This window comes from Cavia porcellus, unplaced genomic scaffold (genome assembly GCF_034190915.1).
Source record: "Cavia porcellus strain 051 isolate PalLab524CR breed Dunkin Hartley unplaced genomic scaffold, mCavPor4.1 scaffold_8, whole genome shotgun sequence".
Lineage (NCBI taxonomy): Eukaryota > Metazoa > Chordata > Mammalia > Rodentia > Caviidae > Cavia > Cavia porcellus.
In genome coordinates, this window is record NW_026947491.1 from 93,511,481 (window position 1) to 93,654,125 (window position 142,645).

Here is a 142,645-nt window from a genome sequence, read left to right on the forward strand (position 1 = left end):
CGAGAGCTGACTGCAGCGGCAGCGTGGACATTACCAGGAGAACCCATCTGCTCTCTGCTGAACAGGGAGGCAGGGAAGCAAGGGCACAGGTTCTTGCTCCCAAAATCTGCAATTTTCCAGGAGATGGAGGGCGGATGGGGGAGAGGAGGTAAAAAGAATGAGGCTGTGTCATGTGCACGTGCCGACTCCCCACCAGAAACGTGATCACCATGGACTAATAAAATTTTTTAAAACCTCAAATCTGTAATTTTGATATAACCTGATACTTTTTAAAAATCAGAATAGGGTTGCTCACTGCAGTGGCAGCTCCACGAGGATTGGAACGTTCCCCTGGGCCCACTGCATCCCGTACCCCCACCCTGCACAGGCGCGCGGGTGTTTGTTGAATGCATTTGTGCGAAACCGCTTGAAGCAACACACAAGTGTGCAAGAGAGCGCGGCACGCAGTTCGCCCTCGGCGAATCGGCAGGCGCTCAGGCCTCCCAGCCGCTTCCGGGGAAAGCCTCGGGTTCCGACTGACCAGCCATGGGACACAGGCCAAATACTTAACCTGCTGGCTCCCTTTGCGGGAGTCAGGGGTTGGTGGTAACACGGGAACCCCTGGCCGGCGTGCAGCCCGCCTGCACAGGATCCCGGCTTCCCGTGGACACACAGCGCTGCCTCCCTGGACCACACTAGGGCGGCCGAGGCAGGAAGGTGTCAACTTCCGAGACCGGAACCGCTAGCCGCGACCCGAGCGTATCCAGCCGGGCTTGACAGCTCCCACTAAAGGGGGCCGTTCCCAACCAGCCGCAGCCAGTCAGCCTGGCCAAGCCTAGCGCAGGACGGCAGACGGCCACGGGATCAGCGCCCAGGCACAGCCAACGCTCAGATCCTCCTCCCCGTCTCCCGGCCTGCCGCAGGCGGTCCCCCGACTCAGCGTCTGTTCTCGCGGGACCACAGTTCCCAGCATGCCGTTGGGGGGAAGTCGTTCCCTCTGGGTGACTACCAATCCCGGCATGCTGCACGGCACCCCATCCGTTAGGCGGCAACGCGGAGGAGCCGCGTTGCATGCAGGGTTATGTAGTCCGCTCCGGCTCGGGCCCGCAGGTGGGCGGGGCAGAGCCGGGTGGTTCGCGTCCGCTGAGGAGAATGATTCACAGAGGAGGGTTGGGAGGCAGCAGCTGGGTCCGCGAAAACCCTCTTGGAAGCCTGGACTCTGCTTCTCCGAGGCCGGGAGCGGGGGAGAAGCGCGCGCGGCCGCGGGCCTGACGCCGCCTCGCGGGCCCGCCGCGAGCCGGGCCTCCAGGAGCCGGGACGGCCGCGAGCGCCGGCGGCCGGGAGCGGTGACGTCGCGGGGTGAAAGTTGAGGGGCGGTGACGTCTGGCCGGCCGGGCGGAGGCTGGCGGGCTGAGCCCGAGGGAGGGAGGGAAGGAGGGAAGGAAGGAAGCTGGGAAGGAGCGAGCGAGCGGGGGCGCGAGGCGTTCACCTGGAGGCAGCGCTCGGGCGCGCGGGCGGCCGCGGCTCCCGCACCTGCGGCCATGGACGAGGAGCGCGCGCTGGGCATCGTCCGCGCCGGCGAGGCGGGCGCTATCGAGCGGGTCCTGCGGGACTACAGCGACAAGGTAACGCGCTCCGGCCGCGGGCGCGCGCCGCCGCCCCCGGGCCGCCGCCGGGCTTGCCCCGCGCATCCCTCCCCGCCCCCCGCATTCCGGGGATGCGCACCGCTCTCCCCCGAAAACGTGTCCGGCGTGGGCATGCGTGTTCGTGCCCCCTGCCTGCTCCCGCTGCAGCCTGCGGCCCCCTGCCCCCACCGTGGCGCCCACTCCTCAGGTCCGGCCCAGCGTCCTGTCCCGCGGTCCTCTTCCCAGGCGCTCCTGTCACACCCCCAGAATCCTTCCATAGACGCGCCTCTGTGTCAGCGCCCGGCTCCTGGATGCGTAAATGCACGCGGGAGCCTCCCTCACCTGTATACCATGAAAATACGAGCTCGCCTGTGTAAACACGGCCGTTGACATGCATAAAACATGCCAGCAGCGACGGCAGTTCCTTATCTACCTGTGCATTGTCTCATCTGTGGTCTCTTTGGATCCTCAGTGTTTATAGAGTAGATGGTGTCAGCCTTCCCATTTTGCAGGTGAGGAAACCAAGGTCTTCCTCGCTCCCCCCCCCAAAAAAAAAGAACTGAAATGACGCCCAAGGTCATGGACATACTGTGTTGTAAGTGAGCAGGGACCCTAACTCCTCATAACACTTGCTATGTGTATTGCATTGATTCCTTTCCTATTCATTATCTCATTTAATCTAGACAACAATCCTGTGAGGTATTATCTGTGTTTCGCAATTGAGACTCCAGATGAGTTAAGTAACTTGCCCAAGGTCACATTTGGGAGCCAGGATTCCAGACTGGTCTTCACTCTGTCCATTCACTGTTCTTTCCACGTTCCAGTTCCAGTTCCAGTGAAGCGGTGTCTTGTATGAACCCCAGGCGCTTCTCTGAGTGTCTGAGAAACGTTAGCTGTCCTTTGCTTGACATTCCAGGAATTTTACTTGTCCGCTTTAAGAGGTCCGGTACCACACCTTCCTGCTGTTTAGAAGCTGTTATATAGGAATGACTGCCGACTCCCTTCTGTGAAAACACACTCTGTAACAAGTCACGGCTTAGATGTGACATTGTCCTTTTTATGTGTTTCACATACAGAACTTTGTGTTATTGAACTGTCAGTTTGCTACCTCCAGTCAATGAAAGATGAAGCTAAAATTTGAATCTAGGATGTCCAAATCAAAGTCTAACGCCCTTATGCCACTTTCCTGGGAAGGATGCCTGGGCATTCTTCATACTGCGGCCAGTCCACTTTCTGATGTGCTTTACACGGAGGAACTCATTTAATGTGTAGGTGTATATGTTGCATAGATTGTATTTTTTAACTTGATTTATTATTGCTTTTCAGAAAAGATAATGAGGTAAGGTAGTTACAAACTTATTTTGAAAAGAAAGGAGCATAATACACAACTTGGCCATTATTTTGAAACACTTAATGTTTATTTAGCACTTACTATGCACCAAATATCTGGCAGTAGTCTTTCTTCTATAGAGGAAAGGAGAGGAATGATCTCCAATTGGATCTTAACCATCTCCTTCAATATTTCTCTTTTCCTTTGGGCATGAATTAATTAGACCCCAGATTTGCCTTCTCTAATGTGTTTCTTCTTCCTTCATCTCTCTCCAGGTTGATTCCCACTTACTGGTCCTACTCCTGGCCAGATATTAGCGGAGCTTAAGTCCTGGACTTCTCCAGCTCCCCCTTTCCCTGTCGGAAATGTTTCTGAAGAGATTATGCCTGTTGTGTATTACGGTGCTATTCCAAAGTGCTTTGGAGGAATCCCAAACCCTTGCACTGTACGACCAAGCCAAGGGAGGGAATGTTCTGACTTGATATTCAGAAGAAAGCGCGCATGGTGTTGCTGTAGGACCCATACCATAGGGCCAGATATGGTGCAAAGAAAATAGCCGAGCTTTGTGTCACAGTGAGGTTTTGTCCCTCAAAGGAAGAGGCTTTGGGACAGATGAATCGGGACAGGAAATATGCTAACAGTGGTCAGGCAGTAAGCATAGGGAAGTGGGATTAAATTGCCCAGATCCGCCGTGCATGGAGTTGGACAACTGCATTAGTTGCGGAAAATGTGTGCCTCATCTGGGTTCCTCATCTGGTGAGGTGGATGTGAAAAGTGTTGGAGTAAGAAGGATTGTGGGGCATCGAGGAGCCCAAGCACAAGAGGAATGGATAATGGAGGCAAAGAGCGATGTGTTCATTGTTTGGAATGAGGAGGGGAGACTCCTCTTTCTAATTCTGGCTCCGCTGTTAGTTTCACCACTAATCCTCTGAGTCTCAGTTGCCTGATCTGTAAGATAGGGGTAATAACCATTTTCTTAATGTGCTGTGAGGCTAAAGTTAACGAAACATGACCCTAGACACTGAGCACTGTGCACCTAGGAAGTGGTCCCTCAGTGTGTTAGAAGTGTAGGGACCAAGGGACTCCAGAGCTTGGGTGGGCAGAGAACGTGCTCTGGAGCCAGACTGCCCGGTTATTGATCCTCGGTTTATGATCTGAGGGGCCCTGGACAGTTAACTTCGCTCTGCCTTAGTTTCCTCATCTGCCAGCTGAGGGTAACAAGCACGTTTTTGTCCTGTGTTGCTGTCAGGATTAAGTGTGAGATGTGTGTAGCAGTTAGGGGTCTGCTGCTGAAGAAGGAACCTGCTAAGGCAGGAGCCACGCACGGCGCAGAGTTGACTGTAAAAAGTGAGGAGCTGGGGAGCAGCCTTGCTTCTGTCCCTTTGCCAGGTGCCCACCGCGAGTGCAGGCTCAGAGCCGCAGTTCCTGTTTGATGCCCAGGAGCGCCTCACCTCTGCGGGGCTCTGCCTTCTGGGTGTTCTTGCTTCATTCACTCACCCTTGCCGTCCTGAGGAGGAGGAGGAGCTCTCTGTCCCACAAAGAATGGCATGTATCTATTCTCCAGGTGTAACTAGTTGACTAGGTAGGAAAGGTTTGGTTTGGTTTTGCTCTTCACTCCTTCTAATTTATCTATTAATATTTATTGAGTGCCTGCAGTATATCAGGTATTATCCTAAGAATTTTACATCATCACATATAATCTTACGTCAGAAATCCTAAAGGAGAGCTGAGTGTGACAGCGTACGCCGGTAATCCCAGCACTTGGGAGACTGAGACAAGAAGAGTCCTGGAGTTTGAGGCCAGCTGGAGCTACATAGTGAGCCTCGTCTCAACAAAAAAGAGAAAAAGAAAAAGAAAGCTATCAGGGAGATAGGTTTTTGTGCTATTTTAAAAATAGGATTGATGTTGGGGATAAATTGACTGGATGTGGGCTCAAGAGCCCACTTGTTAGAAGGTAGCAGATCTGATTTTCATACTGTAGACTCTGCAGGGCCGTAAAGCCTTTCCCCCTTTGGTTCTGTTTTTGTCTTTTTTTGGTACTGGGTCTCGGACTGAAGGCCTCACCCTTGACAGGTGGATGCCGTGCTGCTGAGCGATAGCCTCGCTGGCTCCGTTTTTGAACACAGAGGAGAAAGCTGCTTCAGAAGCCGTGTGTTACTGCTTCCCGTGACTGCTGCTGAGCCCTGATTCCTTTCCCTTAGTTACAGAAAGCGCTGTTCGCTTGGGAAGTTATACTGTTCTGGCTTAGGCTCTGCAAGCCCCTGCTCTCCTTGAAGTTCCGGGTTTCAATACCAGGTTTGGTATTCAAATGCCAGGCTTAGAAGAGAGATGGGCTGCTGTCACTATCATGATTACCAGCGCGATTATCAACAGAAATTAGAAACTGAGGCCTGGAGGGACCAGAGTATCTGGATTCCTTGATTCATAGAATTTCTTTCCTTTCTTTGTTTCTTTTTTCTTTCTTTAGTGCTAACAGTTGAACCTAGGGTCTCACACGCACTAAGAATGTGTTCTGTTGGCGAGCTACACCCTGAGTCTGGGTCATACGGCCTGGAAGGAACCCCAGAAGTAACGGAGCCCACTGTGCCCAGCACTTTCTGTTTCTGGGACTTGAGTTCTCAGTTCACCCTGGGTCTGCAGAGGAGCGTGTTTAATGGACAGTTCCTTTGTTACACCTCGTTTTTATTTTCAGATTGGTTACATAATCCGTCACCTGTTTTTAGTTCTCGGAGTAATCTGTGTTCCTGGAGCGCAGTGCCGCACACACCACCCTAGTCAGGTGTGCCGCCTGAGTACATCTTTAGAAATCTAGGGGATACCTCCTGGCTCTCTAATAGCGCGGCTGCATGGTGACAACAGCAGTGGCGGTTGAGTGAGCACCTGCCGGGTGCGGGATGCCGCACGGAAGGGTCAAGGGAGCTCTGAGCGGAGGTAGAGCTGGACACTTTGACCAAGGGTATGCTTACCAAGCAGCAGGACTGGCCTCACACTCACAGGTGTCTGCTGCCTGAACTGCTTGGAACCCCCTCATGGGGGGGGGGGGACTGGGAGTCCTCAGGTGCATCTGAGCGGCTCTTGCTTGGTATCTGGCTGCAGCAGTGGTTTTAGTCTGCGGTCTGCATCTGGTGTGCTGCTCCTGCCCTTTGGGTATTGTAAGGAAGGTGAGGTGGTGGCTTGTTGGTGACAGCTCCAGCAAGGCACTTACAGCTCGAACGCCTGGTCCCTTGCTCTTTGGGTTTTAGGAGAGGACAAATAGAGGTTAGTGGTGCTGAATATGATCTACATGGTGTTGGACAGGTGAGCCTATAAACCGGCATCTGTTAAATCCGAATAGTCTTAGAGGAGTGAGCTTCTGAGTAGGGTGTTACCCTAAGAGTCCAGTTCCTAGTGCCTCACACAGCAGCATGTTTTCTCATTGAGCCTTCGTGCAGGTCAGACAGTGCTTTCCAAAATTTAAAAAAAAAGTTCTGGTTTATGACAGAATCAGCTTTGCATTTAAACAGCAGCAGCAGAATAACCCTCAGTGCTATTCTAAATTTCACCTGAAAAATTACTTCTATGTCAAAACTGCTTAGAAGAGATCTTTATGACTGACTTGGTTTGTTTTTTTTCTGTTTTATTCCCGTAAATGTCCTCCCCCCAATGCTGAAGACAGCTATTAAGCACATGTATTTTAGATGATGTACAGGATCCATATTTTATGTAGAAGAGCAAAAAATGAGCTTCCTTGGTTTCTAAGTACAGTTATTTATTTACATTTGTATCAGACTTTTACTGAGCTTCCATTTACAATTTTAGCTTGACGTTTGGCATTTCCATATCTTTAAAGGTAGTTTTTACTAAATCTCGGGTCTATAAATTTATACGCCTGTCCCTTGGATTTAGAACATATCCTTCCTTTCTTGCTGATTTCCTTTCTTGTTCATTCTTTTAAAAAAATTTTATTACAAAAATAACTTACCTGCAGTCAGTCAGCTTTTGCTTCCTAGCATTTTGTTGAGTTGATACATGTTTAATAGGATATTGTTACTTGCACAACATTCCACAAGGCTCTTGGTGGATATTCATCCTGCCTCTTTCCTTTCATCCTGATGGATAACTGCAGTGAACATGCTTATATACATAATTTTTCTGTGCTTCTGATGATCTCATTAGGATAAATTCCTAAGAGCAGCAGTTCTGGGTCAGAGGGGGTAAATATTTTTATGACTTCTAAAATGTTTTGTTAAGTCACTTTCCCTTTTAAGGCGTATGTCAATTCACTGCCATACTGCCACCAATAATATCATGCCTGGATGATAAATGCCTATTCCTCAAATGACTATGTGTCCTCAGTCTTGCTCTCCTTAAAGATCTGGCCTATGAGCTCAAAATGCTCTTCCAGAGCAATGTTATGCCTCCCGCATAGTCCTCCCTGGTGGCCCGTCCCCTATCTGTGGTTTCAGGTATGAACTTTTAAATCCCTGCGCTTTGCATCTGATTTTATCCATTTTAATTGGTGAATGTTTGTACTTCAGCCAGCTCCCTGAGGGTTCTCACATGACCCTTTTCTCTCGTCTCTAACAATTCTTGTGCTTAGAACTGCTTCTCTACCAATATTTTCCCATTTAATTTCAAAAATTGCTTCTTGAAAGCTGCCAAATACAGAAGCACCTGTAGTGATGCTATCTGTACTGAACTCCTAGTGTGTTGCCAGTACCTGTTTGTAGTGCGACCAGTGAGAGAAATACAAAGTAAAATAGGGAGTTCCAAAGAGTGCGTGGTCTCCTGGTCGCCCTTCGCAGAGAGTGAAAATTCTGCCCTCCAGGTTTTGAGTGTCACTGCTGTTTTGTGGATAGGGCTGGTTAGTCTGTCTTCCCTTCTTCAGCTACGAAGCAGGAATACAGTGTTCCTAATCATTTCAGGAGCGTCACAACACTCCCTGTCCACTTACGTCACCGTCGTCATCATGTCACCCCTGGTGGTTACTGAGTGTTTCGTGTGTGCCAGGCACTGAGGTGGTGCTTCGGGAGCCGTAGTTCTTTGAACCCTTACACTCACGCTGTAAAGTCAGTACTTACCCCTATTTCCCGGTGAGATGCCCAGCCACAGGGGCTGCTCACGGTCACAGCTAGTAAGTGATGGAACCCTGATTCAGACTGTTGTTCTTGCAGGCTTCCTTTTCTAAAATATCAAGTCTTCCCTGCATATAGTCATTTGATGCTTTCTTATTGCATATGAAAAAGAAAATGTAAATTCAGCCACACTGGAAGGCTTCGGAATCTGTCCCGACTGCTTTTTCGTTCTCTTCTTCTTCCACGCCTCCGTCCCCTGACATGTCTCCCACGCTCCCACACGCCCAGAGCTGGTGGCTTCGTGCCTGGATCATCCAGGCTCACACATCTGAACCTTGGTGTTTGCCCCTAAGAATGCTTTCCCCTTGCCTCTTCACAATTTTCTGTTTGTCCCTCCAAGTCCAGCTCAGGTGCTCTGTACTCTGTGCAAAGTATTCCAGATTTCCCTGGGCAGTTAATGGTGTGGTTCAGTAAGCTTCTTTTTATATATTTCTGTGGTACGTTTTTCACACTTCTTCATAATTGTTTGATTACATGCTTATCTCTTTAATAAGAATATTGAGGTGTGGAAAGTAACATTTTTATGAGGATACTGTTTAATGCATTTTTAAACATAATAGAATTTAAAATTTGTGTATTTAAATGATGATGTTCCCTTTTTTCCCCCCCAGCATAGGGCTACCTTCAAGTTTGAGTCAACAGATGAAGATAAAAGAAAGGTAAGCCTCGGTGTTACTCGTGTGTGCGCGTGCGCGTGTGTGTGCACAGAAGTGTGCGTGTGCCGTTCATTGCTGGACTTTGTAAGTGGTGGATTTCTTTTCGTTGAACATTGTTGGGTTTGCTTTTGGTTTTGCTTCAGCTTGTTTTTAGTTATCCTGAGAGTACAGACAGGTGCAGAGGTTGGCGTGGTCCTCCCTCCAGGCCTGCTCGGTCTCCACGGGACCATTACACTTGTGTGAGTCAGAGGAGTGGAGGGGCTCACAAGGGGTTTGTCCCCACATTTTCTCACTGCAAGAAGTTGCTTTTGTCTGGTGGCAGGACTCCAGGTTGCCTCGGGTTGCTAATGCCAGGTTTGCTAGTGTGAGTTACATCTTGGGAAAGCAGCTGTTCCTGCTGCCGTCCCTCGAGTCCGCGTCCTTGCCTGTGCTGGACGTTCTGTGCATTATGAGTGGCTGTCCGGACACTGAGTTCACCAACAGAGAGCAGAACAGAGGCGAGAGACCCACACCCAGGCATTGCTGTGAGCGAGAGCAGCGGACGTGGCACCACCTGGGCCTGCCTGCCTGCTGGCCTTGCCCGTGGCTGCCTTACTGCTAGGTAAAGTGTGATGCTAATGGATATAAGCTCACCGGTTCTGCCTCTGTTTTGCTGGGCTCCATACATCTGTCCTGGTCTCAAATGTCAGGAACAGAGAGGACAGTAAGGTGGAATCAGTGTAAATCTGTGACTGCTGCTGGAAAAACATAGTCGAGGGGCTGGGGATTTAGCTCAGTGGCATAAGCACCTGCCTGGCAAGCGCGAGGTCATGAGTTCGATCCCTGGTACCGCCAAAAAAAAAAAAGTTGAAATCCAGTACTTTGTTGTTGGCAGCTCGATAACACCTTGAAATCAAGCTGTCGTTCACCTCTGTCCCAATGTCTGATATCTGTCTGCCTCACTTTCCCTCCCTAGGTTTCTTGAGTTCAGTCTCAACTTACTCTGTCCTGTTTCACACCTTCTCGGGATTACTACATCACTTTTCTCCTCCCCTTCCTTTCTTCTTTCTTCCTTTGTTTTTCCTCTCTCTCTGTCTCTCCTCTTTGTAGTCCTAGAGATGGACCCCGTGGGTGCTCTGCTCCTGATCCACTCTGACATTCTCAGCCACTTTAGTCTTGCTTTGAGACAGGTTGGTTAGGGTGCATGGTCTGGTCTCAGACTCGGGCTCCTCGTGTTTCTACCTGCTCTTTCCTTTTCGTTTCGTGGCCTCCCAGTTGACTGTCCATGGGTCTACTGCAGCAGCTGACCGTGTCATTACCAGCTGTGAAACCCTTTAGTGACCTTGTTCACGTACAAAATAGAGTTCAAACCTTTTAAGGTGACACACTTAATGTTCAGTGAGCTGACCTTCGCCTACTTTGTAGCCTTTTTGTGCTCTTTCCTTGTGTTTTATGTTCTAGCAACATAAAATACCCTTTTTGTTTCTTCCTGCTTCCTTTTGCATGTATTCTTTTCAATCCCTCTTCTCCTTCTGCCTGGTTAATGCCTCCACTCCGCAGGCACACCCTTCAGCAGTGTTCTAGGCACTCCAGACTCCTGCCGACAGGCACTGTTAAGAACCTTCCTCCTTGATGTCTAGAGTGCCCAGCATAGAAAGATGCACAAGTATTTATGGGATAAGAACTTCAGAGATTAAAGGAGACTTGCTTTTGGATTGGAATAATGTAAATAAGGCAAAGAATAATGTTAGGATAGGAATTCGCAGTGGAGAATGGACTGTTTAGGTAGTTTTTCAAGGTAGGCCTGCTCATGCCCAATCCTTACCTACTGAATCAGAATCTGGGGAGTGGGCTCCCGTTCCGTGGGAGTGCAAAGTGGCATGTCCCTATGGAAGAGAACTTAACAGTATGTATTAAAATTCCAGATATCGGGGCTGGGGATTTAGCTCAGCGGCATAAGTGCCTGCCTTGCAAGCAGGCAGTCATGAGTTCGATCCCTGGTACCGATGAAAAGGAAAAAGACAAAAAAAAAAAAAAGCAACTCCAAATGTCTTTTCTTTTTTTATTAAACAATATCACTTTTAGAAATCTGGTCTGTGTATATATTGAGCCCAAGTAAACCGTGAAACATTGCACATAATAGCAAAGACAGGAACTAACGGTATGTCTCGCAGTCAGAGAACATTTGATGGAATGATGGCGTATTTGTGTCATGGAATACTGTGATACAATACAGTAAACAGAAAACCCCGTTACCTACTAACGGATGAGTGCAGTGAGAAGAAGGGAGTGAGTGTTCCGAGGAGTGTTGTGTAGCACGCTCCTGAAGGGATCCTGGCGAGGCGGCAGCTGCTGCTCGTTCATCCTGCGTCTGTAGACTCACAGCGTCCTACGACTGTCACTTGGGAGACTTTGGTTGGCTATCACTCGTCAGAGTAAGTGTGTAAAAAAGTGTTTCTTCCACCCCTATACATTTTAGTTGAGGAGAAATTTCTTACACAGTTGTTGATATAGAATGCAGCTTATTTCCTGTGGGCAGTAGGAAGCCATGACGTTTTCCCGTGTGCAGTGTTCTTGGCCCTCAACGTGTCTGTGCGGTTGGTTTCAGAGCACCCTCCCTGCAGGGCTCCACGTCCCTTATATAAATAGGTGCGGCGTTTGCATAGAACCTGTCCGTAGCCTCCCATGTGCTTTCAGTCATCTCTAGGTTGTTTGTAATGGCCAGTACAATGGAAATGGTATGGAAATAGTCGTTAGACAGTACTGTTTAGGGAAATAAGTCTGTCCTTATTCTATAAGATACATTTTTTTCTTTTCTTTTTGATCTGCAGGGTGGTTAAGTCCTCAGGTATGGTGACTGTTAGACCTCTGGAGAGGGTAGCTTTACTAGTGGTTACTTCAGTTACAGTGTGGAGATTTCTGCTTCTTGGGAGGTCTGTTATAAACAAGTGTCATTAGGGACCTGGCTCAGTAATCCTCATTAATGGAAAAACAATGACAAACAAATCCATTTAAGTCTCTAAGGGTTAAACCATTAGTGACTCTTTTATGCCGAAAGGCTCTTTTTAGACTCTGATCCAAAACTACTGGACAGCTCGAAAGGGTACACATCCTAAAAGCATTTTAAGTTCTCAACATAGAGACACATGGAGTCAGTATTGACACTTCTGCTCGTTAAACCCAATTAAAAATCAAAAGAATTCAGATTAACACACAAAGTCTTTGGCTCTTCTAGTTCTTTTTTCCTTCCTAAATATGTTTCTGGTGCCTTCTACCAGGGATTCTTGGTAACAGCAGCACTGTTGTGTAGTGGAGCTCTCTGAGAAACATAGTAGCAACTTTCTTATATAAAACAATCTGTGACAGTTTAGAAGCAGCATAAGGAAGTGATGTCCTTTCAGAAGTAAGTTGATGATATTGAGCCTTTCAAGATATGGCTGTGAATAAATGATCTTTAGACCTAGTTACTGGTACTACTGTAGTGCTTTGTATGTTTTACAGAGATTCACTTCTCACTACTAGTACATTAATGTGGTAGAACATCACTATTCCGATTTTATGCATAAGAAAACAGAAGCTCATGTGAACGGTAGCTTCTTAACACCAGTAGCGAGCAGTGGAGCTTCAAATAGAAAACAGATTTTTTGACTGTCCGGTGTGTGGAACTCGCATTGCTCACTGCTCTGTAGCTCCCTCTTATTACCATTTGTGGTATAGTTCAGAAGACTTGTAGTTAGGATGCAGTACCTTGTTTTATCTCCTTGTTTTTTACCTTTAGACACTAGTCCAGCAAATTCATTTAAATTGGAAGATATTGCAACTGGTAATGTTTATTTCTTCTGAAGAAGTAAAGTTAAGACTGAAGCATGAAGATCACAAGTTTGAGCCTAGCCTAGGCAACTTGGCAACTTAGTGAGACTTGCAAAATAAAATCAAATTGAAAAATGATCTAGGGAGGCAGCTCAGTGCGAAGACCTAAGTTTCATCCTCAGTACTAGGGTGGGGGAGAGAATACAGCTTCTAGTGTTCATGCATATAATGCAGATAGTTCCAGATTCGTGTAGTCCTTGTATATTTGGATGTAAACTCCTGTGCTTATTAAAGCATTGGCTTTCCATCCTCTGCTAAATTGATAGGCTGAGATGAGCTGGCAGCACATAAACAAATGTATCATGCAGAAGCATGCACTGGGGGTGAGTTGTTCTCTGGTAGAACGCTTGCATGCACGAGGCCCTGGGCTCCATTTCCAGTACCACCCTCTCCCCCCAAAAAAGTAGAATGAGGGAGGGGAAATGAATAATGTAAAAACTCACATCTTTGGTAAGTAAAAACTCTTACATTGGTTTTAAAAATAAAATATTCCTGAAATCCAGTAAAGAGGGGATTCACGTTAGTCACTAGAGATCTTAGTGAGTTCAGAGGGAAAGCAAAATAAATTTGCACGCTTGCTGACCCATCACAGAAAAAGAATTTTCAGGACATGTCACTTAGGGGCAAGAGAAGGGTTTATTAGGATGGGGATTTAGGATGCACACAGGAGTAGGGTGTGGATGCTCAGAGAAATGAGCTGCATTACAGCCGCCCTTAGGAATGGTGTGTTCCCCTCAGTGCATCCAGTTACAGAGGGCAAGGTTAGAGAGATCCGGGATTAAATCATTCTGAAGTGGTCCTGCTCCCTAGAGTCAAGAAAGGAAAGAGGAGCTCAACCCTCGACCAAAGGTTCAGATTTCTAAGTAAAAATTCAAGGCAGCTCCAGAAGACACTGAGGACAGAGGATCTCTATTACTGGATTTTCCTGAAGCAGAGGAAGATGACACAGGCCCAGCAGTCACTGGCACTGTGGATGCGGCTGTGAGGTGCACCTGGGAGGAGTGGCAGCTCCTGGGCCCTGGACCGGGACGTGATGCTAAGAACCGCAGCATCTGGGTGACAGTGAGTGAGGACAGCTGCCCTGGTCACTTGGAGGGTGCCTCATCAGTGGTCTTTCCTGTCTCAGCTTCTGGAAGCTTTAAGCCAGCAGGCCAGATACCCTCCCACACTGGAGCGAGGGGAGCCACTGTGGACAGTAAAATCCACGGTCAGACCCATCTGGAAATGGAGAAAGCTAATGATCATCTGCACAACTCCTGCAAAAACAAAAGGAGCCCAAGAGGGTAGAGCAGCGTTAGGGACAGAACGCACTTGGAAATGTTCAGAGGTGCCAGCACTGTTTTCCTTTGAGGCCAAATCATATGTTTGATTTACATGGAAAAACTTGGCCACTGTATTTAAGTTTATCCACCCAGAGTAGAAAATGTACTATAAAAGAGCTTGCTGAGTTAAATGAAGATAGGAGATCCTTTCTCTATGATGTTCATGAGGAAACTCACACTAAAAGTAAATCCCATGAAAATAGAAAACCTACCACCACCAAGTCACAGTTCTTAAAGACCAGCAGGCAGAGGAAGACCGTGGATGTACTAAATTGGGGCAGCTTGCCTCAGGAAGCTGCAGCTCACTGAACATAAGGGAGTTCGTTCAGGAAAGAAACCCTGTGAACGCAGTATCTGTGGGAAAACCTTCTGAAAGACTTCGAGCTTCACTAAGCCTCAGCGCTCATGGCAGGCAGAGACCTCGTGATGCGTTAAATGTGGGAGAACCTTCAGGAAATCTCAGTTTACTCATCATCAGAAGGTACACACAAGCAGTGAGCCCCATGTGTGCGCCAAACATGGGGAGAACCTTGCCAGGAAATCGCTGCTCATTGTGCATATGTGAATTCATGTACGGGAGAAACCGTATTTATGTGGAGGGTGTGGGAAAGGGTCCATTCAGAATAGTAATCTTGTGATGCATCAGTGAACTCACACAGGATGCGGCGAGAGTGAGAAAGCCTACCTGACACATCTTGCCTTGTTAAATAGGAGAAAACCCAGCAGGGAGAAGTGCAGAGTTTCAGTGAGGACGGAAAATATACAGCGAGTCCTTACTGGAGGATAGCACACTCGTGCAAAGGGCAGTTAATTAACCCTGTTAATATAACTGTGAAAATATTTTCTGTGATGCCTAAGAAAGGTGTCAGACATTGGTGGGATGGGGTTCTAGCAAATAGGAATGTGGTCCCTGTGGAACATCCAGTGGCCAAGTTTCCATCCTCAGAAGAACATTCAGGATTTGCACCAGAGGAAAAGCCTCATGAATGTTGCGAATGTGTTTGTGCCTCCAGTCATTAATTTTGACTTATTTTATGTCACAAACATGTAGGAAAAACCCCTGTATATTCAGTGTGGAAAAGCTTTGCTGAATATTTACTTGAGTGTCACCTTTGAAGTCCAGTGACTACGGAAACTGGGAAGATGGACCTCATTGTTAATAATCACTATGAATTATCATGGAGTTTGTAATGATGTAATGATTGTGAGAACATCCCTGTCCTCAAGAGGTGCTGGTACACACTGGAGAGAAACTGAGAAGTAGTAACGGTGGTGAGGCCTGACGACGTATCTTCTGCCTTCCCCGTGAGTAGATAAAATCAGGTGGAAAAGACACTGCTCACACTAACCATGGAGTGCCATTAGCAAAAATACTACAGTGATTTTGAAGCAAACAAACCCCGTGAAAAGGAGGAATACTTAAGCTTCTGTCCCATGTCCAGCCTCATTATGCTGGACAGGACCCCGAGACGTATTCCTGTTTACTGTGCCTGTGATTCCATAGTTAAAGAGGGGCTGGAGTGCATCTGTGATACAGCATCGCCCCCAGGCCTGTGGCCTAGCATGTGGTCCCCAGAACTGCAAACATAAGTAAGAATGTCTGCTGCACGTCAAAGACGAAACGAGAATTAACACTCATTGAAGAGTGTTCATTGCAATAAACATTGAAAAAGACAGTGTCATACATAAAGTAAGTAAAGGACTTATACAGCTCTTCCCCCTGAGGAGCACAGCCTTATCAGATGTGGGAAAACTTCAGTTGTTGACATAAATCTATTCATACAATTTTTCTCAAAAAAGGCAAGTTTAAAAGAGCCAGAATTCAAGCAGTTTTCCTTCCTTCAGACTCACACAACTTGATCCCCATTTCTGTTAAAGCATGGGGTGGTCGTCGAGTTGAGCTAGTGAGACAAGGACTCTGCTTTACTCACCGTTGTGTGCCCATCCTCCCCCCCTCACGTGGCACAGAGTGGGCCCCTGCAGGAAACGCCCCTGCGTGAAGGGCACTTGGAGACGGGGCAGAAGCCAGAATGGGATTGGTACACGTGCTTTGGTTCTGGGTTTTTTTTTTCTGTCAGCTCTACTGCAGAAGCTCAAAGCATGGCTTACAGTGTAGCATCCTCAGAAAGTAAGCCCCAGTGCAGTCACAGCATGTGGAGCTAACAGAACTGCACGGAGAGGTCGCTATCTAGAAGTTCACCGAGTGGTGCCGTCTAAACGGAACTCATAACTGCGCGCTTACCAGGCAAGTGCTTGAGCCGCTGAGCTCAGTCCCCAGCCTCTAGATTATATTTTTATTTCTGTATTTTAAACTTTTTATTATAGAGTATAATTTAAGAATTAATAATTACATAATATATTTTATATTAATGCCAGATATAAGAAGGCAGTGCTTTTTTAAAAATCGTTTTTTCTCTAAAATTGAGTCTTTGTGATTGTCTCACATACTTCCTTCGGGGAGTCCTTTATTAGTTTTAAAGTAGTATTAGTCACAGAGCCACTTACATGAGGTGACATGAATGTGCGTGCACACAGGAGTTCATTTTGCCATTTCAGGTGTTTTTCTTTTCACTTGCTCCCTTAGCCTTGGGTACACCTAGAGTCCTAGAGGGCTCTCTAGTGATTCTTGTATGCCAGTGTTAGGCCCGGGGCCCTAGGCTGCTTGTTCGCCTGTGGTGTTTGGTTTGGCATTCTCACAGGTACTTGTTGAGAACTGCCATTGTGGACTATAGGAAATGAATGAGCAGACTTCTATATTGGGTTCTTCCAAAGAAAATATGGTAAGATAGAAATGTCACTCCTCACACTTGAGAATAGCTAGGCGTGCAGGCGCTTCTTCTGAAAGTCCCTGTATGATGCCAGTTATTTGAGATTATTAAGCACTGGTCTTACTAGACAGGATAAGCTTTTGGTGCCTTGCAAATTGGTTCAAAATTTACTTGATGTCTTCACTTGAGGGAGTATTTTGACACATGATATAAGTAATAGTTTTCACTTTGAATCCACTTTGAAGACAATTTTCAGTGTCTTGACCTCTTTAAAACATGTACATATAATGTCAACCATTTAAACTTTTTACTCTTAAAGTTCCTGTCTAGCTGGAATCTGGCACGAAGCTTGGACCACGTTGTATCATAGGACAGGTCAAATGCCTCATAGTAGTTTAAATAAGACAATTTAAATTTCATTCCAAACTCTCCTTTTGCTTTAGATGTTCTGCCAAGGCCCTGAAGGCCTAGCTCCAGGGAAAGGACAGGACAGCACCGTGCTATAGAGAGCCCCGGGGTGGCAGTCCACCCGCATCTTACATCGCTTCTTAGCGTTCTCCATGAGGAGAGTTTGTTAGATGGGTACTAGAGAATTTCAAGTACATTTTCTCATGTACAGATCTCATCAGTAAGTTAATCTTCAGCAGCAGCAGTGATTGGGACTCTACACACATGCTGTCCTGTGAAAATGGCAAAGTTATTTTTAAAAATAAAAGTTTTAAGTCTCTGAAAATAATTTCAAGGGCACAGAGTCAGAAGAAAACATTGCGGAGGGAAATCTAAAACTCGCTAAGAAGAGTGGCAGTCCGCCTGCGGTGCTTGCACCGAGCCTGCCTCCCAGCCGAGGAAGGCAGAGGAGCTCTCCCTCAAACGGGCATGCAGGGCACACGGTGCCCTGTCCTCTGTCCCAGGTGGTGGGATAACAAGATGGGCAGTAGTCAGCGTCTTCATCCTGCTTCTAGCCCCCTAGTGCTGAGACCCAGTAGAGGGGGGCTCTCCTGCCCAGGTACCTTCTGAATTACTTCCAGACAGTTAAACCATTTACTCTAAAAATAACCTTCACCAGTTTCACTGGAGAGCTGGTGTGTGGTGCACCATACCCTGTCCTGGCTGAAAGATGAACTGATAGATTAAAATTGCTGTGTGAGCATATGCACCCAAAATGTGAAGGTAACGATCAAAATACTGTGACTGTGGCCCTGGAGATAGCAATGTAGGGCTACATTGCCACTTGCCCAGGCTGATGGGACATGGTCCTTGCCAGGAAGGACAAGCCAAGGAGATACGGGGTTGCAGCACCTGTACCCCACCAAGCTCTGGGCTTCCAGAATGAAGCTCAGAGAGAAACGTGTTATGGCCCCTGCCTTCACAGGCAGGGCTCAGAAGTTTTGCTCAGTGGGAGAAACAGAAGCAGACCTTACAGCAGAGAAATCTGATTGACTCCTAAAGGAACTGAGTCTTGCACAGCTGAGTGTGCGTTCGTGCCAAAGGAAGGGTACAGGTTATGGTGAGAGGTGGTTGGGGGGCAGATGCCAGATTTATTGGACACACAGGTTAATCCTAAAATCCATTCGCTTGCTGGAGAGGAGGGAGGTAGCTGGGAGAGATTCTCCTGTGGCAAGAACAAATTTGAAAGACTGACCTTAGAAACTGCCTCTCTAGAAGAGCTGTAACAGATTAGATCAGTTCATAGAGCAGGTTTGCCCCAGGACCTGGCTGAGGACAGTAGATCAGTCATCTGGCGGTTAGTGTAGTCAGCTGGGTGTGGTCAGAGGTGGCTGCCAAAGCCGTTTTCATTCCAGAGCTGCTGTAGACCCTTCTGCGTGTGCCATAGGCTTCATGCAGAGAGGAGAGTCAGGAAGATAGACCGCAAACAGTCCCACTAGCCACTAGGCAAATAGGAAGAAAGCAGAAAGCCACGTTCTGTGACAGAGGGTTCATCAATACCTAGACTTGCTGTAATACAAAATGTCCATCTCTTTCCACCGCCTGTTATGAGACATGCAGAACGACAGAAGAGAATGACCCATACAGAGGGGACGGGATGCCCATGAGAGGGACCCGATGGTGGGTCTAACAAAGACTTTGAAGTAGCCATTATAAATACATTCAGGGAACCAAAGACAACCATGATTACAGAAATAATAATGAAGGTGTGATGACAGTGGTAAATGGAGAATATCAGTAAAGTGTTCTTAAAAAAACCCAAGTGGACATTCTTGTGTTGGAGCGTGACATACAGTAACAGACCACTGCAGGGTCTCACCAGTAGATATGAAAAAGCAGAAGGAAGAATAAATAGACTTGAAGATGGGTCAGTAGCTAGTAAGGAAGATAATACAAGGGAAAAAGAATGAAGAAAACTGGAGAGCCTTAGAGAAATGTGAAGCAACATTTACATCCCAGCGTACACTGAATAGGAGTTCAAGAAGGGTTGAAGAGACAACGTTTGAAGTAGTAATAGTTGATACTCCCTAAATGTATTGGAATCTTAAACATCCAGGAAGTTACTCAGAGATTCACAGGTACTCTGTAGGAAAAGTGCTAGAAGCAAAGACAGATCTTAAAAGCAGCAAGAGAGAAACAACTCTTGATAAAGTTTATAGCTGACTTAGCAGAAATGGAGGCAAGTGGTATAGCAAGCTCAGCATGTTCAAGGAACAGCCAGCCAAAAGTCCTGTGTCCAGCAAAGCCACCATTTAACAAGGTAAGGCTGATGAAGACATTTTCATTAAAAAAAAAAAGAGAGAGAGAGAGAGAGAACAAAGATACCTGTGAAGTGGTTGCTAGCTGGCTCACTTTACTACAAGTAATGGAGCAAGTTCTTCATGTTGAAAGCAGTTAAAATCCGTACCAAAAGATGAAAAAGAAGACAGAGCATACTTGTTTACAGTAATTTTAAGTAGGACCCTTGTAAAAGTCAGTATTAGACCAGCAAGATCTTGTCTCAAAAAAAAAAAAAAAAAAAAAAGCATTTGTATGATGCAGCATGCATATACTCAGTTTGTGCCAGTGATAGGAATGAAACATGTTTGCCTAAAATAGTCTAGAAGTGAATGGGAGCAACGCTGTGTTGGACTAAGGAAATGATTCCAGATGGTAACTGGAACCAGCAAAAACAAGATAAGAGAACCAGAAATGATTGAAAAAAAGACTAACAACAAAAACTCTAAGTATATACTTTCTTCTTTTAGCTTCTATCTCAAATTAAAACATCAAAGTCATAATTACAATGTATTGAGTTTGCAGCATTTAAAATATATATAACATATCACACAAAGAGGAGGAGATAGGGAAGAGTGCTTACAGAAATCACATGTCTGTATCTCACAGGAATGAATTACAAATACGGAGTCGATTCTGATGAGATTCTTTACCAAGCAGTGATGGCAAACCTTTAGAGCTTTCAGGGACTCAGCCTGTGCCGCTCCATGCCATAGGGTCACCTCCTCTGCCCTGGAGTGGTGACTGAGGACAGCATTCATGTTGTGTAAACTATCAAATGTGGAAAGAAGTTAAAGATGGTATAAATAAATGGATTGGAATAGTTACTACTGCTAAAAGGTCCACAGTGAGCTGTAGATTCAGGTCAGTCCCTTTTAGAATGCCCAGTGGCCTCGTTGCAGAAAGCCAGTCCTAAAATTCATGCAAAGTTGCAAAAGACACAAAGTCAGATAATCTTGGAAAAAGGAAAACAAAACTGAGGACTTGGAAGTTTCCCGTCCAAAGGTGTAGTACAGAGCAGTAGTAATCAAGATGGTCTGCACCGACATGGAAGGGAGCACAGCTTCTAACACATGGTGATGAGACACCTGCATTAGTGACGTGGCAGAGCCAGCTGGGTCCTTAGACCGTGTGGAAAATGAACAGGACTGAGCCAAGATGCAAATGGAGGAGGTAACACAGGAGGAAACAAATAAATCTTCATGTCACCACTTTTTTATTTTTAAAAAGCAAAACAGAAAAGGGTAGAAATCAACACTGGTTAGTATATTCCATGTTGTTATCTTAGGTGTGCAGGTTACAAAATCTAAGCATAAAAAATGATCATTCAAACAATGACAGCACACACTTGTTTTTAGCAGTATGGCTATCTGTCTTGCACACAAACATACATGCAGTTACATGTGTGCACCTACAAGTTGTTCTTTCCTTTTGAGCACTTTCTTTCCATCTTCATTATTACAAGATCAGTCGTACATTTTGGATCTAATTTATCTTTATACTAGAGAGACAACATGATATTTACAAGTGTGAGTCTGATTTATTTCACTTTCACTCATGTTGCCTCCATTCAACTATAAAAGCCTCAGGATCACCCTTTTTATAGCTGAGTAATATTCCATAGTATAAAACTACATCTTTTTATCATTCTGCAGTTGATGGGCATTTTGGTTGTTTACAAAATTTAGCTATTACACATTGTGCTCCTATAAACATGAATGTACATATATTGCTGCATACCATCACTATTTTTTATTTTAGTATGTCACCACTTTTGAGAGTAGATTCTTACAGATGATACCAGAAGCACAAATGATTTTTTAAAAGCATAAATTGGTCATCATCAAAGTTAAAAGAAATCCATGTTTCAGAGGATGCTACTTAGAAACATTCTATAGAATGGGAGAAAATATTGCAAGTTATGTTTTAGATAACAGGTAGTCTAGACGATATAAAGAAGTCTTAACTCATAAAAAAGACAAATGAACTTAAAATAGGCACAGGAGTCAGGCGTGGTGGCAGGGGTCTGTGCTGCCATCTGCTTGGGAGACTGAGACAGGAGGATTGGAAGCTTTAGTCCTACTTGGACAACTTGGCAAGATCTTACCTTAAAGTAAGATTTAAAAGGTGCTGGGGATATAGCTCAGCTCTCCCTGGGTTTAATCCTCAGGAACACCTCCTTCCTCCTGCACCAAGGGATTTGAATGGAAATGTCTCCAAAAAAGATATTCAGATGACTTTGGTATTATTAATCAGAGAAAAGCAGATCAAAACCACCATAAAAGATCAGTTCACACCCGCTGTGATAGAATAGAAAAGTAATATAGTAACAGATGTTGACTAGAAAATGGAAAAAGTCACAACTTTCATAGGCTGCTGGTAGGACGGTAAAATGGCTCAGCCACTTGGAAAATAATCTGACAGTTACCACAAGGTTGAATAATTAACATGTAACCCAGCAGTTACACTAGTGAACTGGACACCGGTCTAGACAGGAACTGGTGCAGAAATGTCCAAGATAACTGTAGGAATAGTAGTCAGCAGGTGGATACAGCTCAAATGTCCAGCAGCTAGTGAATGAATAAACACAACGTGTGACACTATGCAGCAGAATATTACACAGTCATAAAAAGAAAGGAACCCGTACGCGCTACTAGGAGGACGGGCCTGGAAAACACCATGCTGAATGAAAGAAGCCAGACCCAAATGACTGCATGTGGCATTCTAAGTGAAAGGTCTAGAGTAGCAGGCCTGTGGCAACAGGAAATAGATCAGAAGTTGCCAGGGGTCAGGGAAGAGGGAATCCTAATTCACTGCTAATGGGTGTTGGGTTTCATTTGGGAGTGATGAGAGCGTTCTGTAATTAAATAGTGACGGTTATTGCACAAGTGTGATTATACTAAAGCCAAGGGTGTTCAGACCAGTAGGGGGAACTTTCTAGGATGTGAGTCATTAAATTTTAATAAAGCTCTTTGTATATAAGTGCTTGTAGATAAAATATACTATAGGTCCATCAGTGTTCCAGGACTACATGGGTATGGACACACTTAAAACACACTTAAAGCTGTAAAACAAGCACAGTCTGTCTCCCCAAAGCCTCCTGCAGTCATGGGAGCAGGCTTTTGGAGTTTGTGACTGTGCTATTTGCTTATTTTACAGTGGGGAAACAAAGGCACACAGAATTTACTGTTTTAAGCTAGTGGCAAGTGGGACGCCATGATCTGAGCCTGGCAGACTGGCCCCACAGCTCCTGTGCTCACCAGACTGCCGCTCATCAGTAATTCATCAATCGTATGTGCCTGTTTTCTGGCGGTTGGCATCCAGGATTCGAGAGTTGGGGCGGAGCAGATGCGTGCTGTCCAGTGCAGGTGACCGGGTAATTAGTGATGTCTGTGTGGTCTCTTCCCTTAGGCTTCATGATGCTTGCCTGTTCAATTTAGATGTATCACGTATTTCTTTTGGATGATTCAGATTGTTTTTCTTTTTCTTTTTTGTTTCTTGTCCTAAAAGTATCTTTTCTCAGTAGTTAGCTCTTTTGAAAACTTTTGACCAGACGCAAAAGAAAGTCTAGAATTTGTATACCTTACTTTAATGGAATACTCTAAATGATCTAAGAGCTCTTGGCTGACCGTACATTTCTAGTGTTCAGCTCCTCTGTGAATAGACAAAAAACTGAAAGATTGACTTACGCAAGTCAAAATTAATGAATGAAAATGTGACAGCTCAAACTAGATCTTTGATGTCCCTTATTGCTGTACCCATCTCTGCAGAGCTTGTCCTTTAGGAATTCAGTGTAGTAGGGAAACCAAACTGCCTTCCAGTCCAGCTATGGTTTGAGTCTGGATGTCCCCGCAAGCCTCCTGCAGTCATGGGAGCAGGCTTTTGGAGTTTGTGACTGACTCATGGTCCAGTGCTGGGATTATGGGTGTGAGTGTCACACCAAGTGGGTGTAGCCTACGCACAATATAAGGGACAGAAAGATTCTCCCTCTGTGCTCCTCCCCTTCTGCTCTTGATGCCTGTGCTGCTTTCCACTGCCATGAGGTGTTGCCCTCTGCCATGTGCCACTCTGCCTCAGAGCCAGCTGATTATGGACTGAAACCTCCACAAACTGTGAGCTAAATAAACCTTCTAGAGTGTCCTTCATGAAGAGCCCCCTGCTCTGAATACCATCAACAGTGGGAGGTTCAGAGGCAGCCATTCTGCGTTTGGATAAGTTAATTTAGGAAGCTTCTGTATGAATGTAAGTCTGGTTTTGTTGATTTTCGTAGTTTTTCCATTTCCCTCTCTGTCTGTTCGTGTTGTTAGCTGATCTTTCTTCCTCTTTCTTGCCATTCATCCTTTCTCTTTCCCACTTATTGCCCAACGTGCTTGAAAACTCTCTCTGGGTAAGTTCACTATAGTTTATTCTTGTAATCGATTAATACACAGTTTAAATTGTTTTATGATGAAAGATACTTAACATCCTTATTTATTTTACATATTGTCAGCCTCCCTAATATTATACATTACGGGCACTGATTTCAACTTCAGTTGAGTCACATTCTTTTAAAAACTCACTAGCCCAAAATCGATATGACTCAGCTAGAATATATTCCTCATGAATCATTTGCGTGCATGGATTTTTTTTTTTTTGTCTTTTTGAGACAGTGTTTCACTTGCTGGCCTAGAACTTGCAGCAGTCCTCCTGCCTCAGCCTTCTGAGTGCTGGAATTACAGGCATGTGCCACCACACCTGGCTTTGCCTGTACTGCATTTTAAATTAGGAGCATTTTCAGTTGTGTGCCTATATAGTGCTGTTTATAGAAGTAATGAATACTGTAAAATTAAATGGGTATTATAGAAATGTAAAATTAATAATACAAAGTTGTACTTTATGTTCATCGCAGTTTACCTATCTTAAGTGGCTTTGCCATTGAAAGGTAAATCCAGGTTAAAAAAATTTCTTGCTACTTTTTGCAGATGTAGTATGTGCCAGTTGGTATTTCTTGATCTGTTTGTTTATCTGGTCATTATTGTGATAAAATATGTGTTGCCTCCTACTCTGCCTCCAGCATTATGCTGGAGGTTTTTAATGTGCTGTCTCACTTTATATTTGTAAGCCGTAGTTGTTAATTCTTATCTTTTGAGATAAGGAAATGAACCTCAGTAACTTCAAGAAATTTGCCTAAGGTCACATAACCACACAGGCAGAGGCAGAGTTTGAAGCCAGGCACTCTTTTGTTTCACTTGTACTGCTTTCTGTTAAGCAGTGTACAGGATGCCTTATTCTTTGTGATGTGTTCTCTCAGATGCTTTCTGTGTTGTCATTCTAATAAACCATGGGGATAACTCCAACTCTGTCTAGTAGATGAGAAAATGCAGCTTCAAAGAGGCTGAGGAAATTGCAACAGATCCTAGTTCAGAAAATAATAAAACTAATAACTAGAAAGAACCCAAATGCTTTGTTTCTGTACCTTTTCTGCTATACATTTGGCCCTCCTCATCCCTGGGTTTTGCAATCAGCCACAGATCAAAAATACTAGAAAAAAATTCTTCCTGAATGTGTGCAGATATTTTATTACTGTTCTCCATAGTGTAACAACTGTTTACATGGCATTTACATTGTAGCAGATGTTGTAAGAGATCCAGAGGTGACTTAAAGTTTATAGGAGGATGTGCATAGATTATGTGCGGGTCCTACTTTTTATTTAAGGACGTGTGCAACCTTGGATTTTGTTAAAGGGGGCAGGATCCTGGACTTGGTCCCCCTGCAGACACCAAGGGACAGCTGTACTAATATTGTGTTCTTATGCCTTCAGAGACCCCTAACATCTGAAAACTGTCTCATTGACAGTTAACTTTCTCGTTGTCTTGACCTTTACCTTTTGTAGTCTACTTAAGCTGTCATACCATAGACTGGGTGACTGAAACAGTGGAAACTTCCTTCTCTCAGTGCTGGAGGCCAAATGCAATCAGCAGTGTTACTCTGAGGCCCCTTCTCTTGTGCTGTGGGCAGTCGCCGTCTTGCTGTGTATTCCCATGACCTCTTCTTTGTGTGTACTTAAAGAGCAAGATCCCTATATCTTTAAGGGCACTGATCCCACCAGACCAGGCCGCATGCTCTTGACCTTATCTAACCCTGATTAGCGCCTATGACCATTGTGTTGCGGGGGAGGGCAGTTTACCATCAAAGTCCCTGCCTTGTACACTGCCGGGGCTACTAGAACTAAGAGCCAGGGGTGCAAAGAGACAAATAACAAATAGTTCAGGTGAGTAGTTAAGGGTTGGGTAGGTGGCATTGGATGTAACACAAAGAAACTCCAAAAGGATTGATTCTGTGTAAGGAAGACATTAAAACACGGGAAACACAGTGCGGCAGTGCTGTAGGGATCTGTTGGGCCACAGCTGCATCAGCCACCAAGCTACAAGGACCTGTGGTAACGTGCCTGTCTTCCACTTGTGTTAGTGAGCTACATAACCTAGTTAGAGCTTGTGCTGAAGAGTCGTTGAAGTACTGGTGACACTTCTGTATCTGCTGGTATGTAAACTTTTTAAAAGACTGCAATTTCATATATGCAGTGTAGAGAAAAGGACTTTCTGAGAAATAGACTCAAGTAGTAAGAGGAGCAGGGTTGGCTCCTGTTGGGAGAGAAGTATTTTTAATGTGCTTGTTGTGCTCATTTAAGAAAGCAAGGGCAGTTGGTTGATTTTGTAGACTTTTACACTTACTGTCTTTCCATCTGTCAGTGATCTCCTGATGCTGCCACATTCTTTTTTAGTATTGCCAATTTGCAAAGGAACGAAAGCCAAACGAGTTTGATTATTGTTACTTAAAGAACTCTTTAAGTCTTTTTGGCAGATCCCTGTGATATAGAGCATAACCAGAAGATTGTATTACAGGAAAATACTCATGTGCAGTAAGGGAACCTAGAGATGGAGTTTCTAGCTTGCCTTCTAGGTACAGCCCATTCATGGAGACAGCGCTCATTAAACAGAAAGTGAAAATTGCCATTGCTCTCCAAAATGTACACATATTAAGCTAAGTGTACATGAAACCAGCTGCCTGAACATTCATTTAGAAAATGTCATCTTTAGCTTTTTGTAAAAAAATTCCAGATTTGACCACCAGAATCTCTTCTCCAGTCTTGATGAGAAACACATTTCAGCATGGGTGACAATAAGTCATTAACTGTTTAGGTTTTGATAACAATTTTTAAGTAGGTCTGTTTGCAGGACTGACAGTGTAGTTCCAGTGATTAATCATAGCAAGTTCGTTTCTGGCTGTTAATTATAGTAAGGCCCCTTCCTTCCCTGCCTCTCCACTCGTGCTCACTTGCTTGCTTACTTGCTGCATGTGAGAGTAAAAGTTTAGAACTCTCAGATTTAGGTGACTGACCTTCAGCTCCAGTGAAGAACTAAAATTAGATTCCTGTGGAATATGTACCCGCTGACGTCCATCATAGGCACAGCCTTGAAGGCCCGGAAGATGTCGTCCAAGAGCGGCTGCTTTGGCTCCAAAATCTCATTTTTAATCTGGAAAATTTGTGTAGTAATTTATAATGCGTTTGTTTGTTCCCATGTGGAAATGCTGTCCTCTATGTAGGGTAACTCTTTTGTAGAATAGTGGTTCAAGAAGATGCACTAGGATTACCCTGTGGCTTTAATATCTCGTCCCCAGTGGATGTGCAGAGCCTAGTGTAAGAGCAGATCCTGTCCCACTACTGTGGAGCACAGGTTGGTGCAAATGAAAGTGCAGCTTCCCCGTGTGACTAAGCGTGACACAGTGGGGAGAAAGTAAGACACGAGTCCGTGCTCACTAACGCCACGGGCAGACCGTAGGAGAGCATTTCACTAGCACTGAAGGGACACAGTAGAAAAGAAAAAGTAGGCCCATTTACGGACTTAGGTCTGTTTAATTGAGGAGGGAGAAATTCATCCTCAGTATTTCCTTTCACAGGCTAAATTTAATCCAGAACTGCCTTTAATGTTAAGAACATCTGCTGCTTGCTTCATTGCTTATCTGTCGCCAGATATCAGTAGGGTGAAGAGAAGTAGAACTGAGAATCCACCTTCCCTTTGACTGCAGCTTTCTGAGCCATTGAAGATGGTTTGGCCTCTCTGGGAGCTAGTTTTTAATGTCTGTAAAATGAGAAAAGTACCCCCTTGTTCTGAGTGTGTCGGTGGGTGTTATTTTAAGAGTTCTGTGGGCAAATCAGTTTTCCCCATAGTATATGCAGTTCCCAAACTTGCCCACAAACACCCTTTTGTACTACTCGTGTTAATCGTAAGGGCTCACATCCCCTCTGACTGACTCCTAATACTTGGCTCCAGAGCTGGCACTAACTGTGCGTGGCCCTTCAGCCCTGCTCTGGCCTGCATCTGCCCCAGGGTTCTTGCCAGGCTGAAATGGGTGCAGGCGTGGTGTGTGTTCCTACCCTGGAGTCACTGTATTTTCTTGTTTCTTGCGAATAAAACAAAGTGTTAGTCCTGTTCTTTTACGTTGTTCACTTTCTCTTTTTACTGTTGCTTCAGTTTTCAGTCATTGGCCCATTTTAATTCTGACCTATTCATCTTTCCCTGAATTTCACCAACTAGGCCAGGGTTTCTGAAACCCGTAGCTCATTAAATCCTGTCAGTACGCAGTAGTATCAGAATGAACACTGTCAGATCTACATGTGACTTACTTTTGCAGTCATAAAAATAAGCCTCCTTGAAGGTACTGCTCTTGTTATTTTTCTTGTAGGTCTTATGTTAGAAGTATAAAATTTTAACCTTTACTGTGTACCAGTCCATGTAGTAAAATAACTTGGTAAATAAAAGGAATATTTTCCCCTTTTTGTAGGAAAAGCACAGAAACTTCCCTCAATAGGTGATAAATAGCAGTTTACTGACAGCAGTTAATATTCTTTACCCCACCAGGTAGCTTCTAAGTGTATGTGCTTTAGTTACAGTAAGTAGCATTTACCATTTAATTCTGGAGTGGCACATACACAGTATCTTCTAATTTCCCAACAACTCTGTGAAGTAGCTAAAGTACTATTCTGCCCATTTGACATACAGGAAAGATTCAAATTGATGTGCTTTTTTAGTATGTTCCCGCCAGGTTGACCCACCTGTGATTACAGGTGGTCCACAACTACCCGGCAGCCAGCCAGACATGGAATCTCGGCCCGTCGTGAAGGTGTTAGCCTTATAACTGAAGTGAGGTGGCAACTCAGATGAACTCACAGCTTGAATCACCTGTTAAATGTTGGAACATAATCTTCTACAGTGCACAGTGCTCTGAAGGCGTCACACTTTGTATGAACGTATGTCAGTTTTCAACATCATTGACAACGTCTTTGTACTTGTAGAAGAACAGAAATATGTCAGACAAATCCACATCTGCTCCCCTCCAAGCTGATTAGAGAAGTCAGTCTCCGTAAGTACAATTTAAGGTTAGAGATGTTAAGTTAGTTCTGGACCTGCAGCAGAGATTAGAGAACTCCAGATTTAGAGCTGAAAGATACTATTTCCTGCTGGGGAGTAGTGAAAAGATAGCATTTGTTTTGAAGACAGGAATAATTTAGAAAGGTCAAGGGTTGAGAAGTCCTTCTAAATACAGACACTAGCATGGGGGAAAGAAAGTTCACACCGATATTAATAAGTTAGTGACAGTGAGTGGGGTCTGGCTCCTTCCTCTTCCCTGTTAATGAGTTGAGCTGTTTTGGATTGAAGTGCCCACGGTGGGCCTATTGAGGAGAAACATCTACCAGGCAACCACCTTTTCTTTTTGCTGCCAACTTTTGGAAGTTAGTCCCCTGCCTCAGAAATGAATAATACCACCATTTAACAAGTCGCCTAAGTTAGAAACCTGGGGAGTCTGTTGCCTCTTCTTCTTCGCCCTTGACCAGTCCTTCAGTGAATTCTCCCGTAAAATCTCTTCTCTGTCCGCGGCCCCCATTCTGTTACCTCTGCCTGAATTCAGACTTCCATCGTCTCTCCCTGGGGCCGGGGCCCCCCGCTCCCCCGCTCCCCTGCACTGGGGCCGGGATCCCCTGCTCCCCTGCTCCCCTGCACTGGGGCTGGGATCCCCTGCTCCCCTGCTCCCCTGCACTGGGGCCGTGGCCCCCCTGCTCCCCTGCACTGGGGCCGTGGCCCCCCACTCCCCTGCACTGGGGCCGTGGCCCCCCGCTCCCCTGCACTGGGGCCGGGGCCCCCCACTCCCCTGCACTGGGGCCGGGGTCCCCTGCTCCGTCCTGCCTGGCTTGTTTACCCGTTTTGCCCATTAACATCAGAGTGACGTTTCCCCGGTGCAGACCTCCTGGCATTCCTGCTTGGCGCTACTTTGTGCTCAGTTCCTCATTTCCCGGTGGATTACTTTCACACGCGTCATTCTTCCAGTGGTACAGGCGCAGCCTGGTGTATCCTCTCCTTGAGAAAATGACAGTTTCACTGGACCTTGTATTCCCTCTCACTGCCATCCCATTTTGCTGCTTCCCCGTGTCTTAGAAGGTGTCTGTGCCTCCGTCCATTTTCTTACTTGCAGCTACTGCTGAGAGCACCTTTTACCATTGCGATGCAGAGGTAGTCAAATCCTTACGCTGTTTCACTTTCACCTCCATAAAATCCCTTTTCCTGGCTTTTCTTAGGAAATCCCATACTTTCCTAGTTTACGTCTCTGCATCTCCTCTCTCATGGTTGGCACTTTTCAGGACTCCTGCCTCTGCTCTCTGTTTCTTCTGGGTGATCTAATCTACTCCTAAGTTAAACGCCTTCCTCCCAGACAGCATGGCCTTCACAGTGGCGAGGGCTCCTGCCACGTGTGTCCAGCCTCCTGCTTCACATGTCTGTAAGCGGTTCAGAGTTAATGCGACCTTGTAGAGCCCCTCAAGTCTGTCCTTTCCTTCTTGTCCTCTTAATGAATGGCACTGTGCTGCTTATGCCAGAAACCTCCCCCCACACACAAACAGCTGTTCCTGTCAATCGTTCCTCTCAAAGACTGTATCAAGTCCCCCGCTTCTTCCCCTCTGCATCACTGCCACAGTAGTTGAAGCTGTGTTCGCGCTCCTGCAGTTCCTTTTCCACATAAACAGCCAGGGTGGCCAGGGTGGCTTTTTTGTTATTTGCTGTTTTGTTTTTTTAACGAAGCAAAGTCTGATCTTATTAGACTGTGTCTGCATGGTCTGGTTGCTGTGTGCCTCCAGTTTCACCTCGTGGAAGTCTGCCACCAGTGTCACCCACACTGGCTTTTAGGACCTTAGACACAGCGGGCCCTGCTGATATGATTTAGCAGACTTCTCAGTATTACGACTTAACTTAAACATCACTGTCTGAACTTGATCTTTCTCCAGATATTTTATATTTAGCATTTTGTTCATTTTTCTTATGATATTTAGTAACATCTTAATTGTATCTTTTTATTCTTTATCTTCCCATTAGACTATGATTTCCATAACATCAGAATTATAACTTTGTTGACTACTGTACACCCATAACCTAATACAATGTCTTGAATATAGCAGGCCCTCAAGGTGTTTGTTGAATGGAAGACTGGAAGTCAAATCTTTATGTTTCAGATATCTTAGATGGTACTTCCTTAGGCAGTTTTTTCCTGAAGTGGTCTGCCTTCCTCCTGTAGGCACCTTAATTAAGGCGCCCTAGCTCTGTGTTTTAGGACTTTAGGTTTGTATCACTGTTTCTTAATTGGAGGATGTTGATTTTGCTCCTCAGACAATTTCTGGATGCAGTTTTGATTGTGAGGCCTCGGCAGTGGTGACTTTTAGTGCGTAGAGGGTAGAGGTGCTGTGGCATGTCCTACAGAGCCCAGAACAGCCTCCTGAGGCGAAGAATTTTTCAGTCTAAAGTGACAGTGACACCGCTGAGAAACTTACTGTGTTAATTTGTTTCTTTGTAACTCTGTACTTGATTTTAAATTCCTTTGCTGGACATGGTGGTGCACACCGGTAATTCCTGTTACACTGGAAGCTGAGGTGGGAAGATCTTGAGTTCTGGGCCATCTGGCAACTCAGCAAGGTCCCATCTCCAGGAAGTTTAATCAGTTCCCTAGAAGTTCACTATTGCCACCCTGTATTGCCTTGAATTTATAAAATAGACACTTGGAAAATTCCAAGGACTTTATGAATAAATAATATGCAAATCAGCCATGCCATGAGCCTATGTTGGCCTACTAACTGATACTAAATACTCTGTGTAGCTGTTCCCTAGATCTTTGAAGTACAATGTACCTCTTACTTGAGGGATAATGACTCGGGAGGCGTTGATGAGATACAGTATCTCAAACACACATATAGGTTAAAGGTAAATCGTGGCAGGGGAGCAGCAACTTGAAAAGGATCAAGCTGGAAGGGGTTTAAGGAGTGTAGGTGGAACCTCAGTGTTCAGCCTTAACGGCAGTGTCGCTACTTTGCAATAAGTAAGTGGGTTTTGGGTTGCAGTTTGGGTACTTGGTCCCTCAGAGGTTCGCCAACCCTGGCATGGAGCGCGTCTGCACACCTTCCTGTGTCCATGAGGCCACGTGGAGAACGCGGTGCAGCGAGGCAGCGGTGGGCCTGGTGCCTCTACACCAAGAGACAGCGCTCTCATTGCTCGACAGCTTACCCACTGCGTGAACAGCCATGAAGCTGTATGTTACTGTTCATTACTCTGGAACCTGATGTCTAGAACAGTGCTCCTCAAACTTCGTGATAAGGGATTGAGGTTTTGTTGTTTGATTGTTTTCTGCTAATCTATGGGAGAGCAATCCTTTAGTACAATACAGTTAACACTAAAACAGTTGGTTCTTCCATGTCATAGCAAAATCAAATTATTGTAAAGGTTTCTAGTGGATACTTGCAGTTTTTTACACTCATCTCACCTCGTACACCTCTCTCAGCCTGACCTAGTGACGGTCTGTGAGCCGACCCCTATCTGCAAACAGCACTGCTGAGTGGCACTTTTCTCCAGTGCTTTCTGAAGACCTGTGTTGGATTGCTACCGCACAGTAAAAGTGTTCTCTCGGTCATTTAAGCAAAGGCATTTGCTTTTAAAACTTGACATTTAACTTAAAAAATTTTAGAAATCACTTCTTAAACTGTGATAGATCATTTGACTGCTCACGTGCATACTTTTGTAAGTAGGTTTGCATGTTTCATAGCTAAAAGTAACCCTGACCCTGGCTTCACAGATTCATAGTGAAACCCTGCCTTCCTGGAGCCTGCAGGAGGTTGTGTGAGAGAGCATTTTGTGTGGCGCGCAGGGCAGAGGAAAGAAGCCGCGTGAAGCAGCACGTACAGGATCGCAAGCAGCAGAGCAGCGACAGCTGCGGCGGCTTTGGCTTACGCTGGAGACCGCACTGGAGCCAGGTGATCTCCGCTCTCCTGGACTAAAAGTCTTTAAAAGACACTTATGAAGTGTGTGGTGCATTCTGCCTGGAACCCCAGCACTTGGGAGGCTGAGCCAGGCAGATTGCCATGCACTCAGGGCCAGCCTAAACTATAGAACAAGACCCTGTCTCAAAAACTATCAAAAACAAGTACTAAGTATGTGTTCAGGCAGCATTTTTCAGGGTGAATAGCACATATAAAAGCTTTTTGCAAACTACAAAGCATATATAAGTAAACAGTAAAAGTGAGAAGCCAGGATATTTTTCTTTTGGTACTGGGGATTGAACTCTGGATGGTGCACTTGCAAGGCAGGAGCTTACGCTGCTGAGCTAAATCCCTAGCTCTAAAATTCATGCTTGTTGATACCAAACCCCTTGTTCTTTCTGGACTCTGCTGCACTTATACTGAATACTGCTTGAGGACAGGAGTCATATTTAATACTGCATTTAAAGTACGTTAATGAGAACTTGGTAGCAATGTGGAAAAATGCTTACATTGAATTAGGAGGTCGGGAAACAAAATCATAATGCCTCTGATGGTTACAGCTATGTTAGAGTGATATGCCTGTTACTGAAAATCTAGTCAGTGAACTAAGGATTTCACCCTCCTTGCTTTCTTTCCATTGCCCTGGGTCTCTTCCTCTTGCATTTCTGGCCTTTTTGTTTTTATAGTTTCTGCATATGAGTGAAAATGTGACCCCTGTCTTCCTTCATCTGACTGACTTCACTCAGCACGATGTACTTCAGTTTCATTTTCCTGTAGGTGATAGGATTTATTAATTTCCATGACCAAATGGTGCCCCATCGTGTATGCATACCATGTTTCCTTCATCCATCCATCCATTGATGGGTACCCATGCTGATGATTCTGTATCCTGGTCATTGTGTGTGTCACCACAATCGACATAGGTATTCAGGTTTCTTTTTTTTTTACCAGTACCAGGGATCGAACTCACGACCACGTGCTTGCAAGGCAGGCCCTTATGCTGCTGAGCTAAACCCCCAGCCCCTCAGGTTTCTTTTTTTTTAAACCGACTTCATTTCTTTCAGATATATATCTATGAGTAGCATAGCTAGATCATATGATAGTTCTATTTATAGTTTTTTGAGGTAGCTTCATATTATTTTCTTATGGCTGTACTGATTTTATGTTTCTTTTTCTCTCAGTCCTAGCCAGCATGTTATTTGTTTATTGATTTATTTTGGTAGTAAACCTTCTAAATAGGGTAAGATGAAATCTTAGCATAGTTTTGATTTTGTTTTGTCTTTCCTTGATTGCTACAGATGTTTATCATCACTTCATATACTTGTTGGTCGTCTGAAGTTCTTTGTTCTGGATATTCGTCCTGTGTCAGATGAATAGGTGGTTAAGACTTTTTCCCAGTCTGCAGGTTCCTCTTCACTTCCTTTCGTTAGCCGTGTAGAAGGTTAATTTGATGCAGTTCCCTTGTTAGTTCTTTTGTTTCCTGAGCTGTTAGAGTGTCTTTATCCAGGCCTAAGCAGCATTTTGAAGTGTTTCTGCTCATAATTTCAAAGTTTCGGCCCTTTTGTTAAGGTCTTTGATTTTTAGTTGATATTTGTACAAGATGAGAGATAGGGTCTAATTTCAGTCTTCTGCATGTGGATATTCAGTGTCCTGCACCATTTGTTGAGAAACTGTCCTTTCTCCAGTGTGGCTTGCCACCTTCGTACAGGATCAGTTGACTGAAGATACTAGGACTTATTTCTGGGTCCTCTATTCTGTTCTGTGAGTCTCTACTTTAATACCAATACCATGCTGTTTTTATTAATATGATTTTGTAGTATGTTTTGAAATTAAGTATTGGGATTCCTCCAACATTGCTCTTTTTGTTCAGGATTGCTTTGTCTATTCAGGATCTTTTGTGCTTTCATCAAATTTTAGAACTCTTTTTCCTGGTTCTGTGAAGAATGTCATTGGAATTTGGTGGGGATTTCATTGACTCTTTGGATGGTATAGAAGAGTATGGCCATTTGTAACAACGTTTGTTCCTTCCATTCATGAGAATGGGAGATTGTTCCGCCTCCTAAAGCTTTTTTCAGTTCCTTCAGTATTTTTAAATTTTCATTGCACAAGTCTTTCACATCCTTAGTTAAGTTTATTCCTAGTATTTTACTTGTGATGGTGATTTCTTTGCCAATTTATTTTTCAACATGTTCATAATTGGTGTATTGCAATACTACTGGTTTTTGTATGTTGATTTTGTATCCTGCTGTTTTACTGAATTTATTTGCCAAATCTGAGTCTTCTGGTGGATTCTTGGGTTTTCCATGTATCGGATCATAAAATCAACAAACAGGAGTAATTTAATTTCTTCCTTCTGTGTGCATTGTTTCTTTCTTTCTTTCTCTTACCTGACTGCTCTGGCTGAACTTTCTAGCCCTTTGCTGGATAGCCGTGGTGGGAGTGGGCCCCTTCTCTCATGCCTGTTACTTTCAGGGTCTCCTGATTGTGATGTTGGCTTTAGATTTGTCAGGAGTCACATGTGTTATGTCGAGGCTGAGCTATGCCCAATTCTTGGATTTTATCACGAGGGAGGTTGGTTTTATCGAAGGCTGTTCTTTGTGCAGTTATTACATTTATTGATTTGTGGATTGTTTCAGTCAGGGGTTGTACACAGAGAACAATTCCGACCAGGACATGGAATTTATAATATTTTTATAATGGTCACTGGAAGTTAACACAGGAGAATGCAGGAAATCTATCTGCAACACCAACGACATAGATTATTTAGTCAAGAGTCTAAACCCCACGGCAATGTCCCACACGAGTCCAGATAAAAACCCAGAGCTCAGGACAACGCCTCCACGAGTCCAACTGGAAGTCCAGAGCCCACAAGACGGACTCACGCCAGTCTCTTTTATGGATTCGTGCCGGGAAGACCCAAGGGTCAGCGGTGGAAGCCAGAAAGTCTATGTCAGCAGGATGAAGGAGCTGTGCTAGTGGGATGAGGGTTCTACACTGGAGCTGAGAAGTCACACTCACAGCAAAGAGCGGGGCTGTCCTGAAAGGCACCACAGCTGTCCTCAGCGACATAGAGGCCCCGAGCTCCTCCGACAACAAGCACAGTCAGGTACATGCCAGGAAGCAGCGTGACGAGTTCATCCTGCAGACCAGGCAGCACATGTCTTCCCCTCCGGAGCCAGGAAGCAATGCTCGATGTGAAGACCAAAGCTTCTCCAGGAGAACCAACAGCTCAGACAGCAGCTTGTAGGAGAACCCATAATGCCTCCTTAACGCCTCAATCCCTCTCCACACCTCTGTTCTTCTCCGCCTATTTATCCTGGCAACCCTCCTCAGGTGGAGCATCTTCTCTCAATGCATGCTGATGTAATCTAACTTGTGTTAAGTTGACCACCAGTTTTCAAACCATAACATGGATGTTGTGCCACCTTCAATTCTTACAATGAAACCAACTTAATCATATTGTATAATCATTTTAATGTGATGCTGAATTTGATTTGCAAGAAATTTTATTGAGAATTCCTACATCTATGAATTGTTTTTTATCAGGAATATTGTTCTATAGTTCTCTTTTTTGTTGTGTCTTTATCAGGCTCTGGTAGCGCCATAATCCTGACTTTATGGAATGTTAGTTTGGGAAGGTTCCTTCCCTCACTAGATTATAGAATAGTTTGGGAAGCATTGGTGATAGTGTTTTTTGTCTGGTAAAATTCAGCAGTGAGTGTGTCTGGCCATGGCCTCTTGTTTGTTGGGAAAGCCTTTATTACTGTTCCAGTCATATTACTTGCTTTTGATCTGTTGTGGGTTTTCTTTTTCACTCCTGTTGATTAAGTTTGGGAGATCACTTAAAGTGTTCTCAAAACATTCCCTAATGTCATGTTGAATTTCAGTTGGTATCTGCTTTATTCCTTCCCTGTTCATCTCTGATTGATTCTCCCCCTTTGTAATTAAAACTTTTATTTAGAAATCTGCCTCAGATAGCCTTACATGTGCATGTATGCACATCATCGTCATCAACAATGGACTTACTCTGGAGAGTCGCACCTTCATGGCGTGTTGGCTGCTGGGTGTGCAAAGGCCAGCTGCTCCTCATCCCATGCAGCTTGGCACTGCGGGAAGTGCTGAGCTCGCTGACAGTCAGCGTGTGCGCTCTGCCCGGGTCGGCTTGGCACCACTGGCCTCACAAGGGGACCGAGTCAGCTATCAGGTGACTATTGTTGCCATGCGTCTGCTTTATTTTGGGGAAAGGATAAAAGTTGTACCATCTTGTCATTTGCCACTTCAGGTATCACGAATTCTTGTAAGAAGATGGAATGCTTCCACTTTCATGCTTGCGGGCCTCAGAATGGTTTTTGCCTTTGCATCTTTCGGTTTCCTACAGATAGCAGATACTGTTCTTGGAACGCTGCCATTGTTTCCTGGTGAGGAGGAGGCAGAGGAAGGAGAGTAGCATGGTTGTGCTGATGACAGAAATTGCGGGGCTTGTGTAGTTCTCACAGAGAAGTGAATTCAGCCTTTCCTGTGCTGCCCGGCCCTTGTGGGGGGTGTGCTGCCTTCTGCCGCCTCTGCCCACGTGCCCAGATGTTTTCCCCTTCTCGCTGCTCTGCCTGCCTTGGGTGACACTGAGAGGAAGGCGGTCCCGAGGGAGAAAGGAGGGTCGGGGAACTCCGCAGAGCTGGCTGTAACCTGATAACTGACACGGCCCAGGCGGGAGCTGCACTGAGGGCCGGCCAGCCGGTGGTGAGGGCTGCTGCAGAGGCTCTTCTTTCTCTTCTTTCTTTCCTTCTGGCTTTTTTTTTGTGGTGCTGGGGATTGACTCCAGGACCTCACATGCTAGGCGAGTGCTTTGCCCCTGAGCTACAGCCCCAGCCTGCAGAAGAGCTTCGTGCTCTCAGTACACTTCCACTTTCCCAATCACATGCAGTCCACACCACTGTCCTCGGAGACGGCCACGCCAGCCTGTGTATGGGACTGGGACGCTGGAAAGACACCTTCCCAGCACTCTGCAGAAAAGGGAACCAGAAACTCGGGTGCTGAGAGAAGGTGTGCCTGGCGTCATAAACACCACCCATCCCCTCGGAACCGCTTTCCATTGCGAGGCCACGCCAACGGAGCAGGGCCACACAGCCGTGGAGCCCAGGACAGCTGCGCCGTGTGCACGAGGGCAGTCCCCTCGCAGGACCTCCTAGCAGTGGAAAGCAGTCGGCCCTGATTTTTATCAGAGTGTAACTCTGGGGGTCCGAAATGAGATGGACAGTCTGAAGGCTTCGGCGGTTTACTGTATTGTCCCCACACCCGAGAATTCAGCATTAGACCTCACCATTTACACAGAGGGGAAACAGAACTCTCTCCTTGTTTGCAGAGAGTTGTACTCAGGGCCCCATCCCAGCAGGGGAAGCACTGGGCGGGAGCTCGGAACATGTTCCGATGGGCCCTCGAGCATTTTCCCTCTGACCTGGAAGGCTCTTGTTGGTGGGAGAGTGCACTGGTTGTATTTATCTGGGTCTTCTCTTGGCTATTTTGGCTATTTGTCAGTTTTGTTTGTATTTTCAAAGAACCAGCTCTTTGTTTCATTGGTGATTTGTATTTTTTTTTAGTCTCTATTTCACTTACTACTTCTGTAAAGCCTTGATGACATATCATTAGGTTATTTACATGTGATCTAGTCATTTCTTTATGTAGACATTTATTGCCGTGCATTTCCTTTATAGTACTGGAAATATATAACTTCCTAAGTGTGCGAAAAAGCTGTTACCCAATTGGCAAATCACCTTACCAGTATAATCATAAGAACAATGTCTACTTCTTTCTTGCCTTCTTAGAAAGGAGCAATATCGCAAATATTAATAGACCTCTACTACTGCTTCAGATTTATGAAACTTTTTATTTAATCAATTTATTTGGGGGGTGCTTGTTGTGTTCTAGCTACAACAACTGCGAAGTGATAAAATGTAATAATCACCATTAAAGAGTTTTTACTCTATAGCAGAATGTCCTTTTATAACAGCTTTGTGAGATGTGAATAGTGTTGTTTCCATTTACAAACGGGGCTCTGAGGCTCAGTGCAGTTGAGTAGACTGTTTCTGTATCATACAACTAGCAGTATACATGCACACACACTTACATCATACTGGCAAAGCCAGCTGTTAAAACTCAGGTCTTTGCGATCCTGGTCACTCGAGGACATTTTCTTCTTTCAGGAACAAAGACACCTTTCTGCCCTCAGAGAACTTACACTAGTTGAGGGAGACTCACAGAAAGAAAGCTAAAGGGACAAATGTGTGAACACAGAGCGACTGCTAGGAATTGCTTCTGGGGTGTTCTGTGGGAGGAAGACTGCCGGAGGTCTAAGTGGTGGGAAATGTTATATGGAAAGTGGAATTTAGGCTTAACTTTGGAGAATGGGTGAACCTTGAGTAGGTGCAGGAGGAGCAGGACGGGAGGTGTAGAGGGGGTGGTCGGGAAGCGAAGGAGGACAGAGAGAGTCTGCGATGCTGGCTGGGGAGGGCCGCCTTCGTTACAGGAACAGCGGGAAAGATGATGCGGGGCCAGTAAGTATCGAGCTGAGGACTTCGAGGTTTTATTTTATATTTATAATTTTATAATATAGTGGTTAACCTGTATTGAATATCCTGAATACTATATATTATGATCTCACTTAATTCTTTTTTTTTTTTTTTTGGTACCGAAGATCAAGTTCACAACCTTGCATTTGCCAAGCAGGCATTTATGCCCCTGAGCTAAATCCCTGGCCCCATCATTTAATTCTTAAGTAAACATGAGGCCCAGCAAAACAGTAACTTGCCGAGGTCAGACCATTAGTAAACCGAAGAGCCAAGATTTAAATGAAGGAATCTGAATCCAGAACTCCAGCTCCTAATTATGACACTGTTCTGGTCCTGGGGTCCATGGTGGGGTGAACTAGTGTCAAGCCCAGGACTGACTTGAAAAAAGTTTCATCTCCTAGCACTCTTTCAGGGTTTAGGGAAGGTTTATGACCAGACAGTGCATCGTGTTCTCATCCCTGCCCGCCCTTACTCAGCTTTAGCGCTGCGCAGTGAGGAAGTTAAGATACTTACGCTAATGGCCTTTGCCTCTGCCAGCTGTCCTGCGCACACCTCTGCCATTTGCCCTCAGTTACCTCCTGTAACTTCCGTCGCCGACTGTGATGCATTGTCCTGGAGTGTAGTCGCTGGGCACCACTACCAGCAAAATGACTGAAAACTTGTTAAAAGTCCCAGTTCTGGAGCCTCACCGGTACCTGCTGAATCAGCACCTGGTGACTACAGTGGAACGGGTGGGGTAGCAGTGCGGGGTCTTAGGGGATTGTGCTGCATGCTGAAGGTTGAGGGCCAGTTCTGTAGTCTACTCCAGGGCTTAAGCTTTGAGGCAAACTACAGTCTGGGACATTGGGACCATTCAAGATCTGCCTCCCAGTTTCTCTCCTGCAGGGTCCCATAGTCTGATCATAGAAATAGGCATGAGTTACTAGGCTAATGGGCATATTATGAGGGCTTTTACTAAAATTCTTACGATTGCATGTTTTTGTTTTGTTTTGTTTTTTGGGGAGGGTTGGTATGGAGCTTGAACTGAAGACCTTGCACCTCCCAGGGTAGGCACTGACACCGCTAAACTAACCCCCCGGCCCTATGATTACTTTTATGGGGGTATTTAACCCTGCTTTGTAACTTTAGTTCATTCCTGAAAACCTAAACCTGCTAAAATGAAAAGTTATTAAAAAGGAAAATACTTTTATTGATTTTAATAGGAAAAATTGTGTTCCATTGTCATCTAAGATAGCCAAATAATTTTCAGGTTTAAAAAAATTGAACAGTGACTATATATTCATATAACCAATACACTGATACCTCCATTGTCAGACTCAATTAATCCCAAATTCATGTTGAAATAGCAAGAAGTTTGAGAGCTGAACACACTTTTTCCATCAGAAACAATGGAAAACCAATCAAGTGATTCTGAGGCCTAAACGTTACACTTAAAATTCTTCCAGGACTTTCAACAGATTTTGCAAAGATTTCTTTATCATGGCTCTCAGTTTTCCTCTTTACTGCTGGATCACTAACTTCCTTTGGAGCTAGGGCTATGATATTTTATGCAAATAAAGTGAAAACAAAAGCACAAGTCCAGTGATGAGTGTCTGCACGCGCTCACACGGCACTGTGTGTTGTCTGGGCGAGAACAGCGCTCAGACCGCAGCGTCACAGCTTTCTGTCCAATCGAGACGTAGCCTGTGACTCCCTCTCGGCCCCCACAGGGTTTTCAAATTGGACTTTTGGTTCAGCTATGGAGCAGAGTCACTAACACTGAGCAGACATTTTCAAACTTTGTTGTTCAAGTAGTGGAAATTTGGAGTGTGGAGCTGCCCAGCAGCTGAGGTGTCACTGTACTGAAAAGTAAATAAAAAGCTTATAGCTAAAACGTAATGTAATGATGATTCATTGTACTTGGAAAGAGTGGAAGATGCTTGAGAGTGAATTGTGCCTGACAGAGGAGAGTCCTTTGGAAAGTACTGGAGAGTCAGATGGTAAACTTCCGTGCAGTCACCCCTGCAAATTTATGTTCCTTGCACTTAGCCTGCACACACAGGCCAGCCATTGGGATGGAGGCCTCAGTCTCTAGGACCCTGGAGGGGTGAGACTTCATACCAGGTACACCAACAGGTGCTTGTGGGAGGCACAGCCAGAGCAGAGAGGGAATGACTTGGACGCTTGTAGACTTCTCAGCTGCCAGAGTAAGCCTGAAGAAAGGGCAGGGTCCTGATCAGTGTGGTGGCAGGAATACCAGGCCAAAGGAACAGCAAAGGAAAGTCTCCGGATACGCTGTGTCTCAAAGTCAAACACCTGGAGAGCCAGGAGGGACGTGTGTGGCCGGAGACAGCAGGAGGAAGGCAGCTGCGTTCTGCGGGCAGCAGGAAGGTACACAAGGTTGGAGGACCGCAGGCATGTTCTAGGCAGCAGAAAGTCAACGTTAAAAATACTTCTGTTAGCTGGACATGTAGCTCAGTGGTAGAGCACTTCCCTGGCATATGCACCATTTCTGCCTTCTGAAAAAACCTGTAGCACCTCAAACAGTATAGTACTGCTGGGTAAAATCAAGGGGAGACACTGTAAGAGACACTATAGCAGAAATCTGACGTTGAATTTTGAGAGAATGACCAGCGATTATTAAATTTAATGATGATATATGAACTACTTTTTCAAAAAATATAAGAGAAAACACACTTTGGGTTATCCTAAAAGAATTGTTACTGAGATGGTGGTAGCAAGCTTTGGGTCAGGACTGCTACCTTCGTATTACACCCTGAATGCTATATCAAGAGAATAAAGGGGAGCTGAGAATTTTGTCCTCACTGAGGAGCTCAAGCCCTGTGTCCTGGAATGGGCTGGTCAGAGGAAGAAGGCCTTTTTTGTAATATGCCCATCCAGCAGTAATACTGTTGTGAAGTTAACTTTGCTGGAGAGATCATCGTTTTGCAGTTGCTCTAAGGAATAATTCTATATATGCTAAGCAAACTCTTTTTGGTACCCAGGATTTGGAATAGATTTATTGATTTGCCAGCAAAAGTCCTTTTCTGGAAGCATTTGATCATTAACTATTATTAGATCTTAGCTAGAGAGGGTTCTAGTTTTCTGAAACATTGAACTACCGCCATTACAACTATACATTAAGAAGAAATAACACAACTAAAACACCTAGCAGAGATAACGCTTCCTCAAGTCATTTTACAAGAGTGTGTGTGGTGGGCAAATGTAAACCAGTTCTCGAGCATTAACCTTTGTTTCTGGGAAGGGGACAGCTATGATCCAGACAAACTGCCTTCCGTCTGCCCTGATACATGTTTAGTCTAATGTTGAAAATTTATAAAGAATAAAGCCACATAAGACATTTGAAACTAATCAGCTTAAAAGAAGTGATGTTATAGGACACATAGTGGGCCTGAAGGTTGGCCCTCTTACTACCTCTTACTGTGGCACTAATTCGTCTGGGACGGTGCCAGTCACTTCCCTCCCTGGCCCTCAGTTTCTGTGTGTGTAAAGTGAAAAATGTATGCCAAATCCAGGCTCTCTTTCAAGCGCAACATTTTGTAATTTATAAAAATGCAACCCTTTTCTAGCAGGATCCTGAGTGGTTATTAAATATATCAGTAGAGAAGCATGTTTTACATGATTTGAGCCAAATAATGCTTTTGCATACTTGCTCCTGTTTTCCAGAAACTCTGTGAAGGCATATTTAAAGTCCTTGTAAAGGATGTCCCAACAACGTGTCAAGTGTCCTGCCTGGAAGTACTCCGTATTCTCTCCAGGGACAAAAGGATTTTAGTTCCTGTAACATCTAAGGAAAATATGCAGATACTGCTGAGACTCGCCAAGCTAAATGAGTCCGATGATTCTTTGGATAAGGTGTCCGAGTTCCCTGTTATTGTGGAATCGTTAAAATGTCTGTGTAACATAGTGTTCAACAGTCAGATGGCACAGCAGCTCAGCCTGGAACTTAATCTTGCTGCAAAGCTCTGTAACCTCCTGAGGAAGTGCAAGGACCGAAAATTCATCAGTGACATAAAGTGCTTTGACTTGCGCTTGCTCTTCCTCTTGTCCCTTTTGCACACTGACATCAGGTCACAGTTGCGCTACGAGCTCCAAGGACTACCGCTGCTCACCCAGGTCTTGGAAAGTGCCTTTAGCATCAAGTGGACCGACGAGTATGAGTCGGCCATAGACCGTAACGGACCTCCTCTCTCACCTCAGGAGACAGACTGTGCCATCGAGGCTCTCAAAGCGCTCTTCAACATGACGGTAGACAGTTGGAAGGTGCACAAAGAGGTAAGGTGGGGATCTGCCCGCCTGGGACTCCTTTGACCTGGAATGTTCTGCTAGCCGCTGCGAGGGAAGAGTGCCATGACTCAGCTGTGTGAGCTGCGGTACATGCATTGTTTTGTTTTATTGGGTTTCTCTTCTTTTAGTACTTGAACTCAGGGCCTTGGCACCGAGCTACATCCCCAGCCCGTTTTTAAGATTTTCTAGTGTTGAGGAAGGGTCTCACTGAGTTGCTGAGTGGGCTGGGTGGGGTTGTACTTGAGTGCTGGGCTCGCAGGCGTGGGCCACCTGCCCCGCCTGGCTGATGCACTTCTCCGCTGCTGTTTCAGTCTCTGTTTGTGGTACCCATCAGAGAAACAGGGAGAGCACCACTGTTTTGTAAAATGTCAGATATGGTTTGCTTTCTGGGTTGCGCTATAACTTACCTTTTTTTAACAATGCATGTCTCAGAAACCAAGTTTAAATTTTAAGATTCGAATGGAAATAAAACAGTGTTTTTGATAAAAGTAAAGGTATTTTTAATGGTTTCCCTCTTAAAAGTTAAGATAAATCCAGCCAGTTGAAGTTGATCATCAGAACTCTTGTGTGCTCAGAAGAATTAAAAGCCACTGTAGGAACTGCTGTGATCGCAGGCTCCTGAGTGTGGCTCTGGAGTGTTAGCTGGCCGGCAGAAGTGCAGGACCACCCCAGACAGCCGTCCTCGTGCACATCCTCCTGGAGAGCGGGCAGTTACGCCAGAGTGTGGGAAGGGTGTTTAAACCGCTTGGCTTCTTTCTAGACCGAGGTCCTTTCTGTGACTTGGACCTTCCGGCATCCGAAAGTGAGGAAAACCTGATAGTTTCTGACTGAGTGCCCACGGGACAGGATGCTAAAGACTTGGTGTGAAGGAGTCAGCAGCTGGAAGTGAAGTGGACATGAACTCTTTCCCTTTTCTCTACAGTTCTTACATTGTGTTTTCTTTCTCTAATAGGTGGTGAAAGTCACCCACGCCTTTAAAAAAGACAGTTTTGAGTCTGGTGTTTGCGTTAACAGTTGCTGTGTGCTCCTGGAATAGTTCTGGCCCATAAACAATGGTCTATTTTTACCCGCAGCCAGCTTAGAAGGGGCACCGTGGCAGTGCTGTGGTGGGAGTGGTCAGCACCTGAGTTTTAACCTACAGATAAGTTGGTATTTTGGAACCAAATATTTGAAAATCTGCCAGCTTTTTTAGATGACTGTAGTCTGGTCAGCTTTTTTCTGAGACTTGGCAGGAAAAGATGTGGAAAGCCCACGTGCTCCATTTATGCTTTGAAACCAAATATTTGTAAGTATTTAAAACGTTGTCTGTGCTTATTTGGTACTTCTGTGGTTATTTTTCTTACACTGCTTGTTTTGATGTGTTCACATCATGCTTTTGGTTGTAAGAACTCCCCTGAAATTGTTGGTTTGCTGATGTTGAGGCCATGTTATTTAAGTGATGCCCCAAATAGTGTCTCCCACTGTCCAGAGGCCTGGCAGAAACAGTTTATAGTTCGTGTTTTCACCCCAAGGAGGTGTGTGCCATGGCTGACGTGTACTAGAAACTCCCCCAGCTGGGTGAGTGCTCCTAAGTGTGCGTCAGGTCAGAGCAGTGGTGGCTCTGAGAGTGTGTAGCCTCTGCTGTGAAGGGCTGCTTAGTCCTGGGGGTCCTGTACTGAATTGTGGCTCAGCTGACACAGCATTGTGAAACACGGTGAGTTACTGTGACTGTGTTACTAAGGTTTTCAGAAATACAGACAGTGTTAGAAACAGGGTCCCGGCTAACCCATTTGGAAAAGAATGTCTTCGTGAGCCTTCAAGTTAAACTTTTAGCAAACATTCATTCATTCAGTCAGTCAACAAATATTTATGGACACTTGGTACATGTTATATGGGCATTTTGTAATATATCAGCAAATAATAGTCATTGTTTTGCATTCATGAAACTTCAGTTTCATAGATGAAATACATAATAAATCAGTGAACAAGTACATAATTATGTAGAGGGCTAGGAAACAATGTAGGGACTGGAAGTGTGACTTCCGAAGACCTCTCCTGAGATCTGAAGATTAAGATCATGTAGGCATTTGAAGAGTGGAGACTTTCCCTCAGATTGAAAGGTCTAGGAGAGGCTCACCAGCGGTGGACAGGAGCTGCCTGCAGAAGTGTTCTTCGGGCCACGCTTCCACGGGCTGTGTGAGACAGCATACACCACATCTTTAAAAGTGCAGTCCAAGGGCTGGGGAGATGGCACTTGCTGGTTCCATCTCCAGTATCACAAAAAATAAAAGTGGAAAAATTAAAATGCCACCCCCCCCACACACACACAACTTCACAAAACAAGTGTTCCTGAAGAGTAGTGGTTTTCAGGAGGCTGAAAGGCTGAGGTGCTGTTGAGTGACAGAGTGTTAGTCTGGTGTGTGTAAGGCCCTAGTTTTGCTCCCCAAAACTGCCCAAAAATATAGTAGTTTTCAAAATGTGTTCCTTGAAAATGAAATTTGCCTAGGAATGGCCTCTTTGGGTGGGTGGGCAGATTCGCTGATTCTCTATCTTCATTTTAAAGCTCCTTTGATTGTTGTTGATTAATGTTGTTTCTCTGTAAATTTAAGTTGTAACTAACATTTCATTTTGAAAGATAAAAAGGATTCTTCAGCAACAACAACAAAAAATATTCTTTTTTTTTTTTTTTTTTTTTTTTGGTCTTTTTCATTTTTATTGGTACCGGGGATTGAACTCACGACTGCCTGCTTGCAAGGCAGGTGCTTATGCCGCTGAGCTAAATCTCCAGCCCCAACAAAAAATATTCTGACAGCCACACTTTACTAATCCAGTGACTTTTCTTCTTGTGAAACCTTGGTTAGATGCACTCCTGAAATTGATGCACCAAATGATTTTAAGTTTTTTTGTTTTTGGTCTTCTTGAACCAGGGTCTCACTATGCAGTTCAGGCTGGCCTCCCTCTGTAGCCCAAGCTGGTCTCGAACTTGCAACGATCCTTCTGCCTCAGCCTCCCGAGTGCTGGGATCACAGAGTGCACCACCATGCCCAGCAGGGTTTTTTCAAATGTGTTGTCAAACTGATCTTCAAAATGCTAGTGCTGGTAAACCCCACGCACTTCACTTTCAAAGTTTTTTGCCTATTTCATAGCCTAGTAGTTACAGAAAACAGAGATATTTGGGTTTGGTTTTAGTTCTAGCAAATACTTTTATGATATTTTGTTTTTATGGGTTTCATTTACAATTCACCAAAACCAGAAAAGAATGAGAGATTTCTCTTGAGGTTTAACAAATTCATACCATTGTTCATTTTAGATTCATGCCTGAGTGTTAAATTCCGGCCTGGCTGCTGCTGCCATCAGCAGGCTGATTGGGAGGTCTTTCCTCAGCTGGTGTAGCTGGCCTTGTTTCCTCGTGTGGATTCCACTGCTCCCTCTCTTCTCGTTCTTGCTCCCTGGTTTCCTAAAGGGAGTGTATTTGTAATGGCCAAGTGACTCCTTTGCAGGACTTAATGTTAGTTTTAAGAAAGTGAATTGAAATCTGTGTTCTTCATGCTTTAGTATTTTCCTAAGTGTGTCTGTTGACGGAGGAGGACATGCTCTCGGGTCCTTTACGCAGCACACTTTCCCTTCTCCAGTGTGTCCTAAGGGTCAGTGCAGTACGGTAAACACGTGCAAGGACGAGTAGCCAGGTTAGGGCCAGACAGCCGAGTGTGAGTGGAGAGGCCCCAGTGTCTAAGCAATCAGAAGATGCCGGTGGGGAGGCCGAACAGTGAGCTCCACGCAGTCATTGAGAGTGCCACATTGTAACAAAGGGTTCTGTGAGGTTCCAGAGACTGTGAGGAAATAGACAAAGACAAGATAGTCCTGAACAAAGCTCCAGGCTTTGCAGTGTGTTTTCGCAGAATCATTTTCCCAGCAGTTACTGAGCGTTTGGTGCCAAGCTCTGTGGTAGGCAGGTAAAAGGCAAGGCAAAACATCACTGCCTCAGAGTACCAAGTCTTCCAGGGAAATCAGACATACGCACACATTTGGCTGTATGGCTCTGCCCAAGCCATGTTCAGCTGCTATTACAGAGCACCACAGACTGATAATTAACGAGAGAGGTTTGTGAGGTGGTGTCTATGTTAGGGCCTGCTTGCTGCAGCATCTCAGAGTGGAAGGCATTGCTTGGAGGAAGAGCATCCACGTGCCTGTTTGAGAGGGGGAGAGAGCCCGAGAGCACAGAAGGGACCGAACCCTAGCCCACGCCCATGGTGACAGCGTTGTTCTGCTCATAGGGGCAGAGCTCCCACGACCTAAGCACTTCTGAACACTCCCACACCACCCAGGACCAGTCCAGTGGAAACTGGCTTCAGAGTGTGCTTCATAGGAGCATTTAAACCATAGCTTGTTATGCTCTTTACTATTCTTAGCAGCATTTTCTGTGTATTTAAAAGTAAAGAATCACATCAGGGAAACATACTGGCTTCGAGTGCCATATACTTCCGATATTCCTTTGAGCTTTTGAGCATTGATTAGATCGGTCAAAGTTTTAAATGAAAAGATAAGAGGAAAATTGATACTTTCGTCAAATAAAGTTAGATCTTCCACAGTTTGCATGGAAGGAAAAAAAGTAGTAGTATAGTAGTAGCATCTAATTAGGAAGTGAAGAGTGTATAAAGAGATCCCAAAGAATTCTTGTTTTTATCTCTGATTTCATTTTGATTTCTGCTATCGCAACCAAATCTGATGCTCGCTGTCTTTTGCCCTCTGAACTTAGAGCCTTTTTTCTTTCTTTCTCAGATTTTGAAAGTGGTGTCAGTTCAGAGGAGAGAATGTTGATGGCTTAAAGATACAGAACAGTTGTGTGATGTTTGAAGAGTAGTTACTGTCCATCTTACCTGGTATTCATGTGAGACAGGAGTGTTAACTCCATCTGACGAAGACCCTGACGAGTGTGTGAAAATTCCTTGTGGAGAGGCACAGAGTGGGTAACCCGCAGCGGGAGAGCAGTGTCCACTGTTACCTCTAATAAGTGAAACTACGTATGCAGCACCATTCCTCGGACAGCATTTCCCCAAACGTGGTCTAGTAGGATAGAAGAAAGGTCTACAGATAAACCTATACACAGCCAGTCAGCTGGCTTATGATACAGGTAACATGGAGATGCATCAGGGAGAGGGCAGGCTTTTTAATAAATGGCCCTGGATTATTTTTGGGAAAAACTGAATTTGTATCCCTACCTCTGCCAAAAGCAAAAGAATTAATTTGAGTTGGTTGAGACCTTAATATGAAAGATGAAATAATGAAGCATATAGGAAACTATCTTCATGACTTTATTCCAAAGTTAAACATTTCTTAAATAAGCAAAGATTTCTAAAGAAAGCAGGACTCAAGATCAAACAATAAACCTACATGTTCACAACTTGATCCTTATTAAAGTGAGTTTATCAAAAGAAAAAGCTAAGAAGGCAGGTCAGTGAGTGGGAGAAAACATCGCAGCCTGTGTGTGCAGTAAAGGGCTCTGTTGAGCGTGGAGCTGGTGCTACATAAAGTCAGCCGGGCAGGGCGTGGTGGCACATGCCCATCACCCCAGCTCTTGGGAGGCTGAGGCACGCAGATTACACAGTGAACTCAAGGCTGGCCTGAGCTGCACAGTAAGGCCCTGTCTCAGAAAGACTAAGTCAATAAATAAAGCCAGTTCAATAACAAGTAAACAAGACTTGAGCAGGAACTTCGCAGAAGAGCTCTCCAAATGACCAGTAAACATGAAAAAGTGTTCAGCTTTATTGGTCATCAGGAAAATGCGTACTAAAACTAAGAAACCTTTGCACGTGCTTAAGAAGGCCTAAAATCAACAAAGGCTGACAGTAAGTCTCAGCAGAGAGACTGCCCTGAGCATAACAAACCCTGTGAAACACTGGCACTATCTTCTACAGCTTGACTTACAGCTATTCCTATGACTGCATCCCCTGTCCTGGGTGTACTCAGCAGATCCCAAATGACATGCAAAAAGCATGTTCACATGGTTAATGATCCATGCGTGCATCAGGAGTATGAGGACAGAGGGGGGCAGACTCATCCAGTGCAGTGCTGTTCAGCACTGTTTCCTTAACCTGTCTGCAGGGAATGAAGCACCAAGTCTTTCCCCAGGCCCTCAGAACACGAGTCTCTGCTACTCAAAACATTCCTAAACTTTCCACGCTCTGTTTTTGCGGTATTGCTGATCAGTGACAGGCAGTGTGGGCCAGCGCCAGGCTTGGAAGCAGGCTGCTCTTAATGAAGATGTGAGCTGCACCTGCACACATCAGTGTGGATGAACCTCACGGCCAGACACCAGAGGGGCTTTTCATTCTATTCATATGAAGTGTGGTGACTTCAGATTGCTCGTCTGTGACATCGAAGATCTCCTTTGAGGAGCTGAAGATTGTTGGTGTGGGGTTGTGAGCATCCTGGGTTCTCAGTCTTGGCATTACATGAGTTTTCATACTGGCTATACAGGCACACTCATTTTGTGGTCCTATCAGCATGCTTATAACTTGGCTCTTTTCTGTTTATACTTAATATTTGCGTTAATATTATTGAGCATGTGTGACACACATTCTACTTTTATGGTGGTATGGAACAAAATATATTCAAAGAAATTAACATGTGGAAATACAAATTATGATTTCATGAAAGAATTTAAATAGATACAGTGATAGTCGAGAAAGAAGAAATCCATTTAGATCCAGCGGCCAAAGAAGAGGCTTCTCCAAGAAGATGCTTCAGCTGAGACCTGAGGGATAAAAAGGAATCAGCAGTGTAAAGAGTAGAAGTGGTTTCAGAAGTTGTTTTGAGCAAAAAATAGATTTCAGTAGATGTAGGATAAGAGAGGATGTTGTAGACAGAAGGACTTGGGATAGGTGTTAGGAAAGCTGGAAAAGGAGGAAATGGGATGGAAGGCTGGATTTTGGCTTGGAATTGCAGATAGTGAAAGGAACAAAGTGGTTCATTTTGCAAGAGGGTCATCTTCTTCCTGGAGAGGAGAAATTGTTTCATCTAAAATAAAGGAGAATCTAGCTTAAAAGGTGGTACATTTCCCAGTTGCCCAGAAGCAAGGAGCACACCCTAGGAGGAGTTGTACAGTAGTTGAGCGTGGTGGTCTCAGTGTGCTCTGTGTAGGGAACGCGCATTCCCATGCGAGCGTTTCCCCCAGGTGTGTAGGGGTGGACGGCAGATGGACCGCATTCACTTGAACCTGCTGGACTCCGGGCAGGTCCCCCATCCTTTCCCTCGTCCCTTAGCCCCCAGTGTTGGTTCCCTGCATCGCCTCTGTCACCCTGACCTGTGTTTACTCACCGAGACCTTCCCTCAGCTTCACGTGCACTGAAGGTTCTGTAGCGCTGTGTGCCTAGCAGCTCTGCTGTCTCCGGCAGAACCGCGTGTGTGTTGTGGGGTAACTGGGGCTGAGAGAAGCTGGGTGACTCTTCCAGGTTCCTTACCCCGTGCCTGTCTCCAAGTGTGGCGCTGTTTCCCTGGCACCACCGAGGCCTTTGTCTTCTCCGGTTCTGCTGTGGTGGCTGTGTGTTTAAAATGCCATCCCGGAGGACTCAAAGTGTCCCTGCTGCTAGGTTCTAAGAGCAACGTCTTCTTGGAGAGACTGTGTGAGCTTATATGTACTTACATACTGGTAAATGTATTTCACTTAATTTGGACTTAAAATCAATTATATACTAAGAAACTTGAAATTTTTAGTAGCTTTTTGGAGTAATTACATTTTTCTTGAAATATCGACTATCTGGGCTGTCTATCATAATTAGCTGTAATAGAGTGTTACCTTAATGACTTATAACCAGGATGAAGGGAGGTAAGACCTTGTTACAGGTGATTCAGTTAATGTAGTGGTCCAAGATCTCTCTTGGGATGGAGCGGTAAGCCCAGTGGTTATGCGGAGCGTGCTGGGCTCCCCCGCAGTCGGCTCCTCCTGCCTGGCTTCAGTGTCCCGCCGCCCGCCACCCGCCGCCGGGAGTGGAGGTGGGGAAGGAAGGCAGGAGGGGACTCCGATCACTTGTTCGGGCCTGGCGGGTTGTTCCGCAGAAACTGAGAGAGTGAGAACACTGATAAAACGAAGCTGAGGAACGCACTGCTTTTGAAAGTTAAGAGATGAGACTTCTGTTAAGATGTAGAGCTAGCTCCAAAAATAGCTGTCCTGATGTTGGGACTTTTAAAATGACTGGCAAGCGGGCGGAGCACACGAGAGGACCAAGAATCCGGAGTTCCGGAAATGTAAAACCCCAGCAGAGTCGTGTCCTCCGCAAAGGTGAAACAGAGCGGCGGGGTCGCAGCCCTGGTGTCCACTGTCCACCGACGCTGTGTCTGTCCACGCACGGGCGCGGCTGCCCTCTGTCGCGTGGCCTGGGAGCCCTTCCCAGACTGCCCTGCTCTCCCTCCGGTGTGAGTGTCCTGGGGGCAGGGACTGCTGTGTGAAGACATTCAACCCCCAACTTTGCTCTCCTCTTTTTATTTGCATAGAGCGATTCTCATCAGTTCCGAGTCATGGCAGCTGTCCTTCGCCATTGTTTACTAATCGTAGGTCCAACGGAAGACAAAACGGAAGAGCTGCACAGGTGGGTGGCCGCTGTGTTGATTTCCATGAAAGAGGCAGCAGGGCTTGTTCTTATGTTTCTCATTTTAATTGTTTATTACAAGTCCAGGAAGTGAAAACAGTGGGGCAAGTCAGGAACCTGGTAGGTCAGAAATGGTAACAGTGCCTCATGAAAACTCGGTTTCTGCTCTCTCTGACTTTGTTGTATTGAGCCCCACCAACAGAAGAAAACTTGGCACTTGTATTCAGTAATACATCCCAGAGCAGTAATAGTATCACACCTTAATGGAGTGCTTTCTGTGGGTGGGTTGTGCTACATTCTTTATAGAGACTCACGGGGCCGGCGGGCTGGGGATGGGGCCCGGCGGGGAGTGTTCAGGCATGAGGCCTCAGGTTCAGCCCCCAGAACCGCTCATTCTTTTCTAAATGGACTTCTTTTAATCATCACGCCAACCTCATGAGGTAAGTGTGGCTGTTTCACTTTTTGTAGACAAAGAAACTTAGGCATAGAAAGATCAAGCAATTTCTCTGTGATGACAGTTCTAGTAAGTGGAAGAAATAGGGTTGGAGCTCTGCTTTTTGTTACTAAACTTAATTAACATTCTTGCTAATTCCATTTGAAGAGTATTTATGTATCTTAAGCGATAATTTTTTAAAAAATCCTAAGAAGGTTACAGTCAACGGTGTCTAGTATTAAAATATATTTTACAAGTACAAAATATGTTAAAAATAGGTAAAATTTTGTGTCTTATCTATTAGAGCAGTTAGTGGATTACTGTTAAAGTGTATTCTCAGGGGCCTGGGTATAGCTTGGTGGGAGAGCACTTACCCAGCATGCACCTGGGCCCTGGGTTCAGTCCTGGCACTGTGTTAAAAATAAAAAGTTATTGTCTAAGAACAACTCAGTAAGAATTCGTATGTTTTGTAGACCTCTTTCTTTCCCCTGCCCACGATCAGAATTGAGGAATCAAGACTTTTGACTGAGTGTAGTGTCTCATGCCTGTAATCCCAGCACCCTGGGAGGCTGAGGCAGGAAAATTACAAGCTTGAACCTAACCGAAATAATTTAGCAACTTAATGAGACTCTGTCTCAGAATACATTAGAAAGGGATGGTGAGATAGCTCATGCAAAAGCCCTGGGTTCAGTTACTAGTATTGAAAAAAATGTTCTAACTTCTTCATAAAGTTGCTTATAAAATTCGTTTTAAAAGCCCTGGAGCTGTAGCCCAGGGCTACAGCTCCAGCAATCAAATCAGTTCCATTCTTAGTATCAGGAAAGAAAGAAAAACAAAACCAAAAAAAAAAAAACAGAAATCAAATGATGTTTAAACAATTCACATAAACTCAGATCTACAAAGAAATAACTTCAGTGTTAATTCTGCTTTACCAAGAAATTAATAAAAGGTTCCCCTTTCCTCCTTAATAGTAAAATGAGCACTCAAAATACTGTCTTCCAAAATATGGCCTACATGAAAACTTAGTAGAAACACAGCCAAGTGTAGATCAAACGTGTCCCTAGTTACATTCTTCAGTCAAATCCATGTTGTTTACATGTAGCACTGTAGTATTTGGCATTGCACTGAGTTTACTAGGCAGGTTATTTTTCTGTCCTGTCTGCCCTGTAAACCTTGAAAGGAGTATTTTCTTTAAGAGAATCATTTTTTTCTGCAGCAACAGGTCAAACATCCCTTCGATTTGCTTGACTGTGCCCTTTAAAAAGCCAGTAACTGCAGTAAATCATGTACTAAAAGATACTTATTAAGCATTTTTACCCACTGTAATCTTTTTTGTAATCAAGAGACACTAGAAATCTAGACACCCTGAAAGAAAACTAGCTTACAAGCCAAGGAGTAAATTGATTTTTATCTGAAATCAGCTATCACAACTTGTGTAGTCATACGAGGACACAAGGAGAAAGCCTTTTGACGGAAATTCTCATGCTGGTCACAAATGTACTGCCAAGGGTTTCTCTGAAGAATGAACTAATATCTTAACTCATCACCCAGTGTTTGTCAAAAGGGGAAGAAAATTACATAGAAAATATTAAAATCAATTTTTTGAAAAAAGTAATCAAGTTTATTTTCCTTTGTGATTTTTTTCTTTAAATTTGCCTCCGAAGTTTCTCTGATAAAATCTGTTGGCTTCACCATAAGTAAGGAGCTGTGTCCCTACAGCCACAGGCAGGATGGTGGTGTTCTCAGAGGCTTTCCCGGGAGATTGAGGATGCTGCTGACTGAACAATTCTTCTGGAATGGCCTTGGATGTCCCCTTAATCAGAATTAAAGAGATTAATATCGTTATGACCTGCAGTGACTCTGTGTTAATCCATTTAAATAGAGAAAACTCCAACCTCAGGGCTATTTTAAGAACTCACTAGAGCTAAATCTGCGCCTCTGCAGTCACCCTGGATCCATTTCTGTGTTTGTGTACACATGCATGTGCGTGTGTGTGCATGAGAGTGTAACAGGCGTATTTATTTTAAGGATATTTCAAAGTCAAGTCTCTCTGTTTTTTGGAGCCATTTTCTAAGTTTGTGCTCACTGGGCTTTCGCTGACTTGCGGGAAGGCAATGTGAAGTGACCTGGAGTCTGGGTAGACCGGGTGCGAGGTGGGCCGGCAGCCGGGAGGGGCGGCCGGTGAGGAACAGAGGCCGCAGGGCTCCTGCCTCCGGCGAGGAAGCTCTTCAACTGGGCTGCAGCTGCTGCTGTGGCTGCCAAGTTACTTCTACTACAAGCGTATGATCTTTTAGAGCTAGTATTTTACTCTAAATCTGCCTTAAGGTCATTGTTTGATTTTGATATTTTGTTTAGGAACTGAAGTTTATCGTGTGATACATAAATAAATCCATTTTTTGTTACTGAGTTGTTTCTAAAGCCAGTTACGTTCTGTGATACGTGAATGTTAAAGCCCGTATAGGTACTTGTAGAAGAATAAAATGCCTGGCTGCTGTTCCTGTGACACTGTAAGGCAGCACCATTGTTTTCCTTTCCAGAAAGACAGATAAAACAAGTTGGCTCAGGAAGGCTCTAGGCCTGCCCTTCACCCCACTAGGCGGCCTGTCAGCTCTGTTTCCTTTTGTCTGCAGTGTGGGAGAGGATTCTCGCCCATCCTTTTTGCTCTGCTGAAGGACACCTGTTTCCATTCTTTCTCTGCTAGTGGCCTGCAAGTGCCCTCAGCGCTCTGGTCATAGCGAGTGTGCCGTGGCACTCAGCCCGGGACTTGCATGTGGGTGTGCTGTCCTCAGGAGAGAAGGCAGGGCGGGATGCTGTCCCCTGAGGAGAAGGGCGGGCCAGGTCTGATTTAGTTTACTTTAGACCCTCAATCTAGTGCCGCCCCCCTGAGTACAGTGGCATCCCCAAAGCCGTGTGTTACTGCTTTGTTTAAACTAACTCACTGTGGATGTGGTGGCACACGCCTGGAATGCCAGCCCTCCGGAGACTGAAGCAGGAAGATCACCTCGAGTTCGAGGCAGCCTGGGCTACATGGTGAGTTCAGGGCCAGCCTGAACGACATAGCAAGGCCCTGTCTCAACAAAATAAAATAAAATAAAAATAATTAGTTTTGTCTCACGTATTGAAGGGAATAGCACCTCATTATAGTACTAGATGTAGTATCTTAACATATGATTGAGTTTTTCCCCTACCTGTTTATTGTGGTAAGATGTGCTTTACAAATGTACCATCATAGCACTTTGTAAGTGTGCTGCACGGCAGTGTGAGTGTACCTGTGAGGCTGTGCACCGATACCACAGCCGCCTCCCAGCTCCCTTTATGGTGCGCAGCTGTCTTCTCCTTCTTCCCCGCCCCAGCCCCCGGCAGCAGCAGTCCTGTTTTCCTGTCTCTGGGGATGCCACTCTGGAGACCTCATGCCCTCAGGGCGGCTGGGTTTTCTGCCTTAGAATAAGTCCTCCAGTTCATCCATAGGCTGCCGACATTTCCTTTTCTTCTCATGTCTAGGTTCCACTCACAGTGCGGGCAGGGGGAGCCCACATACCATGAAAAGTGAGCTCCCGGAAAGGGTGCAGAGAGAGCCCTTCAGTGAAAAGTGTTCATGTAGGTGAAGGTGGGTAACCGTCAGGCACGAGGAGGGAAGTCATTCCGCGGCAGTCTTCCTCGCCTCTCACCCGTCCTCCAGCCGCTTCCACAATCCCAGGGTTCCCTTTTTCTCCTGCCTCGAGCCCCCCAGAAGTCCCCTTGTTGGTTTAGCTTTTTCCCTGTCGCTAGACATGGGTTCATCGTTGTGACCTTTCTTCCCTGTAAGCACCGTGTCCCCCAGGCTCAGTGCCTCCTCCTGTGGCTGTGCCCGCTGTCTCGCTGCACTCTGCTCAGGCTGAGAGTGAGCCGGCTGCGAAAACTCCACCTAAGCCCGCCGTGGCGTCTCTCCTGTTGAGAGTGACACCTTCAAACCGCTACTTGGTGTGGCCTGGAAGCCAGGCAGTTAGTTTGGGTCTCCACCCTTCGCACAGGATTTCAGGAAGGCGTCACGTTCAGTGTCAGGCAGGCTCCGCATGATGAATGGGGAGGTGTGCTCTGCCCCCGGCTCTGTGCCGCCGGTAACATTGAGTTCTTCTGGATGAGGAAAGTGATCTCGGTGTGTTCCACTGGGTGACCCCGTAGAACTGGATCAGAGGCCAGAGGCGTCAGCCTCCCCTGGGGGCTCCCTGCTTAGACAGCATTCCTCTCTGTATGGTCAGCAAAGTATGCGCACGACCCTGATCCAGCCTGTCGTCCCCTGACCCTAGAGCTTGCCGCTCCGCAGCCCAGCGACCTGGGGATTTAGACTGTCGGGCCTCTCCCACCTGCGGGCCCTTTGTACTTGCTCTGCCTGCTACCTGGATTCTAAGAGGCTGCGTCCTTCCTGAGGGTTAGCACTCAGCTCGGATGTAGCCCCTTTCTTTAGCCTTCTCGGACCCCCTGAGTTAGATTCACAGACTCAGTCTCCATTTTAATAGCTGTTTTATTTTTTTATTTTTATTTTTTTGTCTTTTTCCTTTTTATCGGTACCGAGGATTGAACTAACGACTGCCTGCTTGCAAGGCAGGCGCTTATGCTGCTCAGCTAAATCCCCAGCCCACTAAATCCCCAGCCCCTAATATATTTCATGGCACTTAGCACTGAGTGAAACAATCTTGTTCTTTTATTTTTCTACCTGTTCATTTCTTCCCCTCCTTAAATTTTAACCTTGAAGAGAGGACAGAGCTCCCTGTCTGTCCCCACTCTCCCCGCCACCACAGGCGGGTGTTAGGAGCTGCTCAGTCAGCCCTGACTGAGTGGAGGGAGGAATGGATAGATCCGCTCCTGGCTCCTGTTCACCCCGCAGCCGCAGCCACACTGAGAGTCTGAGACGGCAGCACCCTCCACGCCTTCTTCTCCTCCCTCCTGCAAACCCGTGCCTCTGCTTTCCTGTTTCCTGCCAGTTGCAGAAATTGAAATGACTCTCCCTGCCCCGAGGTTGCTCTCACGCCCGTGTCCCTGCCCGCTGACTCCCTGTGCAGCACTGCTTCCTTCTGTGCCACTGAGCGGGGACACTCTCCTCCCCTCACAGCTCTCAGTCTGTTCCTCCCTGGTCAGGTGAGTGAGTGTTTTCTGGGCCGTTGACCTCCGAATGTTTTGGTCATATCCAGGCCTAGCCAGAGGTTTTTTTTTTAACTCATCCACCAACATTTATTTACATAAATTATGTGCATGTAAAGCTAAAATATGAAATAAATTATATATAAAAATAATCAGTAGAAGGGCTGATAAAAGGTTATTTTAAAATAGTTTTTAAAAATTTACCATGCTACCATTACATTCCGCTGTTTGGATTTAAGCATCTTACTAGCTGTGATGGCTCTATCAGCAGCTAATTTTTCAGGGCACATCATATACCTGAGGCAAGACTCATGAATATCATACGAGACAAAGATATTTAAGATAATTTTCAGGTTTTGTAAACTGATGTGTTGCCACATCTGATTTGGGTTATCCTTGTTTTTCATGGTACAGCAAACAAGGGGCTCTGCCATTTTCTTGACAGAGGGAAAAGAAGATGCACTACTGTTTCCATTTAAATAGTCTCCTCAACTTTGTTTTCTTCTTAAGAGTTATTTAAAGCGGTTATTCCATTTTATAAGAATTAGTGAAAAGCGCAGAGTTAGGCTGAGGTTATACCTCAGTGGTGCATGTTCAGTGTCTGGGAGACTCTAGATTCAATCTCCGGCACCACCAGACTCTTCACTGAGCATGTGCAAACTGTCGAGTGAGCAGGGAGGGAAGCAAGTGCCTGACGGGGGAGAGAGAATGTCCCTGCTCCGCCCTCTCTGATGTGGGATTCCCGCTCTTCCCTCGTGACGCTGCACATGTGTTTGTGAGTGGGAAGCATCTGACGATGTAGAATTTAGGAGTGCGGGCCAGGGTCAGTGTATTTATTAATATTAGTGAAGCTTCACTTTTTCCAACTTTTTAGATAAAAATGTTTTAAAGTTGCATCTTACGTTTTCCTTCCCACAGCGCCACCGGTGGCTTAATGTGCATGTGTGATTGCATGCAGCCCAGCCTGCTGCGGGTTGTCCTTTATCCCTCACCCCACCGCACCCGGGCCCCAGGGCTGCTACCAGTGCTTGGCCAGCACAAAGCTGGATGTCACCGGGGAACTGTGTACCGTGAAGGAGAAAGGCAGGGCTGCACAGTGGGAGTACGGCTGCCCGTCAGCTGTTCCCGCACAGTCCCTTCTCCCTCTCTCCTTTCTGTTTCCTTCCTTCCTTCCTTGAGGAAAACCACAGAAGACTAAATAACCAAAGCAATTTTGAACAAGAACAATATTAGAGATCTTCTACTACCCGATTCCAGAATATATTACCAAGCTACAATAATCAAAATTCCATAATAACTGCCTAAAAACAGAACAGACCCATGAAACAGAGTAGAAAACCAAGCAGAAAGCCCACACACGTGGTCAGTTGTGTTTCAGCACGAGTGCCAGGAACACCCAGAAATCCAACCGACAGTCTTGGGAAAACTAGGCTTCCACATGGACAAGAATCGGACCTTTCCTTACACAGACACACAAACGTGAATTTGAAGTGGGTTAAATACCCAAAAGTAAACCTGAAACAATAAAACTCTCGGAAGAATACTTCAGGGAAGTTTTTGGAGCTTGGTATTAGCAATGATTTATTGGATTTATACTAAAAGCATAGATGACAAAAGCAAAAATAGACAAGTGGGGGATACATCAAGCTGAAAAGCTGCATAGCACAGGAAACTGAACCAGTGAAAAGACAGCCTGTGAACTGGGAGAAATGTTTGCACACCACTTACCTGGTAAGGGGTTCCTATCCAAAGATGTATGAGAAAGTCTTATTCCCCCCAGGAAAAGCATCCAGTTAGGACGCAGGTAACGGACGTGAATGGACCTTCCTCCAAAGTATTAAAGGGCTGGGAGCTGTTTGAAAACATGCTCAGTAGTACTGATCTCCGAGGAAATGCAGATTAGAATCTCAGGCAGATAGCACTTCACATCTGTTGTGATGGTTCTTACCAAAAATAAAAGTCAGAAAGAAAATGTGCTGGTGACCATGTGGAGAGAAAGGAGTCACTGAAAACCGCTAGTGTGCGGAGCCAGTGTGGACACAGCCGGCAAACGTAGAGGTGCCAAAGGCAGTCAAACGACTGTCTAGAAAAGGTGACTGCTGTCCCATGTTCTTCATGTCAGGATTCACAGTAGCCAGGGTTGGAAACAGCCGAAATGTCTGCCAGCAGATAATAGAGAAGAAAATTTTATACACAATTTACACACACCCGGAGTAGGACTCAGCCTTTAAAAAGCAGCAACTTAGGTAGCTACGGGCGATGCAACACAAAGGGCATCAGACCTATTACGAAAAGCCAGTGCTGCACGGCCTCGCTTTGGTGAGGGCTCGGCCATAGTGCGTCTCAGAGTCGGGCAGTGCTGTGGCAGTTACCCAGGCAGGTGCGTGGGGTGGTGTCAGGCCAAGGGGACAGAGCTTCATTCAGGCAGGGTGAGAAAGTGCCGAGACCCGCTGTGCAGCGCAATAGGTAGGAGTGGGCCTGTATGTTCACCTAAAGTAATTTTTAAAAATTCTTGGCGATATTAAGGTTTAGCTTTAATGCTTTCCAGTTTTGAGAAAAGGTATTGTAAGCTCCAAATAGGAAGAAGATAGTACATTTGGCCAGAAAGATTTATGAGCAGCCTTGGCTCTGCATGTCCTGTTGACATGCTCTGCAGTGTCACCTGGTTCAGCACCTGCTGGAAGAGCACATTTTAGGTCACTGCCCTGCCCCTGACCAGCCAGGTTTTAGAGGCACTAAAGAACTCAGGAGGCCTTGCTTTTGAGTCTGCACGTCGGGAAGAGGCTGGAGCGGGAGCTAGAGGATGTCAGGTCCGGTGATTAATGATGGGGAGGGGGCAGGGGGTAGAATACACAGTACCTCCACCCCCAGGAGGAATGCAAACACCACTGCGCAGATCCGTGCACAGTCACTGATTTCCTGGGAGTTGGAGAATTTCATACTCTTCCACCACAAATAAAACTGTCAGAGAAGTGACAGAGCTCAGAAAGCTGGCCTGCCTGCCTTAAAAAGAACAGCGCAAACACAGTGAGCCAGAAAATTAATTTCGTATTTGCTTGGCGACCCAGCCTAATAAAATGAGAAAATGGGGCTTTCATTGAAAAGCCTGACCACCAAATATTTGTTGATTCCAGCCCTACATTTGGTTTCTTACATTTACTAAATTCCTGGAAACTACTTTAAATGAATTTAAAGGGAAACATTCCTTCGTAATGAAATGGCCCATCCTAAAGTTTTCAGTTTGGTCTCAGTGGTAGGTTTAAAAATCATACTGTGATAAACTCCCCACCCTGTTGCTTTACATTTGGGGAAAAATTCTAAAAGTTCAGGATGGCTTGGTAGTTTCAGCAAGTAATTCCCAGGTAGAACTGTTTGGTTTGTTTGGTTTTTCTCATCCCCGTTTTTTCTCTAGCAGTGGATCCACAGCATCTAGTACTTTCCAAATGCTTAAGTCAGAAGCAAGCCATTTTAAATTATAAATAAGGGATTACAAAGCTTTATTTAAAAATGTAAAAAGAAAGCTAGTAAGAAACTCATTGTGTTCCCAGCTGCCTTTGGTTATTATGTGTAACCAGAAGTAGAGACTGTGTCAGTAATAGAATTAGCAGCAGCAGTGTAGGCTTTAAACAACTTAGATTTTACCAAAAATCACTTATTATGTCTCGTTACTTTTTTCCCTGTATTTTAGGCCCTCTGTATTAGCACACATTGCTCTGTGTTATCTAATTCTTAAGGAGATACCCTGGTTTTTATTTTTCTATAGTATAACAAGAAAGAAAACGTTGATTTTTGAAGAAACGGAACTACATTTGAAAGTAAAGGAAAGAAAAACTTTATTTTTCTGTTTTTCTATTTGTTTTACTTTTTAGGGTATCACTATAATCTAAATTAAAATTTAGACTACTGTGGTCTACAGTAAGACAGACGAGTTAAGCCCTGAACTTGGTTTCCAAGTGGTTTTACTTTTCAGCTGCACTTGGAAGGCTTTATTTTTAGTCGGCAGGGGTTATTTTTAGCGCTGCTTCTCTCTCACTAGGAAATGTAATGCCTGTCTTTTCCATTGTTGTTTGTCAGGAAGGCGGAGGCGCGGCAGTGCAGACCGCTTACTTCTCCTTTAGATGAAAATAGGAAATAATTCTTGGGGGAAACAGGCCCGTTGAGAACATTTCTAATTTTGAAATCCTTCGTGTCATTTGAATCTCTCGTACATGGAGCAGCAGAACCAGATTTTTGGGCAAGGCCCGAACTCCTAGGTTCGGGGTCCCCCTGCTGGTGTGTGTCCGGCTGTGGGCTCCTCAGCGGGGGCCAGGGGCCTGACGGTGGGGAAAGCACCGCTTTGCTTTTCCTGCCAGTGTCCTGCCCAAACTGGGGTGCTGTAGAAACTGTGTTTGGTACATCAGAGAGAACAGAACTTCACCCTGCGCTGTTGAGTTGTCACGGTTGTTGCCTCTTGGTAAGCTGCTTCTGCGCATTGCTTCTGAGGGCTTCCCGCCCCTGGAATCCAAGGAGGCGTGAAACACCGTGGGCCTGCAGAAGGGGAAGTGCAAGGCCAGCATTGCTGTCACCAAAAAATTAAAGACGCTGCCTTTAGAGCTCGCTCATTACTGTGTTAGCGTTTCAGGAAATAAAACGACATTGTGTGATCCTGTCTGTCCATTTAACATCTGTTCTTGATAACGTAGCGTGTCTGTGTTGGAGACAGTTCTTTATTTTCTGTCTCTTAGTGAGGAGTAAATATTAATGGCTTATTTTGAAAAAGAAAAATTTTAATTGACTCCTGAAAGTCACTCCTGACCTTACTATGTTCGCATTTTAAAAGACTATCCAATTAACTTAAAATATTGTATTCTTAAATTGCTTTTCAGCAATGCAGTCAATCTTTTAAGCAATGTTCCGGTCTCTTGTTTGGATGTTCTCGTTTGTCCATTAACCCATGAAGAAACAGCCCAAGAAGCGACGACTCTGGATGAGCTGCCCAGCGATAAAACAGCTGAGACAGAGCCAGCTCTGAAAAACAGTCCTGTGGCGTACAATGGCATGAACATGGAGGCCATTCAGGTTTTGCTCAGTTTTATGGAGAAGAGAATAGACAAGGTGAGCTCGAGGGTGACGCTCCCGAGAGCTTTCTGGAGCGTGCGGGTGCGCCGCGTACCCAGACCGGAGCGGAGCGTGACTCCTGAGTCTGAACTTTGTAGTAGCTGAAACGTTGTGTTTTTACTTGGAGAGCATTTTATTGTAGTAGATGATAAGTGCTGAGACCCAGTGAATTTGTTTAGTGATGAAAATACTGTCATAGTAGTTCAAGTTTGTTGCTAGTACACAAAAAACAATAACTATTATTCCACCGATAATTTGTATATCCTAGAAATAATAATTTTCCTCCAAAAACTAGATACTTTCTGTAATATCTTTAAAAAACATCTTCAAAAAAATTTTTTTTTTACTTTTCTGCTTGTGAGCTGTTTATTTGGTCTGTCACTCACTGTGTTAGCAGGGTAGCATAAGTGGTTCTTCAAAACCTTTGCTTCATGTGAACCTCCTCATTGGTCAAGCCGGAGGACCCTCAAAAATGTAGGAAAACTTGGAAGGACAAAAACATGGCAATAACTAATCAAATGAAAGGAAAGTATCCTCTCACATAGTTTCTGAGCCTTGGGAGAAAGGTGTGTCTCTCCCCAGATATTCCTGCACTACAGGGAATGGAGAACAGGAACCTTTGAGATGCTGACGTCGCTGTGTGGTTCTCTTCCCAGGGAAGCAGCTATAGAGAGGGCCTAACTCCGGTTCTCAGCTTGTTAACAGAGTGTTCCCGCGCCCACCGGAACATCAGGAAATTTCTCAAAGATAAGGTAACTGCTTAATGCGTATTTCATGTCAAAGTTAATATATTTATATATTTTTAACACAGAACCAATGAATTGATTTTTCACGTATGGTTTTCTTTCAGAAAATCAGAGACTCAGAAAAGTTAGTTTTAATCTTTGAAATCTTCCAATCAAGAAAGAAATTATCTGTTATTTTTGAAAGAAATGATTTGTGTATTTTTTGAATGTTCACTGATTTTTTTCAACACTATTTATTGAATCTGGTATGAGCTCTTTTTATTTTTTTTATTTTTAGTCCTGGGAATTGAACCCAGGACCTTGCACTCGCTGGGCAGGCAGTGTGACTGAGCTACATCCCTGGCCTAGAGCCATTTTCTAAGTGTTGTTCTGAGCCTTGCTCAGCAGATGGAGTCATGCCCTCATAAGTGGGATGGATTCTGACGGCAGGAGTGCCAAGTGCTCTGGAGGCAGCTACAGCAGGGGAAGAGAAAGGGGAGACAGGGCTCAGGGTGAGCTCTGAGGTGACGTTGGCACAAAGCTGGGTGGATCAGAAGAGTGCCTCCAAGAACGTCTGGAAGGGAATGTACCAGAGAACAGGTTCAGAGCTCCCGAGAGAAGGGCACTTTGGTCAGCCTAAGGAGGACCAAGGCGACCAGTGCGATTGGGAAGGCACATGCAAGGGGGGCACAGTGGAAGAGTCCAGGAGGGGACCGTAGCCGGAGGGCCTCGGGCTGGGAGGACGTCTGCTCCTGAGAAGGGTGTGTGGACACGGAGTGTGTGGGGAGGGGGGAGGGAGCCATCGGCCGGCTCTGGCTGCGGTGTGCGGGGCCACGTGAGTGGGGCGGGCAGGTGGGAACAGGAGGTGGGCCCTGAACAGCACGAGGAGGAAGGCTTGCGGCCGAGGAGGGCCGGGCGCTCCCTTCTGGGCATCCATTTCGAGAACAGTGCTCACGTGATGTACTGAGAGATGGGACAGTGGGTCGAGAAAGGCGGGAAAACTGAAGGTGGCTTTTAAACGTTTAGATCGTGCCCTAGACTCCCACGGCTGAGACCTGGCCAGGACTGACGCTGACCTCTGAACCCCGATCGCAAGCACCTCTTCATTCGTGCCCGCAGGCTCCCTCCGTAGTCCACCTCCACGTGGACTGCCAGGCCCCCTCCCTCCGTTATTCTTTTCTTTGGTACGAGGACTTGAACTCAGGACTTTGCACTTGCCAGGCAGCGGCTGTGCCGCTGAGCGATGTGCCCCATGGCCCCTTCCTTTGCTTCTCACTGCCCTGTGTCCGTCATGTCCTCCTACCAGGCTAGATCTCATGGACAGTCCATTCCTGTCTTCACTCCTTTCCACACATCCTGACCTGTCACTCACCCTCCTCCTCTTAACGTTCCTTGGAAAACACAACAAGCTCATTAGCTCTGGCCTCTGCCTAAGAAAAGAGGGCAACACGTTGACAGCCAAGAGGCTCCCGCAGAGTCTGAGATGATTACTCTGCCAATCCTGCTTCTTGGAACTTCCCTTTACTCTCTTTATGCCCGCGTATTTGTTGACCTTGTTTCCTGTTGCTGTAAGAAGTTACGAGAAAACATCACCTTCCCACCGCGGCACCCATGAGGCTCTGGTAGTGGTGCGGCCAGGTTCTCTGCCTCTCCTCTGTTGCAGAGGTGAAGTGCCGCTGCCTCCTTCTGTGGAAAGGCTCTGTGCCACATGGCTTTCCCTTGCTTTCTCATGAACTTCCTCTCTGCATTGTTCATTCATTCATACCTTCTCTCTCTTCCCTCCCTCCTGCTACTGGGATTGAACTCAGAAGTTTTGCTTTGATCCATGTCCCTAACCCTCTTTACATTTTTAATGTCGGGAACAAGGTCTTGCTGTGTCTCTTTAAATTACTCAGGCTGGGCTCAAGCTTGCAGTCCTGCCTCAGCCTCCTGGAGTGATGAGATTGGAGGTGTTCGCCACACCTAGTTCCCCTTGTGGCTTCTTACGTTAATCTCTTTTCTTTTTCTGAGTATATGAGATCATTTCTGTCGTCACCCAGAACCCTTCCATTTTCAGACTTTTGGTTTTTTTATCCTGCTTCTCGGTTTGCCATCCCAAGTCTCTGCTCCTCATCGCCTCTGTTCTTTTAGTCCTCTCTAATTCTCTCCTGAACGCTCTGTAACCAGGCGTCCATGCATGCCCTCTGGTGTGGAGCTGTCCACCCAGGCTCACCAGAGTGCTCAAGGCTTCTCTTGCTGTCTAACAGTGCCTTATGTGTATCCCTTCCTCCTGGAAGGACTCCCTTCACTTGGTTTCTAGAGCACAGCGAGACTCTGCCGATCTTTGTCTTCCAAATACTCAGGTCCTCCAAGGCAATTGACTGTGCTGCTTGGTTACTTTTCCCACTTGCTGACACCCCAAGTTAATGGAGGGAAGGTTTGTTTAGCTCCCAGTGTGTAGAAGTTACAGTCCATAGCCGGCGGGCTCCAAGGCAGGCTGGTGTAGCGGAGGGCATGGCAGAGGAGAGAGGGTCCGTGGCAGGCAGACAGCAGGAGGGCAGCCAAGCAGTCAGGCAGGAGCAAGGAGCAGCAGTGGTCTGCCTCTGCCCTCACCCAGAACTGTGGATCAGTGGACTGACTTAGCGATCACACTCCCTAGATCAGCCACCCCTGCAAGGCCCCACCAGTGACCACGTGAGACTTGTTTTCTTCTTTTCTTCCAAATCCATTTTATTTTAAGGTGGAAAAGGAAAAAAAGAAGAAAGAAAAAAATTTCAAAACATGTCAGTCAGAGGGCAGCACTACATTGTGCACTGTCATCTCCACACATGAGACTTTCCATCTCCAGTAATTCACCAAATGACGAACACAGGGAAAGAGGAGGGGAACCCAGTAGACGTTCTCTAGGCCTTCTAGAAAGCATGGAGCTGTTCCTTTGGCCACACACATGCGAATCTACAAAAAGGGTGGTATTGTAGACATCCAGGGAATGGGTATTGTACAGAAAGGAATGCCACACGTGTCACCATGGCAAAGCAGGAAGAGTCCGCAGTGTTGCCCAGCATGCTGTTGGCATTGTTGTCAACAAGCAAGTTAAGGGCAAGATCCTGGCCAAGAGGATGAATGTGCGTATTGAGCATATTGAACACTCAAAGCGTCGCGATAGCTTCCTGAAACACGTCAAAGAAAGCGATCGGAAAAAGAAGGAAGCCTGGCCCAGAGAAGCGGCCTGTGTGAGGACCAGTGGGAAGGAGCCTGAGGTGCGGGACCCGTTGCCTGTGAACTCATGCCCTAGCTGGGGCGGGAGCGCCGCCATTCAGCACCTAATTGGCGGCTAAGTGTTCTGGGCCCGACTTAGGCATGAAAAATCATCCCGTGTTGTAAGGGTGGTTTTCTTAATTGGACAGGTGTGATGCCTTTACTTCAGAAACAAATATTTGGGGCAGATTTTCATTCTACCTAGTTAATTGTGTTCAGGTCTTTACTCTGTAGTGTTTTTCTTGCTGAAAGATACTGCTGAGGTATTGTGTAGGTGTATCCCAAATGGCCAAATATGTATGAAATATTTATATTGGCTTGAAGATCCAATGGGGAAAAGATCACCATGGGGAAACGATGTGTCAAAATAACATGGAAGTCACTTCAGTTAAATAGAAGGAAGTCCATTTCAGTTAAATAAATTGTTTAAAGCAAAAAGAAAAAAAGACTTTGAGGTGGCATCTAGACACAAGCCACAGCAACTGTCCTGTCCCTGTCTGCAACCCTCTGAGATTTGCCTTTGGAAACAGCCTTTGAAACCATCATATGCTGATGACTCCCAAGTTCCTGACGGCAGCCTGATCTGTCCCCAAGCCTGGATTTGTGTGGGTGGGCATACGGCGTCTGACACTTCCCACTTGGCACCTGATTTCCCAGCCCTTCCTCCCTACAGTGCACGGCACTGCCACTTACCTCACTGTTAAGTTACGCCGCAGAGAATTTCTCCTAATAAGCGAGCTGAGTTTGTTTCCCCTCTCTGCATTTACAGTCAAGATTGAGTACGTGCATTACTACCTGTAGTCGCACTACTGTGTAGGTAGGCTTTCTTTACCAGCCCTACTATGTGAACTGATGAACAAAAATTAAAAAGTAGGGGCTCTGTAAGGAATTCACATTCTATTGAAAGAAAAAGAAATATCAAAAAGCATGAATGATCATTTAAGCAAGATAAACTAAATGGTTATTTTTAAATGGGATTAAGATACTTGAGTGGCCAAGTAAAACTTCTTTAGTTTTGTTTTTTCAGAAAAGTAATCTCGGGAGCAAAGTTTAAGTAAACCTTTTATTTCACCATCTCTAACTAGAACATAAAAATGGCTTCTTTCTGTCAAGGCCTTGAGCCACATACTATGTGATACAAAAGATTGTGAGACTCACTTTATATGCTCAGATACCACAATGTCGGTGAGGACATGAGATACGATGGGTAAACATGTGACTAAAAATAGGAGGTATGTAAGTGCGTTTTAGCTACTACAAGGTGTTGGAGGCATCAAGCCCATGGCTCTGGAAGTCCCAGGCTGAGGGCCACGTTGGGTGATGGCCTTATTGCCAGCACATCCCGAGGAGGGCATCACGTGGTAGGAGACGGAGAGCGCTGTGTGTGTGTGTGTGAGCATGTGTGTCCCTTTGGATCTCTCTCCCTCTAATAAAGGACGGGATTCCATCCTCATGACCTCTAACCCTAATTATCTCGCTGAGGTGCTGGTTGTAAACATTATAGCTGGATTGTGTTTGCACTCTCTTGATGCCTCACGTGGGGATTAAATTTCTACGCATCAAACCTTGGAGGACACACTCAAAACCTCATCCAAACCAAAGCGTCCTGTCCCCGGCCCCAAGGCTCATGTCCACAGTCGTTTCATTCCCGGTCGCGTCCCAGGAGTCTTAGCTCATTCCCGCGCTAACTCAGAATTGTGAGACCTCACCCAAGACTCAGGCGAGCTCCTTCCAGCTGTGAGCCCGTACAGTCAAGTGCGTTTGTTAAGGTTTGGACATGGTTTGCCCCTCAAGATTTGATGTGTTGCAAATCTGGTCTCCAGAGTGGCAGTGTTGGGAGGTGACGTGGAACCTTTTTAAGAAGTAGAACCTTAGGGATCTGAGGAAACCTGACTTCCAGAGGGATTAGGAGGCTCTCATGGGACTTTGAGCTGCTGCAAGAGGCACAGCTGGTCATCATAGCATCCCTGACTGCCTCTGGCTTCCGCTTCCATGAGTGAGCTCTTTATCCCCCACACAGGGCCCTGCCCCTGTGGCAGCATCCTCGGTGAGCCCTCACCAGAGGCAGAACCGGTGGGTGGGGCCGCCCTTGGACTCCGGACCTCCAGAACTGAACTTAACAGTATAGCTGTTTGTAGAAGGAGTCCGCGGCAGGTATTTCCTTACAGTAACGCTGAACAGACCAGCGCAGCACTTACCAAGAATTAGTTGAATTCATTCATTTTCTCTTCAGTCCGCAAATATTTATCAAGCACCTCTAAAATGCCAGGCACTGGGAAGAAAGCAGTAAAGAAAAGAAAAAAAATCCCTGCCCCAGGGGAACTTCTTAGGAAGGAGGCAGTCAGTGAGCCAACAAACACCCCATGTATCATGCAGGTGGTGGACAGTCTGCGAGGGAAGCCAGGAGACCAAGAGGGCTGTAACACTCAGGTTAGAGAAGTGGGAGTCAGATCAGGGAAGGTCCTCCGCAGACATTTGTCCAGAGACCTGAAGGAAAAAGGGAGGTGCTTGGCATGTTTAGGAAAGGCCACGGAGGCAGGCATGGCTGAAGGGGTGTGGGCACGCAGAGGAGTGGAGGTGCCGGCGGAGGAGAGGAACCTGGGGTACGTGGGACCTTGCGAAGCGGTTGTGCAGACCTTGTCCTCCAGTATGAGTGAGATGAGAAGTCCTCGCGACTGGGGGACCCTGAGGAGAGATGGGCATGACCTGAGTTCCAGAGATCATCCTGCCTGCCGTGTAGAGAGAACTCGGAGGAAGCAGGGAAGCTTAGGAAGTGATGATGAGCTCCAGTGAGGGGCATCGGGACCGTGGGCCTGGACTCCTGGAGGAGGTGATGAGAAATGGTTGCCTTCTGGGTGTATTTCAAAGGTAAAGCTGACGATTTGGGGATGGTTGGATGGATGGTGTAAAGAAGGAGTCAAAAGTATTTCCAGGGTTTTTGTGGTTAGCAGTTAGAAGGATGGACTGAACTACAGGAGAAGGAGGTTTGGTGGTGGTGTCAGAGTCCCCGTGAGGACATGATCGGTTTGGGAAGCCTGCGTGAGCCTGGACGTCAGAAGCAGAGTACAGTAGTGCTTGCCAAGCATTCCAGGCAAAGTTCAGAATTAGCATTCATCAACCATCAAACTTCACTTCTAGAAAATTATTAAGCTCTGGAGATCTGCTGTGTAGCATTGCATCATAATTAACAGTATTAGATTGTATGCCTAAACACTTACAAAGCTTACAAAAAATAAAGAACCCCAGATCCCACTAAGACTTTTGAATCAGAATCCACACTGTCGGTAGGATCCACAGGCATTTGCCGGGCACCCTCGAGTCTGCGGAGCTCTATCCTGCAGGTTAAGTGCAGTAATTTGCTCTGTAATTGGACTGTAAGTAAGGTAGTGGCTACATATTAAATGTTGTATTATGTTGAATGTTCTATATATAGATTCATCACAGATGTAATCCTAAAATTGAAAGTAAATTTAGTATATACTAAATATAATCATATTTAGTATAATTTGTGTAGTTACTGTAATCTGCATTTTTTATCCTATATCTGTTCAATCCTATATCTGTTCAGTGATTTGTTTTGTTTTTGAGACAGGGTCCCGCTGTGCAGTTCAGGCTAGCCTTCAGCTCACTTTGTAGCCCAGGCTAATTTGAACTTGCAATGATCCTCCTTCCACAGCCTCCAGTGATTTTTTTTTTTTTTTTTAAACTCAAGGGCGGGAAAGAAATCAACATGAAGCTATAATTTAGGAAGTTCTGGGGGATGCAGAGGCTCTATAAAACCCTAAAACAGGTGGAGATCACCAAGAGCATGAGTGAATGAATGCAGGGAAGCAGTTGGCCCCTGAACTTAGCATTTGAAGTGTTTCAGGGTTAGAAGACAGGAAGCAAAAAAGAGAATTAGCAGAACAGGCTGAGACAAAGCAACCAGCCAGACAGGAGAACCAGGAGCCAGTACAGGGCAGCTGCGTGGAGAATGGGTGGAGAGCAGGCAAACTGTTCGTCCTTTGAGGGTCAGTCTGTGAAAAAGGTGAGCATCCAGTTACCACCTCTGTGCAGTTTCCAGTGAGAGTTGTGAGTCATGTATGCGTACCATTGTGCAGCCAGCAAGGCAGTCTGAAAGAAAGTGCCTGGTAATTCCAGAATGCTTAGTGCTGGAGGTGTCTTGGATTTAGAATCATTTCAGCTGTGGGAATAGTTCTGTGTGTGCGTAGTATAATACCTCAGCAGCGGACTTGGTTCTGACCGTGAAACTGTTTTCTGTAGACCAAGTACACATAGTTTTATGCAGTGTTTTTAGCATACCTGCATTTGACCGTTGTCTGTCACATGAGATCAGCTTTCCCATCACATATGGAATTCTAAATTGGTGGCAGGCCATCATTTCAGTGCTCAGAAAATCATAGATTTTGGAGCATTTCACATATGGGTCAGGAATACTCAACGTGTAACGGCCATTTTTACTAGATAGTGAAACAGCTAGAAAGCATAAGTACAGATTTTTTAGTGAGTGCTGAAAATGCTGCCAGATATAAAGGAAGGAAAAAATCAGTATGACTCAGCAGATTAAGGAAGTATTTATGGGAGAAAGAGAAAGGTGACAGATCTTACAATGGATTTTGAGCTAGGCAAAAAGACGCATTCCACATGCTGAGAGCAGTAAGTTTAGATGCCTTTACAATAGCCAGCATGAAATTATTTGAGGTCTGTTGTTTTGCTTTTATTTTGTTTTATTTGTAAACTAGCCTGTAATTTTAATTTTAATTTTTTTTGCCCTTGTAAAGCTAAGCCCAGTAAACACTACAAGACCAGCAGTGAGTGGTACCAGCGTCACGCGCTGCAGTACCTACCTCAGTTAACGACGATCTTTCCTTGTGCCATCCGTCAGGTTTTACCTCCTTTGAGGGACGTCACGAACCGACCTGAGGTTGGCTCGACTGTGAGAAACAAGCTGGTGCGCCTCATGACACACGTGGACCTTGGCGTCAAGCAGATCGCTGCTGAATTCCTTTTTGTCCTTTGCAAAGAGAGAGGTAGGTTACACTCTCTTTGCCCTTGGCTTTCAGCTTTTAGACGGAACTGGAGAAAATTTTCTGTTGCTAGTAACCATCTACTCCACGCTTTCCAGAGCAGACTATTTCTTACCTTTCGTTATTAGAGAAGCTCAGAAAATGCTAAAAATTAATAATTTAGAAATATGTTCACATGCGTCTGGATTCATTGAGATGTGCAGAGAGAGACACGTGTGCGTTGCCAAACACACACTTAGGCTTTGCCTTTTGTGTCCTCAACCGAGACCTCTTCATCTTGATCTGCAGAACCAGGAGCCGATATGGGAAATCTCCCAATAAATCAGTGCCGCTGTTTCTGTAAGCAGGCACAGACACAAGTCAGTTTCTTTAATTCCCCTTGGAATTTAATTCCTCTGAGAATTGAAGATTCGCTTCTTTACTGGGTGCCTTGGCCATTAGTTCTCGAATATAAAATAGGTTATACAGTGTGTAGATAAACAAGCATAAACTGTCCACTTGCTCTTGAAATAATGGTAGCATAGTGATACAGAAAAATTTAAAAATAACTAGAGTACAATTTGATAAATGCTACTGTAAAAGTATATATAATAGTTGTCTGCTGGGATAGATTCAATAGTTAATAAATTTTCTAAAGTCAAGTGGATTATTTACTCTACAGAAACCAAGTTCGCCAGCAAAGAACTATAACTAAAATATTTAGGTATTTTCACCTATTGCTTTTTCTAGTTTGTAGCTGTCCTGGTAGACGATCCCACCTGAACAGAGTTTTTATTCCACTTTCTTAAAGTACCCCTATTTTGTGAGATAGATAATTCATGTCTTCCCAAATCTTAAGTCAGTTGTTTTCTTAAATTTTATTTTTGATTAAATTGATCCAACCACTAAGTTCCTGCTCAAATGGTATATTAACAATATACTTTGATAATTAGTACAATGGTGCTAAGCACAGATGTTATGAATCAGAGGAATCGTGCACCTGGCAGTTTATGTATAACTCACTCACGTGAGCTCTCCAAGAGTAATATTGCTACTTCAGTTTCATCTGATCACTTCTTTCATGACTTAGAAAAAAGATTGTCTTACTGGAATTAAGTGGCTATCATAGTGCCCTGGTACAACTGTAAATATTGGCTGAATTTACTTTTTGGAACTGTTTTTCTAAAAGTGTATATATATGTATATATACAAGCCTAAACCACACATGTGCATCTGCTCATTTTAAAAGGTTTGCCAAAATACATGCTAAACTATGTATAAATTTTAAATAACATTATTTGATTTATTATTATTATTATTACTATGGGTAATAAAATTACTGGTAGGTTATTTTTTCATTTTAGTTCCCTGCATTATAATTTTTCTACAGCCTGCATACATTTCTTGTGTACTTTTTAAAAATTTTTAAAAGCCCAATTAGTTTACATCTTCTATAACTACATATCTAAATCTTATATATTTAAATGTATGTATATCTAACTATAACTTACTGATGAGTTAGTGAGGGTCATGACAGATACATTATATGCATTTGTAAATAGATTTTGTTAATCTTTTTAAAAATTTGAAATAGTTAGCTTTGTGAGATTTTGTAGTTGTGGCTTTGAACCCAACCAGCCTTTATCAGCAGGGTAGTACTTTTTTAATTTGAATTTTGGCAATTGTAGGTACAGTCACATGATTTTCCTTCCAATTTGATGATAAATATATAGATGTAGTCTTTTGGAATAATCACTTTAAAAATTATTTTTAAGCAAGGCCCTGATATTACAGAATACAGGATAAACAAGGTCTCTGCCTCATGCAACTTTCTTTTGCAAAGTTCACTGACTTAAATGGCGACATTGGCCAGGCCAGGCTGGCAGTAGACGTCTGACTGAAAGCTGACTCTCTCCAGCAGCTCCGTGTGGGGTGTGGGAAGCAGTGAGTGGCCTAGGGGCTGGGAAGAGGAGGTGCTGTTTAGCCCCAGCTGATGGTTAACCGTGAAGGCAGATGGGCATGTGGCCAGTGGTACCATATCTTCTGCGTTTCTCAATAGAAGCTCAAACACTGACTTTTTACATAAACTCTCCTTATTTTTAAATGTTTCCAGCTAATTCAAATTTAAAACTTCAGGCAAAAAAGAAAAAAGTCTATAGTCTGTCTACAATTTAAAAGCCATCAGGTTTGGGATTTGGAGGTAGACTATGAAAATTAAATAAATTGGGCTGGGGATTTAGCTCAGCGGCATAAGCACCTTCCTTGTAAGCAGCTGGTTGTGAGTTCGATCCCCGGTACTGATAAAAAAAAATAAAATTAAATAAATTTCAGATCACTTTTGAGAGTGACTGAACCCTAAAGGATGTGCAAATCCAAGCCTCCAAGTGAAGTCAGTCTGCTGGGTGTGGGGCTGTGCACTTGTAATCCCAACAGCCAGGAGACTGTGGGAAATGGATTGCCATGAGTTCAAGGCCAGCCTGGGCTACATTCTGCATCCAAGATCAGCCCAAACCACATAGCAGGACCCTGCCTTTAAAAGGATAAAAACGAGGGCACTGTATGGATTAGTGCTCAAAGATCAGACCGCGGGGCAGGCAGAAGCAGCAGCCAAGGGGCTGCGAGCACAGACCGCATGAAGAAGGCTGCCGAGGTGCGCTAAGGCAAAAGAGCGAACTTTTGGGGCAGACTAGGTGTGGAAAGGGTGTCCGAGTGCAGTACCCATCCACGTCAGGCTGACCCTCATCTCCAGCTGGCCAAGAGGCTGACTTGGACCTGTGCCACCAACTTGTTCTGTTGAGTGTGGAAATAGCGGAACTTTTTATCACCATTCTGCAAATTGTGTACTATGGGGGGCCTACAGATAGGCCTCCCCTAGCTTAATCAAAAGGAAAGGATTCATAAAATAACCTCTTGCCTTGGTGGAGTTTCTGCCTCTTCTAACTAATTACTATTAACTAATTTCTAACTATTCACTAATTTCCATCGTGCCACCCATTGGAGTAGGAATGAATTACAGAGATAAATTAGGCTTAAACTCCCACAGCACGTAGCCCCACGCGTACCCTCCACGCCAGTCTCAGAGTAGTAGGTGCCTCTAGCTTAGAGCTAAGCATTCTCCCTTTCCTGTTTACCTTTTCCCTTCCTGCCTTCCCAGAAGCCATGCTCCATGGATTGTTACTCTTTGTTCTTTTTTTAAACTGCTGTGAGCTTTCCCCAGCCTATGTGCAAGTTCATGTAACTTCCTTCCACCGGAGCTTCTGGAAAGGTAATCTGTTACTGTCCACTTAGCCTTGGACTTGCTGCAGGTAGCAGCTTGCTTACAGGGTCCAGGATGAGTAGAACTTGCTTTCCTCTTCCATTGCTCGTCCCCAGGTGAAAATGCTGCTCAGTGAAGTCCCAAGCACCCCTCCAAAGCAATGGACTTTTTTCTTCACACTGTGTCTCGTACAACACTTGACACTATTGACCCTCGAGATTTCTGTGCTCCCATGCAACCCCAGATGTCTTTTAACCTCTGTACTTTCTTTTCAGTCTCAAGTGCTGACCCCCATCTCTGTCCCTAAAGTCATCTTTTGGCCCTCATTCTCACTGCTGCTTCTTGAACAATCTCATCCTTGGCTTCTGCTCCCAGTTTGTTCAGTAGGTTCCCAGATCGGTTTCCAGCGCCAGGCTTTCTGAATCCGTCGTATTTATCCTCCTGCTTGTGGACACTGTGTTTGGGTTTCTGGTGGGTGTGTCCAGTTCATGTCTAAGGTTGATGCTTACCCTTTGGTCACCGTCCTCTGAAAGGTATCATTTCTGTTCAGGTGCTAAAGCCAGAAAACCAGCAGATACCCAGGATTCCTTCCTTAACTGTAGAACTAAATGTCACCTCCTAAATCTTCCCTTTGGTGTATCCCTCTCCTCTGTTCCCACACCACTACCTTGGTACAGACCCTTAGAACTGTTTTCTTAAGCTATTAAAATAGTCAGATCTCTGTTTCAAGTCAGGTGTTCAGTTGTCTTCCACATGGCGGGCAGGGATTGTTCTAACACAGTGTTGTCATTTCCCTGTGAAACTTTACGTGACACACCGCCACCTGCATGGTAAGATCCAAATTTGACCTCCTTGGCTGACTTCTAGTGTATTCTAAACCTGCTTCCACTCACTCTGCAGGCGTCCTTCTGTGAGCATGGTGAGCTGTGCTGGACCGTGAACACAGCCCAAATGTCGCCTCTGTGGAGACCTGTCTCCCTGACCATCTCAGGCACAGTTCGTCCTTCTCCCTGTGCACCATTTTTACCTAGCTCTGTTTTGGTACTCTTGGCATTTGCTGTGCTGCAAATCTCTTCTTTGTTGAGCTCACTTTCTAGCCCTTGTCTTTCTGTGTAGTTGGAGCATCTTACTCATCTTTAGATCGCTCATGCGTAACAGAGTACCTTACCGACAGGAAGAGCCTTATACATGTTTAATAAAAGAGCACACACTTGAGCCTTCTGTACACTGAGTCTAGGGACTATGCCGTCTCATGTGTTTCTCCTTATACAAAGCTGAGCTTCAAGGAGAAGAGTTAGAATGAGGAGCGGTGCCGGCCCGGAAGAGGCCCGTGCAGGCAGCACGGAGGTCGGAGAGTCTGCGGTCAGTAGGAGGTGGCCTTCGGACGGCCAGAGAAAATCTGGGTGCACGGCGTCCACAGTGTCTCGGTGTGTTAGAAAAGAAGGCAGAGGCCGCAGTGAAGAGCCCACTGGGCTCCAAGGAAACGGGAGAGGTTTTATCCACTCAGAAATCTGGAGAAATGTTGGTTCTCCAAAGACGTGTTGGACAGTTACGTGGAATAAGGACTGAAAAGCTGTGAGCGTGTGGAGGGAGCTGCCACGGGCTTCTCACGGCTGCGGCGCGGGACTGGAAGCAGAGGGTCTATGCACACGAGGAGGCTGGGCTCGGGGGACACGGTCCGTTCGTTCCTGCTGGTAGTCTCACGGTGGAACGTGGTAACCCCACATCTGTCAGGGCGCTCACAGCCTGCCTGTCATTCTGAGGAGGCAGCGGTGAAATGCTGTTTTCTGACCAAAGGCTGTGTTGTTTCACTTCCGGGCAACGGTGCGCGCCAAGTGTGACAGAGGACAGACCGTTGTCCGGGGCAGACCTCAGCAAGGGCTCTCCTCCCCGGGACCGCTGCCCCGGACCGCCAGCTTCAGGCACTGTCCTCCAGCTCCCCAGAGTCCGCAGGCGACTGTGCGTTTGAAAACAGCTAAGACATTGCACCTGTGCTCCCTGCTGCAGGATTTTGTGTTCCAGTGTCTCCCCTTCTTTGCCCTCCAGTTTTAAGTATTTTACCCACTTAGGAAATGTTCATTGGACTTTAAAACCATTGGCTAAATAAAGCTTTGTCTGTTTTGAAGGCAAAGTTTGTCCTAAGTTATTTTTGTAACCCACATTGGCTGTCACAGAGTTGGTACATGTTTGTTCCAGTGAAAGAGCAATAAATTTTCATAAAAACAGGGATTTTCTGCACAAGAAAGCAGCTATTTATTCTTTTAGTATTGTATTTGTTTTTCTTCCACCTATGTTGGCCTTTTATCACCTTTAAGTATCTAAATCTTTAGTAAGTTTGTCGTTTTATATTGTTTTGTGACTTAATTCATTTCAACCATTTATTCATATCCTGTCAACTTAGACTTTAATGATTTCAGTGAGTATTATTTTTCTGGAACTACTAAATATCTTTATTAAAACTAATAAGGGCCTGGGATTTAGCTCAGTGGCACAGTGCCTGCTTGGCAAGTGTAAGGTCCTGAGTCTGATTCCCAGTACCCTCCCCCCCCAAAAAAAAAACCTGATAATGATAAGTCTGGGGGTAGATGGGCCCTGGATTCAACCCCTGTTACACAGAAAACTTAAAAACAAGCCTTCCCAGTGACACGTGTAATGAGTGTGTTGGTGTGTAGGTTTGGATATCTGACCCTTCCTCCTCTATGGCACTGCCGCCCACAATGAGAATATTGAAAATGTTGACACACTGAAAATTCATTGCTTCATTAATTGATCTGAGGATCAATTCATCTGAGGAGGCACTGGTAGCAAGAAGAAACCTGTCAGATTTATTCCAAGGGTTTTCTTGTTACATTCTGATACAATCCTGTCCAGCATCCTCTGAGAATTAGTACCGAAGCAACCACAATTACTGAAGGTCTTAAAGTTGAAAATGTCTAATTTAAGCCCATTTATATTAGTGCCCCAATTTCTTACTGCGCAAATTTCACATTTTGCTGTGTTCTTTGATAGAAGGGCACCCTTTCGTTGTGCTCGGGGTGTGTATGTCCAGTGTCAAAGGGAGCCTCGGTACTCTGTAGTTCAAGTATTTCAAAATTTAGCAAACAACTGTCTTAGAATATTCGTCTGTCCATGCCCTCTGATCACGTGTGTGTGTGTGTGTGTGTGTGTGTGTGTGTGTGTGTGCGCGCGCGTGCATGTACACAATCTATCCCCTTTTCTTGCTCTCCTGTTTCCCTACTCACTGGCCTCTCAGGTTCCCAAAGTCATTTTAGCTGCCCTTCTCTAAATCTTCTCCAGCTTTACTTTGTCTTTTTGGAGATAAGTGATCTAATTACAGCAGTATTTTGGCTGTGGCCTTGTATAAGATCATGTGTTGTGCTGGGCATGGTGGCTCACGCCTGTAATGCCAGCACTCAGGAGGCTGAGGCAGGAGGATCGTTGCGAGTTCGAGACCAGCCTGGGCTACAGAGTGAGCCCAAGGCCAGCCTGAACTGCACAGAGAGACCCTGTCTCAGAAAGACCAAAAAAAAAAAAAAAAAAGATCGTTTGTTGTTTTCTTTCTATGATTATCTTTGGAAAAGGACATTTTAGTAACACTCTGTTGAAGGCCTTCATGCTCATCTTGAAATTTTACATCTGGGGATTATTGCTTATTATCTTCTTTAATGATGTTTAGAAATCACCAAAAAAGTCTGCAGTGCAGGGTCCATTTGCAGAAATGTGATGTGTCAGCTCCTTTTAGAGGCATCACCTTATGCTAGTATTTACCAAACACCTGAACCAAACGCTTCCTTGGACTTACTTCTTTCCTAAGTAATGATTTTACCAATGGTACAGAGAAAAAGAATGAGTGCTTATTTTTTTTTAAAAAATAAGACACTTTTTTTAAAACTTTGCATGTATTAACTTGTGAAGTAGAAAGCTACTCTGTTTCTACAGATCAGAAAGCTTGAGTAGAACAGCTGAATGTTTTACCCGGTCGGTCAGCCAGCAGTAAGCGGCGGAGCCATGACTGAAGCCTCGGTAGCATGAGCCCTGGCCCGCCTTCCCAGCAGGCTCCCTCCGCGCGCTGATGTCCTGCTCTCACTGGGAACTCTTGAATCTGCTTGCTTCTTACGCCTTTCCCCTTGATCCTACAAATAGTAAGGTTTCCTGTTATATACCATACTACTAAAATCCTAATCTGACTTTCACTATCTTTAGTTTACTGTTTCTGTAAAACTGAGTTTTAAACAAATATTAGAGGTCTGAAACTTAAACATGACCTGATCAATCACCTGCCAGTGACAGAGACCTACCCTTTGCAGAAGGTGCGCTCAGATCAGCTCTGTTTACATTCTGTCTTCACACACACACACACACACACACACACACACACACACACACACACACGGCTCTGTGATCTCTGAACATGTAGAAGAATTTGGGTGTTTGTTTGTTTGTTTATTTTTTGCGGTACTGGGGATTGAACTCATGACCTCATGCTTGCCAGGCAGGCGCTTATGCCGCTGAGCTAAGTCCTCAGCCCTTGTAGAGGAATTGGTAGTGGAAACCTCTGTTTGAGGCTTATTGCTCGGCAGGTGTCTCGTGCCTCCCTGTGTGATTGTGTGGGTGACGGTGACGGTGGCAGTGCGTACCCAGATTCCTGTCTGAACCCTTTCTGTTTTCACAGTGGACAGCCTGCTGAAGTACACCGGCTATGGGAACGCTGCAGGACTGCTGGCTGCCAGGGGCCTCTTGGCTGGAGGAAGAGGAGATAATTGGTACTCAGAGGATGAGGACACAGACACCGAAGAATACAAAAATGCAAAACCAAAGTATAGTATCCAGTTCCCTTTCACCTACCATAGCTGTGCCTTTGAGTTGGTTATTTGCCTTTCACTTTCTTTGTCTTTCATTTTCCAATGTTTCTTTTCTTTGTGGATTTGGAAACTTACCATTTAATGGTATTTTTAGAGGTCATTTCATAGCTGTGGCCTTAGAGAGTGACTTCAAGTGACTAAGGAAGGACTGTATCACAAGAAATATGTGTTGTATGTTTTACATACACTTGTTACCCTCTTTCAAGTACTGAGAGAGCTTTTAGGTATCTACTAGGTACTGAAATATATATTGTTTACATTTTGGCCTTCCTTTCCATAGGTTGAGATTATATAAGGTATAACAAGAGCAAGTATTAAGTTGGTTATTTGATGATTCAGTCTTTCTCACAAATCTAAATGCAGTTTTCATACATTATGAAAGGAACCCTAGCAGAGAAGCCCTTATGAGTCAGAAGGTGATAAACGGGCCCTCATCACCGGGGAAAGGGTAAGAAATCTGGCTCCATGTGGAATTCAATCACACGTGGACTAGGCAAACTAGAAATTCTATGAAGGCTTTTCTAAGGCAGAGCTTGTAAATGAAAAACACTGATTCTTCTCTTTTTTTCCCCAAGACCAATCTGCCTTTCCATCTTTCCATTCCCCTCCTCATTTCTGTTTCCTCTCATCCTTGTCACCCCCTTTAACCCTAACCCCAGGTGAGTTTCTTATTCTCCACTGTTAGGAGCCGTTTCGTCTCAGTTTTAGTGGGTTCTATTAATCAATATTAAAAAGCTACACCCTTTCCTCTTGGCATTTTGAGTGATGTTGACATGCTGTTTTCTCCGGACGGGTTCTAGAGTGTTTTGTGGATCATGTAGTAGGTGATTAAGGGTAGAAACTCATCTAGGCTAAAAATGTTTAACTTAAAAAACCAGAGTGTGTGTGTGTTTATAGATCGTGCCCTCCTGACATGAAAGTAACAGGTGGTGAGGGGAGAGAAATGACCAGTTCCCAGGGAGGCAGGAGAAACTGTCTTTTTCTTGGTAAATCACATACTTTTCACATCCTTAGTGGTGTCCACCTCAGCAGGATCTTACAGAGTATGTCCTAGGGAAAAAGGCCTTGGGGGAGAAAACTAGCAGTGACCCCAAGAAATGTTCTTAAGACTGCTGCCATTTAGACACTCTAAACGATCCCTATTTCTTTCCCTAAGTCGTTCTAATTTAGTCTTGCTAGCTCTTGCTTTTTCTAGTCTATAAACTGTATTTTCATACCAGTTTAATATTTTACATCTTGTTTCACTTAAGATAGGAAAATGTACTCCTTGTACAGACCCCCCAATACACCGTGATGGAGTCTTGGGTGACCTCAAACTGCTGAGCGTAGGGACTGTTTCTGCATCAGCTTCCTGAGGGGTTGGGGTTGTAAACACATGCTACCACGCTCAGCTAGACTCTTGTGTTTTTTAAATGAAGGGGGAAATTACGTCAGGTCTTCCTTGAATCCTGAGAAAATTGGAACACTCGTGGATGGCTGATACCTTTGCATCTCGGGCTGTGTTGTTGATTAGCATGGTCATGGTCACATGTCTGGCAAATGCCAGAATGCTGCCCTAAGAAGAGGGACTCAAAGAAAAGGCAGAAACACGAGGTGTCTCCAAAGGGTACAGAAAACAAAATCATGTGACATTATGAAGGGAATGTGAGGAGGGAAACCCAGGTGGCAGAGTGGTAGGCCGAAGAGAAAGGGCCTCTCGGAGACGCACCATCCAGACACTTGGCAACACCCAGAAGGCAGGAAGCGGGACATGGGCCCCCTGGACCCAGCAGGAATCCGAAGCACCAACTGACGCCCACAGAGAGTGAAGAGAAGAGCCTCAGTGAAGAAGAAGGAGGCCGCCAGCCGCACCTCTCCCCTAAGGAGAGACACATGGTGACCCCTGGCCACCCAGGCCTTCACAGAGAGCTGCCGCAGTGAGAGGGAGCAGTGCTCTAGCCGTGGGGAGTGCTGAGGCTCAGTTCTGCTGCATGGGCCCTGGTGAGGGGCCAGCGAGCTCAGAACCAGAGGTGCTGCGGCTCCATCCAGCAGCTGGCTGCCAGCTGGGCTCAGGTCCGCAGAAGGTGCAGGCTCACCGGGACTGTCACTACCCTGCCAGACAGCTACTGCTGGCTTGCTGGGATAAATCAGCATGGATCGGGACTCCGTGTCTACATGTTGTCTACCAGTGACAGCAGAGACAGACCTGGTAGTGGATCTCTCTCTGTCTCTCTGTCTCTCTGTCTCTGTCTCTGTCTCTTTCTCTCTCTTTCTCTCTCTCTCTCTCTCTCTGTCTCTCTCTCCTGTTTTGTTGTATTGGTGGTTTTTTTTTTTTTTTTTTTGCTTTTTTTCTCTCCATTGTTTGATCCTGTTTTTACATATAAAAATGTGAACATGATTGCGAGCCTCTTTGTGGTTCTTATTCTTTTCTATTTTTCTGTTTACTTCTTCCTTCTGTCTTTCCCTCTAGTGTTTGTCCTCCAGCCTTACTTCTAATCTCTTCCTCTTTTTCTATTTCTCTATTTTCTCCCTAATTCCTTTTAAGTTTTAACCTGTGAGGGAAAAATTGACATATTAAGGTTTATATACTACCTATAATTTTCCGGTTTGTATCAGATTTTCTTATATAACTACAAATCTAGTTCATGCAGTTAAAGGTGGCAAACTGATTACCTCAGTTTATCGTTTTCTAGACTGTTTTTGATGCTATTGTTGTTGCTGATGGTACAACTTTAGCCAAAGGTGACATAATTGTTCTAAACACAGGTTCTTCCTGGTATTCCAAGACTGAAATTGACTAAGGGTCACAGAAAATACTCTGGCACAGTGCCAAAGCACCAGGGGCTGGGCCAAACAGGTAGCAACTTCTCATCCCCAACAAATTGAAGAAATAGAATCTTACAACCGACTCAAAATCCAAAAAGTAGCTACACCTGGAAGATACCTCAGAGAACTAGTTGTTTCCTAATGGTTCTAAATAGTAGCAGTAAAGCAACCCACCATGGGCAACAAGCATCACCTCAGGAATTAAACTTTAAAACAAAATGAGAAGACACTTAAATGAGATGCAACCCAAGATCTCCAGTTCACCAAAGGCAAACCCCGGATCCAGTGAGGTGGGATAATCTGAAACCCACCCACCTGACCTCTCTGAAGTGGTAACAACAAAACAATTGAATGAGGGTCTGGAAAAAATCAAATCAGAAATACTAGGTAACTGCAAAAATGGTATCCACAATAAAACCATGTTTAGTTACTTGAGAGCAGATGCAGATTAAAAAGCATAAAAGAGCTTAAGAAAATTATGGGAGACATAAATGCTCAGCATAGAAAAAAATAGAATCCATAAGGCAAATTCAAGCAAATATCCAGCAGAATAAAAATTCCACTGAAAGTATCGGCAGCAGAATAAGCCAGTGCAAGGACAAGATCTCACGTACAGAAAACAGGCTTGTGGTTAGCATTCATAAAAAGAAATATTTCTTAAAAACAGCAAAGGACCATAACAGGTCAGTCCAGTGTTGCTAGTTGAGGCAAAAAAGAGTAACAAGATTGATTGGAGTTAATGAAAAAGCAGGAGATAGCACAAGTGATTTTAACACACATCAGGGCAGAAAACTTCCCTGGCAGGGAAAAATAATTTAACATACAGATAAATGAGGCATGTGAAACTATTAGTCATGATCAAAAAAAAAATAAAAAAAAGTCTACCGCCAGGCATAACATAACCAAGATTCCGGAAATTTAACACAAGAATAGAATCTTTAAAGGTAGGAAAGCCCATCAGAATCACAGCTGACTTCTCAACACAAACACTCAAGTCAAGGAGATCTTGGAGTGAAGTATTTTAAGCTCTAAAAGAAAGTAGCCTTCAACGCAGATTGATGTACCCCACAAAACTGTCTTTCAAAACTGATGGAAAAATAAGATCCTCTCGTGCCAAAGAGCTTTCTGAACATCTGAGGAAGTTTAAGAACACCAAACTAGCACTCCAGAATGTTTTTAAGGACATTCTAGAAAGAGAGAACAAGGACTACAACTCCATGAACCCCAACAGAGGAATCCACCGGGCAGGGCAAACAATGAAATGGGGTGGGAGGAAGGTAACCAGCAATATGAAAGTAGCATGACAGAGATGAGTCAGTACACACCAGGTCCAGCCATTAATGGTACTGGTCTCTATTCACCAACCAAAGGCACAGACTGGCAGAATGGACCAAGAAGCAGGATCCAACAGTATGCAGCTTACAAAAACACATTTAATTGAAAAAGAAATACACAGACTGAAAAATCAAAGGATGGAAAACCATACCACTATACAAGAACTCTGAAAAAAGCAGGGGTGGCTATTCTGTTTGCAGACAGAGTTTCAAGCCAAGAATGATGAAGAGAGACAGAGAAGGTCACTAAATCCTTGTAAAGGCAACAATCCAAGAGGAAGACATAACAATCATAAATATATATGCAACAAATACCAGTGCACCCAGCTATATGAAACAAGTATTAACGGACATGAAAAATCAAATAAGCACTAATACAATTGTATTGGGGGAATCTCAATACCCCACTGCCACAAATAGATCAACTAGACCTAAAATCAACAATGAGATATTAGAACTGAATCAAACTTATAAACAAATGGACATAGTGTATGTGTAGAAGAGAGTTCTGCCCCACAACATCAGAACACACAACTTTCTTAGGTGCACACTCTTCAACATAGACCACATACTAGCTCATAAAACATGCTTAAGTAAATGCAAAGAATTTGGAATTATACCATGGTTATTATCAGACCATAGTGCAATGAATTTGGAAACCAGTGGTAAAAGAAACCACAAGAACTTCACAAACACATGGAAATTGAATAATACGCTTCTGAAGAGCCAATGAGTCACAGAAGAAATTAGTTTCTACAATTAAATGATAGTGACAGTACAACATACCAGAACTTAGACACAAAGCAGTCCTAGGAGGGAAATTTATAGCAGTGAATAGATATAAACAACATAATGTTGAACCTCAAACTTCTGGAAAAAGAAGGACAGACCAAGCCCAAAGCTTGTATGAGGGAGGAAATTATAAAGATCAGAACAAAAATTAATGCCTTGGAGACTAAGAAAATAGTACAAAGACTCAGTGCATCTTTCTTTGAAAGATTAAGTAAGATCAACAAACCTGTAGTGAACCTTATCAAAAAAAAGGAAAAAGACTCAAATTCACACAATTAGGAATGAGGATAAAATCACAACAGATCTTGCAGAAATCCAGAAGATCGTCTATACCTACCTTGAGACTTTATATGCTAATAACATGGAAAATACAGAATAGACAGATTCCTAGATACATATGATTTTCCAAAATTAAATCATTATAAAAATCCTAAGTAAATCAATACTAATTAATTAAATCAAAGATGTAATTAAAAATCTACCAACAAAGAAAAGCCTAGACCAGTTAACAGATTCGCTGCTGAATTCTACAAGAAATGTAGGGAAGACCTAATGCTGCTATTTCTCAAACTCTTTAATGACATTGAAAGAGAAGCATTTCTCCCAAATTCATTCCTGAAAGCAAACATTACCTTGATACCAAAACCAGAGAAGGACCCAACTAAGAAAGAGAACTACAGGCCACTTTCCCCAATGAACACAGATGCAAAATTCTTCAATGAGATACTGGCAAACAGTGCAGCAAATCATCAAGATTATACACCGTGACCAAGCTGGATTCATCCCAGGGATGCAGGGATGGTTCAACAATAAATATAATATACATATGAACGGAGTGAAGGACAGAGGCCATATGATCATCTCAATAGATGTAAGCTTTTGAAAAAGTCTAGCGCCCATTTATGATAAAAACCCTACAGAAAATTGGATTAGATGGTCTATCTCAATCTAATGAAAGTCGTATATGACATGTCAACAGCCAGCATCATAGTAAATGGACAAAAACTGAAAGCTTTCACCTTTAAATCGGGAAATTAGACAAGGATGTCCACTGTCTCCACTTTTATTCAACGTAGTTCTGTGAACATTAGCCAGAGCAATTACACAAGAAAAAGAAATAACAATAAGAAAGATAAAATTTAAACTCATTATTTGTAGATGACATGATACTCCACATAGAAGACCCCAAAACCTCCAGTAAAAAACTGCTAGATTTATACAGTGCGACTCAAAAATCAGTAGCTTTCCTGTACACAAATTACAAACTCAGTGAGAGAGAAATTAGGGAAACAACCCCCTTTACACTAGCATCCAAAAAATGAAATGCCTAGGAATCAATCTAATGAAGGATGTAAAAACTTCTACTTTAAAAACTACAGTACTCTAAAAAAGGAGATTGAAGAGGATATCAGAAAATGGAAAGCTATCTCTTGCTCTTGGGTAGGAAGAACCAATATAGTGAAAATGGCTATGGTTCCAAAACTATTACACAGATTTAATGCAATTCCAATCAAGATTCCAACAATACATCTCACAGAATTAGAGAAAATAATCCTAAAATTCATATGGAACCAGAAGAGACCTAGAATTGTAAAGGCATTTCTGGGCAAGAAAGGCAAGGCAGGAGGCATCAAAATCCCCGACCTGAAATTATACTGTGAAGCTACAGTGATAAACATAAGTTAAAAAAAAAAACAACGCCAGACCTGAAGGTGAATGGGACAGGATAGAAGGTGCAGAGACAGCTCCAGACACACTCATTCACTGGAAGATAGGTGGCCTTTTTAATAAGTAGTGCTAGAAAAACTCACTTTACACATACTAAAGATTATATATCTATCACCATACACACACTGAACTAAATTCGGAATGGATCAGAGATCTGAGAATATTAAAACAGGAACAGTAAATCTGGAGGATAGAATAGGTAAAACACTTGAAGACACTGGGATAGCCAAAGACTTTATGAATAAAACTCTGACGGCATAGAAACTATCACAAAGAATCAACAACTAGGATCTCATCTTATTAAAAAGTTTTGCACAGCAAGAAAAACTACCAGCAGAGCGAAGCAACAACCCACAGTGTGGAAAAAAATGTTTGCCAGCTTGTTCTCAGACAAAGGATTACTATCAAGAACACAAAAGAACTCAAAAAAATCAGACCTCCCACATTTAAAGACCCAGTCAAACAGTGGGCACTGAGGTGAACAGACCTTTGTCAGAGGAAGAAACAGAAACAACAAATAAATACACAAAACAGCGTTCACCGTCACTGGTCATTGGAGAGTTAGAAACTGCAACGACACTGACAGCATGGTTATTATCAAGCAGTTTACCACTGACACGCCTGGAGGGGCCGTGGGGAAGGAATGCTTCTCCAGTGGGGAGTAGGCTGGTGCAACTACTTTGGAAATCAATGGTATTACCCTTTGGGTGTCTTCCCAGAAGAATTAAATCATCATACCAAAGCAAATATGTGCACCCATGTTTATAGCAGCACAATTTGTAATAGTTAAATCTTAGAAATAACCTAAGTGCCTGTCAAGTGAGGAACAGATAAAAAAAGATGTGGTCTTTTTTATACAATGGAGTACTTACCTAGCCATAAAGAAGGATAAACTGAAAACTTTTATAGGTAAATGGGTGCAACTTGAGACCACACTCTTAAGTGGAATAAGCCAGACTCACTTGTGAACACATCTTACTGTCTCCCTGGTGTGAGAAGCTGAAATAGTAAGAAAGTTCCAAAATGTACAAGAGATACTGTAAAATCAAAAGGAAAGAGAAACTGGGATGGGGAAAGGAGAAAAGAAGGGAGGGAAAAAAGCAAAAAGAAGTTTTTTAAAATTTAAAAAATATATGTACACATACAAGATAATTAAGATCATTATACTCCAAATTTCTCCTAGTTCATTGTAGAGAAAAGCTTGTGCTGAGATTGTTTGGACAATTAAAGTCCTGTATTTTGTACTCTGAGTAACTAATTTAAAGATAACAAGAGGCAATGTATCAGCCATTGTTACTCTCATATTTTGAAATTTTGTTTTACTTTATTTTCTCTTTAAAAATTTTTAAAAAAAAATAATGTTAGGTTCAGGGGCAACATTTACTGTTTAAGTCAGAAACCATGTTAGTATTTAATAGTCACCATTGTATAATCTTGTGTCTCTTAAATGTTGCTCAGTGTGAATATAAATACGTCTTTTTCTAGTAGTGTCACACCCCCCCTCTTCAGAGACTCATGTCTTCCTCGTGGGGGTCTTTAATGCGGTCCTTTAAACTAGGACTGGGAGTGGCCCGTGGCAGTGGTGGAGCACAGTGCGCTGCCGTGAGCCACGGCACATGGAACGGGCGGAAACCCTTACTGATCAGTCGTGACGGTGAAGTCGGTGTGTGAAAGCGGCCCTTCTGCCCCTGCCCGCTGCCGGCCCTTCCCCAGCCGCATCCCGCAGTCCCAGTCTGCTCTGCTCAGGGTGCCTCAGTTCACAGCCCAGTTGCCGGTATTGGCAGAAGCAGGGAAATCACCTGCGTCTGTTTGGCCCAAGTTGCACTGTCAAAAAATGTAAGTGGATTCTAACTAATGCCCTAAGGGACCTGTAATCTTTTATTGGAGTCTAAAACTAAGAATTGTATGGAGCTTAATTTCAGCCTATGGGAGACAGTTAATATCACAGGAATCCATTGTGTGTCACAATAAATGTATATAATGGACTGGAAATGGCTTTCTGCAAATAGCACATTTAGACAAAATACATTCATAGAATCAAGTCACCTGCCACACAGCTTTTGGGTATATGTCTAGCCAGGTTTGTTAAGTTTTCAGATGAAGTCTGGGAAACTCAAGGGAAACCAAGTATCTAAGTTCTAACTTGTACAGTTTTTTCTGTTACGCCTCTGAGCATGAGGTCCCTGCATGGTTGAACTGATATAAATGACTGGTGTTATTGGTACATCATTCTGGGGATCTGATGGAAAATGTGTGTTTATGACATTTGATGCAAGCTTTCTGGCTGGGTGCACAGGTGTCTAGGGCTGCAAAGAAAGTGTTGTAAAGGGCTGCCTTATGGAGGGAGGGTGGGGGTAGCCGGAAGTGGGTGGGACCCTAGGATGCTCCATACCATTCATAATTACTTCTAAAACCTTAAAGCATGTTCTAAGCAAACTTGGGTATCTCCTTCTTGACTGTGTTTAGCAGCTTGTATCTATGGCAGCAACTGGATAGTTTCTTTAGCACAAGGCAGGGTATTTTCCCCTTTATTTGTCAAGATTTTGTTATGCTACTTAAGTTCAGTTCCATTAAGGTTTTCTTATTATATTGGGACTGTGTAAGTAATGTCTTCATTTCTAATATTGCTTGAAATATGCACCAGAAACCAGGATTGAATTTTTTTTGTCCTATTTGGGCAGTGACAGTGTATTTATGTGTGACAGAATTGAGCTAGTATTTCTAAGAACTGGAATTCATTACTGTGAGCATTCATGAAACACAGATTGCCAAAGACCAGCTTGGAAAGACCACTCTGGCCATGCACACAGTTCTAAGAGTTTAGCAGCTCTGTGAGCCCTGCAGTCTGGCTTCACACCTTCCAAAGTCAGTGCTCTCATTTTTCTTTCCAGTTAGTTTGGGTTGACACCGAGTCCCACGCAGCTGTGAGCTGAGCACAAGGCCAGCTTTCACTCCAGCTTTCATTTTCTGTGTGTTCACAGCCATCAGCTTTCTGTACCCTTTATGTCAGTGATACCACTTTTCATATGTAGCATAGGAGGAAATATTTTAAAAGTTTGATAACTGGGGCTGGGGATTTAGCTCAGCGGCATAAGTGCCTGCCTTGCAAGCAGGCAGTCATGAGTTCGATCCCCGGTACCAATAAAAATGAAAAAGACAAAAAAAAAAGTTTGATAACTGAAAAAGACATTTTGGAACTTTTTTTATTGCCTAGTTGCATCTTGATATTCATATGTGTTTATACATTCAACATGTATGTGTTTGTGGCTGATGTAGAACAGATACTTAGTAAGTATCTGATAAATAAGTGTAAGAATGATACCACAGGGCTGGGGATTGAACTCATTGGCACAGCATCTGCCTGGCAAGCATATAGTCCTGAGTTTGATTCCAGTACCCAAAAATAAAAACAAGTGATACCACATTAGTTCTTTCCATTGGCAATATAATGCAAGGATTTGAACTAGGATGTGGTTTCGTAATTTACCCTGCTTCTTTCAAATAGAATCAGTGTCATGTTTATATTGGAATTCTTAAATTACTTGGGACACTTTTAGGAATTAGCATCTCTTCACAGTATCTTCTATCTGAATTTAACCATACCAGACTGCACAAAACTCCTCACTCTTGTGTGATATCTTTAGGTAGTGAAGAGTCTGTGTACAGCGCCATCTGCTTAGTGAATGGGGAAATGTACTTCCTGGGTTACGAGGGATCCGCTCAGCAAGCGCCCCAGCTGTGCTGATTTCTGGTAATTATTCAGTGCTAAATATGCACCGACACAGTCCTGAGAATTCTGTGAGTAGTAGCTCTGTGACGGGGGATTGCTTCCTGCTTTACAGGCATGGAATTTAAGGCTCAGGGAAGTTGAGTACTTGTCCAGGGCGAATGGTTCCTAAGTGTCAGAGTCGGGGAGCCGACTCTACCTTGCAGTGTTCGGGGAGTTTGTTAGCTCCTGAGGGAGGACAATCACAGTGTGTTGTGCTCTTCATTCTGCCCTTTTATTTTAGGAGTGCAGCGCGCATCATGAAGTTTTCTATTTGAAACCAGTTTCAAGCGTACAGGTCTTTGGCCTTGAGCACATTGTACTATTACACAGCTGTCAACGCTGTGCCTGCAGAACTCCCTCATCCTCCCCAGTGAAGGTCTCTGCCCGACATCTCTCTGTCTGTCCTCTGGTAGCCTTCATTCTCTTTGTCCCTAGGGAACTAGAAACCTTGCGCACATGGGACCAGATGCGTGTTTGGCTGTTTCACGAGAATACTGTCAGGTGGATCTGTAGTGTAGCGTGTCTTAGGGTTTCCCTGCCTTTTAAATACCGCACCGTGTGTCTGCACACATTGTGTTTATCCGTTCTCCCACAAGGCACACGGGGCTGCTTCCACGCCGGCTGCTGTGACGCGTGCTGCCGCCCGTGGGCTGCACTGGTGTCTCTGAAAGCCCTCGCTCCCTCCACTCTTGGGCCTGTACCCGGATGTGGGCTGCACGTTCACTCTCTGAGGAGCTGCCTTCGTGTGTACCAGTGTGCACAGTGGCTGTGCCGTGTTGCACCCTCCAGGCACGCGGGCGTTCCCCTTGTCTGCGTCCTGTGAGGACGTGTTTTCCGGAGAGCGGTACGTGTGTTTTCAGTTATGAGACCCATCTCAGCGAATGTGGACTCAGGATGGGCCTACCATACTTTATTCTGCTTCAAAGCCAACAAGGACAGCCGCATCGGGGCTTCCATGCAGCTGCCCTGGCCTTAGAGCCTGTGTTTTTAAACAACCAGAACAGAAACTAAGTGGATGGAAACGTCTGTTTGTGTTCCCTGATAGTGTAGAAACACGGAAGTTCCGCTTGAGGAATCCTCGCTTAGTAAATATTCCCTGTCAGACAGCTCTGGCTCTAAAATCCAAACACATTCGGGATTTAGTCACATTCGGGATTTGCAGTCATTATTGCCACCAACCCAAACTGTATCTCTCTGGGATCTTTCTTGCTTTTCTTTTTCTTTTTGGGGGCAGGTTCTGGGAATTGACTCTACACCTTTGCACTGTCCTATATGCCTGGCCCTCTTCTGTTTCTTATTCCTTGGTTTGGTAAAGTCTCACTGACTCCCAGGCTGCGCTTGGACCTGCAGTCCTCCTGCTCAGCCTCCGGGAAAGCACCACCATTCTGCAGCGGCCTTCGGAGTTACTCGTTTTGCTTTTGTGTCTGCAGTGCTGGGGCCAGACCCGCTTTACCTGTGCTGGGCTCTACCACTGAGCTGCCTCCCTGGCCGGCTAGGCATGACTTCTCGGGCTCCTAGGTTCTGTTCTCAGCACAGACCAGCAGTCACTGTGGTCCTTAGGGAGTGTAGCGCAGCCCGGCCCGTGTCAGGCTCTCAGAGCTCTCCAGTGGCTGAAGACAGAAGTCCTCGCAGTGGTGCACCTGCTACTCTTCTGGCTGTGCGTCCCGCGTGGGCTCTTGCTGCTTGTCACTCAGTGGCTGCTCAGTCCTCCAGTGTCTCCCTCCCTCCCCTGCGCCAGGGCTGTGTCCCACTGTGCGGAGGTCCCCTGCCCTCCCCAGGCCGTTCCCTCCCCTTCTGACCCCACCCCACGTTCCTTCCGTGCTTTCCTCTCCAGCACGGGTCACCAGCCCCACACGTAAGCCTTCTCATCCATGAAGCTTCCTGCTTTCTCCGCCACCAGACAAACTCCGTGAGGGCAGAGGGGGTTGTTGGTTGCATTTTGAAACTTTTTTTTTCTTGAAATCTCAGCCTAGTGCCTAGCACACAGTGAGCACTCAGCCAATTTTTGTTGAATTGATTTTTTAAATTGTCAAATAAGTTAATTTTTTTAAATCAGTGAGCTGCTCACTATTAGGATGACTGAATTCCTGATCTAGTTGAGATCAGGGATCTCCAGGGAATGGAGTTTAAGGAAATCGGGACATGGTTGATTACTTCTTCTGTTTGGAGGTGGCAGAGCCAATGCTCTGGAAGGGACCCTGGGTAGCACCCTGCGTGCTCCTGTCTTTCCGATCTGGGCTTACAAAATGATTTTTCTAAAACAGTTACTTTTTGTTGTTTTTTTGGTACTGGGAATCAAACTGACCTTGCACTTGCCGCTGAGCTATATCCCTGGCCCATGATCACCTTTCTAGAGATTGCTCTCTGGTGTGCCATGTCTTAGCCAGCGTGAGGGTGTTAATTTTTCTGCAGTGCTTCTTCTTTTTTTGTTGTGCCTGGAATTGAACTTAAGACCTCATGATTGCCAGGCAAGTGCTTATGCCACTGAGCCGAATCCCTGGCCCCTCTGCAGTGCTTCTTAAAAGAATTTAGTCACAAAAAAAAAAAAAAAAAAAAAAGAATTTAGTCACTTACCAATATCAATTATTTCAGAAGAAAGAATTTCTTGCTTTGGAAAAGTAAGAGGTTCTGCTAGGTCCACTGTCACATGCTGCCAGCTCATAGGACTAAAGAACCATGGTCCTCTCATGCCAGGGGCAGCGTGTCCTCTCTACCCTCCTTACCTGTCCAGCCCTGCAAGAGTTTACCGGAGTGCTTTAACTCTCAAGTTACGCTTTTCAGATACTGAAGATCATTTTTATAGAACTGAAGGGATTTTTAATGACTCTTTTCTGTTAAATGACCTAGTACTGGTGGTGCCGACCAGTTAGAAGAAAGAGTAAAAGACGTGAGGTAGATTTCAGCTTTGACAGGTGCTCATTTGCTTAGCCCTTGTCAGTGTCTTAATCCTTCTGTCCCACATTCTAGGATACCAGGATGATTGAATTTCCTGCTTTCATAAGGTTTCTTATCTAGTTGAGAAGTAGCCAGGAAATGGAATTTAAGAAAATTAGGATTCAACTGCTGTCTGTTAGCATAATGGCCTTTATATAATTTTTTAATAATCATATTCAGGTGCCCACAGATGGAGGCGCTTAGACACTCCTTGTTACCGATGGGAAGAGGTAGTAATAAGCATTGGAGTGCTGGTAAGAGGAGGGAAGGGAGCAGAGAGACGAGGTGGAAGAGCAAATCACCACCCAGTGACAAGGTCCACTCAGGGGCTTGTCTTGGAACAAAATAAAAAGTAACCCCAGGGTTTCACAGTGTGGAGATCTTGAAACCTGCGAAGTCAAGTCTCAGACTATATTGAATGAGTTTATAAAGGTGCCAGGTAGTTCCTCAGCCAAAAATGATTATCTCGTGAAACCTGGCATCGTTGCTGTCACGTGACTTCTGTTTTCTCTTCCTCTTCTGGTAGGAACACTGCTTTGGACTCTGACTTTAAAGCAGGAGCCGAGAGACAGGGTCTGCCTGCTTTGCACCCCAGCGGTGGCAGGTTTTCCATGAGAGAGTGCACAATTCAGTGCCTGGACTTGTGTCTCAAGGGCTAGTGGGGAATGTTCTTTTAAAGGGGAAAAAGTGAAACCTGGATACTTGGGACCACTTTAAAAGGTTGGAGTGTTTCGCTCTGTGAGTGAAGAATGTGTTCTTACACTGTGAGAATGAATTTCAGGTGGCTGCTGTGAAGCCCAGAGAGCACCGGCTTCTGTTACCTTTGCAGTTAATTTCAGAGCAAGTCGTGTCATTTTAGCAGTTAGGAGCCCTAAGGTCAGCTTACGCAAATGGGTGTCATCTCCATCAGACTCACAAGACACCAAGGAGAGAGTCAGCATTCCCTAGTCCAGAAGTTCCCATCCAACGCTGTGTGCTGCGCTGGCCACACCACCACAGGCTTCCAGCGAGGCCTCCTGACAGTTTTTCCTACACGCTGAGTGACTTACACTGATTATTCTTCTGGTTTTTTTTTTTTTTTTTTTTTTGTCTTTTTCATTTTTATCGGTACTGGGGATCGAACTCACGACTGCCTGCCTGCAAGGCAGGTGCTTATGCCACTGAGCTAAATCCCCAGCCCCGATTATTCTTCTGAAGCAGCCTGCAACTCTGATCTTTTCCAGTCTCACCTGCTTTGAGCTTGAGAGATGCATTCTCTCAGGTGGAAGAGAAGCTTGATCTGTAGAGTTAATAGATCTGCTTTGCCTACCTCCCCTTTGAAGATGCTTTCTTCAAAAGCCTGTTTTCTGTTGTCTGCTCAGGAAGTGATTCGGATCTGACATAAATACCTTTACCTGTTCCAAGACCAGTCATTTTTCTAACCTAGCAGGTACCGAGAGGGAGCCAGTGAAAACTTGTCCTGTCATGTGCGGAGCAAATGGTGGTAGCCCTGCATTTCCAGTGTGGCATCTGGGTGCACCTCTGGAGCTCTCAGAAGCCTTTGGGGTCCTCTTTGTTCTTGACTGTTGGGAACGAGGATGATCCTGTGAGCATTTTAGTGAATGGCCTCTTACTAGAGGGCTTTTTCTCTCCTAAGAGCACCTGAGAAGGAAGAGAGACAGTGTCGCACTGAGGCAAACACCCCACCCCAGTGATTCTTAACTTCACCGCCTGGAAAACTTTAATTACACACAGGTTTAGTTTTTCGAAAGGGAGGCTGAATGTTTAGTTTCCTAGTGAAGCCACGTGTGGTGGCAAATGCCTATAGTCCCAGCAGTAGTGAGGCTGAGGCAGGAGGACGGCCACAAGTTGGAGACTAGCCTGAGCTCTGTACAGAATTCAAGGCCTGTTTCAACTACATAGTGAGACCTTGTCTCAAAAAAAAAGCATATGTGTTCTTTTTCCCCCGATGACCCTAATGTACAGCCAGGGCTAAGAATCAGGGGTTCTAGGGTGGCCTGGACTTGCTCAGAGTTCCTTCGGAGGACGCAGGCAAGTGGAGAAACAGAGCGGTTCCAGGGCCGCTCCCCTCGGCTGCCCTCCCTTTTGCCTGAGCAATTCTGCTTTTGTCCGTTTCATGCACTGTTTCTAAAGGGAAGAAGCATGTTGACTGTAGTTCTGGCTATTGGCCCAATATTAGGGCAACACAGCTTTTAAACATGGTTTTCAAAGATAGTAAGGACTGAGCTTTTCCCGGATATCTGTGTGTTCTGTAGCTTCTGAGGAATGCAAGGGGAGGAAAAAAATCTAACAGTAATAACAGTTACCCTGTGATCTTGCAAGAAAGAAAGTGCCTCACCCCAGCGGGGGTCGCACACTGCCCTGCTGACCTTGTTGGTCACATGGGTCTCTGCAGCAGCCTATGGTGCTTTCTAGACTGGCACTGGTGTCCAGTTCACCCTGGTGCCCAGCGCTCTGTGCCACCTCCACCTCTCTGATCATCCTCCCAATGCCCTGGCCTTTGAAAGCAGGTGTGTTTCTAAACCTTACCAAACAACTTGTCTGTTTGCTATTTGCAGAGATACTTAATTTGATCCTTGAAAAATGTCTATACTTGGCCAGTGCAAGATACTATAACCTCATTTATGTCTACAGAAAAATGTTTTAAATTCCAAACATTTAGCAGCCATTGAAAGAGTTATTACTGCTTTTTTATTTCCCCTCCTCAGGGGAGGAAAAAGTACGACTTTTATTGAAGAAAATAATTTGTTTGGTATGAGAACTTCATACAAAGTTTATGAAAGGAATTAATTGTGAACGTTGCATTAACCCTATTTCTAGAACGCCGGGATGGTGCACTTGTCTGTCGGTGGGCTGGACTTCTCCTCTTCCACTAGTCAGAGCAGACCTCCCTAGATTGCTCTTCTGCTGTGCCCCTCGTTACTTGAACACTCATTGCTCTGTGGTCTCACTAATGGACTAATTCCCCGAGATTGCAAGTCGGCTCGCTTTCATTTCCAGATTGCAGCTTCCCTGTCATCGGTTTCCTGGGGTTTTTTTTTTTTTGACATGTTTGTTTTATGCTGCATCACAAAATGGGTTTTTTCATTTCACCTCTTCTGAAGTCATCTGTCCCCTCTAATCAGTGCATGAACTGTGCATCTGAGGGTATTTATCCAATGGCACCAATCAGATTTTACATTTTTCAAAAACCATCATGCCTTTTAAAAAAAGTTGACAAGTCAATTTTAGTTTTTTTTAAAACAGTTACTATCGCCCATTTCCCAAAGCAAATTAGTGAAAGTCAATTTTTTAAAAATTCCAACAGCAGTTCATACCGTAGAGTTTCTGTTGAAATCACTGCCATTTTTGGCTATTAGACTCTTTCTTATTATAACTTAAAACTTGGACCAGAAAAGTATAGAAAGAGCATAATTTTAAAACGTACAGCATAACTTTTTCTTCTTTTTGTAGCATTAATCTTATCACTGGTCATTTAGAGGAACCAATGCCAAACCCTATAGATGAAATGACAGAAGAACAAAAAGAATATGAAGCCATGAAACTTGTCAACATGCTTGATAAACTTTCCAGGTATTGTATTCCTGTCCACTTTTGCTTGGTTTCTAAAGTGTTCTATTTCTTTGTCTCTCTGACTGAGAGTTACCTAGAACAGCGACTCTGGCATCCATGCGATGGCACAGGTGGCCCCGGCAGCCGCAGTGCAGACCCTCTTGGCTACCACGGCTTCCTGCGTGTGCCTGTGCATTCGTAAATGCTCAAGCACTAGAGCTGAGACAGTAACTGCCGGATCATTATTAATACTTAACCAACTAACCTCCCTGTCTTCAAAAGGACTCTGTGAGTGAGGCTCGGAACTTCGCTGCTGCTTGTATTTTGTTTCAGTCTGTTTTGGTTATTGTTCCAAATCATGACGCGCTTTTTCTTTTTCTTTTCATTTTTGATGTGCAAGTTCGCAATTCTGCTTTTTTGGGTTGCTGCTGAAACCAGAAATTCTAAAATGTCATGCACCGAACAGGAGAAAGTAGAAAACAATAGCTCGAAGGATTTATGAAAGGAAGAAGTGTATTAATTAGGGGTTCTGGAAACAGCCTGCCCTTCCCCTCCCGTTTCACACCTCTCTGTCCAGAAATAACTCGTTTTGAAAATGATTAAACAGATATGTACTAATCATCAGCTGGCTGCCTTGAGGGTTAGTAGGAAGGATCCCTTTCACCCTCGGCTGCAGGGCTCTGTTTTCGGGTCACACACTGAGTCTCTGTCTCCTGGGAGCCGACTTGGGTGAGCGCTGGTCATCCGCTTCCCCACTGTGCCTGTGTGCCGGCCAGGCCTCAGCTGAGAGAAGAGGGGCTGGGCAGGGGAGCCAGGAAGCCCGCCTTGGGAAGGAAGCTGTGAGGAGAAACGGTTCGGGACGGCACAGCGGGCAGCCTAGCGGAGAGGCAGGCGGGAGCAGGAGGCTGGTGACACGGGCGTTTGAACATACCGCTCTGCGGGCAGGGCTTTTTCGTAGGACGTTGTTGACGTGCGAAGAGATGTTTAGAAGTAGGCACTTCATTATCACAAAGCACAACCAGAATTCAGGGACCACCGCTAGCCATCTGAACTCTTCATCCTTTCCTGGAGTTAGAGGGTATAGCTAACTGTCCTTAAGGTCTTGAGAACACTTTTCCGCCTGTTTCACACCTTTGGGCATAATTGACATGTTCTTTCCCTGAAGGAATGAAGAGTCGGGAAGATACTGACAAGGTAACCCGCAAGAGACTAACAAGTTGACGAAAAGAAGGCGGGCTAGCCTGGGGCGTAGCTCAGTGTGGGAGTGTGTGCCTCGCATGTGCGAGGCCCCAAGTGCAGTCCCCAGAGAGACAGAGGGTTTGCGAAACTGAAGACAGCCATGTGCTTGGTTCCTTCTGGAAGAGTCTGTCGTGCCTACACAGCTGAGTTAGGACGAGCCCCACCGAGCCCTTGGCGGGGGTGAGTGGGCGAGTGTTGGCAGGATGAGCTCAGGAGTTGGGGGGGAAGACAGCTAAGGTGTATGTTTCATGTTCTGCACTTTCAAAGGTTAGTGCTGATTCTGTGCAGCTGCCCCATCTACTCTGAAAGGAAAAACTCCGAGTTAGGATAGTGGAAGGTGGCAAAAAGGAGTGCCTGAGGCTATGCTGGGTACCTGGCTTCCTGACGGGTGCCACCAGGTACCACTGCAGTGTGAGGCATGCCTGTCAGGCCCTGAGAAACAAGGGGCTAGTTCCTTCCCTTTTTAATCTCAGGAGGATCCACATATTTTAGAAGCACCAGTGAGCAAATACACAGCTGCCACCTCATTTAAACTGTGCCTGGGAGAAGGTACACATTTGCCTAGGACACCAGCAGCTGCTGAGCCCAGCAGGAAGGCGATTCTCATTTTTGCATGAATAAAGCAGGGTAAATATATCTTGTGTTAGCTTTGATGGTGCCAAATTTGCTGTTAAAGTTGAAGCCAGGTGGCCTGAGGGTAATCCTAAACCACATAGACTTCGCATGATGTGTGGTGGGTTTTGACATTGTCTGCCTTTGTGTGCTTTCTAACATTTGCTCTCTCTAATAACACTCAGTGCCCAACTGTGTGAAGATCAGTGGTGAGCATTCCAGATCAGGAATGCAAAGAATGAAGCCATTCTTTATGCGTCTTGTTTGTGCTGTACTCCTTCCTCATTAGTCTTAAGTTTCTTCTCTCTCCTCACTTGTGTTTCTCTAGGTTATGGAGAAAAGATGCCACAAAGCCCAAGTAGACCAAATTCAGTACAATTCTGGGGGCGTGCACTAAGCAGCTGCCCTACTCAGCACTAGGTCAGGACACCGAGGAGGGTCTGAGGCGAGTGTCACAGTCTCTGCCTTCGCTAGAGGCACGTTGCAGTGCAGGAGGCAGCTGGTGTCTATTCTGGACACAGCACAGAAGGAAACATGGCAAAACGAGGTCTGCAGTGGGCTGTGCGCACCCAGGAAAAGGAGCAGCTCATTCCGTGCGGGTGATTCAGGAAGGGATCCCGGGCAGGCGGTAGCAGGTGTGCCCTCTGTTGCAGCTCCAGAAGTCCTGGCGGGGAGGGAAGAGCGGCCACTTGCTGCAGCCGGAGGGAGGGTTAACCTGGCTAGTAAGACCAGCCTCCGGCACTCACATACTGCATCTTTCTCCAGGGGGCTCCGATTAACTCACCATTAAGGGAAGCAGAACCAAAGAACTGCCCAGAGCTTTTCTAAACTAGTGACTGATGGCAATCCATTCCCTTCTGACAGTTTACAAGACATCTTCATGTACATTCTCTAGCTTCAAAATGAAGTGAGTTTAGGAACTTCATTTTCCAGAACTCAGATCTCTGCTCTGTCCCGTGTCACTGTGTCTGTCTGCTACCTAACCGTGAGTGTCTGCCAGAGCTCTTCCTGATCACCCTCTCCGCGCTGTCCTGTGGGTTAGTTCCCTCCATTCTCCGGGATTCTGCATTCAGCAGGCTTTACTGTGCGGAGAATGCACCATAGCTTTGTCTGATGAACTTCCTTCCTTCCTCGGAAGTGAAATCATCGTTCTCCTCTGCACCTGAGTTGAGAGGTTTTGTGCATAGAGGACAGGGTTGGAGGTGGCGTGGCCTTGCACGGACACTAGACACTTCCTTTTTTCCATCCATAGGAGAGCAGATGTGAAGGACCCGCACCAGGATGGTGGTTAGCAACAGTGGCCCGTGCCAAAGCACTTACCAAAGTGATGACTAAGGTTGGTTATGCCAAGTACTGTTACTGAGCTTGGTGTAGATCGTAGGTGCACTGCTCACTGCCGGAAATACAGGCCCCACTGTGACCCTGAAAGCCACTTGCCCCTTTCGCCCCCACTTCCCGCTAACTGCACACACGGTGGAAAGGCGCTGCTCGGGTGCCGATGTCTTCCTGCACACCAACCGACCGAGCACCCAGAACCCTGTGGGACCTGACTCCTTAGCATCGTGCTTCATTTGTGCCGGGCGTTCTACACCCGCACACGGGGACGACAGTGCACCTGCAGAGTGACTGACTGACTCGGGGCTCCTCTCATGAGGAGCCTCTGGAGGGCCTGTAACCTGTGGCCCCCAGTTAGGATGAGAAGTAGTGAAAGCAGCTGAGCCCGAGACAGTTTTTTGCTCTATAAAATAGCCGACATGGCTCACAATTAGAGTGTGCTCTGGAATGTGGCTCTGTGCTAGCACATGCACGACGCTGTGATCCAATCCTGGCACTAAATAAATATTCTTTGTGAGTTCCATTGCTGGGCCAGATTTTGTAAAATCCAAGACTGAAAAGAAATTCCCGAAGACTTGCAGGGACATGACTGAGTGACTGGGTGCCTGATTTTCTTACTGTAGAGTGACACACACAGTATTGAAGATGTAAGCATTAAGGTGTAAGGTCTAAGTTTACAGAAAGCTTCATTTGATGTTTACAGTGGGAGAGCGCAGATGGAGAAGGGTAAAGTTTTTCTGTCTCTCCGTCTCATTGTCTGACTTGAGCAAGATCAGCAGGGGGACTGTGTGGGCTTCAGCAAGTCCAGCGGCCTGATGCTGCCGGGCTGCCTCAGACAGCACACGGCCTGCATCCAGAATGGGCCTCCCGGAGCCCAGCGGAGCGGAGCGGGCGCTGCCTGGGTGCCGCCTGTGCAGCCCGAGGGAGGGTCCCGGTCCCCACAGGCTCCTAATCAGAGCCAGAATCGCTTACTCCTAACTGTGGAACAAGGTGCCGTGTGGAAATTTATAGGTGTATAAATAATAATTGTTCTGTCATTTCTTCCTTTTCTATTTGATTTCTTCTTTACTGTAATTTTTTGCCCGCCTTAGTATTTGAGACATGGCTTCCTTCATAAATGGAAGTACCAGACATAAGAACAGTTCCCTTTAACGCCAAGATTATTTTTAACTAAGGCTGAGAGTGACTTATGACTGAACAGTAACATTTTGCTTATAAATAAGTAATTTTACTTTTCTTATAAAAGTATCAATAACTGTGTTGATCTTCCTTTGTGATAAGTTAGTCAAGGAAGCTCCTGGCAAGTACATTTTAGAAACGTGGCCCAGTGCTTAAAGCATTAGAAGATCTATTATAGGCACGAAAGTATGAAGATCTTAATTGTTTTACCAGAAAATCCAGAATGATAACCTCTGGCCATATTTGACTTTTGAGCACTGAAAGTATGTTTAGTTCAAATTGGATCCCCTGTAAATGTAAAATACCAGGCTTCAAAGACTTACTACCAAAGAGGGGATGTAAAATACCTCACTACTTGTTTAATATAGATTACATGTTGAAACTATAATATTTATTATATTCTGGATGACATAAAGTATGCTATTAAATTGACCTGGTTTTTTCTGTACAGCTATTAGAACATTGCATATATGGGCTTCCATTGTGGCTTGGATTCTGTTGTCATTGGACAGCTCTCCTCTCCATTATTAAAAATGCACTGTAAGGTTGCTTGGAAATTCAGTTAGGGGACTTGGGACCGGGTAATTTACAGCCTTAGAGGAGCAGAGAAGGACCAGCAAGAGAAGCTTGATACTGGATATGGTTAGGTGTCCAGGGGCCGGGCAGCCAACCAGGAGGAGGTGCTCCCTTTGCCTCCCTGTGGACAGCCACCGCCCTCAGGACCGTAGTGGGATGGCTCTTCAGAGCCTTCGGCAGAAGCACTGGCTGCGCCAAGAGCCGCACTGACCCTCTCCACCCCTAACCTCCACGGTCCCTAAGTGGGGTCACCTAAGCACTGCGGTTTCCGCTGCTGCATTCAGCAGAATTCGTTGGCATGCTGGCCTCTTACTAATATTTACTTTGCTAATTCACACAACAGGATAAAAAAAATTTATAAGTAAATTGCCAAGAAATAAAAACACCATCACCTAAAGACAAGATTGAATTTCCAGCATTGTGCCTTTTCTCTTTTTCTATGTTTTATTAATCATGCTATTTATTGACATGAGTAGCACATTTTTAGAGGATGGCATGTGATCTAACAGAAATGAGAGCAATAATTTTAAAAACTGAACATTCCCATTGTGCTTTAAAATAGCCCTGTGAATTAAAGAGGACAGGCGGTGTTCGGCTGAGCAGTAAATGCTCCAAAGCCGGAGTGACCGATCCAAGCTCAGGACAGAGGCGGCACAGCAGGGCTCAGTGCTCAGGATTTGCTGCAGACGCCGTGTCATTTTGAAAATTACCAAGAACTCTCAGAAAGTTCTGACTATCCTTAAATAAGATTTCTAAGTTTTATATAAATACAAAGCACAAAAACCAACAACGTGCATACTAACCTCAGAGGAAAACAGGGTAGAGGGACGTGTGCACATGCCTCCTGCTCTTCCACTCCACAGCTGAGCTCTCCCGGGATAGCAGATCAGGTGCTGAGTAACTTACTTAAAACCCCATTGCCGGGCTGAAGATGCGGCCGAGAGGCACACGTGCCTATCTGCAAGCACAAGGTCCTGAGTTCAATTCCAGGTACAAAAAAGAAAATACTGTATGAGGAAAATTAGTAAAATCTCTGTGAGTTGGTGTTAAAACAGGTTTTTAAGTATTTTAAGAAGAGAATGAAATTGGTGTCAACAAATTTTAAGAAGAGAATGAAATTGGTGTCAACAAATTGTATTACACGTGTCATTACACGAATAAAACCTAACTTGAAAAGGCTTCTCTGTGAACTTTTTAGACAATCCCATTGACTTCACAGAGTGGAATGGTGCTCCACCGTATCCGGTTGACTTGAAAATGGTATTTTCACGCAGCATATTTTACTTCCCAAACTTGACCTAATTCTCAGCGTGATGGCAAACGCTGAGGGAAGGCTCTCGTAATCACCTCTGAGTGCCTGCACCGTAAGACCCGGGTTCACTGTGGGAGGGCCACTGTACCTCCTTGCAGGGAGCTGGTAGCTTAGTAGAAGGCCAAGGTAACCAGCCAAGCTAGGAAGCGCTTGGAAAGGACGCTCTGAGAGGTGAAGAGCCCGAGGTGCTATCACAGCACCCAGCGGCACGGCCCAGCCCAGAGAACGCGGAGTTTCTGAGAGGAAAGAGGGCTCAGCCGTCTGTACGCATCCCTGCCCGCATTGCTGACAGGCCCGTTGATCTTCCGTGGATGCGGGCCGTCCCAGCGTTGCGGCCAGACTTGGGCTTACAGCCGAGGCTGTGCAGCTGCCTTCTCAGGGCTGTCGAAGGCGCCATTGTGGCAGGCACTTCCGGAAAAGCTCTATGTTAATTAAAATGCATTATTTATAGACTTACTTCTCATCCCATCTTTCAAACATGAAAAGGAATTAAATATGAAATGGCTTATTTAAAATGTCAGTCGTTTTTTCCAAGCCAACCTTACATTAAAACCAGGAATCCCTGTGCCAAAGAAATGGTGCACAATTATCCTGTCTTGGGTTTTGTTAGACATTGTGCCGAAGTTAACAAAACAAGTGTGTAACAGAACTGCCTAAGTGGCAGCCCTTTGATTAAAGACAGAGACTTAATCAGGGGACACTGAAGGAAGCAGTGCCTCATAGGTTCCCCCTTTTCTTCTTTTCTAATCATAGAACAAAATATGTTACATAAAAGGATCAGAACTATTATGCAGTACTCAATTAGAGGGAGGTGAATAGGTCTCTAACATGCTGTTTTATCAAAAGAGCAGACTGGTGTTTGCATGACTGTTGTTTCATTACAGACCCTGTCATTAATTCCATGTGTCAATACTGCCCTGTAGTACACAGAGCAGACAAGAAAGAAGAGCCCTTGAAAACAAGGGAATGATTTTTGAGTCGTTATCAAGCTAAGTGGCAAGCGGGAAGCTGAAACTCGTATAGGTAAATTCGAAGGGACTCGGGGGAGATCTGCAAGTGGGAAACAAGGATGCCTTTTACCAACTGCTTAATTATGTCCTGCTTTTCAACAAGTACACTTGAAATGAATGCTTTGTTTGTCTTGCACAAAAACGTGTGCTGTGGGCAAGAGTATTCTCTTGCTTCCAGGTCAAGTAAGGTGTTTCTGTACAACCACATACGGCCCGTCCTGTCATGTGCAATTGGCTGTGCTAGAATCTGAGCCCAGTCCCGCACTGCCGCTGCTGGGGAGAGTCACAAAGGAGCAGAAGCCCTAGAAAGCGGGACCTTCTCTAAGCTCTGAGGCATCCCGGTACTCTACTCAGGAAAATGGTGGCTCAGGAGAATGGTACAACATATCTAGGGGAAAAACAGACCGAAAAATTTTCAACATGTATAACTCCTATATTTTTCCACCCCTAGATCTTTAAGAAGTCCTTTAGCAGTCCCAAAATTTTGGCTGGGGCAAAAAAGGGTTTCCTTCCTTGGACGTTCTTTACCTGTGTCCTCTTGCCTGGCCAAGCCCTTATATTATGGTTCCTTATCACTTAGTAAGATCAAATTTCCAAATGATGTTTCGTTCCAGTTGAACATTCTTGGAGGCTTATCTCTTCCCTGGCCAGATGCCTGATCAGATGAGAAGCCCGCCATGATACAGTGCGTAGCATGGGCTCTTTATCCAGTAGACATCACTGTCATTTGTGATGCTAACAAGGGCAGTCTTAGCCTATGTTAAGGCCTGTGTGTGGCCTCGAAGGTAAGTATGAAGGAGCTGTTGCTGTGTGAATATCTTAACCCTGATGCACATTTCAATATACAGTAACTCCATTTTACCGTGGAGATATATATATATATATATATATATATATATATATATATATACATGTATATCTGACACCTAGCCATCCTTTTTACACAGAAGCTTCATCAGTGTAGGGCTAGCGATAACTCTTCACAGCACGGTCTGCTTTCTGGGGCTGTGACCGAATCTGGATCCTTGTGCGTAACACTTGCTTTGCTCTGAGTTACTTGTGCAGTGTTTTACTCACCTGCCGGCAGATTGTAGCGAGGGTTGTGGTCTTGGTGTATGTATGTCAGTGACAGTACGAGGGATGTGATTGACTCCTATGGTTAGAAAATTTGGATTAAAAACACAATCTCAGAATAATGAGTTTGAATGTCTTAAAAACCTACCAGCTTGATGCATAGATCAAAATTATCTGGTAATCTTAGACTTAGTCTCTTGAGACTAGTACAGAATAGTAGAGATCATCTTGTGCAGCCCTTCATTTTGGAGGTTGGGAGACTCGAGCCCAGAGAGGCCAGCGACTTGCCCAAGGACACATAGCAGGCCAGCAGAATATCGGAGACTAGAACTAGCTCCAACTTCTGATGTCCACACACCTGAAGCCATTTCTGTACCAGTGGGTGGCTGGGAGAGCCCGGTTGCACAGTCAGAAGGGGCATTATTTCTGCCGGGCTGCCAGAATTTCTCTGTGTGATTCCTTGGGCTCCTGTGCCAATTCCAGTGAAAACAGAACACTGGGAAATCTCCATTATTGCCCATGACCCGTGCACCATGTTCTTCCAGGAAGCGTTCACTGAGCAGCCCGGGTGCTGCTCCTCCCCTAGATTCGGCAGGTGACGGCCAGATGGGTACGGACTCTGCCCTCAGGGTGCTCAGAGTCGCCAGAAAGTGTTAGCGGTGCTTCCTGCAGCGCCCAGCCACCCGCTCCCGCGCTGCGCTCCGGGAGGCTTGCCAGTGAACCGAGCCTTAGCTCTCATCTCCCTCGTGGTGCAGTCTGGGCCTCCCCTGGCAGTGAGGACGCAGGAGGAGACGGAGTGCAGCGAGCAGGGCAGCAGCCACCTCCCTGGGCTCTGCTCTCTGCAGGGCCCTGTGCTGGGCACGCAAGGGTAGAACAGGGCAGTGCGGGCGGCCTTCTTTCCAGTACCTCGAATCAGGTCATTTCAGAGCTTTCCCACTTTGCAGCAAGTTATTTGTAATACAGTCTGTAGTGTGTGGAGAAGGGTCTTGGAATAGAAGACAAAATCCCTTCCTACTCCCATTCAGACTCGTGAGCCCGAGATGCAGGTCTCCACTCAGGCCCCCTTGTACCCCACATCTCTTTGGAGCTTGCCTTTTCCTTTTCCTCAGCCAAGCCAGCCTGCTTGCCAGTCCTGCACACAACTAACTTTTGCTTCTGTGCCTCTGTTTGACTAATTCTTCCGCTTCTGGGATGCTTTATTCCCATAAATCCATGTCCATCCTGCCATTCCAGTCTGGCTCAAGTCCACCGCCTGCAAGGAGCCTGTGGTCAGTGTCCCTGTCTCCTCCTGTGTCCCTCGAATGTGTGCACAGCCCACGTGACTGGTGAAGGAACATTGTCATGGTGCGCATTATAGCTTCCCGTTCTCTGTCCACATCTTGCTGATCGAGACCATAAACGAAGCAGTCTGGTGTCACGGTCACTCACCAGGCCTTTCAGGAGTGAGTCTCTAGATCAGAGCTCACATTTTTGGTATTTACGGGCTGCTAGTTTTAGGAGACAGAGGAAGATTTAGGAGAGAGAAAAGATTGGCGTGGTGATACGAAAAATAAGCCAGGGGTCCATGGAAAAAGACACATAACTGTAAATGTCCTGTCCTGCTCGCAGCCAGGACGTGAGCTCTCCTCTAAAGGTTGCCGGGGCAGAAGGGTGGAGAAGCTGGGAGCTGAGGGGTCTTTGCCTGTTACTCTCCTCACGCCTGTTGGTCTGCTGTGCTGTGCTGCTTTCAGTACTGTTAATGTGTGTGTGTTTTATCCTCTGAACTGACAGAAAGCTTCCTGGCAGGGACCGTGTCTGTTATTTGCCTCTGCATATGCTCCCCTGCCCCTGCTTACTCCTGGCAAGCCCTGGAAACCCCTCAGGGGCACCTAGGAACAGGAGCACCACTGGTGGGTGCCAGCTGCATCCCAGCTGTGGCACCGCACGTGCTGTGTGCAGTGGCCGTTGTCGCCAGGGCGGCCCAGTAAGTGTGGGGTGCAGACACAGAAGTCAACGGCAAGGGAGTCCGGGGTCTCGCAGACGCAGAGTTCGAGCCAGGTCTGCCTGCCTGCAGAAGCCGTGTGTGCTCTCCACGCCCCACAGTCACCACGAGGCTTCAGCCTCCCAGCTCCCGGAACTCTGATCTGCACAGTTGCTGCTGGCGTTGCCACCACCACTGTTCCTCCATTCGTCACATGGTCACTTCCACCCCACTGGAAAGCAGGTGGCGCTAGCACTGTCAGGACCCCGCTCACGGCTGGGGACTTGCCCAGGACACGTGCTGGCGAGTGGGGTCAGACCTCCAGACACGGCCAGCCTCCGTCTCGGTGCTCTCTCCTCCATGTCACACCGCTGCCTTGGTCCCTTTGCACGAGTGCGTGACTGTGGCCAGTTGTCACTGCCGCCACTCCTGCAGACACCAGCGTGCCCAGCGTGGAGGGAAGGAAGGAATTCATGTCCTCTGAGGACTTTCCATTTTAATGGAGGGGTGATATCAAAGCCCAAAACATAACTGCCTGGGGGCCGGGGACTTAGCTCAGCGGCACAAGCACCTGCCTGGCAAGTGTGAGGTCGTTAGTTTGATCCCCAGTACCACAACAAAAAACATAAATGCTTGAGTGTTAGCATTCAAAGTGAGAATTAAAATAACACGGGCCATTATTCTGTGAAAGAACCCTCACAGTTTGGCCCTGGCACTATGTAACAGTCTTAATGATCTCCTTCATAAGTTAGATTTGGGAGTGGGGATACAGCTGATAGACGTGATATGGGAATACTCCTGGGTTCAGATGGGCCGGTACAGGACACTTACCCAAGTTGGAAGCCAGCCCCAGCAGCATCCTGCTACCAAAGGGTGGCACTGTGCGGCCAGCGTGACGGTGTGTCCACCCAGCCAGTCACCGCTTTCCTTGTCATCCGCCAGCGCTGAGGCTGCCTCTCCCTGCCCCCTGCCCGAAGTCCTCTGGGCCTTCCAGGGCTTTGGACTTTGTCCTCCCTCCGCCTTTCATTCCCAGCAGATTGCTCCTCTGCATCGGGACTAGCACAGTGTATCCAGGATCACAGAGTCCTTCCCACGGTTAGTTAGGTAATGTGTAAACCACAGCTCTGTGCTGTGTGTCAGTCACCGAGATGAGCTTTAGTGAAAACACCTTGTTTGTAACTGCTGAGGCCTTCTTTACACAGGCACCTCAGGCACTTCAGGTCCTGTGAGATCTCAGCCTTTCCTTGCCCAGTCTGCTCTGCCTCTGGTTCTGACTCCACTTGAGCTGGAGCCTCGGGACACTAGGACCTAGTGCCTCCACCCTTTCCCCTCTGGTGGGCAGTCAGATCTACCTCTTCTCTGACACTCGGCATAGTCCAGCCCCTACCTCCTCCTACATGGTGTGATGGTGGCCTCTTAATGACTGATCTCTGTCGCCTGTTCCAGTGTGTCTGCCCACTCCAGCCAGCAGACACAAATGATCGGCCACTCTTTACAGGAGAAAACCTAAGGTCTTCCCTGTGACATGTAAGACCCTAAATGGCCCTCCTGCCATTCCTGCACTGAACCTGTCCCCGCCCCGGCCACTGGCACTTTTCGCCTTAAGGAGAGCACAGAGGTGAAAGAGATGACTGTCACTGCCCCAGAGATCTGCAGCCCCACACAGGACGGTGGTCCATGCAGTCCCGGGACAGCCACCGCCACCTGTCCTCCCCTAGCAGCTGGGTTATTGCTTTGTCATGGGAGCCGCCACAGTTCTGTGTTGAAAGTTCTTTCTGCATTTTCCTCGTGATGCTCTCCCCATGCTCCCCTCCTCCAGGGCAGCAGCCGTGCCTGCTGTTGCCCCTCGTCAGTCCCCGCCTGACATGGTCCCTGGCAGGCACTGACTGCACAGGCCTTAGACGGGTGAGCAGCGCAGGTGGGGGAGCGTTCAGGGGTAGTGTGTGCCTTGGAGAAGTGGCCTGGGTTAGTCACTCAGTCTTCTGTGTTCAAAAGGGGTTGGACTACATGGTCCCTGAGGCCCCTTCTGGCTGCAGGGGCCACGATTCTGGCCCTTCCCGTGGGTCCAGAGCTGACACTGGGAGCTTCGGTGTCACCGGCTGCCAAGTGGCTTTCCAAGCAGACTGTCCCAGTTCTGGGCAGCACTCTTCCGGGTTCACCAGAGCTGCCTGTCGAGCAGGCTCTGTTGGTGCCACCCGTGATTGCTGAGCTGTCCTCACCCTTCCTGGACATCACTGTGCCCGGCACACTGACAGCCAGCTGTGGGCTGCCCCTGTTTGTGCTGGCCTAAGAGATGACGGCAGGGAAGCAGGGGCCGAGGAAGGTGTCCTGTCGCCCTTGACTTCACACCCCTTGGCATCACAGCTGCTGCCATCCTGTCTTCGAAGGGCAGGGCCCTTTCCAGGAGAACTCCTGGGCCTGTTCTGTTCCAGGTGCCTCTTGCTTACATGACCTTTGCATGGTGGGAGGAGGACGCAAGTTAGCACCTCCACAGGTACACTGACAGTCATATCCATGCAATAAATAAGAGCCCGCAGGCTTTCCTAATGCTTTGTGATTGACCTATTAGTCATCTTAAATGGGTCGAAACTTGCAGAGTAGCTATAATTGGGTTAGTGGCAGAGAGGCAGCTGGGGAGCCGTGAGGAGATGACAGTGTCATTCCCATAATGAGGCTGCTACCCACAAAAGCAGTAGTGTTTTATACAGGGCAGGAGGAAGGAGAGGGGTGGGGAAGAGTCCAGGAAGGCCCACTTGGGGACAGGCGTTGACAGACACTTGGATCTCCCGGAGAGCGGCGGCCCCTGCACCACGCTGCGGGCCTAGGCAGGTGACACCGTGGCAGCCTCCGCTTCACTAGAACAAAATGAGTCCCCAGAAGGCAAAACCATTAGTCACTCAAAACAGGAGCCCGCCCCTTGTCCTGAGCCAGTCAGACCTGACCTGCTACTTTGGTTGGCTGTGGGTCTGGCCTGTGTGAGTGAAGCCTTGATCTCCTCTTTTTCTCTTCCCGGTCCCTTTCCATCTTTCCTGTGACAAATGGAGCTTGAGAGCGGAATACTTTGGTTTAAAGATTTTTCTTGTAAAGGCTGTAGCTGGGGGGGATGTGCCTGTGATGCTGGTGAATACCTGTTTTCTCTCTCTCTTGTCTTTCTCCAGAGAAGAGTTGCTTAAGCCAATGGGCCTAAAGCCCGATGGGACAATAACGCCTTTGGAGGAAGCACTCAGCCAGTACTCAGTCCTCGAGGAGACCAGCTCCGACACGGACTGACGGCGCGGCCGGCTCTCGGATCGCTTGTCTCAGCAGCTTTCCTCTGTAGCTCCAGGGGAATCTTTTCTCTAAACATGTACGCCCTTGCTTTGGCTAGAAACACATTAACTGGTTTACTCGTTGAGAATCCAGCGTATTTAAGAGGTGATCCTGTGTTTTTGCGACTTCGAAGCATTTGTACCGAGCTGCAGGGGACGCGGCAGGGCTGGAGCAGAGCGGAGTCTGCCGTCGGGGAGCAGGAGGCCCTCACTGCGCGGCCACCTGGTCAAGCCGAGCCTGCAGGTCCCTCGCACAGAAATTCCCAGCATCCCGCGTGGCCTTGCCGCCCTCTGGCGCTCTCCTGTCCAGGCGGGAGGCGGCACAGGGCCAGCTCTCGGTGAGCGCTGAGCAGAGGGCTCGGCGGGGCTGGGACTGGCTGCGAGGAAGCCGAGCAGCAGCCCTGGACACCCAGCCCCGTCCTCTGTGTCACTTTTCTACCTTCCGAAGTCCACACACAAGCGCACAGAGCCCCAGACCCAAGGGCCTGAGCCCGGCCAGACGTTTGCGAGTCCCTGCTATCCGGCGACGGTTTCCTTCCCAGGCAGCCTAAGCCCCCTTCTTCCCTGACCTACCTGAAGACAGGACCACGGAGTGGACCACCATCTGCACCTGGCGTGGGGAGTGTGCGTCCTGAGCAGAGCGTCCCGCAGAGGGAGTGGGGACCCCGTGGGCTGCGGAGGCGGGTCGGCAGCACCATCTGTACATAAAGGTCATTCATCCCCACGTGTTTTCAGCTGGCGTCAGCGTGTGTGTGTGTGTGTGTGCGCGTGTGTGCGTGTGCGTGCACGCGCACGCCCACGCGCTGCCTTTCTACCACATGTAATCAGTTTAATGGTAACTTTATTTATTTAAAAAAGAAACACAGATAGTTACTATCAAACTGATTAAGGCTGTTTATTTTTACTGTTAGAACTGGTCCTATGAGTGAGCAGACAGTAGGCTGAGGGCTGGTTTCCTTTTATACGTGTGTGTGTGTGTGTGTGTGTGTGTGTGTGTGTCGGGGGACACATGCTTCATACACACACACACACACACACACATAGATGATGTGCTTAACCACTGCCTTTTAAAACTTTAAATTAAATAAAACATCGGGGTTGATTCAATTTAGACATCTGTGTGATTCTTTATAGAGCCGAGGGTAACTGGTTAGCAGGGTGTGCTTTTCGGGGTCTTTTGTCCCCCATTGGCTCACTTGTCCCCTGAGAGAGTCTTTGTAAGCACAGGTAAGGTACCTGGAGGGTTGGGAAGCCCATGTTTACCTGGCCATACACTGTCTCACTGTGATGACCCTGAGTTTCTTATCTAAAGGAATGAATGAGACCCTTCAAACAATAAATGTGCTTTGTAAAAGACTGGGAAAGAGAAACACATTTGGGGATGTTCGTGCAGAATAGTTGGAGAGCTTGTGTGTGACCCATGTTTCAGCCAAAGGCAAATGGGACGTGGCAGTTAATCACTAAACAAGTGGAAACAAATTCAGGAAAAAGAATGAAGGTCTTTTTATTTTGTTCTACAATGCATTTTTAAAATGTTTGATAAATGCACCTTTAAAGTAGCTATAATTTCTAGTCACTTAACTTTCATATGTGTGTGAGCCTACGTAAAGAAAATGCGTCTCACAAAAGTCCATCCTGACTGTCTGAGCAACCCTGTGCGCCAGGTGTGTTGAGCTCTGTTTCATTTGCCTTTTTAGAGGGGAAAATTTGGCAAGGGGAGAATGTGGGAGTGGCCTCCTTAGCTCAGGGAAAGACAGTTGCATGGGGGAGTCGTGTGGGCCCCTTCATGTCCTGTCCGCACCCCTCACATGTCCCGAGGCAAGAAACCTCTCTGTTGGCCTGATTCCTCTCCCCACCGTCCCACAGCTGGACCATGCTCGGTTCCCCAGGCCTTGTATTGCAGGGCACAGAGTGGCCGGGGCGAGCAGTCATCCACGGGCCCTGTCCTGCAGTAATCAGGTCAGCTGAACAAGGCTGAGAGCCCTGAGCAAGGAGGCACCCAGAGTGTGGGTGCAAGTGAGGACCGCGCACGCTGGGCTTCAGGTGAGGACCTGAGCCCTTTGGGGAGGTCAGGCCTGGCAGGCGCCCTCTCCACAGAGGGGCAGGCAGTGTTCCTTGGCCAGCGCCCTTGGCAGGCCTGTCTGCCACGGTCCTCCTGACCTCGGAAGTGAAGGCTGGAAGAACAGGTCCCGACAAAGGCTTTGGGGCAGCAGGAGATCTAGAATAGTCACGAGGTGCGGGGAGACGTGACCCGCCCTCCTGTACAATGAGGAGACTCGAGGCACACTGGTGACTTCAAGCCCAGACTGTGTTGATCTTGCTGCCTCCCCAGACTGGGGGCACCATGTTGAGCACTCCTCTGTTTATAGGAGTAAACTGCTCACTGTGGAAAGTTTGGGGAAGGCAGAAAGTAAAATAATTTGCCCCAAATCCCACCTCTGAGATAATCACTGTTAACGTTTTAGCGTATTTCCTTGTATTTTTCTATGCATATATATATAATTTATTTTACTACAAGACTGGGATCAAGCTGTGTTTACAGATTTGTATCCTGCTCTCTTTAACAATTGTGAGCATTTTCCCGTATCAATAAACACTCTTCAGATGTTCGTGGCTGTATGATGCTCCATTCTGTGACTCGTAGTGAGCACTAACGGCCCGGCCGCCAGTGATCTTCCTCACAGACAGAACATCCTGAGTGACAGCTCTGCCCCCACCATCCAGACACCTGCTGCCTGCTTTCCAGAAGCCAGCCCTGCAGAGCCACAGGCCCCAGCCCTGCAGCGCATGGTGACGCAGCCGGATGAAGTGCCAGGTGACTAGCATTCAGGGAGAGCCACTCCCAGGGGCCCAGGAGCCAGACCACGCCGCCTCCACGCCTTGTGTGGTGTGTGCCAGTGGCTGCTGTTGGTTTTCTTTGGGGTGATATTCACTGCTTTTCCAGAGGTGGAAGGGGTACTTGGGGATGAGGGACATCTCAGAAGAAAATCAAGTCCTGTCGGAGCTGCTGGTGTGCAGTGGCGCAGTGTGGAGACGGGCAGAGGACCGGTGCTCTAGGAACAGAGCAGGACGGGGCGGAAGGACTGGGAACGAGGGAGAGCTGAGTTCCAAAGGGGACTTCCCGCACTCAGCCTGTGCTGGGCTGCCCAGAACAAGGAGCAGCACCACTGACAGGGCTGGGCAACCTGGAAAGGCCCTGACTCTGCCGCAGAGAGTGACCACCTCCTGGGTGTCCAGAAGAGTGACCACCATGGGACAGCCGTCAGACACTGAGGAGATGGGAGCTCTGGTTGCTCTCGGAATTTTGTGGTTCCAGTGAACCTGACAGAGAAAACCTGCCCCATACAAAAGATCCAAATTATTCTTCCTTCTGAAGTCAGATTTGCGTTGTAATATGGCTGGCTACTGGACATACTTCCTGAGCAGCTGCTGTGGTGTGCACGTTCCAGGTCAGTTTTCATGAGAGCCTTGTGGAATCGGCCATCATGAAAGGCTTCTGTCTGCAGCTGGCAGAACTAAGGCATGGCTTTATTTGCTTATAATCTGCGACAAGCAGCAGTTGGAATTCAAGATGTCTGATGGCAGAATTTCTGTAAACACTGCGCTGTCTGCGTCCTCTCGTGTAAAAGTCTGTTGAGAGAGGCTGGGACAGCCGAGAGAGCTGAGAAGACTTCCCAACACACTCCTCCACTTTCCTGCCTGCGCCAGGCAGATTTCCAGGGTAATCCCTAAGAGAAGATGATGTTCACAAGCGTGCCAGGCCATCGCCTGTCTGGCAAGCATGTGTACACACTAGCTGTGTGCCAGCTGCTGTTCACGGTGCTGGGGTCACTCACCTGCCTCCATGGTCCCTATCCCCACAAGGCCCGCTGTGTAAGATGTGTGTGACCAGTCCAAGCTGAGTTGCGGGACGCCAAGAGGAGGGTGAAAACTGGATGTTACAGTGGGCATTTGAGCTGGCCGTGTCTAAGAGAAGCTGCTGTTGGCAGGGCTGGCTCACACGGTGCCCGGAGGCAGAAGGTCTGCGGCCGAGAGGGTGAGGGTTATGGAAACCCATGGTTTGCATCTTGTGATTGGAAGGGACACAGGAATTAGAGAGTGGAGGAAGCACAGGAAGACAGTGAAAAGAGCCCGGACCGGAAGCTGCTGCCTTGGTGTCCGGCAGTGAGTGTGGTCTTGGGGAAAGGCCAGAAAGAGCTCATTTAACCTCGGGGTGAGGGTGACTGTGCGGAGAAGACAGTCTAGCACCTGGCTTCCGGGGTAAGGACTGGTGAGGAGAGGCCGGAGCTTCAGGGTCTCTGAAAGCTGCATGGTGACTCGGCTTTCCCTCACTGTAACAGAGTGTCCCAGGTGACTTAGACATGAAGGTTTATTTTAGTCCACGGTCCATAGTCCATTGGCTCTGTTGCTCTTGGGCCAGTGGTAAAGAGCACCTCGGCGGGGCGTCTGCAGCCGGAGAAGCTGGGAATAGAAGAGGAAGGTCGGGGTGCTACAGTCCCCTTCAAAAGCAAGCTTCGAGTGACCAGAAGGCCTTCACTGGGCTCTGCCTCCCAATGCCAGACTAGAGACGAGGCCCTGACCACATGAGATTTGGGGACATCTGGGAACCGGCCATCCCCAAGCATCATGTGTATCTGAATAAGCACCTCGAACATGCAAGCAGCATGTGTGCACATGTGCACGTGCAAAATGAAGCTCACTGATCAGGAGTTTCTGGCAGTGAGGTTTCGCCAATCGTTCTCAGCTGAAAAAAAGACAGCTGTTGTGTGGAAAGGAGATCCTGGAGACCTCCGGCTTCCAAACAAATTCTTATCTTTAAAAAGAGAACTCTTGTTAGCAAGTCTCAGAAGCTCCTTTGCACAGGGAGGAGGTGAGGAAAAACAAGATGTAGCAGGCCTCGCCTCAATGAGAGCCAGGGCTGCTGATATTCCAGAGGCGAAATCCCTGTTCGGGGATGCCATGGTGGTCATGTGATGTCATCTCTAGTGGGAGGGTTCACACCATGGGAACCCACAGATCTATAGATGAGTGCCTTTCCGTGGAAAGCCTTAGGGTTAGCCATAGCAGCCACTGTGACAGACTGTGCCGAAACCCAGAAGTGGCTCAGAATCAGACACCAGGTCCACCTGAGAAAGCACCCACAGTAGGATTTGAAACGAGCAGCTTTTCCATCACTGCTACCTTCCTCAGGATAAGCCAGGACATTCCTTACAAGTTCATTCAAAGGGCTCTGGACTGAGGAGAGGTGTCCATTGCTGAGATGAGGCTCGGTGATGGGCCACGTGCTGCACCACTGGAAACTCAGTCTGCCCTTAGGCAGCGCCCAGAACACCAGCAACCAGGCCTGTGCTGGCTGGGACGCTGCCCCAAAACGAGACAAACAGACTCTAGGGTCCTCCGATGGCAAGATCACAGCCCTCTCATGGTCAGGGGCATCACTGTGTATTCACCTATTGGTTCAGTGACTATGCCCAGGACTGACGCCAAGCCCTGCTGCTGGTGTGGAAGATGCATCAGAGCACAAGAGGGAGACGCTGGCCTCACGGGCCCTTTACTCTCCTGGGGACAGCGCCAGAGAAGCACAAAGCACTGGTGAGTGGAACACAGCATGCTGTACCTGATGCCAGACCAGGTGGCGACCAGGCCTGGTGTGAGTTTTAGGAAGGGTCATCAGGGAAGGCCTCTCAGACAACATGCAGCTTGAGCACCACATGAAAGAAGCCAAGAAAGCAAGCAGACTGCCAGGGTCATCTCCAGGCCGTGCTCAGGTCCTATAGCAGTGACAGCCCAGCAGTGATGCAACTCCCTCCGAGGGGAGGCCACAGGAGACGCCATCAGGTGGCCTTGGAGGGGATGCACTGCCCACACAGAGCTTCTGAGTAGGTCCTCCAAGTCTCATTTTCAGAACAAAGATTCCACCAAGCAGCACTGGATGTGTGAGGACATCCTCTCCTGTGAAAAGCAGACCCAGACGGTAGATGGAAACTTCCACGGGCTGGGATTAATCACAGTGATGGGCTTCAGCTGTGCTACCGCTGAAGCCCAGATCCAGTCAGTAATAACCAAAAATACGTCAGTCCATACTGGAGCAACACAACTGAACTGCTAAGTGGTGAGCTTGGCAGTGGGAGTATCCCTGGCTGCTCGGAAGCGATGCGTACTGGGCTGATCCAGGGGGCCAGTCCCACACAGCACGCGTGAGATCGGACCCAGGAGCAGCCTGGCAGCATGGCAGCCCGGGGGCATCGGGACACCCGGGCCTGGAGTTCCAGGTTGCTTGCGTTTCCCATGCTTGTTTGCACGCACTTATTTTTCTTATTTCTTGTTTTAAAAACTGTTTCTCCAGTGCCTGCCTATCTTAACTGTTGTTAGGAGAACAAGGGAGGTGTAAAAGTCCCTGCGGTTCTTCCTGCACTTCCGCAAGAGTGTGTGCAGTGGGAGTGGACCGTGGCTCTGGAGCCACGCGCCTGCCTCGTGTGGGAGAGGCCTGGCTCCACGCTCACACGAGTGTTGCTGTTGTTACTATCACCAACAGGAACCGCAGTACGACAAGCATCAGAAGGAAAATGCGGGAACACGGCACGGAGGGCAGCGCTCTCCTCCTGGAGATCTTCCTCCGGGCATGTCTCCGGGGAGCCACATTTATACTTCCTCTTAAAAGCCTGGCCTTGCTCTTCCTGGTCCTGATGTCAGCGAGCTGAGACACTGTCACTTTCTGGGGTGCAAAACCCAAGACTGCGAGACTCTCGGGAAAGGCGATTATTACGTCCCTTCTCTGAACCTGGCACCAGGCAGTCAGGACCTTTGAACTGATTGGAGGCTGAGGCTTGGCATGGGAAGTGGCTTGTCCAAAGGAACACACCTGGGGATGGCAGAGATTTCATGCAATCCATGTGCGCCCCGTGACGTTTTAAGTTTTCATGTCACACTGATTTAGTCACTGGAGAACGCGACCCCAGGTGACTCCACTCTTCCCTTCGCCTGGCAGGTAGGCAGGTGGGAAGGAGCAAGAAGGAGCGGGAAGAGGCAGCCCGTTCCCTGCCTCCAGGCTCCCAGCAGTAAGAATGGGCGGCTCTGGGTTCCGCCTCCATGACCGCGTGCACGGGGCTCATGACTGACCACGGGTCCTCTCGGAGGCCGGCGGCAGAGCTGTGGTTTCTATCCTTGTTCACAGAGGGTAAGTGGAGGCTGCCCGGCTTGGGCCATCGAAGTGGCCAGCTGTGAACTTGGCATCAAAAGCAGATGAGCAAACCAGGCCCTGCCCTCTGCCCGCCCGAGGGGGCTGTGCTCTCTGAGCAGCCTGATCCATCCCGTCCCCTTGGGCATCCCCCTCCCCGACGCTTGCAGGCACCCCTTGCACCCGTCCCCTCTAGCTTCAAATCGGAATGTGTATCTTGGGAAGCTGTCCGGCCGCCCAGGAACCCCATGTCTGTCCTGTGGCTCCATGTCCGGGCTCACACGGTTGGTCTCACACGGTTTCTGAATGTCACATGCCTGCCCGTGAAACCAGCCCCGTGGACTCTCACTGGCTGCTCACAGCGGGCTGAGTGGAGCCTCACAGGACTGCAGTCTGGCTTTGGGGTTGCTCCAGGCTCTGCACCAGCCACCCGGGCTCTCAGGAGCCGCAGCCCAGCCCTCCTTCCACCCTGTGCATCCGGATCTTCTCAAGGCCCGCCTTTCTCCGGCCCAGAGCCAGCGCTGACTGCAAATGCAAAGGTCGCCTTCGCCTCTGCTGTGACCACAGCCTCTCATTCTGCCGCCTCTGGTCGCTCGCTATCACCCTGACAACCTGGGGGGCAACATCTTACTTTCAAAATCAGAGAGGCCAGCACCTCCCTGCCCCCCAGCCCCACCCTGGGGACCCTGGGGCTGCTCTCTCTCACTGCTCCGGGAAGCCCAGACCCGCGCCCTCATCTGAAATCATCCCCAAGCAGGAGCAGACAGTGCCTGGCCCTGTCAGTCCGCTGGCCACGCCTCGCCCAGCAGGCCACATTAGTCCCAGTGTGGAGGGGAGGAGCTGGCCTCGTGGGGGTTCCTTGGAGAGGGCCAAGCCCCACCCCTAACCCCCACCCCATTCTTCTTGATGTTGATTAGCATAATTTAAAAGGCAAGGGGGGAAACCGCATCTGTGCGACTGCTTTGGGGCTGTGAATTGTTCCACCCTTTGGGGCCGAAGATGGCCAAGTGACCCATATTTTAAAAGCACTTTCCTTTGTGCCCTCAGCTTCCCTGATGAAAAGCAAAACTGTTTTAAAATTGTCCCTTTTTGTGGGCAGTAATGGCCGTGCTGTTTCCGCTCCTCCTCCGTGGGGCACAGAAAGGGGAGGGCGATAAAGGGCGCAGCTGCAAACACTTTAGGGCCTGCTGGGGGGGCTGCGCGGGATCGAGGGGCTCCGCAGACACCGATTGACTGTCAACAAACGCAGCTGGGAAGAGAGAAAGCTTTGAAGACCTCTGCAACTTAAAAGTCCAAGATAAATGATGTTCCTGTTTGGAAGGAAAAACATGGAGGTGAAATTCAATAAAGGCTGGCTGAAAAGAGAAGGCTTCCGGCCTTTCTCTGCAACCGGGCAGCTCCCAGAGAAGTGAGCAGAGGTGGCTGGCGCGCGGGGTGCAGCCCGAGGGACGACAAAGACCCGCCTGGCCGGACCAGCGTGGGAGAGTGCCAGCCTCGGGCCCACCAGGCCGGGGTGGGGTTGGAGAGGGGAGAGCTGCCCTGGCGTCTGGGGCAGAGGCAGAGAAATCAGTGGGGTGGGGGGACCCTCGCTAGGCCAGGTCGTTGTGCACAACGCCACACGGGGCTGGGAACGGCCGGGTCCCTGCTCAGCCCGGCCAGTGTCTCAGCAGCCTACAGGGTCTGTGACTGTGTCCGTACCTATGACCCGAGTGCCACCCTGCAGCATCCTGTGAAGCAAGCGGGGTTCTTGGGCCCCAGGCACACATGTGAGGCTCCAGAAGGTGCCGTGCTGGCCCACGCCCTGCGGCCTAGAGTGGGAGAGTCAGAACTCGCCAGGAGTGTGGCCTCCCCGGGCCCTCAGCTCTCAGGGATAGGGCGGGAGCCCAGCGGGGCGCCCTGGGCAGCGGGGAGCAAGCTGCAGATCCTTCCTTGCTCTGCCCGGCCTGGTGTCCCTGCAGGCAGGGGGCTCGCCGGGCAGCTCAGCAGTTAGAGACCCCGCTCTGTCTCCTGTGGGGTGAGCAGCTTCGAAGCCAGTGACCCATGGCAGAAGTCACAGGTATCACAGCCAGACAGGGCGATCCCTGCTGAGTAAGAGATTCTCCTGGCCCTCCTAGAGGACCTGAAGGTTGCTGGGGCAGAACTGGGTCCCCTGGCTGTTCCTGACTGAGGAGACGAGTGAGAGTCCCTGAGACTGAGCTTCTAAGCCTAAGCCCATCCAGCTTCCCCGGAAGCCTGTGGAAGGAGAGAGCAATGGGAAAACAGGATTCCATTCGGCAGTTTACAAATGCTGGGTAGGCACATGGTGACCACTAAGCCATAGTACCTGCTCAGAGTTCTAAGAAATCCACAGACTCTGAATACATGGCTAAAATGTGGAAAGATGAGCCGGGTGTGTGCTGCAACGCCGTAATCCCAGTACCCGGAGGCTGAGGCAGGAGGATCACCACAATGCAAGGCCAAACTGGGCTACACAATGAGTTCAAGGCCAGCCTAAACTGAACTACCTACTGAGGCCCCAAAATAAAAAATAAAATAAAATTTAAAAACTACCAAAAGATGAAATGTGTGGGCAAGAAAGGCAAGCACGCAGAGCTCCCAGATGCAGCTAAGGAGAAGGAGCAGCCGGAACAAACACCTCTGTGTTTCCTGAGCCAGAAAAGCATACTCTGGCTCAGCTGTGTCTCAGCGGACCTGGTCCCTCGGCTTGTGTTTGAAGCCGTTTTGTTTTGTTTTGGGTACTGGGCAACAAACTCACGACCTCATGCTTGCCAGGCGGGGGCTTGTCCCGGCCACACTGGAATCCTTGATGTCCCGGGCACTTGCAGAAGGGCTGCCACCCCTGTAGCTCCTCGGCCAAGTGTACCTCATTCCGCGGAGCTCGCTGTAAGGGGACCCGAGGCGGAGGGACGGAGGCTGCTGTGCACGAGGCTGCCGGCAGCTGACAGCACGTCTGCTGTTTTCGTTCTTGGCTCCGATAACAAACTTCACTTCTGTGGGGTAGTGAGCACGCAGCTCTCATGCTTGGCTGGACACGCAGGTGCCTGGGGATGTGGCTAAATGAACGCGGCGAGGTAGACAGGCCTGCAAATCCGCATTTGCAGCAAAGCCCCACAGGAAGGTGCGGACACTGCTTACACTTCCAACGGCCGGCGGTCTCAGGGAACGCAGGAACAGAGGAGTTAGGGAGCCGTTGAGTGTGGCAGAGGCCTCCCCGCAGATGACGAACAGGGGTCTGAAATGCAGGGTTTCCAGACTCCTGCTGAGGCCCTGCTGGCGTCACCTGAGTGTCACGGCTGGAACCCAGAATGTCCCCCCTGAGACCCACTGGGCTGAAGGCTCCATTCCTGGCCTTGGAGAGACTGAATCCCATCGAGTGCATCCACCTGCTGCTTAGCGCATAGCTGCATGGGTTTGTTAGGCCGGAGGGCCTAAGTGGGTGATACAAGTCACTCCTCCATGGCTTGGAAAGACACACTGCCCTGACCTCTTCCTCCCTGGCCTAAACTCAGTGTCTCTCTGCTCCTGGCCACTTCACTGTGGTTCCGCCTGGTCCAGATGTACTAGAACCAACCACACCTGGGCTGGAACCTCCGAAACCATCAGCCCGCCTTAGAGTGGCGTCTCCGGTGTTTGGTCATGCCTGTGAAGCTGAGTAACACTGGACACTGGTGTCAAGAGAGGGCCGCTGCTGGGACTGTGCTCCCTCGTGGTTCAGGAGCCTTCGCGCTGGTTTGTAAGCAGCTGGACGACGGCTCAGGTGTGAGCTCAGGAGACCAGGACACTGACAGGTGCAGGCAGAAGCCAAGTGCTCGTGAAGTCACAAGTCGGAAAGCAAATGCCTCGGGGAGTTGGACTAGGAGCTGGTTGTGTGACATCCTGGGAAAAGAGGGATGAATGTGTCTGTCAGCGACCAACGGGCCTCACCGATGGTGACAGGGCAGACACGGGAGAGCAGGTGTGTGCCAGAGGGGTGTGTGTGCAGGAGCATGTGGGGAGGTGCCGGGCGCCCGAGAAGTCACAGTCTCAGGAGAGACCTGGCCGCGTCCAGCCGCGTCCAGCGCCGAGCCTCCGTGGCCCGCGCGCTCCGAGGTCCCCTCCCATCCCGAGATGCTGACCCCCACCAGCCCTTTCTGTGGTTTTTCTCAGGACTGCGTCCTGGCTGTTTTCAGTCTGTTCTCTGGACCAGGTGCCTGCAAACGTTCGTGCTGACGTGCGCCACCGTTGCAAACTGAGGCACAGATGGGCTTTCTTCCCATTTCTAAGCTATACATGGAAACTGCTGCGTCAGTGGACAGTCCAGACCTGCGCTGTCTCAGCAGTGGTCATCGTCCACGTACAGCTACTTAAATAACAATTAAATGTCGATAGACCAGAGAACATGGCGGACAGACAACAGCAACTACCAGAGGCTCTCTGAAAGGTTCGGCTCAGAGGCCAGAAATAATGCGGACTAGGGAGACACGAATCAGTAGAGATATGCTCTGCTGACTCAGGAACGAACTGGGCTGAGAGAATCCAACTTGGAATACAGTCCTGGCGCTAAAATAGGAACAGAAAAATCTCGGTGTGGAGGCTCGACTCCGCGCCATCGGAAACCGGTTTGGATTTCCCGCCGTGCGGCGGCCGGCTATCTCCACAGCGGCTCAGCAAGGAGAGACGCGCCGAGCTCTGGGAGCGCCGAGCTCTGGGAACGGGAGAACGGAGTCGAAAAAAAAAAGGACGGACAGAGGTGTACACGAAAACTGACTGGTGGCGAGGTGAGTGAGAATCTGACCCCCCACCACAGTTTGACTCTGGCGGAGATCTCTCTGGGCGCCATTCCCCTCTCGGACGGGATTGGAGAAAAGTGCCTGGCCTGAGTGACGCTGCTGGCGGACTCTCTAGGCTAGACTAGCCTAACCCAGATCCCAGAGCCGGACGATGGCCCGGAGGAGCGACTGACTTCCGCGTAGGCTGCCTCCTCCGACTCCCTGGTGCGCAGCGGTGGGCGGGAACAACTAGCCAGCGCAATTTGATCAGGCTGTGGCTGACAGGCAGGGAAGCCGGGCCTCCTTTGTAAGATTGCATTTTATAAGGAACAAAAAATATGGGGAAGGGAAGCAACAAAAAAAGCTCCTCGGCCCCCAATCCTGAGAAACAGGCAATAATGGACGCCGCACCAGCATACATTAAGCACCATATTGAGAGCCTCATAGACCAATTCAGGAATGAAGTTATCAATGATCTGAAACTAGAAGTATGCAGAATAGTTAGAGAAATGCTAAACACCACCCAGGAAAAAACAGATGGTGGAATGGAAGAACAGAAAAAGAGGGGAGAATTGCTTGATGGAGAAAACAGAGAAAGCATTGAGTATGTGAAGCAGGTTCAAAGGGACTATCAAGAAATTAATAAGTCTATACAAGACTGGCATAACAGCTTAAAAGAAACTAAGGACAGACTATCTGAACTGGAGGGCAGACTTGAAATATGGGAGAATGAAATGAAAAACTTCTTAAAAATAACAAAGAAACAAACAGCAATAATACAAAGACAAGAAGATGATAAGAGGAGCCACCACTTAAGGATTAAGAACATAGAAGAAGAAGTAGGGACACAAACAAGTGAATTACAAAAGCTACTCACAGAAATAATCCAGGAGAATTTTCCTAATTTAGCAAAAGGGAAAGATACTCAGCTGTATGAGGCATACAGGACCCCAGCTACCTACAACCCTAACAGAGAAACACCCAGGCATATAATAATAAAAATCCCAGAAATTCAATACAAGAACAGAATATTAAAAGCTGTAAGAGACAAGAAATGGATCACTTACAAAGGAACACCCATCAGAATTACAGCAGATTTCTCTTCACAAACCATCAAATCACGAAGAGCATGGGGGGAAATAATTCAAGCTTTGAAAGATAATAATCTCCAGCCAAGATTGAGATATCCTGCACAACTGTCCCTGGAAATTGATGGAAAAACGAGGTGCTTCCAGGATAAAGAGGAACTGGGGGAATTTGCAACCACCAATTCAACTCTACAGAAAGTATTGCAGGATATTCTAAAAAAAGAAAAATACAAAGAACCCAGAAATAGTGGCAGGGAGGCCACAACAAATGGAGCAGAGAACAAAATGAAGAAGACAAACTGACAGCTACTGACAGAAAAAGAGCTCAACAGAAATGAGACAGAGAAGATTGGATGATAGGAACAGCTATTTTTGAGAAAATGACATCTTAATAGGTAATGCTGATTCAGTACCATCTTGTTTTGAAGTCTCATCTAGCTTTTGTTCTTCTGTCTCCAATGGTCTAACCAGGTTGTATCTTATTGGATTTTGTTATGTACGTTAGTATAAGCAAAAACCTTTTAAAGACAAGGAGATTATACAGAGACCATTGTTCATTTTCTGTTAGTCAATTCCAAATACTCTATAATGCTGTCATTCTCTTAAATGGTTTTACATTGTTTTGATATACTTAATGCTACAGTATATGAAGTTGTACTCAAGGACTTCAGGGAGGGAGTCAATATGGTAACTATTTTTAAGTCGGAAATATCTGGTGGTGAAACACTATTCTGCTTAAAAGGTTATGTTTTGATCTGCCCTGTTTCGCTGTTATGCCCTCTTTTTCTTTTTCTCAATCTCCACTCCATTATATACTTTTTTATTGTTATCCATTTAATTAAAGGGAAAAATATAGCAGGATATAATATAGTAACCCACTTTGACTTTCTATTTTCTCGATTTGAAGCCCTGTATTACTCTCACCATCTTGTTTTTGACTGAGGTTCCTCTATTCTGTTTTGCTGAATAGTATCAGGTTCGAAAGTTTAGGCATCAGCTGAGAAGATAATGAGATTCATTATAACGCCCATTCTCGTTGACTTCTATCTACTTTTGAAGACCTACAATATCTCCAATGTTTTGGTTTTGTCGGTTTTATCCTTTACGGTTTTGTTCAATAGTATTACAACTAATAATATAGGCAATTCTATTAGAAATAGCGGGAGGCATTAGGGTAACCATTGTTGATCACCTTGTATTATGTTTTTATATTATCTATTATATCCACCCTTTTGACTTGACCGATTCTGTTCTGTTATGTCACATTTGGTTTTACTCTCTTCCAAAAAAGCAATAAGAACAGTGGGAGCAATGAAACCCAAAATGTGTAATAGTCACTGTACAAAAGAGAGGAAAAGAAAATGCTCTAAACTATATAACTGCATGTATATTTAAATGTATAAGACAGAAAATGATATCACAGAGTTCTAATGGATCATTGAACAGAACTGTTTGCAGTATCATTGCTGGAATGTCCACTCTACAAACTTTAATTCTGTGACTTGAACAATTATTTCTAAGATGGCAATATGTAATCTATTAACTAGTGATTTCCTACTGCGCATTTTTTTCTTCTGTAAATCTGTATAACTTGTACCCTTCACTGTTTTTTTTTCTTTTCTTTTCTCCTTAAATAAAAATTAAAAAAAAAAAAAAAAAATAACAATTAAATGTCAGCTGCTCAGTCGCCCCAATCTAGCATTGTGAGAAGTGCGACTGGACACTGCTGTCCTAATCTGTAGGCCAAATGGAATGTCTAACGGATGAGAAGCTCCAGCACTCCCTTCCTGCCCTTTGAAGGCTGTCCAGCGCTTCCCTAGGGGCCTGCACCCACTCTCCTAGAAATCGCTGCCTCGGCGTTTGATGCTGTGGAGACCGAAGCGAAGACCATGCTGAGAGCAGCTTTGCAAGGGCTCTCCCGACACAGTCCAGGAGCGGGGCAGGACCAGGCGCCCAGGAGGGGACCTTCGTGTCTGCAGCGGGCGTTGTGCTCAGGGACGCAGGGAGCAGAGCAGAAGGGACTGCACTCTGGTCTGTGTGCTCTCCGAGTGGGAACTAGATACTCTGTGCTTCCTTCTGTTCTCAGCGCCAGTGAACGGTCCCCGTAAAAGGATCCCTGTTGCTCTGTAATGAAGCAGAGCTCGTGCAGCTCACGCCTTGCCCACCTTTGGGTCACTGATTAGAGCGACCTGAGTCTGAGGTTCCTGAACTGCAGTTCCTAAGACCCCAAATAAAGTCCTTTTCACGTTTACAGTTTCTTATTATTTTTTAAAATTACTTTTTTTCTTTAGGCAGGGTCTTGCTATGCAGTTCAAATCGGCCTTGGACTTACTGTGTAGCCTACACTGGCCTTGATCTCGCAGCAGTCTGTTTGCCTCAGCCTCCGAGTGCTGGGACTGCAGGCGTAGGCCATGACGGCCAGCTTACACCACTGTGCCCAGCTACTTCTGCAGGTTCTGAGTTAGGACCGATCAACAGAGCATAGGATGGACTGGACACACACACACACACCCTGCCTTCTCAGCGTGCCTGAAGTTACATACCCCAGCCTCGCTCCGGCTGCAGTTGCATGTTCCACTGTGCCTTACCACACTGAGCTATTCTCTTTTTTTGTCTTTTTCGTTTTTATCGGTACCAGGGATCGAACTCACGACTGCCTGCTTGCAAGGCAGGCGCTTATGCCGCTGAGCTAAATCCCCAGCCCCACACTAAGCTATTCTTAAGCAATCTTTTTATGTATTCTTATGTCTCCCTAATAGCTGGAGGGCAAAAGTGAGGTCCCGCAGATTCTCATAGCGATCACAGCAGGCAGCAGTGGCATCCGGGCTCTGAACCAGCACAGGGTGTTGCGGCAGATCCCAGGGCACAGCACAACAGCTCTGAAGCACTTGCTGCTCTGTGCAGCCTGGCTCCGCTTCCTGGAGCTGGCCAGAGGACACAGAGGACGAGGCCACAGTGGGCGTCTTCATCCTGGGCCCTCACGGCAGCGGCAGGGCCCCCAGCACCTGTCTGAGGGGCCCATCCTGTTTACTCGCACCCCAAGCCTCAGACCTCTGACTCTTACGCCCACTGCCGAGCAAATGAGGGGCGACCCTTGAACTGGAGCAGGGCACCCGCCTTCACATCACAGCAAGATGATTGACCACAGCCAGAAGTATAGGAACATAGTTGTGGCAGACGTCAAGCAATCAACACAAAATAATGGATATTCTCTGAATTTTGCAATGTGCTGTCCTGAAAACACTTCTTGTAGTCTCTATTTAAGAATTCACTTCCATGACTAACTTTGTACCCATAATTTTAGGGTTGTAGCTGGAGGATCAAGGCCTGTGTACCCATCAGGCCTTGGGAACTGGGTCTGCTCTGTGTCACAGAAGGGCAGGCCCTGCTCCTGTGACTGCCTCAGCCCTGGCATCTCCAGCCACACAGACTCCCATGTCACCATGTCACCTGCTTTCACCAGCAGACGGATGCTCGGAAGCAGCCTCTACCTGAGTTTCTGCCCTGAATGATCACTGCTGCCGCAGGGATTTGAACCCAGGTCATCAGATTCCAGCACCCACCTCTCACGCACAGCCCGGAGCTTTTCTCCCAGTTGGCTGGATGCCTTTACATTTGTCAAAAGCTGCTGTCTTCGTCACTTCCTTATCAGAGGGACACAGTGCCCAGCTCCTGCACCCTGAGGGAGGCGTGCATTTGGCCCTGGTTTGTAGCAGTTACAGTCCCTGGGGTGCAGGGCCGGCAGAATGGGGCCGGCCGGGAAAGGAGAGGCACCGAGGCGGGAAGGCGCTGGGGCTCCAGGCCAGCCTGGGCTGCGCACGAGATCTTGCTCAAAAGCAAAAAGCAACAAAGATGGAAAACAAGAAAGCAGTTTGCACTATGAATCTGACCACCTCAGAGCTCCGCACTGGGAAGTTACCCGCTCCGGGCTGGCTCCGAAAGCCCGTTCCAGGGCTTCCTATTTGGGAGGGTGGCGGGAAGGGAAGTTGTATGAACCTAGAAGAATCCTGTCTGCAGCTGACAATGGGTGTGGGCGAAGTGAGGTCAGAGACCCACCCTGAGCCCCCAGGGAGGGCCAGAAAGGAGGATCGGCCCCCTAACCCGCACAGATGTGTCCCCAGCCCCGAACGGTAAGTGTGAGCCCCGCACCCTCACCCTGGGCCTGAAAGCAGGTGGAGCCCAGGAGGAGGAGGCCTGAGGCTCTGCGGGTGCTTCAAGGGCCCAGGGCAGGCGGTGTCCGCTGGCCCAGGCTTCTGGCCCTTTCTTTCCCTCCTGCACACTGGCGGCAGACACTCTGCAAGATCTCACATTGCTTCTCCAGGAGCCATTGCTGGCCACCAACTCAGTCTTCAGGATGACGGCTGTGTTTCCTCCCCTGGCTCCCCTGGAGGTGGCGTGGACACAGAATGGGCCACAGAGCCACCAGGGGCCATCGAGCCCCAGACTTTCCGGGGCTGTGCCCCCCATTCTTCTGAGGCCAGAAGTGAGACCACCAGCAGCCTGTGTGTGCACCCTGCTACGGAGCCGCACCCCCAGCCCGGGACTGGTTGTCAGGCCACCAGTCCCCACTTGGAAACTTAAGAGGACATCAGAGCTGCTCCCCGCAGGAAGCCGCCAGTGCGTGGGACAGAGGGTACAGATGCCTGAAGCAGACGGACCCCAGCTCAGCACCTCTGGCCAGGAGCTGGAGGGAACTTGTGTGGCAAAGGCTGGACAGAGGGTCCTGAGACCATGGCTGAGTCAGCACAGTAGGGAGATTAGGCAGCCCCAGAGCATCCGGCCCACCTCACGGTGGCTGTGAGCCTGCGGGTGGCTGGTGAATCACAGAGGGACCATCAAACACCCGCCTGGGAAGACCCCTCTCTAGAACCCTCCTCCACTACATTCCAATGGTACACTCCCCTGCTCCCGCCCAAGGCCGCACATTAACCAGCTCCCCCCACACTACTGGGGGTGGCAGTTCAATTTGCCTCACTGTTTTAGGGGATTCACATGAATCCAGCTCCAAGGCAGGAACGTCATGGCAGAAGGGTCTGGCGGAGCCAAGCTGCTTAGTTGATGGTGGCCACGAAGCAGAGCAGGGAGCAGAACCAGACCCAAGGCCGGACCTCCATGGCCACCCAGACACCGAGAAGTGTTTCCCCACCGACACCCTGGGCAGGCCCAGATGATCGGGGTGACACCACCAAGCGTACCCAGCACCAAGAGTCACTGACCTGTAGCACAATCACCCCAAGTTCCTTTATGCTTTCGTCCTATGTGCACTGCTAAAGTCCATGACTGATTTTGCTCATTTTGGACTTGTGTGAATGGCAAGCCTAAAATACAAATCCTTTGGGGTCTGGTTTCCTTCCCTTGTAGGGGCTCACTAAGGAACACCTCAAAGTGAAGGCTTCACAGGCAGTTTCTTTCTGAACTTCTCCTGTTTTTCTGTCCCGAGCCCCACTCAGGGAAGCCGTGGAAACTGGAACGTCTCTCTCTCAAATTGGATCATGGGAAGCAGAAACCACTTTCCCCAAGGTCATCCGCCATCTAAGTGTTTCCTCCAGGCTCCCACCTTTCTGTTGGGGAGCCGTTGATAAATCCTCTGACATACCTTTTCTGACCTTGTTTTGGAAAAAGTCTCCTCCTTCCCTGGAGAAAATGCTGCAGAGTGAGGTCAGGAAGAGTGGGGACACACAGACCTTGCCGGTCCCTCCTCTGTGCCTATTGCTTTGAATCAGGTTGGTTTTGCCGTTAGATTTCTAAGCGGCTGTCCACGTTCCATCAAACCTACGGGAAAAAGTGGATATTGCTCACCGGGTTTCTGGTGTCCTAAGACTTGGTGTCCTGTAAAGCTATGGTCAAATCAACTTCTTACCCTTCTGCCTTGATACGCTCTCTGTTTTACGGGTGTTGACCGTGACCTTTTATAATTGTCGAGAAAGGAGCTGCCGTCTTTTCTACCCCTGCACCCTTGAGTGAGTCAGCCTTCCTACTGCTGAGATTGGAACCCAGCACCCTCAGTATTAATCGGGAGACCTTGGGCTTGGCTCAGAGTTTCAGGGGATTCAGTTCATGGCTCACTCCAAGGCAGAAATGTCATGGCAGAAGGGCTTAGCAGAACAATTATGCTCACCTCATGGGGGCCAGGAAGCAGAACAGGGGACAGCAACAGAGGGGAAGGGTGTCGGGGTCGCTCCCGGCCGGCAGGAAAGACACACGACAAAGTCTGGCGGTGTGCAACCTTGCCTTTATTTGTCTCCGCGTGGGCCCCGCGAGGCCTCCTCTCTGCCACCAGCCCTTTCTCGCCGGTGGACTTTCTCTATCTCTCTCTGTGCTTCCTCTGTGCTTCTCTCTCGTGGCGGGAGAGGCATTTACTTTTATAGGGTAACAGTGGCCAATCAGTTCAAAGCGCGCGATGCGGGCTGATTGGCTAACATCAGTTGTTGCTAGGCAGACTATCTTACAGAGCGGGTTGTTTAAGTCGCCAGCGCAATCAAGGGGCAGGAAGCAGGCGCCAACTTGACTCACTCGATGGGAGGGGCAATCTAGCTCAGGCTCCGCTCCCACCCACAGGCCCTACATCCGCCAAGTAAGGCGACCGGTGTCGGCGGCTCCCAACATCTCCCCCTATTTTATTTACTTTGAATGAATGTATGCATCGCAGCCCGCCCTGGATCGAGTGCAGAGGCTTATGCCCTGTGTTGAGGCCCACCGTAGGCCCTTGGCTTGGACCCTGGTCGGCCGCCCCCGGGTCCGCCAAGGCCTTGAGACCCTCGTCCTTTTTCCAGGGCCAGGAGTGAACTGGACGGAACCTGGATGCACATAGGCATGCACTCATGCCCCTCCGTGTGATCCCCTCGGAGAGGCATCTAGATCTGGGCAGATTCTAGTAATCCAGCGGCTTTCGTGCGCCATGGGGTAGGGCCTGGCTTAGGTCGAGTCGTGCTGGGGAGGCACGCTCTTACCCGTCATTGACTCACCTACCCTGCTGTGTGGTGTCATTAGGGAAGGAATGCGGAAGACCCGCCACACCTAGACCCGGTCGTAGGCCAGTCGAGCGAGCCATGCGTAGGCCTGGGGGTCATTGTGCCCATCACGGGCTGCTGCCAGGGCCCCATGGGCAACCAGGCGTACTTGACGCCGGGCCGCCGCAAGGCGCCCATTAATAAATGATGTAACCCATCGGAGCAAGAATGGTCCTACAAGTAAGAGCAGAAGCAAGGAGCACAGGGGACCTAACAATGGTAAAACATAGGGGAGCAAGCCATTCCAGGCTCCCCAAAAAGGGATTGTCCTGCAGTTCTTTTAGGGCTCATCTTGTTGTTGGGTCTGCGGTTGGCCTCTGGTGGAACAGGCCTGATCTTCAGTCGAGGGACTTGTCGCAACCTCTCTGGGACCCACAGTGGTTTTCGTCTCGGTTCCTGCGGAAAAACACAAACCGCGCCTCGGTTCCAGCTAACCACCGGATCCGGGCCCATCCATTGTCATGCCATAGATAACCGCGCCTTTGGAGGCAGGCCTTGGCTTACTCCCCCTTTTTATTTTTTATTTTTTATTTTTTTTATTTTTGGTCTTTTTCGTTTTTTTTTTTTTTTTATCGGTGCCAGGGATCGAACTCGCGATTGCCTGCTTACAAGGCAGGCGCTTATGCCGCTAAGCTAAATCCCCAGCCCCCGTTTCCTCGACTGGCGTTTTTCTCAGCCTGCTCGGCAGAGTAGCTGCCCATGAAAATACCGTCCGCCCCGCGGCGCAACGTCATAGGACGGCGGTCGCGACAGAGTGGAACGGGGCGTCACTTCCTGTGCCGGCTGAGAGAAGGGAGGGTTCCCTGTAGCGGCCTCTTGGCGGGGAGCCGCTTCTGGAGAAGAGCTCCAGGGCGGAGCGGATGGCTCTCTATTTCCTCCCCGCCAGAGGGCTCTCGGGGGCCCTTTCTCCTCTCTCTGCTTTTTCCGAGCGGCGCACGCACACAATTCGCGGCGCAACTCGGCATAGGAGTCAAGGCACGCATGTATCATTTCCCACAGGGGGCGAATAGCCGGCGAAATATCGCCTCCCAATTCCGCCGAGGCGAGGTCCCCGCCTAACTTCTCCCATGACAGCAGGTTTAAATGCCCTGTGGGTAAAAACCAGGGAGCCACCCTATCTACCTCTGTTATGAATAGTTCCAGTGTTTTTTGACCTACCCTGAGGTCTCTAGCTTTTAAAAGCTTCCTAAGGGCCTTTACCAAGGGCCGCACCTCCGCGCTCGGTAAATTACCCATCCTCAACCTCTAAGGGCTGTTACTCACTGCGTGTGACTTAAAGAACCCGTCACCTACGCGTGAGCCTGAGGGGAGTCTAAAAGCCCTGTAGGTGCGCGCCACCCAGAGCCCAGGCTTATCCCCAACTCACCTGTCCGGCAGCACCACGCTGGAGCGTTGCACACCACCGCCGTGTCTCGGGGTTGATCAGTCCCCGTACGGGCCACCAAATGTCGATGTCGCTCCCGGCCGGCAGGAAAGACACACGACAAAGTCTGGCGGTGTGCAACCTTGCCTTTATTTGTCTCCGCGTGGGCCCTGCGAGGCCTCCTCTCTGCCACCAGCCCTTTCTCGCCGGTGGACTTTCTCTATCTCTCTCTGTGCTTCCTCTGTGCTTCTCTCTCGTGGCGGGAGAGGCATTTACTTTTATAGGGTAACAGTGGCCAATCAGTTCAAAGCGCGCGATGCGGGCTGATTGGCTAACATCAGTTGTTGCTAGGCAGACTATCTTACAGAGCGGGTTGTTTAAGTCGCCAGCGCAATCAGGGGGCAGGAAGCAGGCGCCAACTTGACTCACTCGATGGGAGGGGCAATCTAGCTCAGGCTCCGCTCCCACCCACAGGCCCTACGTCCGCCAAGTAAGGCGACCGGTGTCGGCGGCTCCCAACAGAAGGGCTGAGGGCCAGACATAGATCTAAATTCACTCTTCCCCACAGTGCCAGACACAGCCAGAGGGTGTTTTCACAGATCTGGGCAGAACCTAAAGTCAATCCATGGACACAAGTTTAACCGCCCCCTGAGCCTTGATTTGTGTTTTAGCCCTGTCGTTGCTGCATGTGTAATGTGCCCATTTCCACAGCTCTGCAGTGCCAAGGCCACTTGTGAGCTCCATGATTTTCCCTTCCACAGCTGGTGGGCATTGTGGTGCAGGTGAAGCGCCCTGAACACACTTGTGCCTCCTGATGCTCCTGGGTCACTTTGTAGGTTGTCCACTCGTGAGTGGAAAGGGCATGTTCATCTCCAGCAGAGTACAGAACAGCAAATGGGTTTCCAAAGCACCATACCCCTGTGCACGCTCCCTGGCAGAGTGTGGGTCATGGTTACCGTCCGTCGCCTCATCTCTCTCCTCTGTCTTCAGAGGCCTCCCCGCCGGCCACTGGGCACTCAGACGGAGAGAAAGCAGAGGGTGGGTGCAGGTCCCTGGCCAAGCTGCGGAGCTCCTGTCCAAGGGCGGCCAGCTCTGCAGCCCAGCCTCCGCCTGGCACCAAGCTCCTCCCAGGGACGGAGAGAGGGAGAGGCGGGGCGGGAGGCAGAATCCCCTCACCCTCCTGGTCCTCTGGAGCAGATGCCGCTCCTTCCTTCCAGCACAGGCTTGGCGTGGACCGTGGAAACCGAGCCAGGATTGGGGCCTCTGGGACCCTCTCTCTGCAGGACCATAAATCAGTCCCATTCTTGGTCACAGTCACCAACTTCCTTCTCTAGAGAAGGAGAGGAGGAGAGAAGCATGGAGGAACAGATGGGGAGAGGAGAGGGGAGGGGAGGGGAGATGCCAACACCTGCCAGCCTCGGGGGTGTGGGTGCTTCGGGCATCTAGAGCGACAGGCGGGCGCCATCGGAGAAGACCTGAGCACACAGGTCCCGCGGCGGCTGGGCCCTGGTTTTGCTGACGAGGTGTAACACTCTTCCCTTTCTGTTCCCATAGCTCCAGCGACAAGAATTCCACGGAGAACTTTGGACTTGTTAGTTTTCCTGGGATCACAGCCGGTGACCCCCAGGCTTCGAGCAGGACGAGGAAGCCATCCCGGCCACAAGCAGGGTGCACCGGCAGGCGCCCCTCCACCTCAGGACGAGATGGGGAGTGGGAGCCAGGTCCCCGACCCCGGTGCCCGGCGTGTCATTTTCGTGCGCTGAAACGCTCCATCCGGGAGGGCGAGGCGCTCGGCTGCGGCGTCACCTGCGCTCCATCTGTCCTGGCTCAGGGCTGTGCCGCGGCTGCATCTGGCCAGCCCGCCTTCCTGCTCCGCCTGCCGAGGGAAGGGCCCGGCCGGGGCGGTGGCGGGTCACAGACTCCGCCTAGGGAGCTGCTGGCTGCGGGCCTGGCCCAGCGCGGGGCTCAGCTCGCTGCAGGGTGGGTGAGGGCTTCTCCGGACCCTTGAGGCCAGGAAAGCGGAGGTGGCCTGTGCGGGGGTGCTGCTCACAGCGTGGCCGCCGGCTTCCTCCCTCCTCCTGCCTCCTTCCTTCCTTCTTTCCTTTTCAAGGCCAGAAACAGATCAGTGCGGCTCCTTCCCATCCCCTCCCTCGAAGCCCAGCGCGGCTCTCACAGCCCGTCTGGGGGAGACTCCTCCTCCCCGTGGCCTGGCAGGAACACGCACTCTGCCTGCTCTCTTCTGGGAGGAATTCAGACTTCAGCACGGACGCAGAACGGGTCCTGCGGGTGTAGGCACAGCTGCATTTCCCCAGCGTGTCCTCCACCACGGAGCGGTGACAGCGCACCTGTGATTGGTGTAAGGGTCTTAGAAAATAAAGGCTGTCACCACCAGGGGGCATAACTGCTGGAAAATAATTCAGTTTTAACCTCAGGGACAGTCTTGTTGTTGTTCTTGTTCTCGTTTTGACTCACAGTCTCTGTGTGGTTCAGAGTGGCTTTGGACTCACAAGGTAGCCCAGGCTGGTCTTGACCGTGCCAACGATGCTCCTGCCTCAGCCTCCCAAGTGCTGGGAGTAGACCACGCCCTGTCCCCTGTTGTCAGTGAAAAGCCCTGGAGTCACCCTGGACATGCTGACCCTTGGTATTTCAAAAGCCTCTCACAAGCTAGGCTCCTGTGGCCCAGTCTGGTGTGGAATCCGGGTCACGGTCACAGCAGGGATGGGCGTGGTTTGCTTGGCTCTTACAGAGGAAAATCCTCATCGCTGGGCTGACGGAAGGGATACTCATTGGTGACAACTTGTCTGAGCAGGTCACGTTTTCCCTGCTGCCCCATAGAGCCATGATTCAGGGCCCAGGCTCAGCCCTGCCAAGCAGCCACAGAGCCCTGGTGCCAGCCGTGGAGAAGAGGTCACTCACATCGGGCACCAGGTGGCTTCCACACAGGTTCCCTCCTGCCCCAGCTCCGACCTCACAGACCCGGCTGGGTCTCCCCAGCCGCCCAGCAATACGGCTCTGGGTCCCACTTAGAAAAGTCTATACTCTCCTGCTCTGCCTGTCTGCCCAGGCATCGAACCCCGGCTCCACCCCACGGGTCACAGAAAGGCAGGGGCTCCAGGACTGGGCCCTCGATGGTCCTCACCAAAGCTCTGCTTGTCTGGAACTCTGGGGCTCAGGGGCCTTCAGAGGGGAAGATGAGGGGACGAGGGCCCAGTGCTCTGCACAGGTAGCCGGAGCCAGGAGGAGGGAAGGGACCTTGGGGGTGGCACCCGGTCCCTGGGGTCTCAAGCCTGCTGGTAGCCGGAACCAGCTGGGGAACTTTACAAACTGGGATTTGATTTCCTGGGTGCTGAGAGGAACCTCAGAAGTGAGACTCCCTCCTTGGGTCCAGCCCACGTCCTGCATCCTGCAGGCGGGAAGGACGGGGCTGAGGCAGCTTCTGGGGAGGACTCCTCAGGGCTCCCAGCTGCAAACGGTTCCTTACAGGCCCGGAGGTTTGGCTTTTCAGTCCCCAGGGGTCCTGTGTCTATCACCTCTCGCCTCACTGCCTTGAAGGTCTGCGGGGGAGAGGGGGTCCTGGAGAATCAAGTCTACAGTCCTTCAGTACTGCAGCACCCCGTCCAGGGTCCCCTGTGCCTCCCAGGCTGCCTCGGCTCATAGGACACAGGGGACCCGCACCCTCCTGCTGAGCCTCCAGCGCAGCATAGCCCATGGTCACCTGCAGGGGCCGGTCAGCTGCTGCCACCCTTCACCTCACTTCCAGAAAATCAGTGCCTTTGGGATGTGAGCTCCTGCTGGCCAGCCGACGGGTGGCCCGGTGGCTGCGGAGGTCACAGCCCGTGGGGGCGGCTGGAGCTTGGACTCTGTCCACACCTTCCTGGTGCGGCCCAGAGCTAGGAGAGGAGAGGCTCGGGGTCCTTTATGTCAGGGGCTCCAGATTCAAGATCCCTTTAGGCTGCCGCAGGGATCTGCTGGGTTTACACAGTTCACAGGTTCCCCTGTGTTTCTCCCAGCCCCGGCCCTCCATATCTGGGGACAGCCACAGCACTTGGGTCGGCCCTGGCCTCCACGCTGACCTCGGTCAGAGCCCGCCCTGCTGCTGAGGAGTGAGGCCCTGTGTCCCATCTGCACGAAGGATGCCTGTCATCCCCACAGGTGTCAGGCCATGCGTCTGGGGCTGACGTGTCAGGGACCCCGATGTGGAGTTCCCGGGCCCCACTTCCTTCTGCCACATGCTTTTTATGACGTCCTTCTCTGAAATTGCAGGGTCCCACAGAGAGCTTCCAGGGTGCGCATAAGGGCTGGAACGTGTCTCAGAAGCTCCTCTGCCCGAAGGACCCCAGGCCGTCCCTCAGAAGGGCTGCGCCCACTGGTGTAAGAGGGCCCCACCCGCCACCCCTGCTCTCGCCAACACATGGCACTGCCGCCAGCCGGGCTGCCCTGGGCGGCCACCTCCCCAGGGTCCCGTGCAGGAGCCGGTTCACCAGTGTCCTCCATCCCTGCGACAATGAGCAGCAGAGGCAGCGTGGCACCGTGGTCCTGGCCACTCCCTCCGCTCTCCTCTCCTGAGAACTCATGTCCTGCCTTCTCCCCCCCAGCTCCCTGTTCTTAGCAGCACTGGGGGTGAACATGTAAAGTGCGCCTCGCAGGGGACCTGGGGTCCCCTCTTCCCGCCGCCTGGACCCTGCCTTGCAAGTTTCTGCTGGGCGCTGGCCCCTAAGTACCTGTATCTCACGCACCCCTCTGCCTACTGTCCCCCTTATCTTTCTTCTTAGCAGCCCCCCCCTTCCGGGGCCCCATGGCCACTCGTGCATTATCTGTTTATCTTCTCTTTTCGGCACCCCAAACTTAAGGAACGTGTCTGCTCCCCACTTGTCCAAGTCTGCGGCAGAGTCCCCCGCACACAGGAGATGAGCACTGATCCCCGTAGGGTCACCGGCCCTCCGACGTGGGCCTGCACCCGCGCACCAGGCAGCCCTTGAACGGGGATTTATCAACTTCGTAAGGAAGTTTTGAGTCTTTAAAAAAAAAGCTTAATTCCAGAGAGCCATTACCAAGTCAAACTGCTGCCCGTGCGTCTGTGACTGAGCAGCGGGTCTGCAGTGATTCCGTCGCGTCCTAAAGATACCGATGATCCCCTTTGGAGGACAGGGGGACCCCTCAGCTCCTCAGCGGGAAAACACACCAACCACTTGCTCGCTTTGCGTTGCCTCTGCTCCTAAATATTATTTTCTTATTTACAAAAAAAAAATGTCTTTTCATAAAAAGCATTCAGTTTCGAGGCCAAAAATCTGAGTCCAATATAGTGACAGATAATTAGAAAAGCTCTCGGTCACAGCTGCGGCGCATTGTCTAAAAGCTTCCCCTCACCTCCTTTTTTCTGGGGGGAGCTGTTAGGAAGCTCCGCGTCCACAATTCAGCCCCGGCTTTCTTTAAAAAAAAAAAAAGGCATGGAGAGCTGCGGTGTCAGCTGTGCAGGCCTTTGTTGGGGGGGAAAAGGGTTTTAACTGCAGGGTGGAAAAACTAACACTGTCACTAGGATATGGAGAAACCATGGAGAGGAGCGAGGGCTGCAGGCGGCCGCGGGCGCCCGGGCCTGGCCTGGATCACAGCCTCGCTGCTCCATTCAGCCCTGCAGGCGATTGTTGGCCTGAAGGAGACAAATTGACGCAAATTAGTTTAGCGCAGCTCTGCGAAGTGTGGGCCTGTCGGGCAGCACACGCGGACCACATAGCAACAGCAGCCCGGGCGGCCCAGGCTGGGGCCGGGCTGCACTGCCCTTCCCAGCTGGAGGGCGCCGGGGCCAGAGCCCCACCGGGGGGTCCGATGGCCCGAGAGGTCCCCCGAGAGCGCAGCCTGGGTCCCAAAGGGGGCGCCAAAGGTTTGCCTCTCCTTTGGGTTCCGATAGCGCTGGTGTCGCAGAGACCACCTAGGGGCCCTCATTGTACTTACAGTATTTAATTACAGCAGCCTTCAGAAGGGGCACGCCCAGGAGCCGCCCCGTTCTAATCTGCTAAATCAACAGAGGACGTGGGGAGGGAAGCCTGCGGTGTGGAACCCGCTGTGCAGGCTTCTCCCCCCTCCCTCCCCTCCTCCCTCTCCCCTCCTCCCTCTCTCCTTCCTCCCTCTCCTCCTCCTCCCTCCCCCCTCCTCCCTCTCCCCCTCCTCCCCCACCCCTCCCCTCCCGCTCCCCCTCCTCCCTCTCCCCCGCATCCCCACCCCCTCCTCCCTCCCCCCTCCTCCCCCCACCCCTCCTCCTCTCCCCCTCCTCCCTCTCCTCCTCCTCCCTCTCTCTTCCTCCCTCTCTCCTCCTCCTCCTTCTCCCCCTCCTCCCTCTTCCCCCCTCCTCCTCCCCCCTCCTCCCCTCCTCCCTCCCCCGCCTCCCTCCCTCCTCCCCTCCCTCTCCCTCCTCCCTCTCCCCCCCCCCCCCTCCTCCCCCTCTCCCCTCCTCCCTCTCCTCCTCCTCCCTCTCTCCTTCCTCCCTCTCCTCCTCCTCCTTCTCCCCCTCCTCCCTCTCCCCCTCCTCCCTCTCCCCCTCCTCCCTCTCCTCCTCCTCCCTCTCCCCCTCCTCCTCTCCTCCTCCTTCCCCACCCCCTCCTCCCTCTCCCCTCCTCCCTCTCCTCCTCCTCCCTCTCCCCCTCCTCCCTCTCCTCCTCCTCCTTCTCCCCTCCTCCCTCTCCCCCTCCTCCCTCTCCCCCTCCTCCCTCTCCTCCTCCTCCCTCTCCCTTCCTCCCTCTCCTGCCTCCTCCCCACCCCCTCCTCCCTCTCCCCCTCCTCCCCCACCCCCTCCTCCCTCTCCTCCTCCTCCTTCTCCCCCTCCTCCCTCTCCCCCTCCTCCCTCCCCCTCCTCCCTCTCCTCCTCCTCCTCCTTCCCCCTCCTCCCTCTCCTCCTCCTCCCCCACCCCCTCCTCCCTCCCCCTCCTCCCTCTCCTCCTCCTCCTCTCTCCTTCCTCCCTCTCCTCCTCCTCCTTCGCCCCCTCCTCCCTCTCCCCCCTCCCTCTCCCCCTCCTCCCTCTCCTCCTCCTCCTTCTCCCCTCCTCCCTCTCCTCCTCCTCCCCCACCCCCTCCGCCCTCTCCCCCTCCTCCCTCTCCTCCTCCTCCCTCTCCCCCTCCTCCCTCTCCTCCTCCTCCTTCTCCCCCTCCTCCCTCTCCCCCTCCTCCCTCTCCCCTCCTCCCTCCCTCCTCCTCCTCTCTCCCCTCCTCCCTCCTCCTCCTCCTCCTTCTCCCCCTCCTCCCTCTCCTCCTCCTCCCCCACCCCCTCCTCCCTCTCCCCCTCCTCCTCTCCTCCTCCTCCCTCTCCCCCTCCTCCCTCTCCTCCTCCTCTCTCCCCCTCCTCCCTCTCCCCCTCCTCCCTCTCCCCTCCTCCCTCTCCTCCTCCTCCCTCTCTCCTTCCTCCCTCTCCCCCTCCTCCCCCACCCCCTCCTCCCTCTCCCCCTCCTCCCTCTCCTCCTCCTCCTTCTCCCCTCCTCCCTCTCCTCCTCCTCCCCCACCCCCTCCTCCCTCTCCCCCTCCTCCCTCTCCTCCTCCTCCCTCTCCCCCTCCTCCCTCTCCTCCTCCTCCTTCTCCCCCTCCTCCCTCTCCCCCTCCTCCCTCTCCCCCTCCTCCCTCTCCTCCTCCTCCCTCTCTCCTTCCTCCCTCTCCTCCTCCTCCTTCTCCCCTCCTCCCTCTCCTCCTCCTCCCCCACCCCCTCCTCCCTCTCCCCCTCCTCCCTCTCCTCCTCCTCCCTCTCCCCCTCCTCCCTCTCCTCCTCCTCCTTCTCCCCCTCCTCCCTCTCCCCCTCCTCCCTCTCCCCCTCCTCCCTCTCCTCCTCCTCCCTCTCTCCTTCCTCCCTCTCCCCCTCCTCCCCCACCCCCTCCTCCCTCTCCCCCTCCTCCCTCTCCCCCTCCCCCCCCCCCTCTCCCCCACCCCTCCTCCCTCCCCTCTCCCCCTCCTCCCTCTCCCCCTCCTCCCTCTCCCCCTCCTCCCTCTCCTCCTCCTCCTTCTCTCCCTCCTTCCTCTCCCCCTCCTCCTGCCTGTCTTCCTCTTCCGTTTAGGAAGGCCTGGGTGGTGGGGAAGTCATTCCCTGGGCTCGGCAGTGTTCACTTTGGTCCCTGTGCTCTCACGGCCCATTCACGCTGCCCACACCCCATGCACAGTGTGGATATTGCACCACTGCCCTGTGCATGCGTGTGTCCATGCACTTGTGTGTGCGTGTGTGTACGTGTGTGTGTGTGTGTGTGTGTGTGCACTGTTATCCGGGATGAGGGAGCCAGTGCCTGGTCTGGGAGGGAAGGCTGAGAGCCTCAGTTTGTGGTGTTTTTGTAGTCTTGTTTTGTTGTATTTCCAAAACATTGTTACACAGAAACATTTAAAGTAGTTTTTCAATGTGTAAGGGAATTTTTCCTGCACATATTTCACCATAAAAGCCAGCCCCCCGTAGATGACTCAGTCAATTTCGGATTGTTGGGCTAACAGGTTCCCCAGCTTGGATGGGTGCCCTTCTTTTGGGGGCCTCAGCGTTCCTGTCTGTGTAATGGGCGGGAGCCACACCCGTGAGGTCCCGCCCTGCAAGCGCACGCTTTTCTAGCAGAGCCTGAAGGTAGCGCGTGCTGCTGCTGCCATCTAGCGACCTGTCCAGTTGGGTCTGAGGCTAATGGGGCCCCAAAGGCCCGGGCAGGGCGACAGCCCGCGGAACCCCAGCTCCGAGCAGCGGAGAGCGCGCGCGGGCACATTCTTCCCGTTCAAGCCGCAGCCCGGTCTCGAGCCTCGGTCCGCTGGACGCGGCGGGGCCTTGGCGCCGTCCCCGGTGCCCGACGACGCAGCAGCAGGCGGCACAGCACCGCCGCGGGGCGGGCTCGGTGCGTCTGCGGGCGGCTGGAGGGTGCCAGCGGCCAGGGTGGCACCGGCACCCCGCGGGAGGCTGATAAATCCGGCTTCAGTGAACGCGCTTCGCCCCGAGGGTCAGCACCGGGCCGCCCCGAGGGTCAGCACCGGGCCGCCCCGAGGGTCAGCACCGGACCCGGGTTCGAGGCCGGGCGCCCCCGCTGCTGTGCCCGCGCCAAGCTCGGAGCGCGCGCCCGGCCCTGGCCGCCCGGGGGCAGCTGTGCAGACGGCGGCTCGGTCCCGCCTCGCCCTGGTGCGGGTGGGTGTGCCAGGGCACGGCCGTGCCCAGCGGCAGCAGGACCCGAGAGCCGGTGGCGCCGCCTGCTGGTGACGCGTCGGACTGTTCACTGCGGCAGCTGCGCGTCTCGGGAATTCGCAGCTTTAACCGCAAACACGCGTCCTGGCGCCGGCTCCGAGGGGCACCCTCCGAGGGGCACCAGCTCCGAGGGGCACCAGCTCCGAGGGGCACTCGCGGGCGCGCCCAGGCTTGCTCAGCCAGGCCCGCCTCCTCCCGCGGCCGGGGCGCGCTGCAAGTGCCCACACCCGGTGCGTCCCAGGCCGGCGGCCTCGGGGCAGGTTGTTGTTCTTCGGAGCCCGTCGGGCCACCACGACGGCCACAGGACGCTGGCGTTCAACGCACACCCTCCGGCACCTCTAACGCCTACGCTGGGTGCGTGTTTGTGGTTTTAAGTATATCCCGATTATTATTATCGTTATTAGCATTTGGTGCCGGAGAAATGAATGAATATAAAGTTAAACAAGTTAACTTATATAAGTTATATAAGCTAAAAATTATACAAGTAAGCCGGGCGTGGTGGCTCACGCCTGTAATCCCAGCACTCAGGAGGCTGAGGCAGGAGGATCGTTGCGAGTTCGAGACCAGCCTGGGCTACAGAGTGAGCCCAAGGCCAGCCTGAACTGCACAGCGAGACCCTGTCTCAAAAAGACAAAAAAAAAAAAAAAAAAAAAAAAGTGTAGCATAATTACAGCACAATTAAACCTTTTGGTTATAATTGTGCTATACAAGGGCCAGGGGTTTATCTCACTGGTGTAAGCGCCTGCCTGCAAGCACAAGGTCATGAGTTCGATCCCCGGTACCACAAAAAGGATTGTTCACTCTTTTAACTGCTCTATAGACGCACTGGAGTGTCCTACATTTTAGTTTTCAAGCTTTACATGTTTTTGAGTGGGAAACTGACTTAGGAGGTCCGCAGCGGAAACTGTGGGAAACGGCACGCACAGAAGCCTGAGTCTCTCCCGCCTCTTCATTATAAGTGACTTTCCTGGAGCTCAGTCCTGCACTTGGTGACGCACAAGCACCCGCAGTGCTCTGGCTGGAGTGTCAGTCCTGTCCCGGTCAGCGCCTTCTGTCCCGCCCTCGGGCTTCTCCTCCCTTCCAGGCCGCCTGCTGGGCCCTGTGGGGTTTCCGGGTGAAGGGGAGCGTCCCTGTCTCTGGGGGTCTGCTGTCTCCCTCCTCCCGGGTTTCTTTCTTCTGGGACTCTGCTCTGGCCATTTTGTATCGTATTTTTCTATTTTCCGTAACTTCTAACAGTCTTATGTAGCTGACTGGTAGAGCGAATTAAAAAATTGATTATAAAAATACTTCAAACATGTACAAAAGTGAAGGACTGAACAAGTCCTCCCATCAACATATCCCCCAATTTTAAATGTCATTGTGACTGTATCATCCATGCCTCCGCCCACAAAGCCCCTGCAAGTCTGGAAAATCCCAGATTTGATACAATTTTATTCATAAATATTACAGGAGGCCCTCAGGAGCTCTCTTGTTATTTAAACACACACATGCACATGCACACACACACATGCACATACACGGCCACAACATCACCGTCCCTGCTGCAGAGCTGCCAAGAAGCCCTCCGTATTGTAACTTTCGGGTCCACATTCGAGTTTCCCTGGGTTGCTTAAATAAGCGTAGTGATGGATGTGGTGGATCCAGCCAGGGGCGCTCGCTGGGTGTCCTTGAATTCATTTCTGACACTGGCTCCCTGGAGACAGCACAGACGCCACAGGTG

At 47.9% G+C, this 142,645-nt stretch overlaps 1 protein-coding gene across 12 annotated transcripts; it reads left to right on the forward strand.

Moving 5' to 3' along the window:
• The first annotated feature begins 977 nt into the window (after window positions 1–977).
• Window positions 978–111,471, forward strand: Ric8b (RIC8 guanine nucleotide exchange factor B). 12 transcript variants are annotated; one of them, XR_001201954.3, is made up of 12 exons: window positions 978–1,604; window positions 8,660–8,707; window positions 42,927–43,535; window positions 52,017–52,111; window positions 62,528–62,756; window positions 63,416–63,511; window positions 71,607–71,751; window positions 79,656–79,800; window positions 96,661–96,780; window positions 99,863–99,946; window positions 103,897–104,035; window positions 110,215–111,471. XR_001201954.3 is itself a non-coding variant. In XM_003461739.5 (10 exons), the coding sequence occupies exons 1-10, from the start codon at window positions 1,521–1,523 to the stop codon at window positions 110,324–110,326; spliced, it is 1,683 nt and encodes a 560-aa protein (XP_003461787.1). In that variant the 5' UTR covers window positions 981–1,520; the 3' UTR covers window positions 110,327–111,471. The 12 variants fall into 12 exon arrangements, 9 of the variants coding, with proteins under 9 accessions (XP_063111582.1, XP_003461787.1, XP_063111583.1 ...); XR_002791993.2 differs by lacking the exons at window positions 978–1,604; window positions 8,660–8,707 and adding exons at window positions 36,881–36,901; window positions 104,637–104,807; XR_002791992.2 differs by lacking the exons at window positions 978–1,604; window positions 8,660–8,707 and adding an exon at window positions 36,881–36,901.
• Window positions 111,472–142,645: the final 31,174 nt, after the last annotated feature.

Coding starts and splice junctions, on each gene's coding strand:
- Ric8b (XM_003461739.5), top strand. CDS start 1,521: ATGGACGAGGAGCGCGCGCTGGGCATCGTCCGCGCCGGCGAGGCGGGC. Junction 8,708..42,926: donor CAGATGAAGATAAAAGAAAG/GTAAGCCTCGGT, acceptor CCTGTTTTCCAG/AAACTCTGTGAAGGCATATT. Junction 63,512..71,606: donor GGAAATTTCTCAAAGATAAG/GTAACTGCTTAA, acceptor GCCATCCGTCAG/GTTTTACCTCCTTTGAGGGA.